General features: G+C 36.6%; 1 protein-coding gene across 1 annotated transcript; it reads right to left on the minus strand.

The window, feature by feature from the left end:
- Positions 1-17,126: 17,126 nt before the first annotated feature.
- Slc7a11 (solute carrier family 7 member 11) lies at positions 17,127-89,129 on the minus strand. The gene is made up of 12 exons (XM_015479040.2): positions 88,387-89,129; positions 84,042-84,168; positions 80,163-80,278; positions 73,022-73,147; positions 69,175-69,274; positions 62,930-62,974; positions 36,301-36,424; positions 34,336-34,439; positions 33,480-33,576; positions 31,879-32,028; positions 30,522-30,699; positions 17,127-24,904 (listed from the first exon to the last, which is right to left on the minus strand). Exons 1-12 carry the CDS (start codon positions 88,661-88,663, stop codon positions 24,837-24,839), a joined length of 1,512 nt encoding a protein of 503 aa, XP_015334526.1. The 5' UTR covers positions 88,664-89,129; the 3' UTR covers positions 17,127-24,836.
- Positions 89,130-144,179: the final 55,050 nt, after the last annotated feature.

Consider the following 144,179-nt stretch of genomic DNA (forward strand, 5'->3'; position numbering starts at 1 on the left):
AAGGATGGTTACCTCAATTTTTATAAAGCAATAACTGGTCTTATTCTCACTTCACTCACCCATCTGACTTGGTTCTGTGGGAAAGGATCCAAAAGGGAGAGAGGATGTAAATACCTATGGCCTTGTACTTATGACAAGGAGAAAGTTTCAGACCACCAAAGGTACCAGACCACTCTAGCTCAGACACAGGAAAGCCAATTACAAGTGGGAGATAATGCACCTTTGATATTGAGCGATACTTCTCCTGGAGTCTCATTCAAGTAAAGTGCTTCTGACAAGAAATTTTAAAGACAGGTAGAAAGGAGACAAAGGAAGGAGAAGTAAACTACAACTTCAATTTTAAAAACTTGCACCAAAGAGTCCCACACCTCTCCTTCCCAAGCCAGTTCTCTCTCTCAGGCCTGTTACTCCCCAAATATTTTTTCTCCCAGGCCTATCACTCCCAAATTTCTGGAAAATCTGTAAATTTCAGAGTTACCATGTAATTTTAAAAATTACCTTGTGTGATATTAATCTGTACAATAAAAAAATTGTACAGAGAGATGATTTTTAAGAAGTCTATAATCTAGGTTTATTTCCAACTTTATCTACTAATTAAATAATGGAGACCACATCAGCCTAGACCATCATAAACCACCTTATGATCACCAGACCGATATCATCCCCATACATCTTCCAACACCCATCCCTCACCAAGTGTCCTTTAAAAGAAGAGCCTGATGGGAAAACTGGTAATACATATGCAGCAAATTGAAATTAAACCACTATCTGTCACCTTGCACAAAACTCAACTCAAGGTGGATCAAGGACCTAGGAATTAAACCAGAGACCCTATGCCTAAAAGAAGAAAAAGTAGGCCCAAATCTTCATCATGTCAGATTAGGTCTAGACTCCTATAGTGCAAGAAATAAAATCATTCCCTTGTCCTTTCAACCTTTATAGACACTACAAAATCAACCAAACTGTTTTTCTAATCTAAATTGAAATTTAAATCTTAATGATAAATATTTAAAATTTGTTGGCACATCACACCTTTAAAGTATTTGTATTATTTCAAAATTTAATTTCCAAATATACCATATGAGTATATATTATATTTAATATCTTAATTGTAATGCTCTAATAAAAACTACCAACATTTAAAAAACAGAAAAAAAGAAATAATATCAAGAATTAATAAATGGGATACATTCAAACTAAAAAGTTTCTTCGCAGCAAAGGAAACAATTAACAACGTGAAGAAAGAGCCCACAGAATGGGAGAACATCTTTACTACATGCACATATAGAGCAGTGATTTCCAAGATATATAAAGAACTCAAAAATCTCACCACCAAAAGAATAAATAATCAAATCAATAAACGGGCTAAGGAAATGAACAGACACTTCACAGAAGAAGATATACATTTGATCAACAAATATATGATAAAATGTTCAACTTCACTAGTAATTAGAGAAATGCAAATCAAAACTACTCTAAGCTTCCATCTCACTCCAGTCAGGATGGCAATTATCAAGAATACAAGCAACAATACATGTTGGCGAGGATGTGGGGGAAAAGGTACACTCATACATCGCTGGTGGCACCATAAATTGGTGCAACCACTTTGGAAAGCAGTATGGCGATTCCTTGGAAAACTTCGAATGGAACCACCATTTGACCCAGCTATCCTACTCCTAGGGCTATACTCCAAAGGACTTAAAATCAGTATACTATAGTGACACAGACACATCAGTGTTTATATCAGCTCAATTCACAATAGCTAAACTGTGGAACCAACCTAGATGCCCTTTAATATTTGAATGGATAAAGAAACTGTGGTATATATACACAATAGAGTATTACTCATCCTTAAAAGAGAATAAAATTATGGCATTTGCAGGTAAATGAATGGAGCTGGAGAGTGTCATGCTAAGTGAAGTAAGCCAATCCCCAAAAAACAAAGGCCAAATGTTCTCCCTGAAAATTGGAAGCTGATCCATAAGATAGGGGGGCATGGGAAGAATGGAGGAACTTTGATTGGGCAAAGAAGAGGAAGGGGAGGGGAGGAGTAATGGAGGTAGTATGGATGGTGGAATGAGATGGATATCATTACCCTAGGTACATGCATGACTGCACATATGGTGCAACTCTACATTATATACAACCAGATAAATGAATAGCTGTGCTCCATTTGTGTACAATAAACTAAAACGCATTCTGCTGTCATGAATAACTAACTAGAACAAATAAAAAAGAAGAGCCTGAGAAAAGAACATCTATCACTCTCAAGAGGACCTACATTCTCTCTTGAATGTGTATTTCTTGCTTTCCTAAGTAAATCTCTATGCCTCTGACACATCCATTTCTGTGACATTTGTCAAGAACCCCACTTGTCCTTAGTTGAGGTCCCCCTCTCCAGGAGCTCCTTGGACCTCCTCCAGTGATAATTCTGTATCTTCCCAAGTAAGGATTCAAAAAGTTTTGCAGGAATACAGAATTTTTTGTATTGGAACCTCTTTAAGAAGTTAAAATCATAGTATAGGATGTGTCATAGGTATGGATGGGTATGCATGGTTAAAGTGGAGCAGTTGTAGAAAATGTGAGGTAGTGGATGAATTAAGAGATGATGGTGGTTTAGTGTAAAATCAAATATTACTATTTCCCTTTCTGCAGTGTCCCTCTTGGAAGGATGTTTCCACATGTCCATTGGAAGCTGAGTGTGACTTGGCTTTGACCAATGAAATGTGCATGGAATGATGTGAGCTGATGAGTGGCAGAAGATTTAAGAGTCTGTGTGCTCTGCCATGTTTCTTTTCTCCCTGCAGTGACAAAGTTCCAAAGACAGATGGCTACATCACCCTGAGCACTACAGGGAATACAACAAAGGGTAGAGTCAGAGCTAACAACTGAGGACATTAGCATGAGGAAGAGATACACATTTATCATTATAAGTCAATATGATGTGTGAGTCATTCATTATTGCATTGTGATATAGCCTGTTCTGACAGATACAAGCCAGGTACCAATGCTTTCATAAACTGATGGAAGGTATAGTAGATAACACCAACATGGAGCGTTAAGACCTAACAGAGCTGTGAGACCTTAGCCGCAAGAGATCTGGTTTTTTACATAAGGCTGGAAAATAAATATCTGGAAGCTACATTGCTTTAATTTTTTTCACCATGTATATGATGTTGATTCTTACATTATTTATTTTTATTTAATGTAATTCTATGAGCATATTCATAGTTTAAATATTGTGGAAAGTATTCTAATGGCTATATTCTGTCCCACTTATATTCACTTATTTTTCCATTGACGTTGTCTCCTATTAGCATTGTCAATGAAACTGTAAAGATCATTTCATCCTGATATTCAAAGTTTGAGTACATTTTACAAGCTTACTTTTTTTTATGAATTCTACTTTTTATAAATATCCTTTGTATTGTCCCTGACATTGGCTTGTAGCTTCTTATATGTACATATCATGTTTATTATATTCTTGTAATAGCCTTTGATATTTATTCTAGCAAATTACACAAAGCTAATAAATGGTGATTATAACTTGCCAACTAACCAAAGTGTGTTGCATACTCTGATCCTGACAGAGAGAGCTGACAAGATGGTGGAATGATTTCTGAACAGCTGTTCTATGGGTGACCTAATTGCATAAACATTTACATTGTGTTTATGGGAAGGCTAATTATAGCACCTAAACTGAGTTCTACCCAACGTTTTAAATAAATTGCCAGGCTTTTTTTCAGAGTTCTGTAGAAGAAAATTTAAGGAAAATGGCAAGAGATGATTTTAATATATCCACATCTCTTTCCTTTTTTTTAATTGAAGAACTCAAAGCTATTAAACACAACAAAATTTTAGCAAGTCCAGATTATGACTGACCCAAATGTGAAACACAAAAATACTGGGAATGAAAGAAAAACGAAAGCATATATAATTAGTTATCTGTGGATAATGCACATTAACACAATATAGGTAATTTTATAAGGTGGAGGGGGAGAGATTAACTTCCCTCAAATTATCTTGTATGCTATAATTAGATTCTAAAGTCACCAAATGTAATGTTTGCATGAGGCAGTGTGGGGAGATTTTTAAGAACAATAGCCAAATTTCTTGTTCAAGCAAAAAGATAAACATTAATACATTTTCTAAGATAGAGAAAACCATGCAGAGGGATTGAATGGAAGAAGGTGAATCTCTGACAGACGTGGACATGTAAAAAATAAAATGTCAGACCAGAGTATTTGAAATATATATTTATATATATTTCCATTTGTTTAGTGTAATTTCCTACACCTATCAACCTGGTTGTTGCAGTATCTAATCTTGTTTATTAGCTAGTTACAGCCTGTGATTTAAACCTACAAGAGAATAGGAAGGCAGTGGAGAAATGGGAAAATGTTTTACCAAGGCAGTAAAGTAGTGAAAATAAATGCTTACACAATAATATGCTTTAACTCATTTAGAGTAAGTGCTGGCCATTAAATATAGTCAAAACAGATACCATGCTGTGAATTACAGGGTCTTAAACAGCGCTTTAACTGATATTTGACTTGTTAGAGTGTAATGGTGGGTGGAGAGAGGAATATCACAATAAATAATAGAAGACAAATTCTAGGCCTGTCAGCAATGATTTCTTATGTGTTATTTTCACTTAAACATCGAAGGAAATGACAAAGGTATAAATAGAAGGAAAGCCAACTTAATGAAGTCTCCTTTTATACAGTTCAGCCACACAGAATCTAAACCAGTTCCTAGACGAGACAATTTGGTACTTAAATCAGACCTCAGGACTGGTTTTCTGGAATCAAAACTGAGATGTACTTCTAGAATTATCTTGGTTAGGTGAGTTAAAAGGGTCAATGTCTTCATCTCATCTATTTTTTGCATTTTTTTTTTCAATTTAATCGTATCTGAAAAATCTATTTGAACTTTTAAGGTTTATTCTATAGTTGGAGAAAAAATTCTGTAGAATTATGCCTTCTTAGCCATTTTGGAGTTTTTGAGTATAGCAATAAATCTAAAATAAAGAAATACTATGAACTTCCAAAGGTTAAAAGATCCATACCAGCTAATCTAACTTTTAACTCCATGGGGTACCTCTATCTGGACTGTGATTGATCTAAATTCACACTGTCATACAAAATCAAACTCATCAAAGATTGTGTTACATTAAACCCCTACACACAAATGATTGTTTATGAACAGAAATTGCTTCAAGAAAGTTAACTTGTATAGGATTAATTAATTCATTTGACCATTTTATTGAGGATCTATTTTATGTCAGACACTATATCATATACTAATATAATCAAAATATCAAATATATCTTCCCTTATTTTTTTCTTTTGGTGGTCAGGGATACCAGGGAATTCAGGGCCACATTGAGCCACATCTCCAGCCCTATTTTGTATTTTATTTAGAGACAGGGTCTCACTGAGTTATTTTGCTGAGGCTGGATTTGAACTCACAAACCTCCTGCTTCAGCCTCCCAAGCCATTGGAATTACAGGAGTGTGCCACTGAGCCCAGCTTCCTGGTCTTTCTTAAAGACCTACCTGTATGGCTTAAACCACAAATTCTAAAGTAATTAGAAAAGACGAAACCATTTCCACAATTGCTGTGATTCCAGAACCTCATTTTGTCTTAGTGCCATCTATAAGAGTCATACATAAAGAAAACTTACCTCCCTTAACAGTAGACATATGTAAACACAAACACACACACACCCCACTTACCTATTCTCAAGCTCAGTAATGCTATTTAAAATGTTGCAGTCACAAGTATGTAGTTACACTGCAGAAGGTACAGCCTTCCATTCCTCTATTTCCCTGCGTCTCTCTCCATTAAACCTTTCTTCATTTTTCCACTCTCCCTCATCTCTCAAGACCAAAACAAATTGTTTTCTACTTTCATACCTGACATCTGTGCAATATTTCATTGGAATGTTTTAACTGAAAATAAAGTCCTCTTTCTAGTTCATGGCACCCAATAATATCTCCATTCTCTAGCAAAGTGTTATGTCAGAGAACTTTCTGTAATAATGGAAAGGTTCATATTTATCTTATCCAAAGTGTACCCACTAACCACATGTGCTTATGAAACCTTTGAAATGTGGGCCAGTGTGATTGAGGAACTGCATTTTTAACTTTAAAAAATTTAAGCAACCTTGGGCTGGGATTGTGGCTCAATGGTAGAGCACTTGCCTTGCACGCATGAGGCACTGGGTTCAATCTTTAGCACCACGTAAAAATAAATGAGTAAAATAAAGATATTGTGTCCATCTACAACTAAAAAAAAATTTTTAAGGAAAAAATTGTAAGCAACCTAAATAGCTGCATGTGGTGACTACTGACCCTTTTAGGACAGTACCACTGTCAATGAAGTAACCTAATTAGGTACCAGGTACTTGTTTAATAGTCATGGCTTATTTCAATCAAGTAACCAAGCATATCTCATAGACTTCATTTTCCTCATACTAAATATTCCAATCTCTTAATGGAAAAAAAAATGAAACCAAACTCACACGAATCAGATTTACCCCATATCAAGCTTTACTAATAATTTTGAGTTTAAAAATAATCCATAACACAGGCAAAGCAAGATATCCAGGACCCCTAGTGTATCTCTTTGGAGTCTTTTTGCCACATCACATAGCTCCTGGCCCAATTAACCTAAAGGATCTCTATTACATATGCAGCAATGCTACTTACACAGAGGGGGATCTCTTCATCATGAAATTTCCCCCACTTATACCAAAATAGCTTTCATAAATCCATGAATTCCATTTCCAACAATCCACAGTTTGCCGTAAGCAATCATGGACCTGGTGTATGTGTTCCAAGTATTCCGTAGATTAAAAACTCTCTCTCCACTTCTGAATACTATTACTGTGTTTCTCAATAGGTCTGTAATTTGAATATTTATATAAGAGGACTTGACTGGGTCACCCTTGCTGTTTTTTGGGGGAGGGACTTTTCTAGATAAAAGGAGTTAATACCTAATGTTTAACTATTTTCTTTCTTTGTTTCTCTCTCTCTCTCTCTCTCTCTCTCTCTCTCTCTCTCTCTCTGTGTGTGTGTGTGTATGTGTGTGTGTCTATGTGTTGCTGGGGAACCAAACCAGGATCTCGTGCACTCTAGGCACCAAGCTACATCCCCAGCTCATAACTAAGTTCCTCTTAGTCAAGAAGCTGCCTTTGCTGATGCAAGGTTGACATATCCAGAGGTAGCTATGGTAAGAATGTGTTACTGGCCTATTATCATTCAAGATGAAGCTTCTTATTTGATCCTAGTTAATGAATTCCAGAGAAGCACTTAAAAATGAAATCTTAAAATTGAACAAAAGTTACCTATACTATGAAAATCTAAACTTCTGATGTTGTAGGACAGGTCCCTAAATGGCTTTGGCAAACCCAATTTGTTCTCTCCCCACTTCTTGCTTGTAGTTCTCAGAAGAATGGTGGAATGTGCTGGAAATACAATATCCTAAGATAAGGAGGAACTGACTGGAACAGACCAGTTCTGTTCCAACCTGTCTAGAACAGGACACCTGCAAGACTTTTGCTCACTGATTTTAGTAACCCCCAGATATAAAGCCTAAGAGTGCCTTTCAGCAACCCTCAACTGTGGTGTGACATGCGGTATACACAGATAAGATTCCCTCCACCCTGGACACTTTCCTGAATCCTGGGAGACTGACTGGCTCTGATTCCTGGGCTTCTAATGTCCCTTGGTGCCTATCTGTGAGTAACACAGTTGCTTTGCTTAAGTAGTTGTGTCAGTGTGCTGTCTCACTGGACTCCTACAGATAGACTGATATCGGTTCATGTCTTGGCTAGGTGTGGAACAGGTCAATACCAGTCCAGAGGGAACCCACTGAACAGGTGTTCAAAATCGTAGCCACTTGCCATCTGTGGCTATTAAACACTTGTAATGTAATTAGTCCAAATTAAGATGTGCTGCAAGTGTAAAGTGCACACAGAGTCAAAGAACTTAATACCAAAAAAAAAAGAAAGAATGCAAAACATTTCATTAACAATTTCTGAACTGTGTACAAAAATAATAATATTTGGACATATTGTATTAAATTCAGAAGGTTATTAAAATAAATTTCACCATTTACTTTTACTTTTGTAACATGACTACTAAGAACATTGGAAATCACATATGTGTTTTGTGGCTCACATTAAATTTTTACTGGGCAGCCCTGGTCTAGAATGTCCTATTTGAAATATTTTTTGTCTAGGAGAGTTGAAAACCTCTTGTGAGCTCTTCAGATTCCCAGATATTACATTTTCATGGCACTTTCTTCAAATATCTGCTCTGTAAATACTGTCTCTGTTTTGTTTAGCTCAGGTGACAAATGTAGAGCCAGTCTGGTTATTACTTCAAAGGAAAGAATCTGTGTGTGTGGAAACGTTAGTGAAAATCCAAGGATTGTGGAACCTCATCTGAGTCCTGCCTCCTCTTTTGCCACCTTTCTTTCACCCTTGACTCCCTAGTTCATTCTTCCTTTTTCTCTCTGGGGAGCAAAACGGCTCACCCCTTTCCCCCTGCGTGGTACTTTCGTGAACATCTTCTTGTACTTGAACCCGCTGTTGAGGTCTGGCTCTCTCTTCTGAAGTCAGGCCATTTTCTCCTTCAGAGGAGAAACGCTGTAGCAAAACACAAACGAAAGTCACTGTGTATGTGTGCTCCCAGTCTGGAGAGGAATACGGAAAGGCCAAAACAGAAAATGAAAATGAACCGAGTCTGAGCAGCGCCCAGAAGAGCAACCTAGAGATGCTGAGGAAACCCCAGAGCAGCTGCCCAGGTGCTCACCATTTGCTTCAGAGATTGATTGACACAATCAGCGCTGCCTCCCTCCCAGGGCAACCCGTGTAAGAACGAATGTGCTGTTCCCTTGGCTCCCAGGATGTTCTTCTCTCCCAATTTATTAAATATATATAATATATTCAAATAATATTTAATATATTATATATAACATATATGTGTGTGTGTATACATATATATACATACAGGAAAGACTCATCACCAATCTCCAGTTTGATGGAAAATATGTAGATGGACGCATGCCTTTATTTTTATTTATTTGTATGTGGTGATGCCTGTTGAACCCAGGCCCTCGCACATGCCAGGCGAGCCCTCTACCACTGAGCCCCAGCCCCAGCCCAATGCCTCAGTCAATGCTCAGGGCATCTCACCTTTCAAACCCCTAAATGCTGACTTCCTGTTGCTGTTCTCACTTTCGTCTTCTCTGTGTGATTTCACCCTACGTTGGTTTAAACTCTGGTCCAAATTCAAACCTCCAACAGCATTCTCATGCAGACTTCAGGTTCAGATATACTAAAATCTCCTTTGGCTTGAAGTTCCACAGGTACCTCCATATCTACAGGGCCCAACGTTCCAGTCCTCATCCCTGAATGGTTCTATGTCCTGTATGCTGCATTTCAGCTGATGGTATCTCTGTTCTTAAAATCAACTAAATTAAACACCTGGGAGGTTTTTTTTTTTCTTTTTTCCTCACTTTTCTCTCACTCATTCCACACTATGCTCATAAGTTACCAAATTCCTCCTAAATACTTTTTCAATTTATGTTCTGTAATAGAAATAATAATGGCCCACCAAAGATGTTCACATCTTGATCTCCCAAACCAGTGAATATGTCACCTTATGTAACAAAAGGGACTCTGCAGATGTGATCAAGTTAAAGCGCTCAAGATAAGGAGATTATCCTGGATCATCTGAGTGAGATGAACCCAAGGCAATAACAAAGGTCTTTGTGAGAGAGAGGCAGAAAGATCACAGTCAGAGATGAGGTGTGACAATGTAAACAGAGGCCCAAATGATCCAGAGCAGAGGCCATGAACCAAGGAACAGGAGAGCTGGAGACGGGAAACACTTTCCCTGAGGCACTGAAAAGAAACATAACTTGCTGACACTTTGATCTTCCATCCACAGACCATTTCAGACTTCTGAACTCCAGAGCTGCCAAATAATGATCTTGCATTGTTTAAATAACGATCTTGCATTGTTTGGGCCCATTAAATATGTGATAACTCATTGTAGTAGCATCAGGAAATAAATACATCCTTTATCTGAGTCTCTATGTCCACAGCCCAGGGAGGGTTCTTATTATGTCTTGCCTAGAACTGCTTCAATCTCTTTATTGTATTCTGTTCTCTGCTCCATAGAGGGTCTTCTGAGCACTTTCCCTTGCTTACCACCCAAAGCAATCATCTAGAAATTCCTCCCCAAGGCCTATGTGGTCCCTTAGGATCTGGCCTTTGCCTACTTCATCAAGTTACATTTTTCTTTCCTACCTCAGACACTGCTTGCAGTCTGGGACTTCTTTGACTGTATAGACATTTTATCCTCTAGCTAGAATGCGTTCCACAGCTCCAACTCTTCCCCTAGCCCTTGCAGGTGGGTGTTAATGCCTTGTTGATAAATCATCTCTCCAGAATCTCATCTCTTCTTTCCTTAGATGAGATGAGATGGTACTATCAACTACTTCCATAATGCCCCATTCAAGATCTCTTATATCTGTCTATGTGTCTCTTTTTCATCAGACTGTTACTCAAGAAAAAACTTATCTTTGAATGCACAACACTCAACTTGGCACATAGTAGTTTGTTGAATGCCTTAAATTTTTGGAATTAAACTAAAAAATATTGTGCATCTATGAAAATATGAAGTTTCTAGCAAAGGGGAGGAAATTATTTAACAGTAAATTAAAATAAAATATTGATAAACTGACAGACACATATGTCTCCAGTGAAAGAAATGCTAGCACATGTTATAAAACATCACAACTCATTCGGTTATTTATAACCTGGGAAATTTATCTATAATTGGAAATGTTGAATAAAGCAAATCAGGGTTGCAATGGTAGACTTTCAGTTTAAAAGTATAAGTTACCATTGCATTCATATGATGCAGATAAAATTCATATTTGGTAAATGAAGGGAAGAGATTCTATAGGATAATGCAGCAATTTAAAATCTATATTCATACTGGAATCCAGCAAAAGCCTCTGTAATGATCTTCGGTTTTATTCCATGGCTGAAAGGTTAATAGGCCCATCTCAAGGCTTCTTTTGTTGCTTCATTTACTGTTGAGTTAAAGGTAAATTGTGGAGAATATCTCACTTGAAAATTATACTGCCTGGACACTGCAGATTATTAGGTCATAGATTCTACCAGAGAAACTGAGAAGTGTGAATGTCTGCTCTATTCTTGCTTTTTCTCTGAAACCCAGAAAACAGCAGTAAATTCCCCAAACAGTGAAGCAGGGGATTGCAGCAGGTACTGGGGAGGTGGACTTTTCTTGCTAAAATAGCAAACTAACCAACCTACTTCTTTTGCCTTTTTTTTTCCTCTCTCTCTTTTCTTTTAGACCTTTGATGCATAAATAAATGAAAAGGTTGAAGCATTTTCCAACATCCATGGACAATTCTTTTCATTAGTACAAGCATTTCTAACACCCTCAGTATCATTCTCATTTGCTTTTAAATAATAACACCCTTTCATTTCTAAAGACTGACTTTAATGGAATACATTATGATTGCACTTAATTCATTCAAAGCTATTTTCTTTTTAAAATGTTGCTGAGCGGTTCCTCATTTCATAAAGCTTCATCCTGATCACGCCCCAGTCTCTGCTGGCTTACTTGCCCTTGTGGATTTCCCCGTAGCCCCATCTCTATTCCCTCTGCCCAGCAGGTTTCCCTCCATGGACTGCTTTAGCTGTTACCTGAGTAGACTGTCTTCTTCAATATCATCTACTTCTAAGCATGTTATAATTATTTTACCATGAGTTTCTTCACACTTGTTTATAAGATCACAGATGGACAGAATTTTAAACTATCCTTTTGCATTTGATTTCTGATTTTGCTATGTTGTTGCCAGAACCTCTGTGATATTAAAACCTTAGAATTTAATTCGTTTTCATTGAATCCTTAGAAATTTGGGGGAATGGTCCGTAGGTGCTCATAAACTATATTTGTTTATTAGATATTAATTATATGTACTATGTATTATAAATTTAATTTTATGTATATAAATACACACACACATACTAAAACCATTATGAATCTTCATATTTGGTCAGTTTGATCTAAACAATTTCTGAAGTATTAAAATTGCCACAGTAAGTTGGTAGTCCATATAAATTTCTCTATTGCTCTGCCCACTGCTTACCTATTCCTACCAACACAGAAACTTCTGAAACCAAGAAACCATGCAGGAGATGGGACAGCTAAATTAAAAGTAAAATCATTTTCCTCATTCTCCCGGCAGGATTACAGAAACTAAGCCTGTAATTTGACTTGAATTGCTTTACTATCTGTTGGATTGTTCAGTGGTAAGAAAACTTTCCAAATCACAGTTCCCTCTTTCTCATCGCCCATAGCTAGGAGAGGCATTGTCTTAGTAAACACCGCTATAACAGGAAAGTCTCATCACCAATCTCCAATCGATGGAAAGTTTTTCTGTTTTTGTCTAGTAAGCTAAAATTCCAATGTTTATAAATAGACTAAAAATAAAACATTTGGCAGTCAGAAAACAGAAATAATTTGAGATGCTTTTATTTAAAGTCATCTAAAATGTTCCAGACACTTCCTGTGTGCTTTTGGATAAACTACTGAACTGCATCCTGCTCTGGTTTCTGTATTTTTATTTATTTACGTTCTGTGAGAATTTCATCTCTTCAAAACCATTCACCAGTGGCAGCCTGCGCTTCACCCTCCACAGAATCCTATTGTTTTTCTCTCCAAAAATTTTTATTTATCTGACCTTTCATTTTCAATCCCAGTTTAGACTTCTTCATGCCTATGTTTGTGCAAAAGCTCATCAGCTAGGTTTTGCTGATCCTACAATTTCCTTGTAAGTTCTTCAGCAGTATGACAATATGACCTTGCTCATTTGCCACTATGACCACATTATTCTCTTCAGAAGTGTCCATCTTCAGATCAAGTTCTTTTTTCCTGATATAAAGTGGACGTGACCCAACCAACTTCTCTGTATGTGTGCACCTCTCTTCTATTCAGATGGAAGTCTTTTATGAACCAAAATCACAGTGCACATTAACTGTATGGTTTTACTCAAATTGTAAACACACATGGCATCATAATTCAAAATCAACTTCTATCCTCCTGCCTAGACCCTCTCCTGTCCTTAAGGCATTTACAGCTAAAACACATGGTTTCAAGATTAAATTGTATGTTGGACTGGTTTATCATGGATTCATCTTTACCCATGCTTAATTACTCTTGTATTCCTATAGCTGAAGACTGGTAGCACATTTCCCACATTATAAAGATACACTGCTAATCACAGAGTAGATATAAAAAAAATTAACAATGGATTGATTCATACATAAAACCAAGTAATTGTCTTCACATAAGAGATGCTTTGATTCCACGGTCTGAAATTTAAGAGTGATTTGATAATTAGAATTTCTACTCTGACCTCTTTGACTTTCTGTGTTGCTCTAGGCAAGCCATTTTAGCTATTTTGGACTCATTTTCTTAATCCAAAAAAGGAAGTTGGGCTTGTCATCTGTCTTATTCATGGAGAGTGGTGAGGAGTAGCCTAGTCAACACAAAGCACGTGGCTAATACAAAGTTTCATAAAAGTGATAAATAACATCCATTAAAGAATTGAACCGTCGCTCAATTTCTTTTGCCCTTTTAGTCTTTTGATTCAATATTCTCTCACTGAAATTTGAGAACTCTAATTTGAGAAAGTATTTTACTAATAATCATAGACTTTCTAGATTAACCTTTTCTTATCATAGGCACACCTGGATGATATCAAATTATTCTTTTGAAGAAATCAATAACTGTATAGGAAAAAAGCAACCAATAACAGGACTTCAGTAAGGGAAATGTGAGAAAGACTGAGTCAGAGGATCACCTGTTTTCTGTGGAATAGCTCTTTAATCTCAGACAACATGTTCTTTTTTCCTCTAATTCCTTACACAAAAAATTATTGTTTTCTCATTAGATCATTAATTTTCTTTCACTGTGAATTACAGAGTGGAAAAACTAGAATCATCTTCTGTATGTCTAAGGAACCAGAGAAAATACTTAAATCAATTATCTTTTCATAGTAAACCATCAGTGTCCGATAAGTGATATCTTTAATTGTAATAACATGTCCTGTGAGGTAGATTTTGCTTAGTGGTATCATGTGAGCAAAAAAATAAATAAATTTTGGAAGTTAAGATTAGGTTAAATGGGCTGGGGATGTGGCTCAAGCGGTAGCACACTCGCCTGGCATGCGTGCGGCCCGGGTTCGATCCTCAGCACCACATACAAAGATGTTGTGTCCGCTAAAAAATGAAAAATATTGAAATTCTCTCTCTCTCTCTCTCTCTCTCTCTCTCAAAAAAAAAAAAAAAAAGATTAGGTTAAACAGTTAAAATACCAATAGAGCATTTCTGATAAATATATTAAATGTTTCTAAGAATATTTTTAAAGGAAGAAAATAAAAGAAATCAGAAACTATTCACAGATAACAGCTGGGAAGTGTTCAACAACGGAGATCAAATACTAACAGTATAGAAGGTGGGGGGGCGGGGCTGCTAAGGAGACACAATTGTAACTTTGCTGGTAACACAATCTGTGGCTGTGTAATTCTTCCAATGCTTTCTCTTTCAAAATGTACATCATAAAGCCTATCGCAGTTTACAAACACTTGGGGCCATGTGAATTAAATAGGTTAAATATAGGAATTAAATAGGTTAAATATAGGAATAGTAAAAAAGAAGTGTAACTCAACTCATTTTTTTTTTCCTATCATTTGAAAGAATGCTATCTAGAGGTATGAGGAAAGGGAAAGATTTGGAATTTTGTTGAAGTTCAGTGTTTATAGTATGTGTGCATTGTGTTCATCCACACTGTTGTACTGAGTTTAGACAAAATCTAGAATACTGCCTGGTGAGTCCTCTGGGATTCTGCTCTCTAGAGGTGTAAAGGACACTTTGTCCTGGTGCTGCCACTGCACTGGGCTCTTATTTATTTAGACAAGCTTTGCTTCTGGTTTGGGGCCTTTGTTACTATTTACTTTGCTTCTAATGTTCCTCATCCCTCCTCCTCTTCATCTGGGTACCATGTACCCATCCTTCAACATCCACCCATACTACATCCTCAGGAAAGCCATCCCAAATTCCCAGACCCAATCACGTTCACCTGGTTGTACTGTAGCTTAGCACCTGAGATTGACCCTAATTTGCAACCATACATTTGAATGATTAAGAAAAAAAATATCCCCAACTAGTTCCTAAGTTCTCAAAGCAGAGGCAACACCCAAGCTATTAACCATGTATTTCCAGCACCCACTATTGTATTGATTGGCAATAGGGAGGTGCTTAGTGATTTTTGTTGAATCAATAAATGAATAACTCTAAACTTTGACTTTAGCTCATTGAACAACACACTATGAAATATGGAAATATAAAGTGGAGATAAATAAGTTTAGGCAGAATTCAGAACATGAAAGAAATCTTTATATTGCCTTAAGATTTTAGGACATGAAATACTTAATAACAATGGCATGTTATATAATTAAAACATTAATTACTATGAGAAAAGTAAGATTAGCATCTTTTATTTTTAAGAAAAATTTAAGAAGAAAAACAACTGGCTTTCTAGATATTTCTTTGGGTTACAGCCAATTATGCTTAAGTGATTTTATTGTAGCTGGAGGGTATTTCTATTTTTGTAGTGTTTAGGCTGAATTAATGAATCCTGTTTCATGTCTTTCAGAGATTAATAAATCTTAGAAGCTAAAAATCTTAAAGGACATTGAATCCTAATTATTTTTTATTTCTGAATTCTTTCAAACATCAAACATTTCTTAGATCATGGTTTCAGCCACTGCTCACTGGTGACCAGGTGTTCTTGAGCTTTTAAGATCATAAAAACAATAAGAGGGCTATGAAGCCCTGACCTTCAAACACAGACATCTAGGAAGTCTGCAAACATAATTTTTAGGGCATGTAGAGGCAAAAGAGAAAGTACCCCTATGTCTTGCCCACCCCCTTCCAGATGTCTAATCATCTCAATATGAATTAGACATGGCCCAAAAATTCAAATAGAAAATCATTAGATATATCCCAGTCAGAAAAGTTTTGTGAACCCCAACCAGCATGTTTAAAAACTTAATGACAGTTCCAAAACAAATGACTAGACCTTATATATTTTATAAAATGCACGTCAGCCATGTTCATTAATTTTAAAATAAGCATAGCTGCATATCACATGTTTTCTATTTCCTTTCAAATTGTATAAATTTTACTAGTGCCTAAGTTATTAGGTTCCTTTTTTCATTATTCTCCCAAGACATGCACAGGAAAAAGTGCTGCTTAATCTCCCATGTCTATTTCAAAGTGAAGTTGGGTCATGAAAAATTTAGCTTTTCTTCTGCTCTACATTTCAGATCATCACTTTTTTTCCAAGATATTATTATTAAAAATATTTCTTGGGAGGAATTCAGGAGCCTAACTGTCTTTTCACAGAAAGTCTTTGCAGTAGGTTGTTGGACTAAGAGTTTCCTCTAAAAATAAATAAATACATAAACGTGAAACCCTTGAGAACTTTTACCTCATTTGTGTTTCAGGAAGATCATTGCAGGGAAACATGTGAAGGCTAGAGAAAGAGGAGAGAGCAAATCCTTGCTACAGACAAGAAATGAAAAGATTCTGAACCAGCCCAGGTACAGCCCAAGGACAAACTCATGTGGCCATGAGGAAGAAGAGTGCTTACAGGAGACTGCATCTGCCACCACGTTCAGTTTTCAGTACAGAAATATGGTGTTAAGAAAGGTGCTTCACCAGGGCTGGGGATATAGATCAGTGGATAGAGTGCTTGCCTTGCATGCACAAGGCCCTGGGTTCAATCTCAACTACCATAAAAAACGCTTCAACAAATTCACAGAATAAGTGATAAATAATCCTAATCATTAAAGGCCAAGGCCTTCAATTAAAAGGAATATGCACCATTAAATAAGAAAGCAAGCTTGGCTGGGGATGTGGCTCAGTGGAACAGAACTTGCCTATCATGCACAAGGCCCTGGGTTCAATCCCTAATATTGAAGAAAAAGAAAGAAAGTGAAGCACAACAATTATTATTAAACTATCAAATTTTATTAAATGTTCACTTAAAATATTTTCAAGTAAAAATATGTACAAAAACAGATATAAAAGTTTGGAGCAGCTAGAAGTGTAACAGCTATACATACACATAAATACAAATTAAATTCGATGCAAATTGAGTGACATCATATTGCACTAAAATTTATTCCATATGAAAGTACATGCATCAAGAGTTTCCATCAGATGAAAGCACACTTACTTCATAGCGTCTTACCACTTACACAAATAGCCCATAAACACCATCTGGCAGCGTGATTGCTGCACCAGAACCTTCCCCAGAGGGAAGTCATTTAGCAGTAGAAAAATCTATTTTATTTCACATATCACATGTTGGAACAGGCATCAGTGCCAAGGAACCCTAAGAAAGAAACAATGCAATCCATAAATCAAACTCCCTTTGCACCATTTATATTTTCAGAGTTTAATATTTTAGTCCTCCAAATATGGTTGGACTATAGATGCAGAAAAGCAATTTTGCTCTTTAAGAATTTATTAATGAACACAAGATATTGTGAAAAATTTGTACAAAATATATACCATCACCTTTACCAGTTTCCATTATCAGAAGCCAGAGTGAAGTAACTCAGCCAGAGATGAGGACCACTAAAAATATTGAAGATCATTCTTCAATATTTTGGATCTTTCTGATCCTGTACTTCAGATCACTAGGCCATCATGCTCCCCCAATTTGGGACTGATACAAAGTCACACAAAAGCATTCCAGCTAGGCAGGAGGATCACAAGTTCAAAGCCAACCTCAGCAACTTGATATGAAACCCCATCTCAAAAGTTTTAAAAATTTTAAAAATGGGCTGGGGATGTGGCTCAGTGGTTAAGTCACCCTGGATACAATGCCTAGTATGAAAAAAAAAAAAAAAAAAAATGAAAAAGAAAGCATTCTAAGCAATCCAGATCCAATTTAGGGATTTAGGGATTTACTGGTCTGTAAATTATAACTTAAGCACAGCAAAAAAGAGATGGTTTCCAACATAATCCTCAAGAGTAGATTCAATTGATGCAAATCATTGATGCTTGCCATAAAATATAAATGGTGTTTAAATGCATTTACATACAATACCTAATAATAATTCTAATCATTAAAGACTTAATAATACATTAGCATGGACATACCAGCACACATATGAATTTTTCTACCCTGTAATAAATGAAAAAAGTTACTGTGTACTAGGTCAAATTTTTAGACATACCTCTACAAAAGAACCCAATTTAAGTAAATACAGATATACGTACAATAAGACATGAAAGACTCATCATGAAATAAATTTAGAATTAGTAACTAAAAACCATCTCTACCAGTGCATCCCTACCTTGTAATCCACAATATGACAAGTAAGAATCAAGTTCTTTGACATGTAGTCAAATTCTTGACAGAAAAGTAAGACAATTAAGCTCACCAAGCATTCAGTGCAAGAGGTCATTTGTCTCGGCTTTTCTGGCATGTGCTTATGAAACCACAGGTAGCCAACAGTCAGCATCAGTAAAACACAACAAGGTGTCCATCCATCTGCTTTGCACAGGGCGAACACACATCTGATCCTGACATTTGCAAAGTTCCCAAATATTGAGAAGTACTACTGAAGACTCCTCACTATTGTGCTACAATCCACCCACAGAGACAGATTTGCCGCCAATGTCTGTGTTCATTTTGAACACATTGCTAAAACAAAGTACATCCTGATATTGTTACCGATTTTGATATTGATATTTTGATACTGATATTGTTACCTGATATTGTTACCTTTTTTTAAAAGAAGAACCCAGTTTTTAAAACATAAGTATTAAAAGCTTAATTCCAAGCTAGGAGTGGCAACGCATGCCTGCTAATCCCAGTGGCTTGGGAGACTGAGGCAAGAAGATCTGGAGTTCAGAGCCAGCCTCAGCAAGGTGAGATGCTAAGCAACTCAGTGAGACCAGTCTCAAAATAAAATATAAAATAGGGCTGGGGATGTGGCTCAGTGGTTGAGTGCCCCTGAGTACGATCCCTGGTACCCATCCACTAAAAAAAATTTAGTTCCAGATTGATAGCAGCAGTAATAACATCACAAGGAAAAACTACTAGATAACAAATTTCTCTAAGGAGAAGATCAGATTGTTTAAAATTGTTGGAGGTTTCTGGTAAGCTTGTGCAATAACCATAACTATATGTGTGTGTGTGCATACATGTATGTGTGTGTGTGTGTGTGTATATATATACACACACACACACACATATATATATACATATAAAATGCTTTTTTGCTTTCAGAGTAATAAAAAGTGCTATGGGGTAGTGTTTGCAATAATTAATATACATAGTTGTTTATGTAGACCATTTCTAGTAAATTATAAACATACATTCATTTGAAACCATGTAGTTATTTCTCCAAAGTATTTTTCTACTTTAATATCATATTTTCATATTATATTAGTCAGCAAGTAGAAATTTAGAATGGAGAAGTTCCATGGAAAAAAAAATTAATTCAGAAATCTTTGAAATAAGACATCTGGATTCTAGGAACAGAGAACCACAGTGCATCGTCCTCTGACTGGCTCTACTTGAACATGCCCTAATCAGGTTCATTAGTAGGAATGTGTGGTCTAACTTCACAATGCGTGTTAAAGTAAAGCCACTCACTACCCAATTATACAGCTGCAACATCCAAAGACCTCACACACTTTTCCACAAGATGCTGTGCAAAATTCCCTGTTGCAAAAGGTGCTCAAAATAGAGTCATTACTGCAAAGGAGATAACTGCGCATTAGTCTTTGTTTTCATTTCCCCTCTGGCTTTCAGTGTGGCCTTTAGAGGCCTCAACAAGAGGTAACCAGGACTTAGCAAGTAGGTCTTCTAACCAATAAATTATTTCACTTGAAAATCATACTTTAAAAAAACTCAGTAGTGTATAGGTTGAGGGGAAAAACAGTATGCTCACTTTCAAATCACTGCAGCCATCTGTATGGCTCTCAGATGCCTAATGCTCCAGTTTCTGGAGAGAATCGTTATCTATAAAACTGTATAGGCAGTTATTGATGCTATAAATGTACCCTTGATCCACACAGGCTGAAATACGCACATGGAACAGAGAGCTATTTGGAGACTGGAACCATCCTCACTGTTTTAAGTCAGTGGTTAACTAAGAAGAAGGGAAAATACTCCCAGGAAAGTCAATGTAAGTGGCAAATTCACTAATTATCTAGATTCACTAAGAAAATCTAGATAATTGTGTAAATGCAAATTAAGACTCACTTCCTAGTTTGAGGGCTTAATGTTAAAAAAAAAAACCAACAAAGGAATCATTAATTTATTCAAATAAGACGGAGAAATGGTTCTCAAAGGTCAAGTTAATGTTGCTATGAGCTTGTAAGGAAGGACAATATCTCACAACATGAAGAAAATGGGTGAACTTTCTGAGACCAAGATGTACCCTTTTGTGAATCTGTATTTGATCTAAAAATAGATAAAACACTTATTTTCAGATACCAATTAATTTGAAAATGCAATAAAAGGGAGAAAGGATTATCTTCAAAAACTGACTGCTGGATTACATTTTTTAAATACAGTAATAATAAACTACAGCCTACTTAGAGGTCACACTTTTAGACACTCCAGATATTAAAATAGATTTTTAAAATACTGTTTATGGGGAAATTAAGCTAAAATACATATATAGGCAATAATTCCTTTACATATAAATAATGTAAATGGAAGCTATGGAAATAATTCATTATCTACTCTAATTAATATGCACAATGAGCTTCTTGCCAGCTACATAATGCCATGATTTAATTCCTGACTTGGAATGGTTAGAAAAATAAAATGCATCTCTGTAAACATTATCAGCACCAAAATACTGCATATCATGTAGAGTAAAAATGAAGCAAGATTATATTCAAGTAAACTCAAATTTCTTGAGTCATTTGTATTCAAATCTCAAATTTCTCTATTCCTTTCCAAATGAAGAAAAAGACCTATGATTAAACCCACATTTGCTGTTTTTCTCTCATTTACCACTGACACATAAAATATGATAAAGGTGAAGCTATTTCCTTAAATAGTGCATATCTTATGAGAAAGCTACACACTTCAATTAATGTATAAGTTGAATATTTAAAAATATATCCTATTAATGTCCCATGCTTATTTCTATGGGGAAAATAAAGGACATTCTTTTACATTACTCACAGAAATAGATGCAGATTTTGTGTGGGGCTAGAAGCAAATGTACTTTTGCTGGTCTTCTTTAAGAAAGTTTATACAAAATTCTTAATACAAACTTAGGTCCAGGATCTTGGAAGTGGCCTGTCTATGTGAAAAGTGCTGCAACTTATGTTTCATTAGCTTCTCAGGATATTGGTTTATGCATAGCAATTCATTTTTAATATTCTCCAATTATGTTACATAATATGTTGCATAACATCAAAATAGTTACCTCTAATCAGAAACTACTCTTCATTTCCTGATACGCTGACCTTCAATTCTCTATCTTTTCTTAACTTATACCTGAATTGTAAGAGACCAACATTAACAAAGGTCAGAACTGATATCTTTCATCACCTTACATTCATCTGCCAATTGAGATAAAATAATGAATTTCTTGAAGACTCATCACAGTTCATGAAGTATTCTGTTATTATAATTATACTCCTGTTAACCATCTGTTGATGTATCAAACAGCAATTGGGGAAACAATTCCACCAGATAAATAAGACAATCTGGAAGCGTTTCAATGTACATATTTTAGTGTTAAGAGAAAGTGTCCTCCATTGCTAATGTAACCTAATATCTGACTTCAGCAGGGCTGAAGGAGCATCAGTGTAAGTGCACGGAGTGGATGCACACTCATTAGTTTTATGTTTTGAAATGGAGCCAGCCATCTTTTCTAGGATAGATCAGTAATCTCCTAAAGAAAGACAAGAACACAGTCTACTTCCGGTCAACCACATCATGATCTGTAATAGTCTAGTTTTCTTCATTTGATCAAAGTAAAAATCAATCTAACATTTTAAAATAATAGGGTCAAAATAGCTCTATGAGAAAAATATTTACTGCTAATATTCTTAATCATGAAAAGAAAATCATTCCTAATTTTAGTTATGTTTTAGCTTTGGAAGTCTTAACTATATCTTCTTAAATCATAATTAAATATTTGAGAATTTATGTGCTAAAAAAAGAATATTTGAAAATAGCACATTGGTTATTTTAAACTGTATTGGGTATTGGCCACTTTTCTGTAATAATAAACTCATGGTGTTATAGAAATGTTTGACTATGCACAAGTATAACACATGCATAGCCCATACACACGTACGTGCATATACATATACATCAATCTAAAGATATGAGAAACACTTTTACTTTGCATAAAAATATGCACATACAAGTGTGCAGAGTTTTTGAACTAGAATCTGTTTTACATGATGCTGTGTTGAATATAAATTATAAATGCTCATTCCTTGATTAAAGAAACCCTGTTTTTCCTGATATTTCCTAAAAATAAAGTAAAATATGGCCTAATCGCCATCGCTTTTTTTAAAAATTAATGGCTGACTTTTTGTCTAGTTAAAATTGGTACTCTAATGGCTTTAGAAACTAGGCAATAGACAAAACATTGTGGAAAGTAAGGGAAAGAATTATGAATATATATACTAACTAGACTCTACAATGATATATTTAAAGAGATATCAGAACCAAAATGAACGAATAAATAAAAACATGAGACAAATCGGCTACTGGTGAGATAAGCACATTAACTTCAGGAACAACCAAATCCTACCTAAAACTCTCCAAGAGATGTAGCTATATTTTTTACTGGGCTAGAAAAATCTCAAGAAGAATCTGCTATTTAGATCTTATGGGTCTAGACAGTGTAAAAATTAGTATATAAAAGAATTTTTTACTGTAATAATATATAGTTGGCAGAGATGTGGGCAAATGAACAATTTATATTGGAAAAAGGGACTACAAATCAAAATTTGAAAACCCTATGCAAAGAATAAATGAAAGAAACTGATAGGAATTTTCTTAGTAACCTAAATACTAGGTTTAGCTAAAATAAACATCAATCTTGGGTATATATTAAATGTGATAAGAGTAAAAATTAAAATTAATGAATTGGAATTACTCCACATTTTAAATCATCATTTCTACTTTGAATAATTATCTATGAAATCTGTCTGGTCTTAATGATTTTAATCAGTATAATTCTTTGAAAATTTCTTATTTTCAAACAGACAAAAATTAAGGGATGAAACATACTCTGGCCATGACTGACCATTTAATCTTAGATATGTATAAATAATAGCTTAAATTTTTCATAATTACATTACTCTCATTTGAAAATTCCACAATATTTTCTAATTCTGACATAACACCACCTGTATGAAGACACACACTCATGCAGTTTCTCCTTCTTTCAATAAACTTATTATCAGTTATCTCATTTGCAGATAGAATGATTAAGGTAAGGAAACTACTGACAAATCCTAGATCCAGAAGTGAAATTTTTTTAGAAACATCAGTTGTGAATCTTATTTAGCAGTGACATTTCTTCCTATATTTTTATGTAAATACAATCCTTTTCCTAATTGATCTGGACAGTTCTACCCACAGAAATAGTTTAATAAAGGATAAAATACATACAGGAAATGCACAAACTATTAAAATTCATCACCATGTTAAAATAGCCATGAACTAAAAAAAATTTTCAAAATTACTAACATTGCATCGAGATGCAATTACAGAGATGGACCTAATGTTTTGAATATTTTCTTTATTGGTGATTTCTCTCATGCTGATATTCTAATTTGAAGACTTAAGAATGTATATATTTAGATATGTTAATCAATGGGTAAATTATTAGAAAAACAGGAGTCTACTCTTAATTTGTTACCAAAATGGACACAACATCTTGATCAAATGAACTGACATGAAAACCGAATGGCACATTAACTGTGGACCTTCCTCACAATGAGTGAAAAGATATCTAACATAATAAATTCTCAAGGGTTTTTATTCAAACACAATTCTTGGATTTGCCTCAGAAACAACAGCTCTTAGAAGCTGTTCTTTAATATGTTCAAGAAAATTTGTACATTCCCCCTCATCTTTTGTTCAAGTGCTCTGGGTATATAATCCAAGAAAGGATGAGTGATATCCAAGTTGATATCTAAGGGAAGCAATGCAATGCCAATATACAATTTCTGTCCTCTTTGCCACAACAATAACATATATTCTTTTTACTCAGAACAATAGAAAACGTCTTCACAGTATAGTCATCTACAGTATGTAAAACCATGTTTACAAAACCCCTATGTACAGAAAACATCTCAGTCATCAATGTAAAAGTTCTCAGTCATGATACATACGTTATAGAGAATGACCACTATATTAATTGTCTATTCCTTTAGTCTTTTTCCCTAATCCCTACAAGTAGCTAGCTTTCAGAGACTCAAGAATTATGTGAACTCATGATGCAATTTGCATATTAGTTTTCTACAACTACATAGAGTTTTAACTAAATTTCTCAGAAATCAGTTTTAATACATGAGCTATGAATAAAAACAAATGATTCCTTTAGTCCATCACCAAAGTTGCAATACTCCAGATTTTCAGGAAATGAATTAGAGATCCATATTGCATCTCTCCCTTGGGAAGAGTGTCAGGATTTCACTGCATTAGTTCATAATTTGCGACAATCTTCTTCTGGTACAACTTCCAGTATTATCTGTAATGTTCTGGTTATTCTATCTGCAAATAAATGAAAAAGAAAAATTAAAAATGCATAAAAATCAGAAATGCATAAAAAGAGCAAAACATGAATTATTTGGGGATGAATACTGAAAACACACAACCACCTATTTCATACAGTACTTTCAAGAATTACTTACTTCATTAGAATCCTATCATGCTCAATTAATTTACTTGTCACTTCTGTAACTCCCCATGATGGCTTCTCAGCAAGAATACATTAATATTTTGTATTCAAATAAGGACTTTTATTCATGAACCAGGCAACTGCAAATATTTTGAGACAACAGGACCAAGATACAAATGAATGTTCAAGAATATACTACATTATTCAGTTTAAAATTGGTTTGTTTTTTCTGTACCTATGAGATCACAGCCAGAAGAATCAGAATACAATTTCCATTCTCTAACTTGTATGTATTACTGAACAAATCACCTTATCTCCCAGGGCCTCATTTATCTCATAAGCCTAGGGAGAGACTTGGACTAAGTCAATGATTCTCAAGGTGTGGTCCCTGGACCAGCAGCATGAGCATCACCAAGGAAAACGAAATACATTTTTTGGAGCTCAATTGTACACCGATTGAATTGGAAACTGAAGGAGGGGCTCATTAGTAATTCTGTAGACACTACAATGTAAGAGCCTCTGGGATAGAAGATTTCTAAGGTCATTTCATCTCGACAGTCCTAGAACTCTGTGACTCTGGCTTCAGGGACATTCTTGTTTGCCTCTTTATCATTGATCCCTATGGAACCTCTTCAAGTTTCTACTAATCCTGGACCAGGCTAGAGTTTATCCTCTTGATGGTTTCAGACCCAGATCATCTCTCATCCAGACACACTCAGAAACACAGTCTTTCTCTTCATTTATGACTCGTCAGCTATAAGAACCCATGCAAGCAATAATTAACACTACAAATGGCATTTTTTTCATCCTTTGTTTAGTAAGCATGTTCCCCAATGTTGTGTTCCTCAGCACACTGAAATGTAGTCTACATTAACTACAAAGAGTTTGGCACAGTGCTGGCAAATATTAAACTCTATGCCAAAGTTTCTCAGAATATATTTTGTCACAGCCCACTCTTCAGTTGAGAGCATAAGGGAACACTCCAGAACAATTAAACCCCATATTTACAGAAAAGAGAAATGGTACAATTATCCTATCAAAATAGACTTTTGTGGGGAAAGTAAATATGCAGCAATAGTGAGGGAGATTTGACTTTTGTAGGCAGACAGGGGACTAGAGCTATCTAATCAAAAACAAAAACAACAAATATAAGAGTCTCTATGATCTCTTCTTGGGATCTCAAGATTAGAATAATTTTCATCATTCAGCAGATGATTGATCTTGGCCTTGACTGAAGATGGCCACCAACTTTGCTCTTCTAGGTGACTTACAGCAGTGGGGCCAGACAAGGGTGTTCAAGGGAGCCAAGTAAGCCTCTTGAGAAACTTCCCCAGGAAGGTGGGAACACATGGCTTCCTACAGCCATGTCTACATCCACGCTCAAATGAGGTTGGTGGCTTTAGGTGAATCAACCCACGTTACTACTTGCATCCTGAGTTTTCAGTAATTGCAATGGAAAAGGTCTAATAGCAACTATAGTATTTCTAGCTTTACCTTTCCGGTTCAGGTGTTATAAATAAACTGTAACAACTGACCTTGCAAAATCAACCCTACCTGGCACCAGCATGGGAGCTATCGCCAAAGGTGGGTAAGTTTGTAAAGTAATGCAAAGCCAACCTGCCCTGGAAGTTATGTTAACAATAATAGCATTAAAAAAAAGGGGGGGCTTCCAAACCTTTTTCACATTCATGATCTCATTTTGTCTCTCTGATGAAGATCTAAGAAATGTAGGCAATCTTCATCAATTGAAAATGTTAGGCTGCAGTCCACCTGAAAAGTCTGCACATGCATTAACCAGCTTCAGGGGTGTTATAAAAGAAGCTGTCTTAACACACCATGGGCAGCATATGCTTTTAGGATTCCAGAGTCACAAAATCACAGTCCACAAAGATGGATTACAGTCCTTCTGTAATCTAGTGTTGCCCAGAATGATTTTTTATAATCAAAGATTTTGATTATGTAATGCTACCCTCCATATCTCTCCCTGAGCAAGAGGGACCAGCTTCCATTCACCCCATTTGCTCTCTCCTGTGACAGGGTTTGGCTGATAGATACAGGTAGCCAAGTAAAACAGCTCCTGCAGGCCCTGGCCTCATTCTCTGGGTCTTGCTACCTCTGTGCTTTTGCATATGTTAGTGGGGTATCTGCCCCTTTTCCCTTGTGTGAGAGGCTCAGATATCTATAAATAAGTAAATAATGTAAACAACCAACCAGGAGAATTAAGCACTCTGTTACAGATGGCAGGAGAAAAGCTTTCTGTCTCTATCCCCTTAAGAGCGTGTTTTCTTCTCACCCTGGAAATGTTATCATACAAAAAGTGGTTCAATACTGGCATCCTGTGGCCAGAGAAATTCATAAGATCTCTGAAAATCTCAGGTTCTGGGGTTCTGAATATTCCCCAGCTGTCAGTACCAAGCAGCTTTTCACTGTTTTCTGAAGGTTGTTTAGTTACCTCTCATTTTCAGGGGAAGAGTCCAGGAAAGATGTGCTTTGATAGACTTTCATTCTCGCAGGCTAATGGTCTCATGTATATTAGGACTAAAAAAAGATAGCAAAAAAGCTGAAGAATTTTGCCAAAACAAAAGCACTAAACAAACTGGTCTAAACAAAGGCTCTATTGGCCTCCAAGTTCAAGCGGCATTTCTAAGAAAAAGTCCACTTTGGGGGCAAGGATCGGCTGGCAGTTTAGGACTCTAGTATGTCTCTATGTATTTTGTTTTGGCCAAAGGCTAAGAAAATACTTGCGGTTGCAGCAATAAATATTATGAATTTTCTTTATTTTTACTACAAGAATTCTGCCTATGAGAAAAATCAAACAAAATTACAGAGGATTGTTGCTTTTTGCTACTCTCTTTCGAGGCAGCTATAAAGATAAAGAGTTACCATGATCACGATTTAAAGGCAGAATGGCCACGCTCCCTGGTAAGACTTTAATGGCATTTTTGAAAACCAAATACCCATTCTGGGACTACTCTATTGCTGCTAGTTTCACAAATGGCTAACACTGAATTCAGCGGCCTTGGAGATGTTCAAAACATCATTAGAGACAGAAAAATAGGAGGGGGGAAAACCCTCCAAACTGCATGAACAGGGAAAGACAGCAAAGAATGAAACATAAAAATTGTTTTTTGGTGTGAACTGATAAAGAAATAGTACAGGACACACATGTTAGTTAGCAAGAGGAAAGAGCTGTTAGAATTAGATACCAAATACCAATTTGAAACTAATCAAAAAAAAAGGAGGGATTCAACGCCCCACTAAGTGGGACAAGACAAGGAATTTGCTTTCATGAGCTCTTTCTCATTGTAGCTCCACTCCAGGGCCGGGGGTCGTTCTTCCTAAAGGTTCCTGGCTCTCTGTGGAGATCAGGCATTTTAACTGTCTTGTAGACACAGAGCTCACAGTGATGGGCACCAATCTGTCCTACATGTTACTAACTAGTCAAATGATCCCAATGGTGAATAGTGTTTAACAAGATGTTTTCCCCTTCTAAATAGGTTCTATAGTTAGTGTCTACAACAGAGAAAAGCCTAACTAAAATTCTTCTACAGAGAAGGAGAATGACTTAATAAAAAACAAAGATTAAATATGGGGTAAAGAAAGTGGTGTACCTGCCCGGTGCAGTGGTGAATGCCTATAATCCCAGCAGCTCAGGAAGCTGAGACAAGAGGATTTTGAGTTCAAAGCCAGCCTCAGCAAAAGCAAGACGCTAAGCAACTCAGTGAGACCCTGTCTCTAAATAAAATACAAAATGGGGCTGGGGATGTGACTCAGCGGCCAAAGGCCCTGAGTTCAAACCCTGGTACCCGTGCCCCCACCCCTGCCCCCAAAAACAATGTACATGAGTTAGACTTTAAAAAATGAACTTGCATTGTAACACCTCTTTAGGAACAGTGTTGCCATCTAGAAGCTAAAATACAAGTAGAAATAGTGGTATAGGGTCTAAAGATACCAACTTGAAACTAATCAAAAGTTGTAGTAAAACTCTGCTCCTAATGACTGGCTTCTAAATGAGTTTGTTGAACACAATGGAAATTCAACATAGACATTAAGGGTTTTTTTTTCTTTCTGTTTTGTTTTCTAGTGGACACATTATCAATTAACAATTTTAATGGAAATCTCCCTGTACTTTTAAGTGGGATTTTAAAAAATTGATTATGATAAACTTAGTAAGTTAAAACAAAGAACTACAAAATATAGGGGATGATGTACTCTAAATTCACTAAATTCACCACCAAGGATATAAGTGCCCCTCTGTCTGTATTTTATACCTCCCAGATGCCATCTTTCTCTTCTACCAGGTATCTAATTTATAAAGAACAAGAGTATGGAACCTGGAAGTCTAGCAGATGTGGATTCAAATCCTAGCTCTGTACGTAAAATCTGTACCCTTAAAATAAACTTTCCATCTCCCTGAGCCCTGGTTTCCTGGTCAGGGAGAGAATAACACCATCCAGGTTATGAGGACTTGTATGGGGACTGATGGAGATGTTCAAGTAGGGGAAAAGCTGTTCAGAGCTCCTGCCACAGGAGCTTGCCACAGAGCACTGAGCTCTTAGGCACCTATCTCCCCTCTGCTCTACTATATTTTCTTCACCCCAACCGTAGCAGGTCACCAGGTTCTCCTGGGTTTTCCTCCATAATATCCTTCCCTGTCTCCCCAGCTGATACAGCCTGTGATTCAAACTCTCCTTGATTCTCATCATTATTACTGCAGAAACCACCAACCGTGATTTCTCTATCTTTAGCTTCAGCTCTTTCTAATGCATCCTCGCAGCACCCCGGATGATTTTTCTAAAGTCCAGAACTCCCTGGGTTTGAATCCCAGCTCTCCTCCTTCATATATGTCTGACTTGGAATGAGTGGTGTGAATTCTCCCATGCTGTCTGTAAATCACATCTATAAAATGGGGATGATCATTTTTCCCACCTCATAAGACGGGTGTTGGATTAAATGTCATACATGTGCAGACTCATGGCAACCACAGAATAAATGTAACTGTTATTCTGCCCTTTGTTTTTGCTGTCATTATGATCCTCCGTGACTCACATTCCCACCAAGGTAGTGCCATGATCACGATACTGAATGCACTCCCAGGCTTCTGACTAACTCCCCAGCAACCCTCATGTCACTGGTCGAGTTATATGTTATGATATAGAAATACTAAGCTGCATTCAACCCAGAAGAAAAATAAAGAGGTTATTAAGGGATTCAAAAGAGCAATTAGGTCGTTTACAGAACTGATGATAAAATTTTATCTGAAAAAGCCAGTCTTCTAAGAAATGATAAGAGCGGCCCAAACTAAATACCCTGAAAGGATGCAATGGCTGTGCCCTAAATGTCCTTCCTGCTTTCTTTTCTCTCGGTCCCAATTAAAGTACATTAACTCAGTCCAACTAGCAATCCTGTCACTTATTTTTTTATATATTTTTAAGATGTGCATGGTTGTCTGCATAACCTACGTGGGTTTCCTACAACAGGGTCTCTTACCTGACATTCTTCTAAACCACCTGGGTTTCTTATCCCATATGATAAAGAGGTAATACGCAGGCACCCCAGTCAGAGTGATGAGGAAGCCGATTCCAGTACTGAATGGGTCCGAATAGAGGGAAAGCGCAACCATGAAGAGGCACGTGAAGGAGAAGAGGGCCGGGATGAAGAGCGGCACCTGGAACACAGCACAGAAAAGGTCACTTCAGACGTGGAGCAAGAGTCAGGAGGCAGGGTCAGAATGCACAGGTCTGTCACGTGATCCGCTTCCATCATGTGACCAGGGGTCCCGCACCAGCCTACTGGGTAGCAAAATCTTTCATGCAGTGCAGCGAATGTGCTACACAGACCCCCTGAAACCCAAATGAAAGGGTTCTTAAACCCTTAGATGAGACAAAAATCTAAGAACAAAAAAGGGTGTTTCACTAGAGATGACCTATTTGAATTATTTCATGAATTAAGCACCATTATGACTTACGTTTTGATTTTAAAAGATTGGTTCTTTGATGAGTATAATCAGAATCCACTCTAATGTGGCATCGAGAGGGCTGGCAGCTAGTTCCATGTTAAAGCCTTTCAGTGCATATTGATTTTCTGTTGAGATGCACAACAAGAACGAATGGGAATAAAACAGGCCGACTCCTATTCAACCGCTAATAAAGATGCTGCCAGCGTTAGGCCGTGAATATAATTAGAAGCAAACTCTGACACCATGACTGACAACATTATCTGTGCTACTTCTTAAAAGCAAATAGTGAGGTTGGATCAACTCATGAAGGCTCAAGGATGGAAATGACAAGCCTATTCTTCCGCCTTCCTAAAAAGCAATCAGTCGTTCTACTGGGTGATGATAAATGCACAGATCTTCTCTTTCTCTGTGTATTTTATGTTTCTTTTCCTTTTTATTCTGGGCAACGTAACACGTTATGACATATAAATGCTAAAAATGCCTAGTGTATGAAGCTGCCTCCTGAGAGTTTTCGTTGATAAGGTTATAAGCCCCACGCCTTCGCAGCAAAGCTATCTACAACTAACTAGCATGAAGACAGAAGTTTTGAACACATCAGGTCACCGGACCCATTCATGAAAAATCAACTTAACAAAAATCCAGGAATGTTCTCTCTTTTCAAAACCAAGACGTACAAAGTTCAGAACGTCACATAGAAAAAAATTGACAAATTACTTTTTTTTCCCATATAAAATAAATCCATTCTGAAGGTGCTCCCTGCAAGAGTTAAACATTTTATTCCACAGGACACTGCCCCCGCCCAACCTCCCCATCATCTAGTGATGGCAAAGGGAGGACTAGGTATTAGGAGAAAGATTTATGTAAACCCATCAAGATTGCTGAGGTTACCTTGAAAGGACGGTGCATATCTGGGCGTTTGTATCGAAGATAAATCAGTCCCGCAACTACCAGCCCGATAAAAAGCCACCTGGCAAAACTGAGGAAATTCAAAAGACTGTAGAGGTCTCCAGAGAAGAGCATTATCATTGTCAAAGGGTGCTGGGGGGACAAAGGAGAAAAGCCAAGCTTGGTGAATTAAATGAGAACATAAATGATAACAAACTGCATATTATTATTATTATTATTATCATCATCATCATCTTTGGCAAATCATTATCTATACTGATAAACTATCATCATGATCAAAAGAACCTCTTTTCTATATTCTACTCTTATCATCCCCTTTATACCAGGAACATTAAGAAGAGAGTGCCATTATCACTGCCCCTAATTCAAGTGGAATTTTATACAGAGCTTTGTTTTGATCTTTGTTCCCTTTACATTTGAGAGAAATGGATGTGTTTTCAAAGAGTAGGAGACAGGCTATGATGTCATTCAAAATTTAAAAACTAAGAAATTGAGATGATTAGCAAATAGCCAATAATAAATATGAAATTTGCGCCCCATTGGAAAATTCAAAGAAAAGCTTTCTGCGAATCCTCTCTGAAACACAGCCGCTGCTAGGTGGATCTGCTGTCTCCTGAATGCAAAATGTTGACCTTTTCTTCCTCCACGTTTACTGTCCCCGTGTGCTTGCCATGTGTGACCCTCAAGACCGCGGGAAAGAATGGAGCGCACAGAACAGCATAGCAAGTCTCTGTGGCTGCACCCGCCAAGGACAACATGACTGATAGCAGAGGCTTAAACCCAAAGCCCTCTTCACAGAATAATACATTCCGTTCCCACAAGTGACATTAACTTCCAGACTGCGCACAGAGAGTGTGCGTACTTTAAAGAGAAATTTCAAGGAAACATTCTGAAACAAATTAAATGCATGGGGGAAAAAATGTTCAATGCATTCTATGGTACTCCTGACAGCAGATTCCAGTTGAGAAAAATGTTACAAAAATCATAGGTAAAAACGACTATAACATTGCCAATGGGTGTTTGAGGACTTTTACACCTTTTACAGTCTTTTGTATCACACATTTCACAAACACTTTTCTCTGCATAGAGAATTCTACATCTTAAATTTAAGTTTGGGGGCTCTTCTTTTTTGCAGGATTGCTCTCAAATTTCTCACTTTTAATCAGAGAATCATTGCACAACAGGGTTTCATCAATGCTTTGAATAATTTTGTGTACATTTCATACCATGATGAGACATCTGTTTATTTTTGGACAGTGGTTTTTAGCCGTCCTTTTAGTAAGTGTTTGAAACTTTATATCCCTTTCTTTGAGGTTCTCTGTCAATGAGAGGAGACAGACTAATTGTTTTCCTTAGACCGTACAAATTTCTACAGAGGTGAAATACAAGCCATGTGGGTAATGCTAATGCATCAAATACACATAGGAAACACTGAGTAAAGAGGTTTGGAAAATCTCTTGCCTTCCAGACTCTGCCTGATACACAATAGAGCCAATTTAGCACTAGCTAAAGTCTGTTTGAATTCCTCTCCGCTAACCTGTTTTTCGACGTTCTAGCTAGATATATGTGTTAATATGCATTACCAAAACAATAACAGCTGGCAGAGGAGTGTGCTTGCGGACATGAATCATGGAGAGGATTTCTGGAAGGTGACCCTCTCGAGATGCAACATAGAATAACCTGATGGGAGAAAAATGCAGGTGAGTTTGACTGTACAATTGATCAGTTCAAATGGAAAATCCAGAAATCCCAGAGAAAACGTCTATCTTTCTCCTACACAAGGGGTTGACACTCCTTGACCAGTTACTTAAGTTTCACTTTACAGATAAGAATGAGAACATCCTAGGAAATCTGCATTCAATTTTGACCAAATCTGCCAACATGGTATATTGTTTTTAGAGGAGAAACCTAGCAGTGCCTGACTTGGCACAGCTCTCCCTACAGGTAAACAATGGAAGGTGAATGTAGTTCCAGATTCCAACCCAACACACTCTCCAGCGCGTGCACACGTGCACATATACCATCCAATTTTTACCTGATCGGGTTTTAATCTTATCACAAGGAAACAAAAGGGGATTTCACTTCAAACAAAACGAAAGGGATACAATGGTGGGCTGGTGATATTTCTGGTGTCTCTTACTTTACTTTTATTCCTGGCACAAGATTTTATCACCAGAAATAAAATGCAGTTGTTAGGCTCTGCAGACAGACTATAAAAAATGCCACATGTCCGTCTTCAGAGCAGGCTTGCGTGGTCAACCAGCGCCCTCTAATGGGCAGAATAAAACGTGCTGTGCAGATGGCACCAACTGCAAACTTGCCTGTCCCTTTAAAAACAACTGGTTTGGAGGCAGGGTTGCTTTTCTTTTCAAAGTTATCCTTATCACATCCAATCTCAAAAGCAGACATGTGTTTCTGGAAATATGTGAACTCGCTCACCTGGAGACAGCAAACACACCCCCATTCATAGAGCCGAAGCAGGAGAGGGCAACGAAGATGGGAACTGCTAATGAGAAATTTCCCAGGAGCCGCTCAGAAAAGGTCTGGTGAAAAGAGAGAACGGAGGCAAATTAATGCTTTTTCAGAAAGTGGAATAAAATGAAACAATTTAGGCCAAACTTGCTCTATGACTTTCTATTAGCCTAGCGATACGTGTGTGTTTTATAATCCTTCTTTTTTGGTGAGGGTCAGACTCAGCCCGTAGACAATGATCAGAAGCAGGTCCCCTGGTGTCGCATGTTGCAAAACCAGGAGCAAAGGTCCAAACAAGTACCTTCTCTCTACCTTCCAAGAGCAGTGATCCATTGACTGACTCTTTATCAACCATGATGTATATCAGCTCTGACGCTGATAAGTGGAAAAAGCTCAATTCAGAAGCTCTCTACTTTGAGGGACAGAAATCCTTTTGCACAGTTCCTTCTCTCTAGACTGGAAAGCCACTTTTTTACAGTGAAGGGCAGATACACATTGAGAAATTTTATGGATGTCTGTTTTACATACAAATCCCATGGCTAGGGGATAAGTAAAACAATCAATGGCTTGGCCATTTACTTTAAGTATATGAGCCAGTCTGAACAATCTTTTTCCTAGAAAATTCATAGTAGCTGAACCTGTTTATGGAGCCACTTCCTCCCCTTCGGGTAGGTATCTGCCACTTCCTTCTGTGGTTTCCTCTAAAAAGTTGAGAACAAAAATACAAGTCTGACAAGCCACAGAAAGTATACAAGATAAAATTCTCAAGTTTCTTTGTATGAAGCACTGCAAATTTTCATGAAAGATGCATCCCCCCCACCCCACCCCCCCAAAAAAAAGATGTTGTTTTCTTTAGTTGTCCTTGATGCGGCCAGCGCTATGTAATTAAGGGGCCACATTATGTCCCCCAAATAAGTGCTGCCCTTGGTCTGGAAGGAGGAGATGACTGACCCAAGATCAATAAGCTTTGTATATTTGTTTGTCTGATAGGTGCAGCAGTGGAAAAAGTCTTTTGCACACAGTGAACTCACACATAGGTTCACACAAAATGAGATAATTTATTCCCTGTGGATGTTGCTGATATGAGGTAATACTGACTATTTTTAAAGGAACTGACATTCAGGGATGGAAAGTTAATTTTTCAACCTTCATTGTTAGGAGGTCATGAGTGGATGCTCTCTTACAAGCTAAATTGTTATGCAAAATTAAAGTATGTGTCACAGAATAAAAGTGCTATAACATGATCTTCGGGGCCAAAATCTGGTCCTGGTGTCAAATAAATTTCAGAAAACGTAAAATTATGTGTATCCACTTCTTAGGGAGTTAGAATGCACATTAGCATCTTTAATATTCGGAAGAGTACTATAGCAACAACATCTGTTTAACTTTTAATCACCTCATATTTCCCAAATTTATTAATATCCCAAGACTAGTATTCAAAGGATAGACCACAACAAACAAATATGCATATGCATGGTCCACCTGAACATTCTTAAGTGATACTTTGGGGAAAGGATTTTAAATCAGCATTTGGGAAGTTCACAAACAGGAAAGAGTACAGAATGAATGCAATTTGCATACCAAAAATAAAAAGCATTCATTTAGATTCAGTAACTCTCCACTTATTCTTAAAGGATCATTGGAAGAATCATACCTTCCACTCAAAAAGCCCTGACAGGTTTTCAAGCAGGCATACGTGGAAATGTTTTATAAGAAATTAAATATAAAAAAGAAATCATATAGGATTGTAGCCGTATCAGTTAAATGGAATATGCTAAGATATGCTCTAAATTTTTAAAATATTCATTATCATTCAGGTCGAGAAAAGATTACCGAATTTCAAAACACTTCCTCCAGCAGGGAACTACTATAAAATTGCATCAACTCATTAACCTAAATTCGAATTGTCATTTTTTTTCAACTTGGACTTACCACTGCCACTGCATTGGAAAGCAACAGTTCATCAGCGCTAATGGTGGTAAAGTAGGCCACATTGGTTAGCACGTAGCCAACAGTGACGATGACCATGGATATACATATAGCAAGGGGGATGGTTCTGAAATGCACAAAGGAATCACTCATCAGTTATCTATTGTTAGTCATCTCTACCACCAAAGAAGGCAACAGACTAGTTCAGATAAAGAATATAATGGTAGCTGTGATAATTACAAGCTCTGTTGGGGTATTATAAACATTTCATCAGGATCAAGTACCACATATTCCTTTGTAATTTAATAAGGTCCATGGGGGCAGATTTCTGTCTCATCTACTGCTATGCCCCTGGAACCTGTGGATCTGTTTTGTTCTTTCACTTCATAAAGGTGACAGCCGTGTTTCTTGAACTTGAGCATGCACCAGAATCACCTGGAAGGCTTGTTAAACCTGAGGCCCCCCACCCCACCGTTTCTAATTGGATAGGATTAGCATTTTTGCAAGTTGCTGGAAGAGTCCAATGCCACTGACCTGGGGAACACACCTTGAGGACCACTGTGCTATATACCTTTCTAATACAGATGCACTGATAGCCTTTCTAAAACATCCTCAAAAACACATTTCACATGGAGCAGTTTCCCTTTCAGTGGCTTCTCCTGTTAACAAATAAGTGCAGACTTTTGGAAACAGGAGAGTGGGATGTATCTACCTTTCTAAATGATGGCAATAATAATTTTGTATGTAACACAAGAAGCATAGAAGTGTTCATGATAATGACTTTGCACTGCCCTGCTGTGAGTTCAAAGGAAGCTCAAGATCATGAGTATCTAATAAAGCCACAGTGCAGATAATCCCATGAAATTAGAGGTGACATGCTGTGAAGTACGGATGAGTGGACAGTGCTGACACTGTATGGCATCAAGAAATACCCAGCACAAATGCAATATTATGTCTTCATTTAATGCACTGGGAAAGCCAGGAAGTTACTGACCCTAATAATTTCATTCCATGTTACCGATACACATTACTTGCTTAACATAATCGCCTCTTCAGACTCTTTCCAGTTCAGGCAACTTGAACCTTCAACTCCTCACACAAAGCTGATCATTTTTTTAGCCGTAGTGCTTATCAGCCCTCATAGAGTCTTCACCTTGCTGGGTGCCACTAATGAAGACCTCAATATAATTTCTTCCAAGATGAAAATGCAGTTCAGAACCAGGAGGAAGAATAGCACAGCCGGCCTCACTATCCAAGCTGGGTGTGTTTAGCACACTAAGTCTCAGCTCATTATGTCGAATAGCAATATCCCCTGTTGAGAACAGGCAAACCTAGCCAGTCAGCAGCTACCATTCATTATGCTGTTTGGAGTCTGACACTTCCCCTGATCCCCAAAGCCTTAAGCCTTGATGGGGAAACACATTGACCTCCAAATCCTGGCATCCTAACTTTCGAGTAGCAGATGTTTCCATTCCCCAGTGCACCGAGGGTCCTGTGGAATTTTCTGTTAACACCACAACATGCTTTGTTAGTTGTGATTGATAAATGCTACATTTAAGCAAGAAAATCACCAAGCCAATGAAATACAAGGAGGTGAATGACATAAAAGCAAATTAAAGATGAATTCTGTTTCTTTGAAAGAAAGGCTGTATGAAAATGCAAAAGGGCAGGAAGGAGAATAGGAAGGTATGTACACAGCCTTTTAATCCCTCACTGTATTATTTTAAACTTGAATCCATTTAGCTTTTATCATAGTCCCAAATGGGGAGTAAATGCTTTCTATGTAGGAGAGAGACAGGAATGAGAGCAGTAGAGAAACTAATTCTCTATTCCTTGCAAGCATTCCATCAAGGTATGTAAAGTTTCCATTATTATTATTTTTTTTTTAAAAAAGGAGTTGATGTTGTTAAGAACAGACAAGTAGCCTAACCTGTCCAGGACAGGTAGTACTCTTGCATCATATGATGCTGCAAAATGACAGAAAGAAATAAGTCTGAAGTTTTGTACTGTATCCCCCCACCCCACCATGCCCAGCATAGAATGGAGCCTCCCATCCCAGCTCATCCAAGTCAGTCTTCCTGCCTCTCTGCCTAGATGCTATGATCTCCGTGAAGGTAATTTTCTAAATTGATCATAGCAGAAGGCATCCTAGAAATTCCTTCTAGGTAGGCTTTCCTTTTTTCTCAGTTTGTTTTTAACAAAAATAGTGGCAGCAGTTGCAGCCATTAGACAGACCTGTGCCCAACATTTTACATATTGGCCCCATTGCATCCTGGGAAAATCCTGTGAGTCAAGAGCATCAGCACCACCTTATATATGAGGAAATGGAGTCTTTGAGAGTTTAAATAACTATTCAAGAATACATAACAGGTAAGTGGAAACACAGAATTCATCTGTGTGTTTACCTTACCTTGAAATCAGAGCATTTTAACCACTACCGTGCATTTGTTGTTTCTCATGTGATTGTCCCTAAAGTTTCTTAATTTTCAGGGAAATCATAGCTATTTAATATGAAGTTTATTAAAAGATTTTATCAAGACTGTACTTTTCATGAATTCACTGACTGTACAGTTTGATGTACTCTAAAGGAGGAAAAAAAAAACATGTTGTATGATTTTTACCATTTTTCTGTATCACATGAACTGTAATGTAAAAGTGAAATATTTCAAATAGTTTCACTGCTTAGCAAATAAGTCATTATTTATTATTTAAAAGGAAACAAGTTCACTTAATAAATTTCCCTAGACAAGTTTTTATATGAAAGGAAGAAAAGTAAGCATGCTTGTCAAATAAGCCAAAATAGATTATTAACAATTTTACTATCAGCCACATATACGAGATAGGTGTGGGGGGTGAAGGGAGAAATCACAAGAGCTTAAAATATGAGACCAGGGAGAGCAGCTGTCTAATCTTGTGGCAGTGTACGACATAACTAGTGATTCTCTCTAATTAGAAAATATGAAACCATAGACATTGGAAAGGGGGTGGCTAAACAGCCACAGCCTCTGTCCTTGGGTTCTATCTCAATTGGAGAGGGAAGGGGTGGCACATTCTTGTGGCTGCCTTGGCACAAAACAGCAGTCATTTATGGAGGAGAGAGACTGGAGCGCTCAGAAGGGCTCCGTGCCACGTGGTTAACTCCTGGGTTTGGAGCATCAAAGCGTAAGAGCCACTGGGTGAGCTGATAAAAGCTATTAGGCCATGCCAGAGAATCTTTCTGAAGGCTTTAGATGAGAGGACAGATAAGCGTGGTTAGTAACCCAAGATTAAGGCAAATGGCACAGGATAATAAGAGGAATTAGAGGAAGGAAGCGGCAGGCCACTGATATTTCAAAGCTTCTGTGTTATTGAGCATCCACCAACCCTAAATGCAACAAAGGCCCTGCCTTGTGCTGAATAAAAATGACACACGTGTGAATTCCACTATTTCTCAAGTGTTTGTTATGATTAACAAAAAGCAAATTCCCTGAGAAGTTACTTAATCCTTAAGAGCTATTGTCATTATAATGTTCTTTCCAATTAACACAGTAAATGTGGGGGTCTGATATTTCTGTTTGGTTGCAAACAGGTCCTCAATCAAAAAGTTCTGGAATACTGGGGTGGGGGGTGACTCCCTGGCACTCCCCCTTGCCTAGCATGGGTGAGGACCTGGGTTTGATCCCCAGTGCCTCAAAAAGGGTCCTGAATGGTCTTGTCATACAGGCATATTTTAAATTGGCACCTATAACTGGTCTATGTCACACATGGATAAATGTTTTATTTGGTAAACAAAAGTGTCTGGAACATCTGCTTAGAAGCACTTTAACAGATAGACCTTCCCAATAGTGATGGTTGGTGGCTTATATTTATAAAATCTACAAATCTACTGGCAATTGCATTTTATTTTATCATCATGCATGTGTGTGTGTGTGTGTGTGTGTATAGTAGAAACAAATAACAAACAAAATTCACAACAAGCCACCAGAATAGGAGGCAACATCCCCATTTTTCAAACAAGGAAACTAAGGTGGTGAAGGATACAAACAAGGTCACAGAAGTAGTGGAGGAAAGGGCTGGACTGTGAGCCCAGATCTTCCAGTGCTTGGCTCCACATACCTGATACATCCTGTCATAGAATGGTTGGTCTCTATTTTATGCCTACGTTAATCATAGGTACAAGATCCCTAAGATCCTTACTGGTTGACAAATACATATTTCATTTTATATAAATGATCACATATCAGAAGGCCAGTTTTTACAGTGTGACACATTTTAAGCCAACTATATTTTTCTATGCACCTAATAGTCACCACACCATAAATAAATTTTCAAATAATGAAGACTATCATGCACCTCGTCAATATGCTGTGCAGCTCTAGGACAGAATATCAGAAATGACTCTTGTTTTCAGAGCTTCATTTTGGCTCAAAGTGATAACTGCTGTGAAAATGGAATGAGTAAGCTTTGATTCTCTACATGGTCAAGAAAGCCTGAATGTTAGATTTCTGATAGACCACAAGAGTAATTTTCTAATCACATGAATTTAGGGTTTTCCAGATTTGCTGTATAACTGCAACAAAATTTTCTGAGATTGGCGTAAACCAAAATGGTTCTTGTACAATCCCCTGTTTGGGACACACACAACAGGGACCACAGAACTCACTGGTGCTGGGGCATCTGTACTCATCTTTGTGCTGTGAGCCTGGGCATGATGGCAGTCAGTTCTGTTAAAACTTACTCTTGTGATGCTCTGAAACCTCTAAATTGGTGGAGGATGATTCTATTTAAAAGCCATTAATAATTTAAAACATGTATTTCATATTCAGAGAAAAAAAGAGGATAAAAGAGAGGATCAAGAAGGTAGAAAAATGGCAAACCCCTTAACATCCGAGATGTCAAAAATAAAAAGAAGAACCAGGGAGTTTTTAGGGATTTAAAAATTTTGTTGGTAAACTAGGGACTATTTGCTTCTATATAATTGAAATGGAACCATGATTTATCTCTACATCAAGTATTTATAATTATGTTAAGTATGTCTTGATTCTAGGTATTTTAGAATCACACTTGTTTCACATTTTCTTCATAGTGACTAGCACTTTTCACATTTTCTAGCACTCTGACCCAGAAATGACTCAAACATCTTTTACTTCTTTTTGATCCACCGATTTACTTTTTGCAGAATTACTCTCTTTATTTCATTACCACTACTATTAATTTTATCCTACCCTTCAAATGTAGTCATATATTGTAGACAAATAGGTACAACATGACTGTCTGATATATATGGATATATACACATAAATGATATATAATAAATATGTGTATATCTACATACACACACATATTCCAAAGAGAAAAGCTACCCCTATTTTTCATTTGTGTGGTTTTCTTCCTCAAGTTGTTCACACCCTTCTGCTTACTCAGGTTCATACCAAACTCTCCAGACACCCCTGGACACAGACTATCCTACCTGCCTATGTGATTTCTGATGTATCCAGCAGGGACTGAGTTATAAGTATTATTGATAGTTTTCCAAACTTGAAAATATTAGACTACAGATGCCTGGACTCATGGGAATTTCTTTGTATGTTTTCAATGATTTTTTGCCTCATCGTCATTCAGTTCTATGGCTCTTACTTTCTAGTTTATCCACCCTGAGAGGGAACTGGGTCATCAAACAATTATAAAAGAAATGCATTCACGGAGACATAACAAGTAATTGAGGGGAAAGAAACATACAATAACCCTGTTTATGCACATTTTTTTAAAGGTCCATGGTTCATGTTGTTACTTAACAATAATTTGTGGTGGGCCAAGGTGGAACACAGTGATATGACAGGCACATTGTCACCTATGGGCACACAGAGAGCCCACTGACTTCTAGCATTCAACACCTGCCCTCTACTCTTCACTGAACCTTGGCAAGGCAATGGGTGTTTTTACTGAGTCATTTTAAGTCTCAATAGCTCTGGGGTCTCATCTCAATCTCACCATTCTCCATTGTCCACAGATGAAGAATTCCATAAACAGAAAAGAGAAGACAGAGAGACCTGTAAGAAGATGCAAGAAATGAACAGACACAGATTAAAAGACTGCAGGGCTGAAGGAGGCTTGTTAAAAATTACAGAGACGCATAAAAGGAGGGGGAAAGTGAAGAAAACTACACAGGGGGAAAAAATGGCTACAAGGATCATTTGAAGCTCAAGCCACACAGAGAAATGAACTAAAATGGAAACTCATGACTGAGAAATATAGGGTAATAAGCAATCAGAAACATAAATATAAGCGTTTTTAATCCCTTAAATACTTTTTTCACCCTATAACCACTAGAATAAATTAATCACTAAATAAAATTATTCTGCAAAATGTAGCTTGAGCGTAAATTTTCATTTGCTTGCATTTCATACAATCTCAAAAAATTTGCATTGTCTGCATCTCATTTTTTCTCATTTTCTGAAGATTTAGTGTGTGTCTTCCAGATATATTATAGTTATGCATATTTAGCATGGATAAACAGAAACATATTTGTAGGCAAGTTCTAGTGTACAAAGACAAAATTGGTTTCAAATAAAATGCTAGCAATTATACAAAATTAAATATTTTAATAGTTAAATAAGTTAAATTTCACCCAAATGTTTAGTTTTTATTTTATTCTTAAAATGTATCTCTTAAGATTTTATTATTTTCCTCAGGATTTGGTCTAAAGTACATTAAGACAATGCAACATCTCAGGGAACTTTTTTTAAAAAACCAATAGTGTTCCTGAGATTCCAAATTATGGCTCAGACCTACCAAATTTGTGTTCCTTTTTCCAAAGTACAAATTCCTGAGAAGAAGTTACCCAAATAGAAAGATTACTTCCCAAACTCCCTTGTATCTAGATGGGGAAATGTTGCTTATTCTTACCCACAGAATATAAGTAGACATATCAATTGAAGGCCAAGGGATTGCCTTGTTAGCCCTCCTCTGACTGAAGTCAGTTGCAAAGCACCTGTGTTAGAAAGCTTTCCATCACTTTAACACAATACCTGAAAGAGTCAACTTATAATAAAGTTAGAAAGTTCATTTTGGCTCCCAGTTTGGGAGGTTCTCATCCATGATCAATTGACCTTACAACTTTGGGCCTGTGACAAGGGAGCACATCCTGACCAGAGTGTGTAGCAAAGCAAACCACTCCCCTCATGGCCAGGAAGCAAGGAAGGAGTCTAAGTCCCATAATCCCCTCAAGGGCAGTTAAGACTTCCCACTGGTCCTCACCTTCTGAATGTCCCACCACTTCCCAATAGTACCATGCTGGGGGGGGGGGGGGCAACCTTTTAACACATGGACTTTGGGTGCATGATGAAACCACACTGTGAAGGAATCTGGGTCACAGGATCCACATGTGGAAATGTGACTGGTCCCTGGCCCATCAGTCACTAGGGACACCAAAATGGGACACAAGGACACCAACTTTCTTACATGAAATAAGAAAGAAACTTTTGGTTGTTTAAAGCCATTCAGCTTTTACAGTTTGCTTGTTGTAGCAGTTAGCATTACCCTAAATAATAAAAAGAATGAAAGAAGGGCCCCCATTATATCAAGAGTTCTTTTTTTTTTAAGTTCGCTTTTACTGAATTAGTCTAAATAAAATAATGCTCATTGTTTTGTTCTATATTATTTGTTTTATGAGACAAAAAAACATGAAATTCTTAAAATGATGTCCCAAATTATAATCATCAAATAAAAATAGATTTTCATCTGAAAAATCTTACATAGAAGAAAATTATTATTCAGACTTCCCAGATACAGAGCAAAGATAGATCCCATGATTTACTATTTTGAAATGCAAAATCTCTTTACACTTCTGAAAATTAGTAACAAATAACAAAGCATAGTTGACCCTTTTCTCCCCATGAGGACACATACTAAAGCATGGAATGTTAAATAAATACTCTTCTGCTGAGAACATGCAACATGAACTAAATATACCCACTTTGGCATGGTATATGGGAATTACAGTCAAAATTTCCTCGAGCAGTAAATACACATCTTAGAAAGAACTGATGACATGCTATACACTAGGTCTAGTCACATTTCTGACAGTTGCACAATAAGAAACGGAACAGATGAACATGGACACCTTCAATCACGAACTATTGCTTTTACTATCGAAAATTGCCTCCAACATTTCTGGTCCAATTAATAGTGATCATTTTACTTTCATGTCTGGTAGTTGAGTGGACAACTGGTTTTCAAATTGTGTTCTCTGGAAATCAGAATAGTAGGTGGAAAATGGGTAAGATTATAGACTACCTTGATCTCATTTACTTCAACCAGATAATTTCTCTTTTATTTGTTTTAGATACATTAATCTATTTAAAATCATACCTCCATAGCTTTAAGATAATTTTAAAGTCACTGCTCTAGTCCCTATTCATACTTCTAAGCTAACACAGGAAAAATAATTCTAGCAAATAAGGCTAATCTTAAGAGGAAAAATATAAAGTTGATAGAGAAGCCAATACCGATGGCCTGGCTTCAGTCAGAGTGGTCAACCCCAATGTCAGGGCCACAGAGGACATGACACAGAAGCTTACTGGAGCAAAGGGAAAGGTGGGGAAGAGAAAAAATAGAGTTGATGGGCTAAGCACCCTGCCAGTTTAGAGAGATGATATGTCCTTGTCAAGAGAGTGATGAGGAGGACTCAGCTCCCTGAAAAGGTCACAAAAGTCCACAGAGCAGCAGAGCCCTGCAAGTCCTCTGAAGATTGTCCGTTCATAAGGATTCATATTCCCAGCAGAAATGGAAATGTTATGATCTTTTATCTTTCAGCTAAAAAGTGAAACCTTTAAAAAAAAAATAAGCCTTTGTACATTCATTTTATATTTACTAATGTATTTTTCTTAGACTACAAAGATTCCTAGGCAAACTCCTCTCCAGGAACATGCTTCTTAAGTCAATGCACTGTCCAGAGGCTCAGGAAACATGTGCTCAAGGGACACAGAAGGCTGCACACATTCAACCTTCCCTCATATCCCTCCTCCTGTATATTCCCCCCAGCTCCATTCTCCAAACTCCCATAAACAGAAAGTTTCACATATTCCGTCCGAAATACAAACTGTCTTTGAGTGGCATCTTTTCTCTGGGTTTTGCCTTTGATATTTGTGCTAAATTGATTTCATAGAACTATCAAAAAGTCTCTGGACTCCAATCTGAAGGCTGAACCTAGTCAAGTCCCTGTCACGAGCAGAAAACATAGGAGATCACTGGTTCCTTCTGGGATTATACTTTCTCAGCAGCTGAAGAGGCTGTTGAATTAAGGGAAAGTTCATCTTCCCATAATCTTGCAAATAAAGCTCATCCATATAGATTTAGTAAAAGAATTCTTTGAAAACTTGGTTAAGCTCTTGCTCATACACCAGAGCATCCTAAGGATATTTCTGCCTTTGCTTTGTTCTGTCTTTCAGGGGAGAGAAGGGTGTCAACTTTACACTCGCTTCTGTCCTCTAAAGATGTGATTCTGTCCTCAGCCAGGATTACAGCACATCAAAGCACCTTCCATCATTACAATTTCAAAGTGTCAGCCTGGCTTAAAGAAAAAGATCATTACAGAGGATAATTTAAAGGATAAGTGATCTGTCCACTCTTCTGCATTCTAAAAAGGCTGTATGCAATCAGGTCAGACCTCTGGAAGTCCACGTACATTGACCACACTATCATAGGTACTCATGAAGCGACTTCATGGGTCATCATATTCGTACCTTTGGCTTTTATCAAAACGGTATTTGAATTTTTTTTTATCATCTGAATTTCAGGAGGGCATCTCTACTAATGTTATGAAGGTTACTGTCAATTTTATCTGTCAACATGACATAGAGTTCATTCATTTAACCAATGTTTGTCAAATGTCTTCTATATTATAAGTAAAGGGATAAAGATATTAAGCATGCATAAAATTCATCCTCTCTAGAGTCTAAAATTGGGACAGGACAAGAAGTGGAGGGCCCTACCCTGGAACAGTACTTTCCCCACAGACCTTCCCCATTCTTGCAGGTCTCTGATACAACATTCTGCCTCCCAGAAACCTCCCTCCTTTTCTAAGGAGACCTCCCACCCCATTGCTCTCCTTCCCTGCCATTTTAACTATGTGGAAAGACACAATATCTTCTAACTTCAGTCTTTCCAAATATTTGTATTCATGTATTCACACTCACCAAATTCTCCGAAGGAATTAACACTGTTCACTGAACATTCTAGAGTGCTCCCAAAATATTTCTTCCAAATCTCTAACACAAGCATTGCTGAGCATTGTCCGGATGGTCTATCCTCCTGAAGGGACCCAGAAGCTTTTAACCATACACGAAAGGCTCCCAAGGCCTCTCTGCCTCTGTTAACCTTTTGCTTTTTATCAACTCTTTCTCTCCAGGACATTTCCTTAAAAGAAATGGCTCATCAGAACAGGAAGGGAAGGAAACTCCATTGGAAGACATAATTTGTGATTAAAGAAATCAGTCAATTAAATAAAAGGGTGCTTCTAGTAGTGATGGGAAGACACAAAACTGGTCAAGTAGAAATCACTTCAACCAATGTATCTCTCTAAATGTCCCTTTCAGGTTACTTTCACAGCCGTCAGATACATCTGCACAAATCTCCCGAAAGAAGACTTGGGGGAAAAAAAAAAATGAATGGAAAGAGAAAGGGGCGGGAGGGAGTTAAGATTTAACAGAGAAAGGAAATGTTTATTCCATCAAATCCTCATGTGCATTTTAAATTATTAAATCTCTAAGAGCACCTGATTTATGAACAGGATAACACTGCCCCTAGCCAAAATCATTTTTAATAAAAAGCAGGAAACCTCCTGAAGTTCATCTCAGATTTAATATCAAACACAGCAGCCACACATGAACATTTCTTCATAAAACACAAAAACAGCATGGTGCGAACGGCTGGAGCCACCAGTGGGGAGTCGGGAGAAGGAAAACACAGGACGTCAGAGCCCTGGAAGGAATCTGGCCTGGGAACCCCAGAGGACCCCGCTGAGAAGAACACACTCTGCACCCCGGCCACCGGCCACCGCTAGGCACGGAAGGGGCGCCTAAAAGACTCCTGTCCAGACTGTCCAGCAACAGACAGCACCGTCCTGCTCTTCCTGGGTGAGAACTGCAGGAGCAACACCCTGGGCTGCTGGCATTTTGAGTTTTTATGCATAATTTAGAATGTACCAAGTGGGAAAACAAGGCTGGTGAGGAGATCAGCTCACACTGCCACTCCCAGTTTTTAGGAAAAGTAGCAAATACCTAAGAGTCAAGAATATGATTACATATTATAGATATTCAATGCAAAGAGAAGAAAGACATCAAAGAGGAAAATGGATCTTCTTTCTTTCTCGTGTATATTGGAATCCGTGTTATTCATTGTTTAGGAGCTGAGTTTATTATCATTTTATAAGGTGGCAAAGGATTATTTCTCATGATTATAAATCCAAGTAGTTGGGTAAATATTTAAGAGTTGAATTTGTTCATGGTTAATCCCTTGTGGGGCAACGTCAATGACTGCCAGGATCATAAAGAAATGGTTTGATGTTTCCATTGATACTTAGGTCAATACCTTGGTATTTGTTATTTTGTCAAAAATAGTCTGAAAAATACAAAATTATTTTAAAAGGTACTCTGTTAAGAGGTTTAGGAGGGTAATGGCCAAATGGGAAAAAAAGAGAAAAACTGATGTGATTGACAGGTATTTTGGAGGTTACTTTAACTAGTTAACTTTTTTTACTGTGAAAGAAGAAAGAGAAGCTAAATTAATAATTAACCGTAATATGCACAAAAAAAGATACTTATGAACTGTAAAGATATAGTCACATACATAGAATGTATCTTTATAGAGTGTAGGTTTTATTATGAGAGGTAATTTAAAAATAATTTTAAAAACCCTGAGCTTTGACTTTGGAAGAGCTACCAGATTATCTCCATATGCATGTAAAGCTAAGAATAGAAATGCTTCCTCATGCAGAGTTTCCACTCAATGCTGATTTATTCAGAGAAAAGACAAATAAGTAAGGCCACCCTTCCCTTCAGCTAAGAAAAACAATGTTTTAAACTCATAATTTTAATAAAATTGCATAGTAAGTGGAAGATGTATCAATAGAACAATAAACAGAAAAGATTACCTTGGAATACATCTTAGTATATAACATAAAACTTAACATAATATCATGACGAGTATCCTAAGTATGATATAAGTATCATAAACTAAGACATAATATGATCATAGAATAATGCTGGGATATTGGAAAATTTGGTGTAAAATCAGAAGTCTACATCATATCATGTAGGAAAATGCATTACAGATAAATAATTGAATGTAAAAAAGAAACCAAGAAAAATAGACCAACAGAAAATATGGGTGAGGTTTAAATGAACTAGAGATGGGGGCAGGAAAATTTGTGGCCATAAAAATCAATACACAGAAATAAAAGTATTTACTACGATTAACTATAAGTTCAAAAGTTGATAAGCCAAAATCATAAAGAAAATAGAGTGACATGAAAAATTAGAACAAACTATTTGCAAACAATGAGAGATAATGACTTAGGGCTGAGATTGTGGCTCAGTAGTGGAACGCTCGCTTAGCACCGGCGAGGCCCTGGATTCAATCCTTGGCACCACGTAAAAATAAATAAATAAAATAAGGATTTTGTGTCCAACTACAACTAAAATGTAAATTTAAAAAAAAAAAAGAGAGAGACAGAGATAACAACTTAATATCAACAATACCCAAAGGATTCTATATTCTATTCTATATTTATCGCCACATGTAGCTACTAAACATGAAACAATAGCACCTCACTGGTGATCAAATAAATGCAAATAAAACAAGTGAAATTTTTGTTTTCAACTAGCAAAGACTTTTGGTTAAAAAGTAGACATTCAATGCTGCTAAGAATTCTCCGCTATTGCTATTGGGAAAAGAAATGAAAATACTCACTTTGGAAAGCAATTTGGCAACACAAAAAGAGACTTTTTAAAAATTTATTGCCTTTGACCCACGAGTTCTCTGCTAGTAATCTATCCTAAGAAAATAATTGTTATGCATTTTCCTAGCATGATAAAGATTTAAACACAAGCTATGTGTGGTGGCACACGCCTGTAATCCCAGAAGTTTGGGAGGCTGAGGCAGGAGGATCACGAATTCAAAGCCAGCCTCAGCAAAAATGAGGTGTTAAACAATTCAGTGAGCCCCTGTCTCTAAATAAAATACAAAACAGGGCTGAGGATGTGGCTCAGTGGTTGAGCACCTCTGAGTTCAATCCAAAACAAATAAATAAATACAAAATGTATAACCAGCATTATTAAGAAAAATTGGAAATGTTTTCAATGCCTGAGAGGCAAATAAGTATACACTGGTATACTATTAAAATGGTGTTTAGTGAAATTTTAGTGTTACAGGAAAATTTAATGAAATGCTAGGAAATGACAAAAGGCAGGACAGACCTACAGTCACATGAATAATCAATCAGTTGAGTTTGGGATGCAGCAAATCTAGACCTGAGGGCACACTCTGAGGTACTTTCCATACTGTGAATATGAAATTAAGAGCACATACACAACTGTGGCTCCTTCCATGGGTAAACAGACAATAAATAAACAAGTAAATACAGAATATAATGTCAAAGTCATGAAGAGAATATATACGCGCATTTGTCTTGAGCAATATAACACAATACATACACACACGTGCACACATACACACCACTGGAGAGAACAAAATGCATAATTACAAGTGAGTACTTTATTTGATATGATTAAGTGGCTACGGGTGATTTGAAACTTTGACATAATTCATTTTGGCATTTTAAAATTTGCCCATCTATTATTACTAAAAGAAAGGGGGAAAGCTGTTGTAGTGTTATGTTGAACATCCTATGAAAATAATTTTCAATCCTATTGAAAATGTTACTCTAACTTCTAGTAGGATACAGGATACATAGACATTTTTCTTTCTGGCTCTTGACTAAATGGACAACTGCACCACAACTACTGTGAGGAGCTTTGAGTCCCAGCCATTTAAAAGCGGAACACATAATAGTGTCCGCTAGGAGAATACAGGAACAAGATAATGAGGAGCTCCTGTGCCTCTAAGTGTCCTTGGAGCAGAGGCGTGTGTGGAGTAGGCAGGCCAGGTTAAGAGGGGAGGGAATTCCACTCAGCTATTGCAACAACAGGCACACTAGGAACACTGTCTTTGGAGAACAGGAAACAACCCCTCTGCTAGTCACAGGCTTGCAAGGTTTAAAAAGCACCTACTCATCCAAATGGATGCTCTCTCCCTTGCCACGATTTGCAATTCAGAGTGTGGGCTGCCCTGAAGACAAAGAGTTCCATGGCTCTGAGAGCAACATCACCATCACGGAGTTCAATTTGTAGTTACTTTCTCTCAACATTTGCCACTTGGTCACCTCTCCTTGGCAGGAGCACACTGCATCTCAAAGATCAAATAGCTAAACACTTGCATACATTTAAAACACATTTAACCTTTCTTACCCAAGACCCCGAGCTGACTACAAAACAGGATCTTAGAATCCATTACCTCCACTTGCTATCTATCTCCCTTGTTTCTTCTGTCATTTGCTAGCTAAAAACAAAGTCAATCATGTTTTCTATATCAATTTCTCTCTTTCCTGCCTCAGGCCAGAATATAAGGAGTGGAAGTTTGACTGTTTGACAATACCAATAACAGAAAAATTAAATATTGCCCCCTAAAGAGATATCAAAGCTATTTTAAGAGCCAGCATATCTGTCCAGATATTAGAGACAATAAAAAGTAGCTATTTCCTTCTAATATCCTAACATTTCAGTATTTCCTAATCATAAAGTTTCTGTTTTAATCTTGGAACCAAATGACCTTCATTAAATGACCTGGAATAGATTACTTACTTCTACTAGCCTTAAGACCCTCTTTCATTAGCTGTTTGAATAACAGCTTTAGGAAGCTGAATGCAGACAAATGTTAATGCTTTTACACATTTTTAAAAGCAGTTTTATTCTATTCTCAAATGACATACAGGTCACTTCTAATGATTGCTTTTTTCCCCCTAGCTAATTTCAAGGCTAAAATCTTGCCACAACCATCTCTCTTGGATTTGTATTCACCAACACAAAGTGTTTTCAAAAGAGACCAGAAAGGATCAGGATTTTAGCTTGTAAATATAGACAAATTAATCCACCTCTATGGCTTTAATTTCTTCTTTGTCTTTATAAGAAAAGGGATGGGGAATTGGATGGCTACTTCCCTTTCTATCTCTAACATTGAAGGTCTTTGTGATTTATTCTTTCAAGGTCAAGCTTACTGTGGTTTTAACCATGACAATGAGTTCCTTTAATAAACTCAGCTATGTCGATGTGTAATGAAAGAAGGTAAATAGGTATGTGCAGGTATGATGTAAACTGAAATGATTTTGAAATGTAGGAACATTCCCACCTCCCCTGCTCTCTATCCCTGAAAGAGAGACCATGATTGTGGACTATGAGAGAGGAGGAATAATGGCTTATGAGAAACCAGCAGAATTGCCCCTTTGAAGGAGAAGGGACTTGAGATGCCCAGAAAAAAACACTATGTGATTGGCTGTCTCTGAATTCTAGAGGCAACTTTGCCCATAAAAATCATACATTCTAATCTTTGGTCTCTCATTTTGTGTTATATGACTACATATTTCCCGTATCATCGCCTGTTTTAGTGCTATGCCATAAACTTCATTTCATAAGCAATTTTCCATATAGTATTGCATAGCTTAATATATAAAACAGTGCTCCTTGTATTTGATTCAGAGATCACAACTAATATGCAGCAGTATTGATTGCTGCTAAGTTTTTTGTCATAGACCAGAAGTATCTGTTCCACTTCCATAATTTTAAGCAAGAGAAAGAAAGAAAGAATTTAATGAAAGGAAAGAAACAGAAAATAGCACAGTTGTAAATATTTAGCCAGGAAAAACATGTGATTAAAAAAAAAAAAACATGCAGCTGTCTCCTTAGAAAGCTAATTACAGAAATATTATATGTTTTTGTAAAACAATCTCCAATGTCAAAGATGAGAAATGTTGGACTCTGGGAATGAGATAAATTCTGTTTCCCATGGCAAGGTATTTCAGACCTTGTGATCATGAATATCAAACCTAACACTCAATTGATGGAGAAGAAAAGAAAGAGCTTCCTCAATTTCACAAATGCTGCTCTGATTATCCTGGAGGGGTTGCAAATGAGCTAACCTCATGCTACTTAATAACAAAAGTAAAAAGCAAATGGTCTACCATTAACTGAGTGTCCACTCGAAGTAAGGCATTGTCAGACATATGAGTACAGTATTGCTCATTCTCACAACTCTACCCAGTTAGTAGTTGGCAAGAGGAATGAATGCATACTTTTGAAAAATATTCACAAAGATATCTCCCTCCCTCCTCTCTGTAGCCAGCATAAAATCATCAATAAATAAGTGTAATCCTAGCTGGATTACTGGCAATGTCTAATAATTAAATGTAGCAGATCTGACAGAGAAAATCCATTTCTGCCTATGTCTATGCTCTCGAGAAATATAATATATCACAGAGTAAACAACTGATATAAACCTTCTGGACCACAGTGGTTTACAAACCACTGTATACCTCCTATGGGCATATATAATAAAAAGAGCAAACAGAATTAGGGACTCACCAACCAACAAGGGTAACAATCCCTTAACAAGCATTATTAACACCGATGCTCCTCCTGGTGCACTCTGGGATCACAAGAACCCATATTTAAGGTGAGTTCCCTGGATTGGATCCCATAACCAGGATCTGACCCTAGGTCTTCAGATCGAATAACTAAGTTCCTTCCTTGACGGATACCAATCTGAACTTATTTCCTTCATCCAAACTTCCTACCACTTCCTGAGATTAACTCAGGAACTTTGGTCCTGCTTAATCTCCTAAACATCAGAAGATCTAAACAGGACACAGAATCCCTTTCTCTTTTTCTGTTTCCTTGACACTTAAACTTCTCTGAGACAGCTTTGCTTATGTTTCCACCCCTTGGCTGTGCTCCCATGATGATGTCCTCTACTTCTTGAACTAGAAATTTGTGTCTCTCTGCAAGAATCATGGAACACGCAAGAGTTTAAAAGAAACGAAATTTGCTATTTATTGTACTACACCTTCCCTGTAGCCAATAAGCCAGAGCTCGGCTTTTCACACATTATGGCATACCAAGTGCTATGCCACAGGTTCACAAGAATAAATATCTCCAGAACCAGAACCAGAATCGTAGCCTGTTGACTCCAAGCCTGGAGCGATTGCGACACCACCGGTGTGAACCTCCTCTCTGTGCTTATCTTGCCAGTTGTCTCAGGCTGGCTCCTGGCCTGAACTGGTAGTGTTATTGCCCTCTCCTCCTTAGACCTACACTTCATGTAGAATACTGAGTCATTCCAAGCCAAATCTTAAACACATTTTGTCTGAAATCTTTCCAAACTCTGACGTGGTATTCTATTTGATCTTCAAATCTAGCCTAGGGTTTCTTTTATCTCACTAGTATGCGGCATTTCCCCATGCCCAATGACACAAGCCTGAACTACAGTACTTTCCTCAATATTTGTTCCTATATATTCACTATATCAGAGCTAGAGGCAAACCTATGCAATAGTATGTCTCAGCTTTTCAACCTGAATATCTCAAAAATTGTCACTAAACAATAATCCTTTTTTTTTCTCTTTTGAGAATTCCAATGCTTAATCAAATTCTCATTTCAACATGGTTTTAAATACAAACTTATTTTAAAGTAGACTATCTTCACATTAGTTTATCCCATTCACTCTTCCCATTAGCATGGAAAATATATGATAGTGTCTTTTAAATTTAAAACGAAGAAAAGACAACCCTATACTTTTGCAGAGGATATGTAAACATATATTGACTCATCCTTTTTTCTCTGAGTAGTTTAACCTCCATCTCTGGGATGGGAGTTTCTGGTTCTCTTTGACAGGATGTCTGTCACATCCTGTGTCGTTTTGTTTGACTTTAGCAATGGTTCAAGTGTAGGAGGCAATTAACTTCTCAAAGATATTTTCTTTTATTAAAAATAAGCACTCGAAAGAAGATTAAATATGTCATAATGAACTACAGTTGTCTTTAAACTGCCTATGTGTCCCAACCGAAACAACCCTGAACCTGCCATCATAATCCTCTGCAAACACTGATTCCCATGCACCAAACACTCACAACAGCACCCTTCCCATTGGCTCCAGGAAAAGATCCAAAGTTCTCATGACGAAGACTAAGGCTCACCATATACCAACATCCACATTCTACTGCCACCATTTCCACCCCTTGTTCACAGACCCTGGCTTTACCACGATATTCCCTGAAACCAACAATTCCCCTAAGGCTTTGTGTAAATCCACGCCCTGCCTCAGACATGGCCATTTCTCTGTTCTGTTTTTCTAGGTCCTATTCTTCCTGTAACTTCCTTTTCTATAACAAAGTCACTTCCTTAGCCAGGAAACCAAAGTGTACACTCACAGATCACTTCTGCTTTACCTCCCAACCAGACCAGCCAGTGTCCTGAAGAGAGTACGAGCCCTGGGCCAGACAAACATGAAGTACAATCCTGATCTTCTCACTGGCTACCTCCGCAGCCATACAAGGACTTCATTTCTCTGAGCTTCAAGCTTTTCCACCGCAGTACAGAGATAACACACATCATGTTATTAAAAATAATCTGAAAGACTACCTTGACCCCGAACTCTATCCATGAGTTAGATTTTTTTTTCAAAAAGCTGTTTTTATTTTTTAAAGAAAGCCTTTATATTAGGCAAAAATTCCAAAAGCCATCTGGGAGTAAACCTGCATACTCCTATTTTGTATCAACTCAATAGCTTCATTTCTGGAAAAAGTAAAAAACAAAATGTTAAAATATGTGATGCCAGCCACTCGGATCAGGACCTTGTTTGTCAGATTTCATAAAAGCGTTTCTTGTAAGATAGTGAACTTAGAAATAGATGACTGCAGTGGAAATACAAACAGTCCATCTATTATATCAGCACTGTCAGCCAACTGTGTCACAATGACAATATGGGTGTGGGCATACAAATATTTGGTTCAGAAGAAAAACAAATAATCTGCCAAGACATTCATTCCGATCATGATGTGTGAGCATACTGTCACCTGAGGGAGGCTGCACACTATAAAAAAAAAAAAAAAAAAAAAAAAAAAAGCAATTCTCACCATTTCATGAAGCTTTTAACTACTAATAATTAGGCACTCTGCTGATGGTACAGAAGAACTTTTCAAGCTGATTAATAGGTCACGTGTGTAGAAAAGGCACCCCTCGTTCATAAAACAATTCTGTTAATCCTCTGTTTTTTCAAAGATTGCAAAATGTTCTAATCTTTGAAGAATATACATTTTGGTTACAGATGGTGCTTGTATATTATTTGTTGAGCTCATTAACAATTTTGAATTTCCCATATTTTATCCTCACAACCCCAAGAGAACCATAATATAGGGATTATTATCTTCCATTTAAAAGTGGCAAACAAAGGATTCAGAAGTAATTTAGAGGTCTGTCCAAGGTCAAACAGCTTGTTAGGAAGAGCCAGGATTAGAATTTTGAATTTTCCTGAACCAGTGCTGTTTTCAAAGACTCAGTAAGCAAATATGTTTGAGGTTCATAAAAATGAAGGCCATCTTTTGGTTCACTTTAGGTGGTTATATTGGTAATACAGTTTTGACTTGTGCCCATACAAATTCAAGAATTGCTGATTTTCCTAAGTATACTGTTAAACTGAGTCAACATTGGAATAACTAGAACAAAATTATCAAAATTATTTCTAGGAATGGCATGTGTGAATATAAGACCCGACTGCATCTTGTCTCCGTTCTAAAGAACAACTTATAATATTATTCTGTCTCAGTGAGAATCTTAAACAACACTGAAATTGAATGAATGTCCAAGCAGCCAGTGATCTACAGATTTTGGTGGTCTAAGTACTTTTCACCAAGTATGAGCCAGAATGTAAAAATTTACTTCTGAGCCACATTTTGGGCACAATCACCTGACTTTGAAATAAATACACACCTAAAGAAGAGTGAAGGTAGCTCATTTGCATAAATAAGAATATGGATGAAGGGAGCTACAAATGTGTGAATGGAAAAACAGGAGTCAATCTAATGACTGACAATCCTACTTCCTTTCAGATAAGAGCAGATCAAAAAGCAGAGTCAATGTTTGAATACACACAATAGGTTAGACTCCAGAGATTCTAACTCTGGAATCTCTGATGTGCTTATTAATACCTCACATGGGTTACGCCTATTGCAGTCAAAGACATTTGATGCACATTGCTTATGCCCTGTAACCAAAAATTTAATTGAGGTGAAACTGGTGATAGAAGCTGGAAGGTTACTGGTCAATCTAGCCAAGAGAAGAATATGGGCAGCCCAGTTCAAGGAAGCTGTAGCCAGTTTTTCATCTTTTATGAGAATTAACTGTTTAAAGACATTAGAAAGGAAATTGTACATCTGGTTGAAACTAGATTAGATGATCTCCAAGACTCCCTCTAATTCTGAAATTCTGATTCTTTCTACTCATCTCACCTATTGGGGTTTGTTATTTTTGGCTAAAGGGAATAGAAATACAGGGTAAAATTAAATTAGCCATTGTTTTTGCTCCTAAAACAAGTTTATTATTTTGGACTCAAAATATAAACTTCAGTAAGCCTAAAATTAGAACTTAGAAATATGAAAGGAAGTAAAACATTCAAAAACAGTGCCCTTCAAATTTTGCCTCACAATGGTTTTGGAATCCTGGGGGGAAAAAAAAGGTAAATGGCTTCCACAAAGCACTTGAAGGATTAATATCTGTCTTCTCCGATTACCCCATGATAAAATATTCTAATATAATCCTATAATTTCTGCACCACTTATTTGACACTTCAGCCTTACATGAACAAACTGTCTTGGAGCCAAATGTATTTTTTATGCATTTGTGAAGCTGAGAAATGCAAGAATTTTGATCCCAATGTACATCAACCACGCGTTTCATTAGGGAGAAATTTTTAGACTGAACAAAAGCAAGAAAAGCCACTTGATGACCTTCTCTCTGAACTAGAATCATTTCACCTCTGTAACATCTGGCCAAACACTGGCCTTTTGTCTGCAACAGTGCCCACCCTTGTATAATTATACTCCTATTATGGAACACATTTAAAAGAGGATTGAACAAACTTTATGCCTGTTTTCAGGAGAAAAGTACAAAATAGAAGAGTTTTAATTTAGGTGTCAAATTTTTCAACACTTGGTGAGAAACAGTGTCATGTTTTAAGATGATCCTGGTGATGCCTGTCTTCCTTAATAAAAGGAGGGCTCATTTTGCCAAAGGGAAAATCTTTGTAAACTTGGCTGCAAATTCAGTTTTACAATTTATATTACTTGTTGAGCTCATTAACATTTTTGAATTTCACATATTTTATCCTCACAAGCTCAAGAGAACTATAATATAGGAATATCACTGTCTATTTAAAATTGGTAAGCCAAGGTTCAGAAGAAAATTTGCCTCATAATGGGCTTGGAATCCTTAAGCTCTTCTACTAGGAGACCTCAGTTTTAAAGAATTTCATTTGGCAAATACATCTACAAATTAAATCTATTTAATAATCCAGATCTTTCTATATGCATTTATTCACAGTGATGTAACTTTTTTGAAAATTAGTTTACATAACTTTAGAACATGTATCAGCTGAGGATTTGTAGTAGAAACTTTGGAAATATTCTAAGAATGCACACCACATTACCTTGTAACAACATTAACAACAACAACAACAAAAATCACACAATTTTACTATAATCCACACACAAGTTGTCAAAACATTATAGATTATTTTCTAGCAAGTTTAAACCTATTAAGATTTGTCTCTTATAGAAAACTGCAGCTTTTAAAATAGCAAAATACAAGACAGAAGGACTTCAAATCAATCATTAGCCTTCTGTCATGCATCTTGGCTACAACACATTTAGGCAGATTTTTGTTTTGTTTTGTTTTGCTGTGTTTTTAATCAGGTTAACAGTTTTATATGGCCTACAAGTAACAGTTTTATATTGCCTGTTATTTATAAGCCATATAAAGCAGTGTAATAAGGAATTAAAGAGTCAATAAGGAATGAAAACAAATACACTAAAACTCTTAAGACTGGGACGTCTGAACTGAATGCAAACTAGAAGATTGTTGTGGGACCACTGGGTTCAATCTGACCTCTCACACTGCCTTAAAGGTCTCCTAAGTGTTTTCCCCAACCAAGTTTCTCTTTTTCTAAGAAGTTATCACTGGTACAAGGTGTGATGACTTTGAGGCATCAATTAATATAAATTGGAAGCAGGCAAAGTATTAATTAAACATGATACTCTGATTATTTAAACCTTCTACTAAAGTTGATTATTCAGAGCATGTTGATAGCCTGCTCTTCAAAAATGACTGATGATATCAAGCTTTACTGACTTCCTCTAAGTCTACTATTTCCAAGTCTTCAGAACAGAAGGAATAAATGAAGTGAGAAGAACACGGGGAACAAGTCTAATAGACAAACTGACTAATCTCAGATCCCCAAGGTCAAAGCAAAGCAATTCATTTCTTAGCTTTCATCAACACAAGACACAATTTATCAATCTAAGAACGGGACTATAAACATACATCTCAATTATATGTTCTTTGCACTGTATAACTTTTCAAATAATGGGTTGTATATTCAAAAAAATGTCATAAGGCAAAACTCAATATATTTGCAAAAACACTGTTAATTTTTTAAAGTATATATTCAGTCATTATTACTATACATGCCATTTGGAGAAACAATGGCATTTTTAAAATTTAGATATTCCTTGGGATTCTATGACCTTCACTTTATAAACTTTAGACATTCATATCCTTCAAAATACTAATCTTATTCTAATACATTCAAATGTGGAGCCAGTCACCATGCTATAGATAATTATTAAAGGCAATATCCTTATGTTATTATAAAAGTTCAATGGCAATTATTATACTTGAAAGATTGCTATTTCCATAAATCCAAAGCTACTTTTGGAGAAAAAAAAAATATTTTAAGCAAGGCCTGGGAAAACGTCTCAATGTTATAAATGTAATCACATGAACAGAGATTCTTGTCCAAGTTCCTCTCTCTCTCTCTCGTTACAACACTGAGGGCAAGTTTTTAATAGCAACTCGGAAATTGTTTTATAGAGTAATGTTAGGTAATTTGAAAGATTTCTCAAAATGAAATTACATGTACAGGGTAGTCAATCAAGATTATGAAACTTGACTCTGCATTCTATGTATTTTAAATCACATTGCTATTTTCACCGACCTAAATTAATTACCACCTTTTCCATTAGGTCACGATTTGGGGGAGATTTTATGGCCTCCATGGAGGAGGATAGTGAAAGGTGTTGTATCGTTGGCTGATGATTCATTACACCAGCTGCCAGAAAGTTGCAAGTCGCAGCACACCTGGAAATGCAGGCTCGTGACTGATGGGGAAACACATTTATCTTGGCACGTCACAAAGGAGATGGGATTGTAATTATTCTCCCTCATTACTAAAGGTATTTTGGAGCCATATCTACCTACAAAATAATACAAATTACGCATCTGGACTAGCTCCACATGATTGTACCATCTGTTCTTAACAGTCTACCCTAAATGTCTCCCCAAGTATTTTCTGTGTTTTAAAAATAAAATTCAGTTTTTAAAGACCTAAACTGATCATTAACATTGTCAGGAGATGTCATTTTCAAAATTAAGACTAATGCAAATGCTCAAACCCTGAGTTAGTTTGGTTGATAAATACATAACATAACATCAACCTTGACTGTATACTAAGGAGATTCTGTGCATTTCCTATATTTTAATTTTGAGAAAATAAATGTGTCAGCTAAGTCTTACACAAAATATTTCATGTAGGAACTAACTATTTGGGTTTTCAAATGTGAAAGAATGAAAGGTCGTCAAAGGCTTCTCTCTTCAAGCTGTTTCCCTGTTGCTCATTACATTGACCTCAAAACTGAGATTCTTCCCTCTCCCCCAAAAGTCCCTTAGCTTAAGACCTTAAGAAAGTATATAAATTTAAAAGGGCTCTAGATAAATTTCATGAAGTTTGTAAAAATGAAAATTTCCAGAAGTTGATAATATCTCATCTAATATAATCACAAGTAATAAACTTTGCTTTTACTGTTAGTTTAAAATTATTATAAAACTGATATAGCTCATGTTTTTCCCTTTAAAAGGTAGGCTTGTTTTCTCTAAATATAAAATGCCAGTGAAATCTGTACACAAGAATCAGAGAGATCAGGAAATACATAGTCAACTTCAGTACTGAAAATGTAGTGCATAGGTTTCAATATGATATGCAATAATTTTTCATATTTCTTTCAAAATCACTAAAGAAAAATGTTTTTTTTAGAATACTGAAACTTGGATAATACTATTATCTGAATAACAGTTTACCTTTCTCTAAAATAAGAATATATCAGTAACATTAGTAAAAAGAATAATGTAGAGAAAAAGTGACAATCGCTAATCTAAGTACTTGATACATATTGACTTACCAACACAACCAGAGAGGTACGTGCTGTTGTTCTGTTTTTTGAGATAAGAAAATTTCTTTGCAACAGAAAAACAAAACAAAACACTGAATCACATCACTATCACTATTCCTTAGTATTTGTATACATTGAATCATGGACATTATCAGTGTGAGAAACTAAGAAATGAAATTAAATTAAGGAAGAAAAGAATTAAAGAGAATTCTTGACTGGCAAGGCACTCTGGTAGAATATATCCAAAATTCAGATAGTAACAATGGCAGAGAGAGTTTAAAAATATACTTGATGTACACATTAGTAATGTATACATGGCAAATAAAATTAAAGTAACACTAAAAAAGAATTTGAACTACATCTCTGAAGTACTATTGTAATAAATGTTATGTTGTAGGTCCATAAACCTACAATTTGCCATGTTTTTCCATAATAAATATTCCCTTACATTAGATTTTAGAAGTGTGTCTCTTTAAAATGTTTTCAGATTCAAAAGTTACAGTCCTAATATAGTTATTTCTTTCACATATGGGAAATCCAATAAATATTTTATGTAAAATCTAGTTAAGAGCAGTCTTTTCTCTGTGTCTCCACTTATACACTAATAATTCTCAAGTACTTCACCTATTTTTTCTGTAAACATTAGATTTTACTGTCATAAGTTAGTTTATCATTTCCAGGTAATGTTAAAACTGGTTCCTGGTAAATAGTGTGTTCTCTGCCTTCAATTCCAGTTATAAATATGACAATACTATAATAAGTTGGTCACATGTCTGAATAAAGTAGCTTTCTCCACAATGATATTACATATTGGTTTGCACAACAGTTGAGTCAGTCATATTGAAGCATCCTGTTACCATTCATTGCTGGCTGTGTCTGACATCCTTCACCTGGCCAGATCTACCTCCTGACAGCCATCTCCCAACAGTTTACTACCTCCCAATACACCAGGTGCCGGAATTCCTTGGTCCATCTTATCTGCATTGACCCTTAGGCATCTTCTCTGATGTCCAGGTTATTTCATGCGGACCTGCCTTTGTACTTGCTCCTTTTCCTAGAAGTCAAGCAACCTCTACCCCCTTCTCTTTTTCATTAGTTACATGGGAAACTCTTACTAATTCATTCAAGATTCTGCATTAGCAGCATCCCTCCAGATAGGGTCAAGTACTTGCTCCTTTCTTCTCTGCCACACCGAGGAAGTAACCTATTATGATATCAACCACACTGCTACCTTTACTTGTTTACAGCTTCGACTCATTGACTAGAAAATAAAATCTTCAGAGACAAACCTCATTTATCATGGAAGATGCTCCAACATGGTTGGAGCACAGCAGGTATTGAATAAAAGTAAGATGAATTAAATAACTTTAGAGTTTATATTTTGCATTCTGCTTATTAAATTTTCCCTCTTTTCCCCACAAATTTGCACGTTGTTTTTCTGTACAAAGTCAAATGTTTATGGGCAAAACATAATATTAATTCATATTTCTTAGCCTGTGTTAGAAACATTATGTAAATCACCATTCAATCATCCAATCATCACATTGTTATTTAGAAAGAAAAGGTAAAATAATGATTCAGGTCTCCAAATTCACAACTTCCTATGATATGCTACATGTATTTCCATGCTTTCATAACTCTTTTCCATTAATTACATTATTTTATTTAATCAAATAGTTATGAAAAAAAAAGAACATGTATTACTAGAAATAAGAACTTTTTGAGCTCAAGCTACACTTGCGTCTGAGAGTTAATATCAAGTTCATTGTATGTGTTTATGTAAGACAGGTTACTAAGATACAACTCTATTCTTTTTTAGGTTATAAGAAAATAGTATTGAATATGTAATTTATAATTAAGTTATTTACACATAATTTATGATAAAATCAAATAAATTGTATGTGCCTAAGATAATGTCAATGACATTGGTGGTGAAGATGATGGTGGTAACTGGCCCCCACTAAACTCCCTCTTTGGCTCTGCTTTTTCAACTAGGTAATCTTACATTCTATTCCTCATAAAAATTTCAGAGTAAATATGGCTACTTACTTTTCAGGGTTGTCTACTTCTTCAGTGACAAAATTGAGGTAAAACCTAAAAGCATACAAATTAGCAACTATTAATATATTTTACCACTGTAATCAAAGTTTCACATTTTAAATATTTAAAATTGAACACAGATTATGAAAACTTCATTAAAAATACTTATAGTACAATGAAAATATCTAGCAACAAAACCCCCATAGATTATTTTTCTATTAAGCCACACACACGTGAAGTGCTTCTAACTTGAACAGTAGGGATCTGAGAGTGGAAAATCCCGTAGTTTCTCTTCAGTGCAACACATGGGAGCCAGAGGTGGAGTTAAGCCCAGCCTGGGAGGTCAAGGGCAGATTTTTAGAGGAGACATCCCCCAACCTGAGTGTCAAGAACTCTTAATATTTAGACTGGATGCAATGGTGCACACCTGTAATACCAGTGACTCCAGAGGTGAGGCAGGAGGATCACAAGTGCAAAACCAGCCTCATCAATTTAGCAAGGCCCTAAGCATCTTAGCAAGACTCTGTCTCAAAATTAAAAATAAAAAGGGTTGGGGGTGTGGCTCAGTGGTTAACACTCCTGGGTGGTAGCCCTGGTGAGGAGGCGTGAGGTCTTCCAGGCTGAGTACAGAAATGTGTCAGGGTGGTTATGCCCAATGACATATGAGCAACAGTTTAGTATTCTGCAGTTCTTGTGTGGCAGAGGAAATGGGAAGAGAACTTATAAGATGGCCTTTGCCCCCTCCAAATTCAGAAGTGGAGACATATATCAAAACTTACAGTGCTATAAGACAGTAGCATTTCTAGATTTAGGGAACTGTTATTGACTTCCTAGACAGAAACACAGTGTACAAGTCGGAACCACAAATGGTAGAATAATAAACATTTCAAAACTTCTGGGGGGGGGGGTAAATTTCAAATGTTCTACCACAAAAATAATATTTGAGGTGATGAATATGTCAATATGCTCGATTTAATTATTCCACATAATATTCATAAATAATAACATCACTTTATACCCCATAAACATATACAACTCTAATTGTCAATTTGTAATTAAAAAATAAAAATGTGATAAATCCTCAATTCACACATCTTCCTTTCAGGTTAATATGTTCCAAATAACCTCACGTCGCAGGACTGTTCTCATTTTTTTCCCACGTAGGCCTGTTAATTTCAGGCACATCCGTAGTCTTTGCACCATAAATCACCAACTAAAGAGCAGGAAATTTTGTACATTTTTAAGTCCACAACACTTTCTGGGTCTTTTTACGTGAGAAGAAATATTCTAGGCATACAGTAGGTTCCTTTCAAGCTCCACAGGATTGCAAGTAATACCCAAATATCGGGGCCCTAGAGAAATTTCCTTCACTTTATGACTCTCTCCATCCCATATGGGATTGTCTAGCACTCGAATCCTGGAGTTTGTTTTGTAATCTGAACTGACTGCTAGCCAGCCTTTAAGCCCTCATAGTTCTTTATTCGGTTTTCACAATGTAAGGCTGAGGCAGATTCCATCATGAAGTAAGCATGGATAGACGACTAGACCATGGAAATGGGAAAACTGAGGGACCATTAAGAAAAGAAAAAGAACTAAAAAAACAAAGAACTCGCTATCTCTTCATTTAACTAGGAAATCATATTTTCAACCTACTCCTGATATCTTATTTCGCAGAAGGTTAAAAATAACTTTTTACATGGGTACACAGGAGCACAGGTCTTGATGTACAAATTCTCTACATTCTAAAATCAACGGTTGGAATATTAGCCCATCAGCTAATGTGCTTACCTCACAGCCTAAAAGAAAGAAGAGGAAACCTGTCTTGCTCCATCTTCATGGAAACCTTATCTAAATTCTCAAGTAGGAGTTGACGTTCAAGGTGAAGCTGCCAGCAATTGGAAGGACTATGCTTTAAGTAGTTCTGTTTGAAACACTGAGAGAAGAGTAGTGATAAAGGCGATATAAAAGGTCAGTAGCCAAGACATTTTTTTAATGACTAGAAAGTTAAATTTTTAAAAATAGAGGTTGTCATTATACTAGGAAAGCAAGCAACAGTCAGTGCATATATCTGGAATATGTTCTTTGAGAGAGATTTGATGTGCTTGTTATAAGCCTCAGGCAATAGGAAGAAAATACAAGTACAGGAAGAAAATGAAAAAGAAAAAATCACACATGAAGAACTGTTTCTAGATTTCTTACGTCAAAGATGGCCAGTTTCTTCTTAAAGGTTGCTTTAGAGACTAGTCTTTTCCAACAATATTAAAGCAAGAAGGGGAAACAGTTATGAAGAAAGAATTTAACTTCAAATGTTTTCCATGGTTCCAGAGAACAGCAGAGAGGAGGAGAGGGAAGGAGAAGGGAAGGGAGGAAAGATCTGGGGCAGGGAGTGGAGGAAAAGAAGGAGAAAGCTTCTTATTTTAGTCCAAACATCACATCCTGTGGGAAATAGACCTTTATGCTCTGTGATCTCCAGCCCTGAGTCCACAGAATTCTTGGGTATTCTATCTCCTCAAGGCCCCCAGAGATGCTTACAGAATCTTTTGTCCCAGCTTTTCCATGATTGTGCACAAAAGGCTCTGTAATGCCAGCAGCACATTCCAATACCCAACCATGTGAATTATTTTTAAAAGAAGCTTATTCTGTAGATTAGATTTGACACAATGGTACAAAATAATCCCAGCAGGTGCTTTAGAAAGACTAAGTCCATTGAGGATAAGCTTTAAAAGGGAGGGGAAAAAAAGACAACTGAAAAACTACTTTCTGGCTCACAGTTTAGGGAAAATAAAAATCCCACCAAGCAATATTTAACTTTGGATCAAGATATGGGATTGAAATTGGTTTGGTTCCCCAGAGCCACAGGGGGACTGGCAGATGTGTTTCTCTGAATGCAGATATTGGCAACAGTATTAAAGTTATTCTGACCCAACTCTGTGACCTCGCTGGGTTAATGATTTCTTTTCCCCTAATCATGCTTCCGTGAAGGAGTTTTCATCATTCTGGAAAGGTTCTGTGCTCCTCAGAGCCCAAAGTTGATTCTATTCAGGTTCTCCAAGGTTCAGAGGTGTCTTTTTCCTATTCAACTGCTCAGAGCGAGCAAGGTCCCCAGGACAACAGTGGTCTTGCTGCTTTTCCGGACAGGCTAAGAAGCTGGCCAGTAACCTTGGTGACAATAGCTGCTTTGCTTCTGTCTGCCTCATCTGCCATGCCTCCATTTTATTTATTTATTTATTTATTTATTTATTTATTTGTTTGTTTATTTATTTATTTATTTATTTTGGGGGGAGGTTAAACATTGTCCCAGCAGCAATATAGGAAGTGGCTCATTTATGGTCCCCTGTTTATGATTCTATGTCCGAGTCTTTTAAGACTCGCCTGTAGAGTCACATCATGAAAGATGGAGCTGTCATATGGTAGGACTCACATTTAGAAAGTGAATAAACGCCTCTCTATTGGGGAATTTTTTTAGGCTCTATCTTCTCCACTTGCATCTGATAGTAACTTTTCTTCTGGAATTCCAAACCAATAGACTATTTTCCTAAACACAGCATCCTTTTTTTCTCAGACTGATAGCTGTACATCAGCCACCAGAGCATTTCTACCCTCTCCAGAAAGCAGTGTTCAGAGAGTGTAGCCACCCATTACAGAAGCACAGTCACTCTCTGTCTCCTACATTGAAATCCTGGACTTATTTTCCAACACTGTGATTGAACCCTCAAGAATATGAGGAAATTGGGAGCTTCTTCCTCTTTCAAATAGGGAGTAGACATAAGGATTCTGTGATGAGAGCATAAAGCTTTTTAGAAAAACCTTCCATCCTGTAAACAGAGTCATATTTTGGGTTCAGCATCAACAAAATTCAATATTAATCAGATAATCAGAAATGAAAAGACTCTTGATACATGGACAAATCTGTTGGCCCTCAAAAGCCTCAGAAGTGGAGGGACCTGGCACCACATAAAGCAGGTGACCAGAATATTGAGCCGGGTGGTGGAGGAGTGAGGAGAGAAGTCTTTTAAGATTCCATGGGAACAGATGCAGGGGACTCACAGGCAAGAGAACTCCATTCAACAGAATTAATCAAATCTCTCTTGTGATGGTCTCCATATTCCACATTCCACATTCCTGACAGAATACCACCAGGCTCCCAGCGCCTGGCTGTGGCTGAAAGCTTTTGCCACCTCCCCACTCCACGCTGAGGCTTCCAGAGACCCTCAGAGTAGCTTGGCTGCTGCCCCAGGCCACTAGCTCTCACTGAGGCTGAATAGCCAGGGAAGAGTGGATTCAGCCTCTAACCCTGTGATCACACTCGGTTCTTTTGTCTGCCTAGCACCACATTGTGCTTTGGACAAAAGTAAAAGGACTTCAAAAACACTGAGTGATTAATGCTTACACACAATGACTGTAAAAATATTCTGGGAATATACAAATATTTTCACACTGGTCTCTGAGCTACAATCTTCAAACAACCTTCAATCATATTTTGCTTCAAAGCTATGCTAAAGTTTTAAGTTGCTATATGCTCTTCCTTTTCCTCTAATGCCATATTTTCATAATTCAGTGAGATTAGTAGGTACATTTATTTTGAAATACCTTAATATTTCCCTGCATTAGATGGAATTTAGGAGCCTAAAAGCTTAAAGAAACAAAAGGAACTTATATTTGTGTTTGAAATGTGTTTACATAATTTTTGAGCTAGTGAAGTTTCCTGGTATTATTTTGTAGGTCCTAGAACGTTCTTATAGCTAAAGCTATTTGTTAGTGTTATAAATAAATAAACAAAATGGTGCCATCATTTACTCCAAAACAATGAAAGTTAATCTTACCACACTGCTTTGGATGTTTAAATGATATTTTGGGGCCTACAGGGCTTTCTTAAAACTGTCATTTCAATTAAAGCTTACTAGATAAATAAAATTTAGTTAGGGGAAAGTTCCATATTGATTCATAATTATTGTTATCCAATCACACTTTTCCACTCCTCCAGTCACAGGAATCATATCTGCGGCAACATGACTTTAATCATCTTTGTGGCATACTTTTATTTTCAGATGTTGAGGACATTCTGATGAATTTCTAAGGTCCACTAAAATGTTACCCATGTTCTGGTACAGGTGATTTTATTGTCTTGGTTTCTCCCTTCCTGCCTTTAGGAAACCATTTTATAACCTCCTGGGAATGCCTCATTTATTTCAGAATTTTTTTCTTTCTCAGGGGAAAGTAGAAAAAGTTCATTAATCACTATTTGTAAATATCCTTGGAGCTTCAGCTGAAAGACCTTTTGACAAGCCAAGTACTAATCTTTAGTACCTAATGGCACCGTTCTGTCCCCACGGATACATAATTATAAGTGATTTATGCTGGCTCTTAAGACCCAGTATTTGTTTGTTTCTTATGACACTGGGCTAAATCTGGTAGTGACCTTGATGGTGTTGGGACTTAGAAAACAATACCCGAAACTCTGAGCCTTGGCAGGCTGAGTACTCTCAACTGAAGGAAACAAACAGCCACAAAAGTAAGATCTCTCTGACCTCTTCCCACCCTTCTTTCTTGGGTTTCCTTTCCTTCCAAGGCCAGCCATAAAAATTAGAATTCTTTTCTCCAAGGGGGATCCCAGGCTCCTCTCTTTCCCCCAAACAAGCCAGAGGATCTAGAAAATTACTCTAACTTCTGCCTTTCTGTTTAGGAGCTGGACATAAAGAAATGCCCTGATTAACTTTGTCTGATAGTAGGTCACAAGACTCTTGTTCCAAAGGGCTCCTTCTCTGAACCCCTGGGGAGGGCAGGGGCAGGGGATGCTATTTGGAGGCTCCACGAAGAACCTGGGTGGACAGGCAGGCCTTCCTGGGTTCCACTCTCCATCTATTACCATTCCTGGTGTACAAATAGACAGTTTTCCCTGAGTTTGGGGGTCTTCATTTCTGAGCACTCCCATGTCGTCTTAAACTTTGGTTAAGTCACTTGACATGCTTTTCTCTTAACCTGTCTTTTGTTATAGGTGTGTTGACCATGGTCCTCAAGCTCATTGAAGGAAAGCATCACACTTTTCCACTCCTCCAACACCAGCTTTGCGTTAAGTCATGTGCAGGGTAACCGGCCTCGTGCAAGGGACCAACCATACTTCTCATTTCAAGTACCATATAACACTGGAGCACAACCACCCTCATTGGCCTGGCACCCTGCTTGACATTTAATCTAAGAACCTAAAGGAATAAATGGACCATACAAACCATCCAAATCCAGAGAGATCAACTTACCAGCCAGCATAGGCATACATTCCGTAATAAAAAGCCAGGGGCAATCCCATAATACTGGCATCTCTTCCTGAAAAGGCATCTTTAAAGTGTTGGGTTTGCCCTGCAATTAGAATAGAAAGACTTTAGAGCTTTACAAAGAATTGGTTTTTATTTCTTCTAACCATCGTCCCTGGGAAAAGAGACCTAATCACTCACTCTCCGCTTGTTGCCAACTTTACCTGTTAATACTGTACCCAAGCTAAAGAACAAGTCCCATAGGTATGTTGATCACCACTCATACAATTTCATGTTTCCCTTCTAATCATGTCATAGCCAGGATGACATCTTAAAAACCAGCCCTTGTTTAAGTGAGCTCATACTTTGACCATGAAAGAAGACGGAAGGATTTTCTGTGAACTGTAGCTTTTAGGAGTGGTCTAGTGTGGTTTTTAGGAGTGCAATGCTTGGGAAGAAATGCAAAGAAATATCCAAGGGTGTACCTCCACTGAGGAGGCAGGGAGACACTCCAGAGTTGCTGTCCCATGTCTTTAACTTCCTGTTTGTCCCATGCAGACCATTAGACACCAGCCTCTGGAACAGGAGTTGAAAACTTTGCAGACCAAATCTGCCACACCAACCTACAAGCCTCTTTTTAAAATAAAGTTTTATTGGTGTACTTCCAATCCCACTCATTTAAGTGTATCATCTGTGGTTTATTTCACTCTATGACAGCAGAATTGAGTAATTGCAACAGAGACCATGCTGCCCACAAAGTTGAAAGCATTTCCTAGCTGGTCCTTATTGTTTATTACTATTGTAATTATTATTAATTAGAGGTACTGGGAGTTGAACTCAGGGGCATTTTACCACTGAACTAAGCTTTTTATGTTGAGACAAAGTGTCCCTAAGTTACTGAGGCTGGCCTCAGCTTATGATCCTCCTGCCTCAGCCTCTTGAGTAACTGGTATAGGTGTGCACCACCATACCTGCCTACCAGTTGCTTCTTTAAAGAGAAAGTTCATTAACATGGTCCCAATATCACAGTTTTCATTTAGAAACACTGAATTCTAAACTATGTTTTAACAAATTTTGCATTAACAAGTAGATTTTTTTTAACAAGTAGATTTTTGTTCATCACTTTTTTTTTCTATTTTGAAAATTGCAGAGGATCCTTTTCTTGTTAATCTTTTATGTAGTTCAGAAATCAGAAATTCAGGGCTAGGGATATAGCTCAGTGGGTAGACTGCTTTGCTTTTCATGCACAAGGCCCTGGGTTCAATCCCCAGCACCACAAACACACACACACACACACACACACACACACAATCATAAATTCAAACTAATTTTAGTGAGCTGATATTTAAACTTTAGCAGAAAAAAAAAAATAGCAAATGAGATAACCTAAATGGGAAATGACTTTGTTTCAAAGTCAGTCCTTATATAAACAAACAAAAGTAGGTTGGGAGATGGTTGATGTAGAAGACATTCTCTTTTAAGTCAAATGTCAGCTGTTGCCTGCACTGCCAGACAGGATGTTTATGATGACACACCTTGAGTGAGTTTGGGGACTCGAAACAGAGAATTCGGAGTTGTATGCTAAGCTATTTTCCCCTCAAAGTAACCAGTTTCCAAATATAACTTAATTTTTTTAATGATATAGTGAATCAGAAATGCCTGTTTAACTAAGACATCTCTGTGTCCTTACAGAAAGAAAATATAAATACTGGAATTCAGATGAAAGCATATGCTGAGCATACTTCTATCATGATTGGCCTGAAGGGATAGTAACACTCAAGAGCGCAGGACCAGATGAAAAGAAGAAACCTCTGCAAAGGCTTGACACCCAAGCACAGGCCTCCAAAAGTGCCATTTTGTGAGTGCTACAAAAGAGAGGCATTTTATTTCTAAACTTCGGGAATATTTTGGCTGCATAACAGAGGTCTCGAGAAGATGAAAGTCATAATATTCAAAAGAAAGATCAACAAGTCCTCATAAGTGAATACACAACATTCAATTATTTTCAGGATCTGATTAGAGTAAAAACAAATGTGCAATATGTGTTAGGGAAGTCGTTGTCCCCCTGCTGTCTCAGATGAATGAAAAAATATGTGATTAGGTTAGAAACAAAGAAAATCATGATTTTTTATAATTTTATAGTAACAGAGAAAATGTATTTGCTAAGAATGCTCTCCAAGATATTCAAATTTACTTTGTGGTAATATTCACAGATGACTTCTCTGTTGGAGAACTAGGAAGAGTCCTGGTCATATCAAGCATTGATGCCATAAGTATTAATGAAAATATCTCTCCATTGTAATGGCCAGACAGACCCCAAGAGCTATATTTTGATCCGTGGTCTCAAGGAACCTGCAATACATTTGGTCAGTCAAACCCCACCTCATATACATATATAATTAAGTGTTCAAGACTGACTAAGGACTACAGTGCTACCTACAATGCCTGACATTTCACCAAAGAGAAAAAAATGAGTCCCATCTAGTAGACCATCTGACCCAGGAATCTAAACCAGAACTAAACCAGGATTGGTGACCAGGGATTTCTGTACTTTCCAAACCATGAAGGAACTCATTACAGAAGAAGAAAGTGAGAACAGAACAGGCTATTTGGCCTACTATTCCCAAGGAACGAGACAGAATATGTGCAAGCCAGCTCTGTGGAGGCTGAGGTGAAATTAACAGAGCAAGCTCAACTGGTCTCCTCAGAACATTTCGTCTGCGTGGTGTGTGGTTCTGAGCTGACTGAGGTTGCTGGAGAAGATGGAAGGATTTTGCCAGAAGGACTCTAAGATCTCCCACCAGGCTTATTCAATGGACAGCAGCTGCTCCCTTTCCCAGCTGCAGAGTGACCAGTCTTTTGACATTTGTTGTTATTTAATGCCTCTACAGAGAGCAATGACTTTGCTGAATTTAGCATTTGCCTTTGCCTTACTGCGGTTCTTCATTGAACTTCTCTATGAATGCGCTTTCTTGGGACAGACAATATCAGTGTAAACACTAAATACTTAACATGTCCAAGGTATATGTCACCTCTTCACAATTTCTTCTCTCTTTTCTACTGTGTTGCCCACGGCCAATTAAATAACTCAGGTGGACCTCTTTCCCTGCCAACCATTTCCACTGAATTCAAGCAATGGCATGTGACTTCTCTCCCCAAACCACTAAAACTCCAAATGACATCCCCCCCTCAACTTCTGTTCTTATTAAATAATATCCAGATAATATGATGTGTCTATACTAAAGCAAGTTTTACATGAAAAATAATGTAACCATAGAAGTTAAATTTTTACAACTGTTTTGATCATCCCATAAATATTTGGTTTTTAGGAATATCATTCACATATCTGACTCCTCTTCTGAGGATATCACTCTGAAGACAGAAAAGAATAATAACCAGAAAATAATAAAAATAATAAAATAAAAATAATAAAATTATTTTTCATATTCATTATTATATAAAATATTTTTCATTATTCTCCAAAAATCTTTCTCTTTAATCTTTATTACTGCTACTGAACAACTTTAAAGTGAAAGTGAAAGAATGTGTTTATCTGTAGTTAAAGCTACTTGCAGATTTTTCCCCCGCTTTGGATCTTCACTTCAGTTTTTATGAATAGAATTCACTGATACCCTGTTTGAATGCTTGGCCCAAATCCTCTTGCTGCCATTCAACAGTAAATACCAACTCACCCCAATGTAGCAGCCTTTCAAATCAATTAGATGACAGTCTAGAGTTTAAGTTCCATGAGCAAAGACTAATTAAGGATTCTGCTAGTACAAGCAAAAGTTAGTGTTAGAAGAGATCAAAAGCAGATACGTATTTTAAAAAGCATTTACTTTTCAGTCCATACCTTTAATTAGCTGTATAACTCCAGGGACTATAATTATCAGAATTGCTGTGAGCTTGCAAAAGGTTAGGAAAATCTGGATCCGGGCACTCCAGCTGACACTCATGCTATTTAGAACCATCACCACAGCTGCAAACAAACAGTCAAAGTTACAAAAGGCAAACCCTCATGGGCACAAAGACATCTTAGGTCCTCATTACTCAAAGAGAGATCTACAAACCAGCAGTGTTGACATTACCTGTAAGAGTTTTAGAAATGCTGAAATGCCAAATCTCGGCCCCACCCCAGACCTAATGAATGCAAATCTACATTTCAACAAAATCTCCAGGTGATTTTATGCACATTAAACTTTAGAAGCTTGGATAAAACCTCTAAACAGAATTTCTCTCTGTTCTTTGCATACCTCTCTAAGAATGGATATATAGTGTAGGGCTCTGATTATCAAACCAAAATATCTTGTACTACCAAATCCTGCAGCCATCACAGTGCACAAATTGCTGAATTTTACTTTTTAGCTTCACCTGGCAACAGTGTCCTCTCTAGGTGATGGCACCAAGGTGGCCCATTCAAGAAGGAGTAAAAAGTAGAGAAGTTAGATCTTAGTCTTCACCCTCAGCCTTCTTCTGGTTTTTCTCTAATTACGATTCTCACATGAAAGGTTGACTTCTAGCCTACCCAACAATCGTTTTAGGACTTGAGTAAAATGTCATAAGAATTTTCAGATTAGGATGCACCCTGGGTCCCGAGCCAACAGAATTTCCCATTCTTAATGATGTTGCCCACAGTTTCCCAAGCTGCAATCACCACCCCACCTTGTGGACCATGAAAACTTCAAAGAGAGAACATGGACTATTCATCTCTGTTTTGCCAAAATCTAGTTCCATGCCTGGTCCACAGAAGTAACTAACACATGTTTGCTGAATGAATGGATGAACTGTATTCTCAGAAAATCTAAGGCACATGGTGTATAGAGATGCTCTAAGACCTTCTTCCTCTAGCTGGCTGGAATGACAGGTTATACTAGACAGTGAATTTCAACTTTATGCTCTTTCCAAATTACTTTGCATAGTGTTAACAAAAACAAACAAAAAACAACCCCCAAACAACATCAATAAAGACACCAAAAATAAATCAAAATAGTTACTCTACTCCTGACATTTATGGTTATTATCTATAAACATTATTTTTATAAAGATGCATTTTCCCTAAACAAATATAAAAAATGTCTAAACTATTTCTCAGGGGATGAAATAAAACACTGACAGAATTTTTATAATTCAAATTGCAACTGGAAGTTTTCCTTATGTACATTAATAAGAGTTCTCTTCAGTTTTACTGCTTGATCATTAGCTCATTTCAGTGTTCATAAATTAGTGAAATGTTATCAACACATAATTTATAAAGGTAAAATTTTAAAATAATGTAGATCCTTAAAGGCAAATTTTAAAACAACCTATACTTTTAAATGTATATCCTTTTAATAAATCTATACAGCCACTTGAAATCATATTGCAATTATATAATTATTACAAAAAAGGTTATTTACAACATGTTACTGATCAAGACAGTATGTTACAGAGAGATGGATAGATGAATGGATGCATGGACAGGTAGGTTAAGAAGAAAGACATATAGATAAATATAGAAAAAAAGAAGTAAAGAAAAAGATCTGAAAGAATATTTACCAAAACATTAATAGCAAATATCTATAGATGATAGAATGCCAACATTCTGTATTTATTTTTAATAATATTTCAGTATATTTTATAATAAATGTATAATTTTGGTGATTATAGCTAACAAAAGTGAAAATTTGCTTAAAGGTTCTCACCACAAAGCAAATAAAAAAAAAAGGAAGCAACTAGGCAAAGTGATAGAGTGATAAGTGAATTAACTAACTTGATGTGTTACTTGATGGTAAACACTGCACAAAACCTATATACAGATGGGAATGTAGCTCCCTGGTAAGCTTTTGCCTAATATGCATGAGGCCCTAGGTACAATCCCCAGCACACCACCCAAAAGAAAAAAAAAAAAAACTATACAAAATAATTTTGCAAATACCTCTGTAAAGATGGAATTTTTGTTAATAAATAGATCCATAAATAAATCTCATTTTTAAAATAATTCATACACTGGAAAAAAATAAAGGATCCAAAGACTCTATAGAAAGTAAAATAGGAAGTTAGTAATGAGGAAGTATTTTAAAGGAGTTACTGGTGAGCATGATTGGAATGACCAAAGCCTCAGGGAAGATACCTCGTCTACATTTGAAGTCCAAGACAGAAAAGATTAGGTAGGTCCATTGTCAATGGCAAAGTGTGCTGTTGTTTTATCAGGAATGACAAAAAATAAATAATATTAGCTTTCTCTCTCCCTAATAAAAATCACTTCCATACTGAAAGTAATCTAGTGCAACTCTAGGGGCCTCTCCATCATCCAGTGATCTTTTTCTATGCAAATGCCCATGTGATAAATGAGCCATCACATGAAAATTACTATTATTTTTTTTAATTAAGGAGGCTCAACGTTGGCAAGAAAGTGAAAAAAAAAATGATCTCCTGTTCCCACTAGCAACAAAAGAGTTCTGTTTTCTTTTAAACAGAGCTCCCCAAACCAAAGGCGCTCTCTGTCTCTGCAAGGACACTGCAGTAGAAAAGAGAAGGGTGGAGAAAGTGGAAAAGAGGCGATAGGAAGAAAAGAAAGAAGGAAAAAAGGGAAGGAAGGACGAAAGGGCATTCTGATTTTAGGAACATCTAGCCACTATATAGTGGAAAAGAGAAAAAAGGGTCTGTTAATCTTTAAGAGTGTAAGTAGTTAGCAATGCCTACTGAAATCGAAAAACAAAAGAAGTCTTTGGGATTTTTTCTATTTTGTAAAGTTTCCTTAGACAAAGGGAGACCCAAATCAAGTCACTCTCATGAATTGATGATCACACCTTGCTCTTTTCTTAAACAACTGAAACAAAAATTCTGGTTAAGTCTGGTTTTTCTCAAAGCTGTCTCAAAATCCCGTTTTTCCGCAGGATTTTGAGAAAGCTTGCAGGCATTGCACTCCTTATTTGGTACACCAAATTCCAGCTGAGGTGTACCTCTTCGGCCCTGAAGGTACAACCTAACAAGCAAGACAGCCAGTGCAGAGCTCTAAAGTTTCTCAAGTGGCCAGAACTGCTGCTTTATCACGAGTCTGTACAGCAAATCTAAGACAGTGTATGTTGCTTATCAAACAATATTGAACAGGGATTTGGGATTCACAAAATGCAAGAGCTTTCTGAGTTTCTGAAATAAACAATATCTACTTTTTTAAAATACATACTATCTAACCATATTGTGATAATAAAAGAAATCTGAGCCAGCTCTCTGGCCCTAGCTTCACTTCCTTTGAGTGATTGCTAATTTCACACATGAGGAAATAATTATATCCGTTTGGATTTTTTTTTTTTTTTTGCTTGCCTCAAATTTCCAAAATGAAAATACAGGGACATGTACTTTTTATTTGCTTATTTATGTTGCAGTTTTCTAAGAAGTGAAATGCAGCAACGAAAGCCACATCTATAAATCCTGGAGATAAGAAATACATATTTGAAGGGAGCTGTATTTGAAGAGGATGTTTAGGGGAATGTTAAGGATTGACACTGTGATTTAAGGACGGGAAAGTATTTCTTTCTGCATGCTCCATAATTCAAGTTGGGTTTGAAGAGAGAGATTAGAGAGTCTGGATATATTGGGTTTTCTCACCAGTTCAGATTCTTTTAGGCTTCTGACTGCTTCATGCTAAACTGATAAAATATATGAATGCTGTGTATATAGGTTACCTGGTGAGATAAAGTGGGTAGTATTGCTTTTTTGTAGTGGCTGCTTGGGTTTCTTCTTTGTCTTTGTTAGCATCCATTTTCTGGATGCATTATTTCAGAGAACCAGTCTATATTTAAGATCTCACAATCAGAAATAAAAATGGTGAACATCAAATAAATGTATACTATTATGGCCAATGTTGTACAAGAACTTTATACATAGATAATGTTATTTCATCCTCCTGTCTATGACATGGTTACTTAATATTGGCCTTATTTTTCCGGTAAGCAGCTGAGACTCAAGATACTGTTTAACTTGCCTATGTGCACTTAGGAGGTAAGTGTAAAGATAAGATTGGAAACCAGGTGGGCTAACTCTGGAGCCCACACTTTTACCATTACTCAAGGCTCAAAGAAGGAGATAATACTTCAAAGTTGTATGTGATCTCACCAGTACACACAGTTCTTTCAAACTCTCATGGTGGCTCTTCCTCTCTGCCTAGGTGCATTTTTACCTTAGCTGGGACTTCAGGACACTTCCATGCCACATTTTACTTATCATCCTCCTGAAGGACATGGTTGTTGGTCCATAGCATTTGTATATTTTAGTACTGTGCACATCTTCCACCTATGAATTGATTGTGTGGGTAATTCAGTTACAGTAGGGAAGGAGTAGGTCTACCCAGATTCCAGAAGATTCAAAGAGCCATCCCACATGTTATATTTGAAATGCTGACACACAACTAGTTCTGGATTTTTTTTTTTTTTTTTGTCATGCAATTGACAGTTTTGAAAAGGAAAACAAGGCTATACATTTGCAGAACTGGCTGTTTTCCACAATGCAATATAAATGTTATTTTGTTTTCTCCTCCTAATTTCTCCCACAAGATCTGAGAAGGGGATGCAGTTCTTAACTCATCTATATAAAATAAACTAGCAAAGGAATTGAGACCCAGAGAGGGTTGTTAGGGATGGATCTGGGACTAGATCTCACATCTTAAAAAGTTTTTTTATGATAATGCTTTGCCATTCAAGTGTATACTTCCATGGGGCCTAGTTTTAGGAGACTCAATGATTTAGACATTGAACATACTTTAGTGCTCATTAGACCAACAAGAGCAGTGAAAAGAAATGGTGTTCTGTGGAAAGTAAATGGGGTAATGTCATATGGGTTATCAGATAGCCACTAAATGTGAACAAATGGGATTTTCCAGTGAAACTTCCATGTACCTGACATGTTTACCAGAAAGGACAGAATTTTAGATAAGCAAAAACTTTCCATCTTTATTGATCTGACAGAAGTGAAATAGGATACTTTTTAAAAATGAGCTTAAATTAGCATTCAGTTAGCTCCCCATACTCATTCCACTATCATTTCTCCAAAGGTTGGTTAATATTTCACAAAATTTGAAACTCTAACTATGATATAACAAGACCCTTCAGGATTGACCTTTTTCTATCTTTAACTAGAGATTTTAAACACCTTTTTTCCCTCAAGGAACATAGGGTAGGGATTCATACAATTAAACTATTTTCTACATCTCAGTAACCTCCCACCCCTAACAGACAGAAAACCACCAATAGTTCACTTTGAAAAATAAAGGGTGCAGAGATTTGCCCCCAGGTAAATTTCTCTTTCTCTATTTCCATCTAACCCCCTGTTGCTCCATTAACAAATTCTTCTTAAAGACAGTTTGACTTACCCAATTAGCCCATTGATTTAAATTACTTCCTGCTGAGTCTAGGAATATTCCTTCTGTTTTCCCTTTTTGTGCTCTGGTGTTGGAACACATTGCCTTGTCAGAAGCTCAGGCTTACAAAGGCTTATCTTACAAAATATTTCAAAAGCTAGTATTATAACAAGTGGCAAAAATAGAAGGATGTGTCTAAATTTATCCAAGAGTTACTCAGGTTTTTTGCTAACTACTCTATCACCAAACTCTAAATGTTTTAAATAGATGTTTTCTAAAACCCACATGGTTATCCTTTCTCCTAATTGCTTTACTTTAAAAAAAAAAAAAAAAAAAAAAGCATAAATACCTACCATTTGTATTGTACTCTTAGTAAATTACAAGCATTACCCAAACACTTCACATATATTGTCTCATTCATTGTCGCTTAATCTGTACAACACCTTATAACACTGGCATGATTTACTGAGAATCCTGAGTTAAGAATGGTACAGTGACTTGCCTTCGTGTCTGTAGAGTTTATTAAAGGCACAATGATTAAGTAGGTACACCATTACCACCCTAGAATGAGAAAAATGTCAACTTGGAGCAATTTTCTTTTCTTTTCAGAGTTCTCACAGAAGAATAGAGCTGTGTACATGTTTGCAAGACAAATTAGGAAATGCACTATGAGCCTATTAAATTCAGAGACATATATATACCTAGCATCTGAGACATTTCTGTATGAAATTCCTAATGCTCTCCTGCAAACTAACCACTTACCTATCATCAAAAATGCACTGTTCTTTTTATTGTTCTATCGAAGCACCTTAGAGCAACCACCTAAACATTTTTCCATGAGTATGAAATTCGGTTATTCATATGTAGCTTTCTATTTCTGAGTTGTTAAAATTTAAATCGAATTGATTCTTAAAACAACAAAATGATTAAGAATTAAGTTATCCTCTCCCATGACATTCAAGGATTTGGTATTTGGAATCTGATAGGATGTTAGAGTCAGATTTGATTTCATTATCACCTAGGTAATTTTGTTCATGGGACTCTTGATTTTTTTTTTCAGTTTCTAAAATCTATTCACACTGATAAAAAAAAATGAGTAACTTCCTAATTTGAAGTTTGTAAAGAAATCTCCTATTGTGCTAGTAATTATAAAATCTTTAAAGAAAAGTCTTACCATGGCCAATAATAGGCATCAAAAACTATGACACTGAGATGGCAGCCTCTAACACTGTAAACAGTCTGCAGCATACACACCCAACATAGAAACATAACTCCATGATCATGGATGAGTTAGGATTCAACATTTCATGGAGGTAGAATGATTTCCAACTCACAAAGATCTACAAAATAATTGGGTTTTCTTCCTTTAATCTCTTTTTAGGTACAACCTACTTAATATTTTACTGTCAAAGTGATTTTTGTTTGTCTATTTTGAAAGATTGGCCATCGTATATATCAACCCAATGCCAAACTGACATAGAAGGTAATAGCAGAGACCACTCCAAATGTGCCTTCTTTTTTCTGTTTTCCGGCACACATTTGGAACGGTAAGCAAAAAAAAGAAGATAATTTGGGGAACAGTACTACTAGGCAAAACATCTAAAGAGACTTTGTGCACAAGCCTTTTCTTCTCTCCCATGTTTATACCTGTGATACTCACTTATACCCACAGCCGTAATGAGCTTGATTGCCAGTTCAGGAATTTCACACTGAATAAAAAACGGTTCCAGGATGTAGCGTCCAAATGCCAGGGATATCACAGCTGTAGCTGCAGGGCTAAACAGATTTTTATATATTTAGGTTAACTATAGGAAAAAAAACGAACAGCATTTTCAGTTCAAGTTTTCTATCTGAAGGTGTTACTACTTAGAGAATGTGTTTAAAATGAAAGTCTATAATTTAAGAATTCCATATTTCATTAGGTTTACTTAGGCATTCCAAATGTCACAGTGCCTGTAACATTGGTGGCTGTTCTGAAACAACCTTGAGAGCAAGGCTGGGAACTATCAACTTTGTTCCTGCTCTCCCAACATTTGATACTTTTCTTTAAAAATTTACATTAGGGCTGGGGTTGTAGCTCAGTGGCAGAGTGCTTGCCTAGCATGTGTGAGGCACTGGGTTTGATCCTTCGCAGCACACAAAAATAAACAAATAAAATGAAGGCATTCTGTCCATCTACAACTACCAAAAAAAAAAAAAAGTTTAAAAAAAACAAATAAAAATAAAAATTTAGGTTATTATATGAGACCCTGACTGGGCCTTCCTTATAAGAACCGGTCTTCATTCTCTTTTAAGTCTGTAATAAAACTCAAGCTATGGTATGAATTTGTTAATGGTATAGATCTAATGGAGTGGAGTATAGTGAGAAGAAGGAACACAAAATTCAACCTAAAAACAAAAAAATCAGCATTCATAAGTGTTCCTTGCAAATTAATGCAAATTCATGCCTAAATACTTAGCATTGTTTTTTTTCTTGTCTTTCTAGTACAAAACCTCAAAACAAAGTGATTGTTCTTAATTTCATACAAAGAGAGAAAGGTCTCAAAGAAAAGAAGGAAATCATGAAATTTATGGTGCTATCCGGTTTCCAAGTCAAGGTTGGAAACACAGAATGGTATATAGCAACACAGGTAATAAACTATTCTATTTTAATTCTTCAAATATTTGTAAGAGAAAAATCACACACACTTTTCCATTGTACTCATATTTATACATGAATGCATATTCTTTCCATACACATGCATCATCTAATTTCCCCTTCAGCCTCTCTTTCTTCTCCTGGTCACCTAATGCCCAGGCCGGATCCAGATTATCAGAAAACCCACCACCATTCTGTTTTTCCAACCTTGAGTTGGGTGCCAGATAGCACCATAAATTTCATGATTTCCTTCTTTTCCTAGAGACCCTCTCCTCTTTCCTCCAAATGACACCATTTTTCCTGTTCTTCATCATTTATTAAAAATTTTAATGTGCAAATTAAAATCTGATCATGTCATTTTAGCACTTTCAAAATGTGCTGTGGATACATGGAAATGCTTTGTATTGTATTCAAAGCTTCATTCAGCTCCCTCCCACTAGAGAGATCCAAATCTCTTTTCTTCTGCCTGGAGCCTCTTCAACTCACTGGCCATATTTTATACTTCAGATTTTGGTTTCTTTTTATCTGCAGTACTGGGAATCAAACCCAAGACCTTGTACATGCTCGACAAGTACTCCATCACTGAGGGACGTCCCCAGCCCAGATCTTGGTTTACTTGTTCTTGGTTCGGAGAAGCTTCTCCAACCCTCTGTCTGAGTCAGGTCTCCCCAGAGTACACTCTTACTGAATCCTGATTTCTCTTTCATATCTCTTATCATTCACTTATTTGATTACCTGATAGATAACCATTCCCCCACTTGACCCTGAATTCCATGGGCACAAGGTTATTCTACCTGAATAACCCCTCTTCCCCCATTGTTTAATGCAATGTGTACCATGGTGTAGGAACAATATGTATTGAATATATTGTGAAGGATTGAGTTCAGTTTAATGAACCATGCTATGTACTGTGGGTGATTTTTCTTTCCTTGAATGTGTTTTACAGATTATTTCTGGCGATGGTAACTTAAGGTATAATTTTAATAAGAAATATATTGGTATCATGGGTATTAGTAAAAGAAAAGAATGACTAATTATTTAGGTACCTTGTGTCTCCTCAAGTCATTTGTTTTCTGCCTATTTGACAGATCACTCCATTGATAGGAGTCCTGTATGACTAACCTATATATATCTTGGTACACACACACACACACACACACACACACACACACACATTGAAAAGCTTCTAGAATTTATCTAAGTCATTTTCTCTGTACACACACACACACACACACACACACTACACACCATTAAACAGTTTTTTCAAAATTAAAACAGCATCTGTTTATCAGTTATTTGAGAGTAGGAATTGTGACTCATTCCAATTTAGATCTCTTTATCTTGCCATTCACCATTCAGTAGCAGTTTGTGAAATGAATAAATTAATGAATGAGCACCATATCTGTGCCACTGCAAATGGAATGATCATGCTCATAAGAATACCAAGCAATTAGCCAAAGTTACACAGCAAATGCATGCTGAAGAGGGACAGGAATCTAAGGTATCAATTTATACCCAGTATATACAGGGCACTTATATAAGTAGTATAAGAGTTACAAGAAGGGGAAAAAAAGAGCTACAAAAAGTGTTAAAACCTGGGTTTATATTCTTAAAATGTTTGCAATTTATACAGGGAAACAGAACACAGTCACCTGAAATACTGCGTCAAAAAATACAAGGTGCTGAGTTCATTGTTAGATGAGAAGCAGAGACCACATCTTTTCAGAAGATTTAAGAGATGAAAGAAACACTATCCACTAGAATAAACATGCAATTGTCTATGAAAAAGATAAGACATAAGTTGGCCCTGGAAGAGTATATGCCTGTATGCCTCAGATAATCAGAAAGGAACAGAAGGTACATCCCAGGTAAGGGGACCTGAGAAAAGGAATAAAATACTCCTTTATCATTATTTTGTTATAAGAAGTTTTAAGTAATGCAGAAATGTTTACAATGAGAATAGACTGACTTGCCATTGAAGTTTCTACTACTCTGAAGCCCTATGTTTGAAAAGAGACTCCTAACACCATAAAGATCATGATTAGTGTTAATGGGTATTCATTAGCTTTGCATTTGCCACTTACTGTAAATGACAGAATAAAAGCTCCTATTAGCTCTCAGCTATGTATGTCTGATAAGTATACAGTAAGATCAAGTTTCCCTCCTTATTTCTATTGAGCTTTGTAATCAGAAAGTGCAAGTCACATCCTATGAGGCAGTAGCTTTAAGGGACTGTGACACTCTTATGACATCATAAGTCTCCCACAAAGCTGAAGGAAACCTGCTATTCAGAGTGACTTAGCATTATTTGGTGCCAAGAAGATCAGGAAAGGGAACACATTCCTACAACAATAAAATCAAAAGATTTTCGCAACTACAATTTACTGGTCTATTTATGTGAGGAAGTGAGTCATTTATGGTATGTAAACTTAATTTTTTAAAGAATAAGATTTGATAATACTGTTTTCAGGCACAGATGTTTCTTAGTCATAAAAATAGGGTAAAGTTAAATAACTTCATGACATAATCTACAATTCCAATTCCTGTCCTATTTGATTGTGCCTGGTCAATCAAAAGGTAAGACTTATCAAGATGGATTTTGATGCTTCATATCTTTTCAAATAAGCATCTATCCTAGAAAAGTAAAAGAGAATAATCAAAGATTAAAGGTAAGCAGTACTTTAAAAGTCTGGTGTTGTTGTTGAACCACTGCCAATGATAGAACTACACTAACAATGTTAATCCAGAAAGGTAATGTATCACAGGTTCTCTGCTGAGTATACACATTTACAACATAGGCACATGAAATACATATTTCTGATGAGTTAAAAATAATCAAGTCACTCAGAAGAATAGGATGACTAAGGTTTATTTTTCCTTATTTTTTTCTTATATTCTTACCGTATTATAAGCAGTTCCACCCAGACTCGCACAAAAGCTAGTAATGGGCCAAACACTTCCAGAATATATGTATAATGACCTCCAGATTTCTTTATGCTTGTTCCCAATTCAGCATAGGACAAGGCTCCTGTGAAACGGTTATAATAAAAAGGTACAAATTTAATACATAATCAGGCCACCTAGTGGTAGAATTCTTACTGACGCTAATGTTGCGTGCAAAGTAACCACTTGAGTCTGAAATGACATCATCTAATTGCTGAGACTTAGCAAGTTCCTCTTCTAACTTCCTCACATTGGAGACCTACTTCATTCTATTTGAACAATGTCATTTTACTTAAAATGGTAAACATGAACTTCTAAACAATATCATATGATTCAGAATTTGGAGTTGGAAAAACCTGGGAGCAAAAGGAAAAAGAGAAGATAGATGCCAGTAGTACTGACCTGTTTTTTTGAAAAGCATAACCGTATACAAGACAAGTAATTATCCCAAACTGACCTCATTATGTGGAGAGCTCTTTTAACAAATGATGTTTCTGTGGCAAATTAATGTAAGTAAGAGTTATCTGTTCTTCAGCAAAATGTGGACTATAACCCTTGCAAGACTTCATTTAATTTGCATGATATAGTTTGTCAACACAACAAATTCTGCGGTATTCTGTTTGTGGGAAAGGTCATCCTGGGCATTTCTGAAGCGTACACTCTGGATGGTTAAAAGTATATATACTTTTTTAAAAAAAAGAGATGCTGTCATGTACATTAATATAGGTGAAAGTAAGTATAAACTAAATAGTAACATTTAGTAATACAATTCCCATGGAATTGGGCAAGTTATGTTACCTCCCCAAGGCTCAGTTTCATTCCCTATGGAATGGAAATCTCCATTTTTACCTCCCAAGAATGCTGTGTGTATGTGACAATGGTTGCCAGACAGAGCACTGGGCCTGAAACACAGCAAACCACACGTGAAATACTTATCAATTTGAACAACTAATTATCAAGAAAATGAAAAATAGATCTTAATGTCATGTGAAAAGTTCTATCTATACTGCTAAGTTTGCCTGAGTGTCTTCAGAAGCTATTCATGCAGAAAGTTACCACTTATCAGGAGTACTTCATACAGAACCGTCCAACATAAATATAATTTGGATATTCAGTGAAATCTTAGTATCACTTATCTGATTCCTGAACCTCATTTACCAGAATCACCTAGGAAATTCTGGTGTTTTTTTTTTTTTTTGAGAATTAATTTGCTTTATGGAATTTACAGTAAAGAGTATTATAAATTTTATTGTAGTCTGTAGATTGTGCGCTACACATCCTTAAACCAGTGAAATTCATAATAAATTTTTCTTTGTTCAGAGGTAGTTATGAAACATGTGCCAATCACCCCTAATCTGATCCTTCTCTTTAATACAGTATTTCCATTCCAAACGATTTCTAATGCTCATCAGTCCAAAAACTCTTGTGGAAATTCTTTTTTTAATGCAAAAACAATCAAATGAAAAGCAGACTATAGGATGATACTCTAGATGTAGCCTCTAAGCAAGAGAGTCCAGACTCACCAAAAGAGGGATTCAAAAATTCCCATGGATCATTCTTACATAACTAGTCTGCAGATAAATATTCAGGGATCACTGATAGATGTTGTCTATTTGTAACTAATTATACCAGCTGCAATTCACCTTCTATTGGGAAAAGCTACCATGTTTGTCAGCGGTCTAGAAAAGCATCCAATATAAAATGTTATTGGAAACAGCCTTAAGTACCTCGGAATTTATTGTTAGAGAATCAATACCTGGACCTTGCTATGCTTTGCTGAAACTCTAGCATGGTTGCCCTAGGTTTAAATTGAATTCTGGGGAAATGAGATTTTCATTTAAAGGTCTCAAGTTCCATAACCATTTTGCCCAGATGAAAAAGGTTCAAAACAGGATTAAAAAAAAAAATCCATGTATTGACCCTGGCATTAAAAAAAAAAAAAGTTGTAAATCAAATATAGATGCTTCTTCACTTGCAGAGGGGTTATATCCCCAAACCCATCTTAAGTTGAAAATACTGAACACCATAGCTTTGACTAGCTTACCTTAAAGGTAATCAGGATACTTACATTTGCCTACAGTTGGGCAAAATCATCTAACAAAAAATTTATTATTATTTTACACTATTGTAAGGTTAAAAATAATAAGTTGAACCATTATAAGTAGGAGACCATCTATATACCTACGAATTCTTTTTTTTTCTTTTTTTAGTTGTTGATATATCTTTATTTTATTTATATGTGGTGTTGAGCATCAAATCCAGTGCCTCACACGTGACAGGCAAGTGCACTACTGCTGAGCCCCAGCCCCAGCCTTATACCTACCAATTCTTGACTCTTAGTCCTAGTTTTGCTTTGCTTCCTATTAGGGAGGCATTCCTGAGAGATACTAAGAGTTTAAGTGGAAAATGCAATGCAAATATGAACAAGTTGATTAACACAAGAGCACACTTCCTGCAATTACTAATCAAAAATATCAGGTATCAGGTCCAGTGTAACCTTAGCTATGCTACACTCCCCTTAGAGTTTTTTTTTGTTTAAGCTTCTGCACAAGATATTATGAATCAGCATATTTTCACCATAAAAGTCAACATCCCTTTTACCAGTTTAGTACTCAGTGGTTTTTTTTATTACATCTGAATAAACTTTTATTGCGTGCAAAAACTGAGTCATGTAGTGGGGACTGCAAGTGCATGAGTTTGCAAAGACCAGGAGAGGGTTGTCATTCTGATTACATATTGATTTATTCTAAGTACCTCAGGTGCTATAGAAAGAGCAAAGGCTGGGGGTGCACAAAGTCATGTTGAAGATGATCCGCAGTTGGGTTTCTCTTAGTTTACCTATACACCGCATTTGCCAGAACCATTTAATATTAATAGTAGCTAAGGGTTCTATCAGGGTTTTTCATCATCATATGACTCCAAAGTATTTGGCAAGGATGAAAAGTAACAATGGGAAAATAATGATATACAACTGTGATATGAAATAAATAGTTTAAGAAGTACAATTCATTCACATAAATAATACCACAAACTCTTAAGACCAACAAAAATAATTCCTCTAAGGATATTTCTATACTAAGACTTTGCTTTAACAGACTTTACTTAAAACACCTTCTTCCTAAAAATGGAAACCTGAGTCTTCTAGATGACTGCCCCAGCCATCACAGGACCTGAGCAGAAGGAATGAATGGATTGGTACACAGAGGACCAACCAAGAGTTAGCACTTGGTCTTAGTGTTAGAACAAAGAGTTAGTAACTATAAACTGTAGTATCTTTTGAAATCTAAGCACAGTATGTTCCAAAGAGAGCAAATATATCTTAGACATCTACCCCATGTCATAAATCAATTTTTTTAACAATTCGCCAGCTTTTGTCACCTTTATAATTAATTCAGGTAGCTTTGTAGTAATTCGCTCACCCAATGAGAAGGCATTTATTTTCTCTTTAATTTTAATTCTCAAATCAATATAAGAGAAATATATTTTGGAAAAAAAAATAATAAGTATACTTCTTGTACCAGTTCTCTTCAGATCAATTCAGTGAACAGGTGGACAAATTATCTATGTCCCTGGAGACCAAGTGAAATAAATTAGATGAGAAAAACAGATCTTGGCAAGTACAGAAAACTAATATCCAACTGCAGTTTTTAAACTTATATTGCAAGTGTTTACAGATGTTATGAATTTTTTTTTAAATGCCTTGAAATATGTTGAGGCCGTTGCAACATTCTCGATTTGTGACTGAATTGAGTTCTGTCCATCACACATCTTTCCATGTCCAGCTATTTGAAAGTTTGGAATTGACAAGCACACGAACCTAAAAAAAATTCGGAAGGAAAAGACTGCCACGCATTTGTTCTGCTAATAAAAAGTCAGGAAGACTTCTGTGAACACTGAGTCCTGCCTCTGAAGGCCACGCCAGGTTTCACCTCACAGGTGTTTGTTGTAGCCATCCAGCTGCCAGAACGCCCCCAAACCGACACAGCCAAGCACCACTGCCCGGCACAGAAAGTCCGCGTGTATTTTCTGGGTCGTCAAAGTTAACTTTTTGCTTTCCTCAGCACAGGGAAAGTCAGGAAAGAGTCTGTTTGGGTCAGAAAGAGAAGAGGATAGCCTGCAGGAAGCCGTTCGAGAGCATTCAGGATCACGCCAACCAGGAGCACGGTGTGTGCCTAGTGCACATACCCAACACGAAGGAAAAAATCCTTGTAGCTCTTGTCATTCATTTACTCTTGGCTTTCCCGGAGACCCAAACTTTCCAGCCCCACGCCCACACACATCCCAGAGAAGGAGGTGCACTCACCAAAAAGGGACAGGACCCCACAGGCGGTCCAGATGACGAGCGACAGTCCCACGCTGCCCGTGTTCTGCAGCACGCCCTTGGGGGAGATGAAGATCCCGGCTCCGATGATGGTGCCCGTGATGATGGAGATGCCCCTCAGCAAGGTGATCTTCTTCTTCAGCACCACTTTCTCCGGCTCCGGGGGCTCGCTGCCCCCCGCGGAGGGCAGCGCCCCCTTCCCATTTCCCTGCAGGTAGCCTCCTTTGGAGATGGTGGCCACCACGGGCTTTCTGACCATAGTAGTGACACACGGGGCAAAAATCAAACAGGGGAAGAAAAAGCAAAACTTTCAACTTTTAGTGTCTCTTGGGGTGACTGATCGGTCTCCTCCTCTTTGCTTTCAGAGTGTCTCAGCGCTATTGTGTTCACAGGTGAAAAACTCAAAGGTGTTATTTTATCCTTCAAAGCGCTCGAATGACTCTCGGGCACCTGTGTGTTCCCGGGGCTCTCGGTCCCTGCTCCTGGTCCCAGCACCGTGGCTGCCGCCCGGGCTCCGCCGCCCTAGCCTTATGAACCAGCTCAGCTTCCTCATGGGCTTGTATTTAAGCTCCCGCCTGTCACACCAATTTACTCCAGCTACATGATGATGCAAATTCTCCAGGTTTGCATCAGCCACCGGAGAAGCCTCCAGCATTACTCAGCTTTTTTTTTTTTTTTTCTTTCAAAACAGTAGCAGCGTGTTGCTTCACCGACCTAAGCTTTTCCGAGAACAAAGCACACACTTAAAAGAGATCTTAACCAATCCAGAAGAAGTCAACTCAGAACAGATCTTCTCACAAACTTAAAGTAACTCCTGTTGAGAGAGGAAAGCCCTGCGAGCCAAAAGAAAATGAAAAATGAAACAGGAAATGATGACTTAGTTTTTTTTTTTTTTAATATTTATTTATTTATTTATTTTAAATCTTTGGTGGACACAACATCTTTGTTGGTATGTGGTGCTGAGGATCGAACCAGGGCCGCACGCATGGCAGGCGAGCGCGCTACCACTTGAGCCACATCCCCAGCCCGATGATTTAGTTTTTTAAAGAGTTTTTTTTTTCTCTAACTCACATATAAAACATGTTTCACACACAACTTGTTAATCGAAAGCACCTAGAAGCTGCATTGTTTATAGAAACAAAATTTAGATTTTGTAATATATACCTTACTGATTTTTTTTTATTTTGTGTATCCTAGCAACACAATTAATTCTATGTATTTACAGAGTTAGAAAGAGTCTATACTCTGTAAATTCTGCCTGTACATGCATAACAAGTGTAAGTCTTAACCAACATTAAAAGACAAAATTATTTTATTTCTTACACTTCATACTAAAACAGTATTTAAAATTATCATCTGAGTGTCACAAATTTAAAAATCACAGCGACTTCAGAAAATAGTCATTTTCTGATTCTCATCAGCACTAGGTGATATCCTAAAGTAGAAGACACAGATTTTCATTTGCATGTTGTTCCTTCTGTGACAGTGTCCATGCTTTGAATATAACCTCATTGTTCCCATCCTAGGCAGAGTTATGTCCTTGAGCACACGCCCACCATAGGAACAAAGTAATCCAGACTTTGGGGATGGTATCAGAAGATCTCAGAAATTATTATCCCAAATTAACAAGTGAATTAAAACTCCAACAGACAATGCATGGAATGAAATCTTTGAATCACCTCTTTTATAGCCCCCAAGAAGCTGATGGGCTGAATCACAGCCTTGGGGACAGAAGTCCCCTGTGTTTCTCCTTTGCTAGCAAAGCAATAAAACTTCTTTTTCCTTTTTCTCAAAACCATGTCTCACAATTGGATTAGTATTGGGAATAAGGACTGAAGTTTCAGCAACATTTCAAGTTAACAAAAAATTTCTACTTTCAAAATTAACCAATAGTTATGATTACCTAAAAGCATTGCATAGAGCAAAACCCTGAAAAGTGATATACAAATAATAGTCGATGAAGGTAATGATATCAATAGATGATGAAGGTAATGATATGGTATCTAATTTTTTTTGGATGTGTGGATTGTTATGATTATTTTTTATTTTTCATTTTTTTAGTTAGAGATGGAGACACAATATCTTTATTTATTTGTATGTGGTGCTAAGATCAAACTCAATGCCTTACACATGCCAGGCAAGTGCGCTACTGCTGAGCTACAACCCCAGCCTTGTTATGATTATAATTTTAAAATGTATTAAAATTAATGAGTGCAAAGTTACCTACAGTCAAATAGAAGCAAAGTCTGGTGTGCTACTGCACAGCAGGATAACTATAAATAGCAATAAGAGACTGTACATTTTAAAAAGTTATAATTTTGTAAGTTTTTACCATATAGAAATGATAACGTGTTTGAAAGGATAAATATGTTTAAACTAACTTAAACATTTCACAATGTACAGGTGGATTGAAATATTATGTCGTACCCAATTAATATGTATAATTTTTATGTATCAAAATGAATTATTAAAAGATTATAGTAATAAAAATAAAGTATATTAGACTTGTAAGCTAAGATTAAAATGTTTCTATTTAAAAAGTCCAAAAGGAAAACACTTTTAAACTTCTGACTTTCCCAACCAAGTGTCTACAAAAAAACAAATACAAAAAGAAAAGAAGTCCTAGTTCTTATTTTTGGCTAGGGTTGTATGTGGTTTTGAATTTAACAAGAAGCATTAGACGTCATTATCTTGGAGTTACATTTACACGCGCCATTAAATGTTTCTGAACTTCTGAACCAAAACAATAAACAAAAAACCTGTGTGTGAGAGGAAGGTTGGGTGGGGTAGGAGTGGGCAGAGGGGTGCCAGGATAATACCAGAAAGACATAGCTACTGGAAAAGTACTTCGGAATCCCAGAGCCCTGCTCTGTTAGGTAAGCACCTGAGAAAATCACCCCACATCAGTGTTTCACCATGCAAATAATTGGGGCTACATAATCCTTTTTTTAATCTATCTGAAGTCTACATAATTTGCTTTGGATATGCCAAGTCAGGGTAATAAAAGTCAAAATTAATACTTTTTCTCAGCTGTATGTCCTCCAAAAAATAAAAGTGGGAAGTTTCTCTTATTGAATCATGTCAACTCCTAAACACAGAAACTAAAGAAAGATACTCCTCCTTCCACTTCTCCTCCAGCTCCTTATTCTTCTTTCCACTTACACAATTCTCTTGATTAATGATCCTGGGGGGGGGGGGATAAAAAAGGCTTTCATTTCCCCCCAAAAAGGGAACATATTAGCCCTGAAGAAATAGGAATTAAAATTGGAACACCAAGACCCTGGGGGAACCCTTCTGTCTCTAACACAGAGCCACACTTCAATTTGAAATTTTGTTATAAACGATGAGCCTAATAAATTGAGACTAAGGCTCCCTCAGACATGAAGTTAGATAAATTTGAATGGAGGAAAAATGTTCCTTCAGTATTAAATACCATTTTTTTTGCATTATTTTAAAAATATTTGTGAAGAAAATTGTTTAAGGTAGACTCAGGGCAGAAAAGACTGTGTAATCATTCCAGAGAGTCACACTCAAAATTTCTTCAAACCTGTTCATAGCTATCAAAGACACCATCCTGCCAGATCCTGTCTCTTTCTAACCACCCAGAAATTTGGAAAAAAAAAAATGCAAGTTACAAAGAAAATGTTGAATTATTGTTAATGTTAACAAGCTCTTGTAATCATCAGTTCTAAGCTTATAAACTAAGTATTTGGATGGTTTTCAAATATCTACCATAAAAATGAATTCAAAGCAAGTAAATGTATGTTCTTACTCCTGCTTTTGGCTTTATTTTAAACATTCCTGTCAAATTAAGAGACTATTCACCTATACTTATTTAGTGGTTAAGGAGTAGTTCCAGTTCCCTAAAAGCAACTCATGGATGAAGTGGACAAGCAATACTGTGGTAGCTACCATTTTGTGAGAACAATTTCTGTTCCATGGTTATAAATATGGGCATAGAATCCAGGCTTGGCCAAAAATATCCATCTCTCTGACTGCAATATATTGGAATATGACCTGAGCTGGAATATTTCTGAAGAGAAGTACAACTACCTACTCTCATCTGTTGGAAGTAGGAAAGATGTGACCCTAGAACAACTGGCAGACATGTCCCCAAATCCTCATGCAATAAAAGGGAATATACAGAAATGAGAGACATTTATAAAGTCTTAGTCTGATCAAGCTGTTTTCGTTCCTAAGAAAGCCCGATTGGCTCTGTGGTCTGAAAAATCTCCCTCGGATTTTATAAAGTACTTAGTTTCCTTGTTTACATATGCTGTCTCCTACTACACGGAAATCAATTACACATGATGGCAGAGCGGAATGTGAATGGCACATTATTAGCGCTTTTAGAAGTAGGTAAGTTCCATATGATAGCCATTAGCTACATGTGGTTACTGGCACTTAAAATGTGGTTAGAATGTGAAACTCTATGAAATAACTTCTTTAAGAAAGGGATTATTTTTATAAAAAGTTGGTAGGTGTTATCAACAAAACAAATGGGATCAAGTTTTGTTTTGTTTGAGTCAAGGGGATCCTTGATATATCCCTTTCCTAGAGAATTTATTTCAAAGAATAGAGAAAAAAATTGTCCAATTTGTTTTTGTGAATCTAGTGCCGAAGTTAGCAAACATTTTCTGTAAAAAGCCAGGCAGCAAATATTTTAGGCTTTATGGCCACACGGTTTCTATTCAGTGTTCTGTGTGGGGTGTGTGTGTGTGTGTGTTAGACCTTTTAAAAGTGTAAAAAGTATTCTGGACTCCTGTGTAGCTCTGCAGCCTCTATCTAGTAGTATTGTTGCCGAAAGCCTTGTCCTGGATGCCAATCCAATTGCAATGACAGGGTTTTGAGAAAAAGGAAAAAGACAGTTTACTGCTTTCCTAGCCAAGGAGAAACACCGGAGACTCCTGTCCCAGAGGCTGTGATTCTGCCCATCAGCAGGACCAGGGGCTTTTTAAGAGATGATTTAGAGAAAATGAGATTAGGGAGGAGAGATCAGGAAGGAGAAGATCAGTAGAAAAGAAGTAAAAACAAGGACAATGAGAATCCAATTTTACATAAAACTTAGATAAATGCATGCTAAAGTGTTAAGAAAAGTCCTAAAAGTATTAACAAATTATTCAAAGTATTTAATGACCCATAATAATCTAATCAGGCATATCTCAGAATAAAAAGACAATTAAACAGTAGCCATTCAGCATAACCTTTTAATTATGTATTGTTTGTAACTACATTATTTGAAATTTATACACTGGATTTTACAAGATATGAGATTTACATTTTTAAAAATTCTTAAAATGTATAATTACATAATGAAAAGATGTTAAAATTATAAATATTTTCATGTAATTTTATAACCATTTTATACTATTTTACATATGCATATATAATAAAATATATACTCATATGCCAGTCAACATTTTATTAGACAAAAGGACAAGGGGAAAAAAAAGATAAGAATCACAAAAAAAGGTAAACAATTTTTGTTATTCACAGAAAAGATTATTGTCTTAGTGGAAACTCCAAGTTACCAAAAATAATGAGGATATTCAATAGGTTGCTGAATATCAGATCCTTATAAAAAATAAATTTCTAAAAACATAAAAATCATAAAGTATAATTTTTATAAAAGTATCTATGGTAATTGATGGAAATATGGAGTACCTAAAAAAGTTTAATGAAAATTATCATCTTAACTGAAAGACTTATAAGAAGGCTTAAGTTAGTAGAGATAGCTATACACCCTTTTCTTGGATGACAAGTCTCAGTATCTTACTTTAAGATGGCAGTTCTCATTAAATAAATTGATTCTTCAAACTAAAATAATAATTTAACATTTGATAAAACTAGACAAGGTCATCTTCAGATCTACATGTGAAGGTAAAAATTCAAGAACAGCCAGGACAAATTAGGAAACAAACAAACTTAGTAAGAGGAAGACTCCCTCCACCAACTGGAAATCAGGACTTATTGCAAAAACACAGTAGTTAAACCAGTGTGGTATTGGAACAGAACCAAACAGACCAATGGAACAGAATAAAAAGTTAACAACAACAAAACCCGTTCAATTAAATATGGAATCAATGGAGTATGACTGACCACATTTCAGAGAGTAGAGACAGGGTGGCTTATTTAATATATGACATTAGAATAACTGGCTGTCCATGGAGAAAATGTCGAGAGTAGATCTTTAGCTTCTACTACACACACAAAGAATTTAGGAATATTAAAGGCCTAAGTATGAAAAGGTAATTTAAAAAAATATTTGTGTAGGAGTACATTTATATCATCAGAATAGTGAAAAAATATCTAAGACAGACATCTACACGGCTGCTCCCTTGCTCTAATGCCCCCTCGTCACAAAAGCTTTCTTTCGGCCACCCAGATATGAAATACCAGCCTCCCCACTTACTGCTTATTACAATTTCCATCATCACACTGTCTTACTGTTCTTTATAGCAATAATTATCACTGCCAAGATGGGAGTAGTCTTTGTCTATTGTGTTTGCTGAAGCAACCCCAGGACCTACTACCTGGCATGATAATTCCTGAACTGCATTTGAAAAGAATTCACTCCTGCCCCCCCACGCCCCCAGTAGTTAAACTCTTTAAAAAAATCATTTATAAAATTAAATTTTTTTCTATACACTGAAAATCACTACAAAGATAAGAATAAGCCATTTCTGAAAGATCATCTCAGCTTTGTAGCTTTGTATATTAGGGAAAACAATAAAACAGTATTTATAAAGATATATATGCAAATGTAAAAAAAAAGAAACAAACAATTTAAGAAAGAAAAGGCAGGAGGATTTAATCAGATTATTCACCAGAGAGAAAATAATGACCTTAGTAGATAAAATGACCCTAATAGATACATGATCACTATATTGGATTTTGTCAATAATAAATCTTGGCTGAAGCAAACAGTATTGCGTATGAAAATCCAATGGGTTTACCTACCCAAAGCATAGAGGAGGAGGCCAGTGCAGTTAGGATACCGCAGATCTCAGCTTGTCCCCAGTACGGAGGGCAGTTCAAGTTCACCCGTGGCGGAATACAACCTGTGAGTGAGAGCAGACCCAGCCTGTCATCATGATGTGAAACAATCTGCAGGCAAACTGATCTGGGCACAGGCCAGAACCGCCTCATCTGGGTCAGGCTTATCTCATCTATCTCAGAAGTACACAATCCACAGTTTGATTACAAATGACACTACATCACACCCAGATGTGAACAAAGATTCCCATCCATTCTCCCCAGCTTCTTCAGGCCAAGGTGACCCTTATCCAAGATGGAACTAGAAGGAAAACCACATTCTTCTCAGACACACATGTAACAGCACAGAGGACCACAGGAACCATCTCAAGGACTTCTGAGGAGAGGGACATCATGATTTCCAACCACAGTACAATTTAGAAGCTGGAAATAATAGAATTGGAATACCCAATAAAAACTCCATGAATCTAAAAGTAAATGATAAAAAAATTTAAAATTCTTAGTGATGAATAAAATATAATATTATATCTAAATTTGTGAATAATAATTAAGGCCACACTGAGAAGGATTTACAGCCTTAACGGCTCCATTAGACAACAAGAAAGACTAAAAATGAAAGAACATCCAATGGAAGAATCAAAAACAGATAACAAGCTGGAAGTAAAAAGACGGTAATTAAGATAGTGAAATAAAAATGAAAATGAAATTGGAAGTTTGACGAACTCTAGTTCTTTGTAGAGTGACAAAATAAAAGCAAATCTCTAGTAATGTTAACCAAAAAGAGATGTATCAGATTATGAATAATGAAAGGGGTAAAATAATAATGAGTCAATTGAAAGATAACAAGTCCATATCAAAAACTGGTTCAAATTAGATCAAAAACCTAGGAGAATGATGAATGGACAAACTGTTGAACTTAACCAAACAAAACTGTGAGGACATTGAACACCCATACGGCACGGTAACTGTTAAAGAAACTGAAGAGTTGTTAAAATCTTCACACAAAATTGACAGAAGATCCAAAGGGCTTTCATCCACGGATCTTATAAAAATTTTCAAAGATCAGTACAGTGGAAATTTGCATGCCTTAAACCTACCAATTCTACAAGTAGTGATTTAAGTAAGAGAAATCCTTATTCATATGCACCAGGAAATGTTGACAGAAACGATCAAAAAGAAAAAATTAGAAGCAGTCCACATTCTCTTCAATTGGAGGTTAAGTGAACTGAGTTTTATTCACACAATGAAGTGTGATAATAAACTCCAGTTGCATGCAAAACCATGGGTGACTCTTAACACAATATCAGTAGAATAAAGTCCCAAAACCATTCTACACAAAACTCTTCATGAAACAAGCAAAAGCAATCCACACACACTCACAATCACAATCACACACACACACACACAATTCCCCAAAGGTACGGATATAATAAACACTTTGAATTGAGGGTGGCGAGATGCAAAGGGAGAGGATTTGAGAGTTCATCAGCACCATGACATGATTTATAAACAAACCCAAGTGTAAAAAAATATGGCCACCCATAAGCTAACCATGATTCTGTGTCATGACCCTAAATATAAATTAACTTCCTTGGGCCAGAGGTCCTACAAGAAGTGAAAAGTACCTTCGGGTTTCCTAGTAACAAATCTTAAGCAGCTATTTTATCAGAGAGAAGAAGGAAAAGTAAACATTTTACTCTTTCAACATGAAACATATTAAAGATGGCTACCTGTAAAGTAGAAAAGGATAACCTAAATGTTGAACCTGGAGTGTAAACTTATTAAAGGACTTTAGGGGTTAACCAAGAAACATCTAGAATTAATATTAGGAATTAGGAATTTCCTTTAAGGAAATTCCCAAATAAGTGCTCAGAAGACAAACAAAAGGATCTTTCACTGCAGTTCTGTTTCTAACAGGAAAAAAAAAAAAACTTGAAAACATCATGGGGGGTAGATAAGCTGTGGTTTATTCCTAAGGTAGTGTCTGAACTAAATTTGCATGTATTAACGTCTCAAAAACATTAGATTAAGTGAAAGAAGCCAGTTGCAGTAGGATGTGCACAGTTTGATACCATTTACCTAAAATTTAAAAGTACACCATCTTGTATCTTGTTTATGGAATTCTTTCTACAAGTAGTAAAGGGGGTGGGTGGGGGGAAACACTCATGGGAAATTACCAAATCCTGAACAGGAGACAAGAGAGAAGAGAGTTACCTGTACAAAGTTTTGCTGAGATCCTTAGTTTTATTTCTTTAAGATAAAAATAATTGGTAAGCTCAAGAAAATGTGGCAAAATAACATCTGCTAAATCCAAATTGGCATCCTGGATTTGTTATATTATTTTGCAATTTTTTTTTTCCTGTGGGGTGGAATTATTTTATCAGTAAATGGAATGAAATTTAATTATTTGACCAATTAGTCTGATATTTCAAACTCTGCTAGTCCTACTGAGCACCATTCCTTCCAGTAAGGCCTTGTCCCCTCCCTTACTGGGAGGGGTGGTAAGCACACACCAGCACACACCAGCAGGGAATCTTCAGAATTTGTGGAATCATTAGATGTGTCTGATCTTGCCTGTAATCATTTCACTCAACTAAGCCTAATTTCTATGTGAAAGAGGAAGAAGATTTGGGGATGAGTACTTAGTCTCCTGTAATATAAATTTTTATAACTCATCAGGGAATCCAGCAAGTGTTCTTTTGAAACAGATTGTTGAGGTTGTATTAAACAGACTCCAATCACTCTTAAATGGACATTTTCAAAACATCTGGAGTAAATACGGTAATTAAGATCTTGACTTTTTTCTACTCTGATTCTTTTAATAGATGTGTGAACTCCATTGAAAATATGTAGAAGCAACATAAACAATTTTTGAATGCAAGTATAAATATGGGTCCTACAGATATCTGAAGTACCATAGTTCCCTTGGTGTTTCCATTTCAAAAATGCAAATGATTAAAGAATTGTGGGGCTTGATTTCAATCACAATATTGACTCATCACATATAATCACAAACAAGTCTCAACTTGGATTTGCATTCCTAGCTCTTTTGAGAAGCAGGAAATCTTATAATCTCTGAAAGGGACACTCCCTTCATTAATACTAACAGCATATGTGCAATATGACTAATGCCAACATTCACTGGAATAATTTCTTAGAGGCCCTGTACTTGATGCTTCGCACTGGTAGAGCACTTATTGAAGATATTTACCAGAGGAAATAATTACAAATAAAATAAAAGTATTACTGAAAGGGAAAGAGATGAAGATGTATAGTTTCTGACATAAATAAATACATTTTATATATTAAACAAAAAATAATAAACCATAAGTTATAAAAAATAATTATAAAAATCACAATGAGAAATTCAGCATCAGAATCACTAAAATAATATCTATTAAAATAATTAAGGCACTATGGCAGGTTTCTCTAGGAACTGGAAATAAATTCTAAAATCAAAAACATACAAAATTATTTTGCTAAGATTGAATTATTTTAAGAATCTGTTTATAGTAATAAGTATTTGACCAACTTTTACTAAGCCAATTCCACTTCCACTCCAACACCCTGTGAATTAGGCAAGTACTATCCACTTGACTGACAGCTCACCATGGATGGGCATTCACTTTGGAACAGTCTGTAAAGTCCATTGGCCTCTTCAGCCTATGATTCTGCTCTTTGCATCAGTCCATTTATTCTTCTCTGGCAACCGTTCAATGAGTATTCACCACGTACCAGGCATTATATCAGGTGGGAACACATACTGGTGTATGACAATAGAGTGCGTGTTATGTGCCCAGCGTTAGGTTAGAACTTACAGACCCTGCCTTCATGATTTACAATCTAGTAAGCAAGAAGCATTAATAAGCTGATTGTAATTGCAATAAATTCCAAAAAGGAAACCAATGGGAGTCCAAATAGTAGGGAGTTGATCTAAAAGACAGGGCTATTGTCCCTGAGAGAGCTCAAGAGTGTGGCCACTTTCCACCAATCTCCCTACCTTGCCCCAGTTGCCCAACACTTCTTTTCTCTGAAAACCAATGCTGTATCCTAAAGTACCTTAAGAATAAGGTACCTTTTCCTTCCTGTCTTCCCTTCTCTTCCACGTCCTGGCCTGATCTTAACTTAGGAACCCACACTTGTCCTCCATATTCAGGTAAATAAACTCCCTGCATGTGCAGAGACCCACTGGATGCTACCAGTACTCAGGTCACGTTAAGTAAATCTGACAAACTCACTTGTTTATAGTACAAATTTGGAGAAGAGAGGACAGCACTTACAATTCTGCCAGCCACCAATGACACTGAGTTTTTTTACTTTGAATAAATTTTAAATCCTACCCTGCCTTTGCTGTTGCCCACACTCTAATTTTCCTCACCTCTGCATACCCACCTGGACACTGACCTTATCACACATATTCAAACAGCAACCAATTGAAGCTGTTTATTTACATGTGTCTGGAAGACCTCGGTGGTGTATTTGTGCCATAGGAGTTAGAGAGGGGAGTTCACATATCAGAGTCACATGGCAAACAACTTCAAAAATTAGGTATACGTGTTGACTTACTCTATAAAACACCCAGGGCCAGGTACCTTAGAAAGTAAAGAGATTTATTTGGCTCAGGATTCTGATGGCTGTGTTAGGGGACCGAGAGATGTGAATGGTAGGCACAAGAAGTTAAGAGAATAATTCTATTAAGTGGGCTCACTGTGCTGACCCCCTCATGCTTTCTATTCCAAGAAGCAATTTATCTGCAACCCTGTCTGGCCACAGTGGACAGGATATGTCACATTCCTCTACAAACTACCTGTTAACTGCAAGAGAAGTGCAGGCCCAAAATAATGTTGTTAAGAGGATAATTACCCTGAAGTAACCCTCAAGGAGGAGATTTTTGTGACCAGATCCTGAAACTCTGGGAGATAAGGATAATTCCTTCTAACCATAAAATCTGTAAGGATGTACATTAAGAATCCAATTAGAACCAGTCAGCATGGGCCAAGGGACCTTGACTTGACACCACAATGGGGACTTGAAAGTCTGCTGTCACCTTTCTGTCAGTCAAAAGTCAAAAGGTGAACCTGGGTGGAACTCTCTGGAAACTTTTCTGGAATTCCCCAATAAAAGTGGAGTGCAGGAGAGGCACATGGTCCCTCACCTCTCTGAGAGGACCTGCTGCTCTTTCCCTTGTGTATCCCCTTCCCCTTTTCTTATTCCTTCAATAAAATCATTCCCATTACTCTGAGCGACATGTCTGAAGTTTTTCTGACTTGGTCGCAAGATTCGAGGTTTGAAGAGGGAGTCTTCCTGGTGCTTCAGTTTCTCAGAAGGCCCCAGCTCTGTGACAGCTAGAGTTCCAAAGAGCATGGTACCCGCATCCTGGAGGGGACCCTGACTGCCTCAGAACACAGCAGAGAAGCAGAACGGAACCCGCTGCATGAAGAGACACAAGGTCCAGAAAGACAAAAGAGAGTAAGAAGGGCTGGACTGACTCTTTCACAAGCCTGCCCTCTTGGGACCTGGCCCATTCCTGCCAGATCTGCATTAATCCCTTGTGAGGGTGGCGCCCCCAGGACCCATCATCTCCCACCTTTGGGAGACGACCACATCTAAACCTCAGCATCTGTTTGTGAAAGCTCTCAGCCTCTCCGAAGCCCTTCGTGTGTCGTGTGCAGTCCATACAGAATGTCAACCATTGCCTAAATTTCTAGTCTGACTTTCCTCTCCTACTTTCATCTTCTCCCTCGTTCTCAGACTGCCCCTAGAAGCCCAGAATTCTTCTAATTTACCACACAGAGCAATTTGCTGTTTTTGCCTCACTCCTAGCCAGCCCAGCCCGACACTGAGGTGTCCTCCTGAAATCAAGCAGACTGTCCTTGTCCCTTGACTCAAGAAACAGGTTTGTTTCACCCAGGTCTCAAACTCACAGTGTCTTTCCCCCTCTTTATTACAATTTCAAGAGCATAATTGTAAAATAAAAATAAAGCAAAAGCAAACACAAAAAAGTCCACAGGGAATAATGTTGAAAGGTAAAATATGCTAAAATAAAGGGTTTAAAAGTCCTGACTAGTGCCTTGTAGTAATCATGCTTTATTGAAGTTATTATAATAGGATTCTATCCAATAAATAGTTTTTGTTCAGTTTTTTTTTTAAGGTGTGCAGCTTAAAAAAAATTCTAATAGTACATAGGAACAAAGAAAAAGAATGTTAAGACTTTGGCTAACGGGAAAATGAGAGCAGAAACCTCAGAAATTCAGGACAGTGATGTCCCCTCAAAGCCAAGTATGTTGTTCACGTCTCAGGGCTTGGAGGCTGATTGAGGTGAAAAGGCAGGACCCGTGAATGTGGGAGGCAAAGAGGAGAGCGTCTGAAGGAGCCCTGCAAACAGCAAAACCCATCAGTGTGATCCATTTGTTCAGCCTTCAACCAAAACTCTGATCAATCTGCAAAGGAAATGAGCAAACTGGAAACCAGCGTCTGCCCTGTGCAACCCCACAACAACCAGATGCACAACAGCCTGGGAAAGAACTAAAAAAAGGAAAGCCAGGCTGGAGCTAACCCACAGCATATATCCTGTGCAGGGAAAGTGTCAATGAATATGGAGCCAACACTTTTTGGAAAGAAGACATTAAAGGAAACACATCTGACAGTTGTTCTTGGGAAGGCTGAGGAGGAAGGGAAGATGATAAGTAAAGCTGACTCAGCAAACTTCTGAAGCGCAGCAGGCAGTTAGGCTCTGGTTGGCAGGAGCACACTCAGGTCCAGCCTAATTGACAGTAGCTTAAAATTTGCAAACCTCTAACTTAGAAGGAAGTTCCTTCTTTGGGAGAGACCTTCTCCTTCCCCTAATGTCAAGGCGTGTAGTCATCAGCTATCATCGCCTCAAGTCTTTTCCCAGCAAACCGAGTGGACATTGGTTTGCATTTTAAGGAAAGGAAATGAGGAAGAAAGGAAGAGGAAAAGAAAAGGGAGTCATTCTTCAAAAATATGTAGATGGTTGGTTATTTTGTGGTCTTTTAAGAGTGTACTATAGTCGATGTTTGAGTTCCCCTAAGATTCGTTATGTTGAAAACAGCTATGGTTAATTTTGAGGGGTCTCCCAAAAGCTCATGTGTGAAACAAGGCAAGAAAGCTTAGAGGTGAGATGATTGGGTTATGAGAACCTGAATCTAACCAGTGCATTAGTCCTCTGATAGTGATTAACGGTCGTAACTGACTTTCCTCTCCTACTTTCATCTTCTCCCTCACTCTTTATTTCTGCTTTTTTGGCTGCTTGAGCTGAGCAACTTTCCTTCTCCATGACCTTCCGCCATGAAGTCCTGCCTCCTGTCTGGAGCAGAGCAAAGGAGTCAGCCAGCCACGAACTGAATCTCTAAAACCATGAACCCCAAATAAACTTTCCTCCTCCTAAGTTGTTCTTTGTCAGGTGTTTTGTTCAAAGCCTCAGAAAGCTTCCTAGCACACCCAGCGACTCTTCTCTTCTGACCTCTTCCTTCCTTTTGGAATGGGAACGTCTATCCCATGTCTGAACTTCCATTGTATTTTAGAAGTAGATGCTTGTTTTAGTTATAGGCTCACGGCTGGAAAAAATCAGGCTCAGCATCCATTGTGCCCTTAGTCTCCCCCACATCTTAGTTGAAAGACATTTTGGACAGTGGACATTCAAGTTTGTGGTGGAATGAGCTATGATTTGGGATTCTTGGAATGCAGTCAGTGTATTTTTTTTTAATGTGAGAAGGACTTTAATTTGGGGGTGGGGGAACAGGGACGGAAAGCTAGGGTTAGAATGTGTCTCCCAAAAAGCATGTGTCGGAAACTTAATCCCCAACCCAAGTGATGGGAGATGGGGGCTTAACGCGACGTTAATCCTCATGAATGGATCCTTGCCTGCCTATTTTAAGAGGCTGGAGTCTGTGAATTTTATTCTCTTGCCCTTCTGACTTCTGCCATGGGATGAATGAGCAAGAAGGCCTTTGACAGATTTGAGCCCTGGACGTTGGGACTTCCCAGTCTCCCAAACTGTGAGAAATAATTCTCTTCTCTTTATAAATTTACCTAGTCTCAGGCATTCTATTACAACAGCACAAAATGGACTAAGAAACTATTCTTATCATTTACTCTTCAATTTCATGTTTTAACAATTTAAAAATTCACCTTCCCTATTTCTTCATAGATCACAGAGAACTCACACCGTGTAAGCCAGAGTGATTTTTGTTCTAAGATATGAAATGCTACCAGGTCTCTTCTCTGTCATACCAAGCAGAAGCCCTTACAGTGGCTAGAAGGTCCCCTGGTACGTCTATGACAGCACTGCTCCTGCTAACCCTCTCCACTGCACATATTCCCTTTCATGTTGTCCTTGGGAAATGTCACCTTCCTTCTGGCTCAGGGTATTTGCCCTGTTCTTTTCTCTGCCTGGAGTACTTTAGCCTCAGATATCTGCTGCTCACTAACCACTTTCAAGTCATGAGCAACAAAACCTGATCCCCTTAGAAAAATTAGTCCTTTACCCCTTAGAGCATTCTCAATCTCTTTCTGCTTGAGTTTTCTTTAAAATACTTATTTTCTTTCTATTATATGTTATAAATTATCCATTTATTGTATCAATTATCTGTGTTTCCTACCCATAGGCAAACTCTAAGAAATCAGAACATTTTGCCTCTTTTATTATCCTCTCCCCTCTGCCTGGAACAGTGTCACTGAAATACAAGATATTCAACAAGTCCCCTTTTGAAATTGATGCTTTCATTTTATTTCTAATGCAGGGGATCCAGACCGTGGTCCATCATCCATCGCCCACCTTCCTACCGTCCTTTGGATAGTATGTTTCTCGCTATTATTCTTTGTTGTCAGAAATAAGTAGTTAACGGGGCTTTCCTTCTAATTATTTTTACACACCCCAGACTCATACTTGACTTCTCAATTTTCGAAGGGGAAGACCAAATATGACTAGAAAATATCCTATCATGGAAACAGCTCTGAAATCCTCATTACAATTCCACAAAATTTTCTTCCCCATTATGATAGTCATCTCTGCTATTGATGTTTTACTCTCCTGATCACACGTTATACCATTTAATGCTCATGATAACCCTATCGGGTATATAATATGATCCCTATTTTACAGATGAAGGAACAGAGTCTCAAAGAGTTTAAGTCCCACGAAAAATGATTTAAACTTAGAGATACTTCTCTCCAAATTCCAGGCCCCCAGTACTCTGCTGTATTATTGCCTCTTCAACTGTAGAGAATCTGACATTGATTTCAAAGGGCTCTGATATCTAAAAACCACCTTCTTTCTTAGATCCCTACAGAAAAATTAGAAGTTAAATTATATATAACAATGCTTCTCCTGTACAAACTCCAATATAAGCAAATGCTTTATTTTTATGTGTCTTATATGTAAACTCTACATACATCATTGCAGCAAAACGTCCTCTGTGTACTGTAAAAGTATATTTTCACCTCTGTTGTTAAGGGGAGGGCTGAAGAATCCCCAGGTTATCCATGCAGGGTTTAAGTCAGACCCAAGAACTAAGAGCCACTAGAACAAAGAGCCACTTTCCAAAGAACTTAAGCCCTGGAAGTCAAAAGAAGGGGTGACAACAACAGTATCTGAGTCAAGTTCTCTGCGCTAAGAAAGAAATTAAAATAAAAATGGAGAAATAAGTAATGTTACTTGGGGAGTGTTTTTGGACTGTATGTTCTAAAAAACAGTGATTTTGGCCTAAGTAAGCCAAAATAAATAAATAACCAAATAAATAAATAAATGCAATCTTGTAGATCACATATAATGCTCTCCAAGTTAGAGTATCCTGGAGGGGCTCATTTTCCTGACATATCAATGTGCACATTGCACATTGCATCTTCCTAAGCAAAAAAAAAAAAAAAAACTTACACAGAAAGAGTATCACTTGGAGCCTGGCCAAGGAGGTTTATCAGTTTATAGCAGCACAGCTATATGTTATTCCTGCATTTTTATTGAGATCATTATTTTAGCCTCTTAAATATTTTTCAAAATCTACTTCAAACTCTTTTCTTTCTTTCTTCCCTTTTTTTTCTTCTTTTTTTTTGGGGGGGGAGGGGTAATATGAAAAATATCAGAGCTAGACTCCTCCACTTTTATGACACTTTTCAGTTTAACATATATCTTCAACAATTATCTGTAAAAGTTGCAGCCTAATCCTCACAGAAAAATACAGCACCATGTTGAGTAAAATGCATTGCAAAAATAACTTTCAGTGGTCTCTCAGAATATTTTTTTTGTTAGAAACTAGTGTCATTCTCCTATTTAAAAAAAATACACATAAAATACATCCCTATATTTGTCCAATTACAGGTTTCTGGAGAATAGTAATTCTATGCTTATTTGGCAAATCGCTTCATGCTACTCTTATTGATTAATAATTCTTTTAATGGACTAAATTGCAATATGTAAATATAGTATTTTAAAGCCCAGAAAAAATTAAAAATTTTAAGGTAACAATTATACTTTAATCAAAACCCACAGAATTTAATACAAATTATAATTCTATTCCTGATTGCCTAGGGTGAATATTCACAAGGACTTAATTTTTTGCCCTTTTCTTCAGTAGTTACGTCTGATACAGGCACCAAGTTACATATATGATATCAGTGTCAGTACAACAATTTTACTTTACACTAATTGCTTTTTATCACAGACCAGGGGAATGTGGAAGCAAGTTTCAGTTTTAACTAAAGTCATTAACTTTCAGCCTCTTAGAATCATCACCTGTTGCAACATATTGGAGAACCTTGGGTCTAGCTATTTCTGAAAATCTGTTTAGAAGAATGAAGTGCTTGGTGAAGTGTTTCAGCCCTTGGCAAAGTGAGAAACATTCAACATTACTGTGGACAAGGGGTGAAAATTCTTAAAAGAATCAACTAAATTCAACCAGAATCTGAAAATTTACTATATTCAATGGATTTTTATACTACATTTTATACTACATTTATTTTAAAAAAAATCAGGTGGCAAAAAAAAATGTTCATTACAAATCAATTCTCAAGACATATTGTGTTAGTCAGCTTTCCACTACTGTTAACGAATGCCTGAAATAAACAAACTGAAAAAGACAAAAGGTTTATTTTGGTTTATAATTCAGAGATTTTAGTCTACAACCTGTTGCTCAGAACCTGTGACTGCACTCTACATCATGGTGTGAACATGTAACAGAGTAGGATGCCCATTCGCCTCACGGCCAGGATGAAAAAGAGAAAAGGAATTGCATCCTGTCATCTTCTTTGAGAGCATACCCTCCATGACTTAATGTCTTACACTTGACCTCAATCGACCTTTAGGGAACACTCCAGACCCAAACTCATAGCATATATGTAGGTTCAGTAATAACAGGCACCTCATCAAAGACAATGAACAAATGAGAACAGACAACCCACAAATACAAAACATTACAACATTTATAGAATGGCTTATTCTGATCTTCAGATACTAACATAAGGCTTGATTCAGAAATAACTCCAGCTGTGACTACTCATGTACTCTTTCAGTGTGGTGATATCACTTCCAACAATGATGTAATTAGATCTTGAATGAATTTATTCTCATTTTAATTTGCAGAGCATCTCATTACAATGACGACTATTGCTGACATTTGGGAGGCCCTGCTATGTCCACTTAAGTGCTCAGCATTCCTTGGTCCTTTTAGTCCTCCCAACAAGAGCATTGGAACTTACCCCAGTGAATTATCATCGTGTTTAATGAGTTTGTATGTGTACAGTGCTTGGTTTCTGGCATATAATAAGAATTTAATAATGACAAAACTTTGGATGACTAAAATAATCTGTACTTTACAGTTAGACTCTTTAAATTATGGAGATTCCATAATCATGTTCCTGTCCACAGTTTTGTATTTTGTTTAGAACTTATGAAGTGAGGAACCATGCAGAAGAGATACAGAGTATACATATTTAATGTTCTATCCTCTTCCCATAAAGTGCTATTCCCTGGTCTCATTTCTCACCAATCTCCAACTCATGCCCTTAGCCAGGATGCTTCTTTGCTTCCTAGTGACCATGAGTCTCAGTGAAAACATGTCTTCTGAAACAATTTCCTGAAAGCATATTGAATCTGATGTCTAATTGTTTATTTCAAGGTCTACCTATTTTCTGAAGCTTCCTTGGGTTTATTCCATCTCTTTTCAATCTCTGACCTATCTATAAAATCCCTGACCTCTTGATATTTTTTTCCCCCTTGTATTGGGAAGTATGCTTCAGAACATCTATTATTCTCTCTATTGGATTCTTGGTAAACAGTGCCTCAATTTATGGTAAATTGTACGCTTTTAAGGTTGCCTGCATCAAGGAGACCACGTCTTTGCCATTGGAACTTACCCCAGTGTATAAAGAATGATTAATCTTTACCAGACAAAATTATAAAAACTACATGACTACAGATGCAAATTCCTAAGTATAATAATTATTGCCTAAGTGTGAAACATATTTCTTTTCCTCCATATAAAAACTCTGAAGTTCAACAGTGAACATATGCCTTCTGTCCCTTAATAAATTGTACACCGTGTGCCTGAGAACCAAAATAATAGAGTGTATAGTTACACAAGGAGTCCATGTTGTTTGAGTAATAAACCACTTTGGGATTAATAAGTGTTGTGCTCTGAATCAATAGCTTTATGAGAACCATGAGATATTTTATTTATGTTACATCAGAGATTTTCAATGTGAAGTTATATAAAATTTTCCTGACACTGGATTTTTTAAAAAAATATTTTTTTTTTCACACAAATGGAGTACGACTTTTCATTTCTCTGGTTGTACATGATGTAGAGTCACACCATTGGTGCATTCATAATAAGGTAATAATGTCCATATCATTCTACCATCTTCCCCTCGCACACTACCCCTCCCCTCCCCCCTCCTCTCTGCTCAATCCATAGTTCCTCCCTTTTCCCTTGCCCTCTGCCCTTTATGAATCAGCATCCATTTATCAGAGCTGACACTAGATTTTGATTGCATACATATTAATATATGAGTCTTACATTCTAGAAAGATTCCTACCCAAGAGAGTGAATATGTTAGGTTAAGAATAGCCCTTGTGCCCATTTGGTAATGAATTGTTAATGGGATATTAGGCAAATGATTAATCTTGCCTAGGTCACAATTTTATCAGCTGCAAAGTGCAGGGGTTGATATGTATTAACCTGGTTGAAATTTTTATCAAAAATTCCTAAATATTCCATGTTTTTTTTAAAGATTGGGAAAATATTATTTATAAGAAAATTATTGAATTTCATCACCACATTCTATATCAAAAACCTGTGGCATCCATTCTTTGTAATTGAAAATCAAATCTACAGCACTATTTTTTTTTAACAAAAGAATGCATTTTGACATATTGTACACAAATGGGGCACAACTTCTAATTCTGGTTGTACAAGGTGAAGAGTCACCTTGCACAAATGGTGTGACTCTACATCATGTACAACCAGAGAAATGAAAAGTCGTACTCCATTTGTGTAAAAAAAAGTAAAAATCATTTTTAAAAAATCCAGTGTCAGGAAAATTTTATATAACTTCACATTGAAAATCTCTGATGTAACATAAATAAAATATCTCATGATTCTCATAAAGGTATTGATTCACAGCACAACACTTATTAATCCCAAATTAATAGTATAATCAAGTAGTATAATCCTACATGTATATAGGGTAATAATGTCTGTCTTATTCTACCGTCTTTCCCATCCCCACAGCCCTGCCCCTCCCCTTCCTCTCCGCTACACAATCCAAAGTTTCTTCATTCTTCCCTATCCCCCTGCCCCAGTATGGATCAGCATCCACTTATCAAAGAAAACATTCAGCTTTGGGGTTTGGGGGGATTATTTTATTTCACTTAGCATGATGTTTTCTAGTTCCATCTGTTTACCTGCAAATGCCATAATTTCATTTTTCTTTAAGGCTGAGTAATATTCCATTGTGTATATTTACCACAGTTTCTTTATCCATTCATCTACTGAAGGGTATCTAGATTGGTTCCACAGTTTACCTGTTGTGAATTGAGCTGTAATAAACATTGATGTGGCTGTGTCACTGTAGTATGCTGATTTTAAGTCCTTTGGGTATAAACCAAGAAGTGGGATAGCTGGGTCAAATGGTGGATCCATTCCAAATTTTCTGAGGTATCTCCATACTGATTGTACCAATTTGCAGCTCCACCAGCAATGTATGAGTGTACCTTTTTCCCCGCATCCTGCCAACACTTATTATTTCTTGTTTTCTTGATAATGGCCATTCTGACCAGGGTGAGACGAAATCTTAGAGTAGTTTTGATTTGCATTTCTCTAATTACTAGAGATGATGAACATTTGTTCATATGTTTGTTCATTGATTGTATTTCTTCTTCTGTGAAGTGTCTGTTCAGCTCCTTAGCCCACTTATTGAGTGGGTTATTGTTTTGTTTTGTTTTTGGTGTTAAGTTTTTTGAGTTCTTTATATATCCTGGAGATTAGTGCTCTATTGCTTTTAAGACTTTTAAGCTATACTACTAGGAGAAGTTAGAATTTATCCCACTTAGAATGTTTCTTAATAAATATTTCCTTAATCTGTACATAAACATAATCTCTATTAAGAAAGGAAAAATTGATAATATAAAAATTTTGCATATAAGTTTTCAATCAGGTGCCCTTAAAATTGAGCTAGTTCTTTAAAGTCATTTTGAAAAAGTAAGTATCTTCTCATGGAGGCAGGATCAAGGATGGTGTTACTTTGGGTTATTGGTCCCATCATTAGGATATAAATACTTCTGCCAAATTTTCCCTCTCCTCTTTTCTTCCTGATCTTTGTCTATCTACTCCCAACTTGAAATGCTATGTGAATAAGGAGACATGTTAGAAGACAAAAGTAAATATACCATCTTAGTAAATCACACTTGTTTTCCAAGCCTGGATGCTGGCACACTTTTTATGAAGCGTGTTTCTTTACCGCGACCTCCTCCCACATCAACTCTGATCATCAGTGGTTGTAGAAAATGAATTCAGACAGGGGAGAGATTTAGCACTGAAGACCAAGGTGCCAGGGACGAATAATGTACTTATTAAAAATCATTTATTTCAAATAATACTAAAGATTGATTCAAGTGGATGCCCCTGGGTCTGGTGCTTGACGACTGTGTGGGATGCAGCGAGGAGATGGGCACTGTGTCTGCAGTCGCTGCCACAAACAAGAACTTTTAAATATATATATATATATATATATATATTTTTTTTTTCTCTTTCAGATGGATTTTGTAATGGAAAGGAAAGCGTCAGGGAGAGTGGAAATCAAATTATGTTTTGCTCCTCCCTCCTGAGCACTTCAGAACAGATGCAGAGGTCGTCTTGCTCAGGAATTTGCTAGCAATATGCAAATAATTCATTTCCTAAGACAAACGATCAAGGATGGTATGCTTGTAAACTCGTCAGTGCTTTCTGGAACTGTCCTGCTTTATCTCATCACTCAGTGCTTGGTTTGACATAAGTTTGATAATTCCTGTTAGGATATATTAAAGGAAAACATCACTTAAAAGGAGAAGCCAAAGATCCAAGTAATGGAGTATAAGGAGAAAACCTCCGTGCTACTGTGTTGCTTTTCTTCTCAGGATATTGATCTTTACTATTTACTTACACACTTTCAGGGCTAGAAAGGAAATAACACAACTCCCCCACTTACCTCCAGATCTCAAAGTAAAGGGTTTGGGTTTCATTAACAAAATGCAAAAATCATTGCTGCTCTACAAAAATACACTCTTTCCTATCACGAATATGCATTGATTCTGCCTCTAGTATTACCATTTATTCCCCAAACAAAATTTTCAGCCACGTAAACCTTAAAACTGCACAGCAATTGGATACTTTATTCTTAAATATGTTTGCTAGTAACAGTGTCCAAGTTTGAAACCCTAGACTTAGGGACACATGTACAAGCTTTTTAAACTTATCCTGTGACCTTAGGACAGGTCACACTTCATCAAACTGGTTATATTATGTGCTGTTCAAAGTCAGGTGTGCTGAATCGATTAGAAAAGACATAAACTGAAGTATGGGCTATGACTCGTTAGAATGAAAACTCAGATGTTATGTCTGTTTTTTTAGTTTGATATGCACTCTTGATCTTCGGCTGTCAGAGAAACTTTGGGTGTTACTTTTTTTATGGTTTAAAAAGTATCTACAGGTTAAGACCACAGTACTTTTAAGCAAAAGGATTTTTTTTTCTTTAAAATTCAAATAATCCAATAAAGTAAATATTTAGTCCATAATCTTCTTATTACCACTTGGATATCACATCATAAAGCAGTAAGATGGAAATCCAATATTTTATGGTTATATGGTAAAATAATGTCAGTTTATATACATAATGGTTATACTTAATTATATGTTTATATATATGCTATATTGGAGTGGATAATTAAAGTCACACAGCTAAAATTAATGTTGTATGCGATTTTAAATTTTTATTCACGTCTATAAACCAAACACAAATTTGGACATTTCATAGGGTTACAAATCACAAGCAAGTAAATACAATGACCAGAAAGGGAGATCTCTTATTCCTTTTTTTTCCTGATATTAACTGTGTGGAATCCACTCAGAAAATCAAAGTGAACTTTGGAGAAAAAAGGGATCCAGTAACTACTAACATCTGTGAGCTTTGTCAGTATTATAACACTCAGGTAGAAAAGAATAGGGAGAAGACGGAAAACACAGGAGCCCTGCATTTGGGCAGATCTTCATCTTGCATTTTATTGCTATGGATTTATTCAAGACTGCCAATGTATATATCTTTGTTTGCCTTTGTTTTTTTCTCAATAAAAAGTCTTCAAAGATATTATTTGCTGAAGTCTGCATTGCGCTAAAGAAAACTACTTTTAGAAAACTGTATTCTACTCAATGAGCATAATTAGAATGATAAGGCTCCCAAATTTTTTTAGAAAATTCCCTCATATCTCTGTGAATGTGTGAAATAGGAACTCTTCCTACCCTGCGGAGATCATTGAGTCACTAAATTTAAATACGGAGAAACAAAATTGTAAAACACAACAAAACTATGCATGGACGCCGTAGTTTCCATTCTCCAAGGTGTCTGAATGAACTCCACTTCCTTTGGACTTACCTATATCGTAGGTAACTTAGCTCTTATAAACCCTAAGCACTTCCTGCATCCTGGTTTCTCTCCTAGCATTCAACTGAGCACTGTGTTTTGTACTTTTCCTATAACAGCAAAAAATCACCTGAGCTTAACCTGGTAGGCAGGTCATAAAGAGTTCATTTTATATGCATCTGTCCCAAATCATAGTTAAAGTACTAGCAACCTAACTTCAATCCCTGTCATAAATATTTGAACACACTAATATGTCTGGTTCCAGGGAAAGACCACTCACTTCTGGCAGAGATGTGATATTGTTTTTGTTAAAACATCTAAAAAATAGAAGACTTCACATGCATTTCACATATGCAGCACACAGCTCATAGGTATATATGTGATCTTTATTTAAAATGCCAACCAAAAGTACAAAATAAGCAGCAGCAGAATTCAATGTTATGAGGAATATTTTATTTTCTTATTCCAAAAAGAGGTCTTTTTGAGTTTGGTATTCTACCCATAATTTACCAGATTGAAAAAACAGGAGTATTAATCTGAAGTTCATCCAATTCCGGCTTCATTTAAAATTACGAGCATGATCAGCTCATTCAAGTGCCTTCACAATAAAATTGTCAGTTGTTCAAAAGTAATTTCAAGACTTAATTCTTCATCTAGATGATTAAAAATGAAATGAATATTAACACGTGCATGCAGAGTTTTCTGAACAATTTCTGCCAATGTATTTCTGACATTCCTGAAGGTTTTCAAGTGAGCAGAGAGACTGTCCCAGGCATCTCAATCCCAGTCATTCTGAAGTTTCTCTGGTTTATTTATAAAGTATCTGGCTTTCTGATCAGCCGAAGGCTGCAGCTCCCATATTTGTAGTATATCCCAATATCTGGTTGCACATGTTGATTTCCCTGGGGGATAAAGTTTCCTGGAGGGAAAGGGAAACTTACGATTTTGGGTTTCTAAATATTTCCTCAAGCTGGGGGAGAAGGAGCCAAAGGACTCAACAGTTACAGAGGTGGAGACCCTGGGGGATCACCAGAAGACCTGAGCCTTCAAGACACTGCCCGTATCTATTCTCAAGGCAAGCATTTAGTGTGTGTCAAGATAAACGGTGTTGGGAAGCAGAGATGTGTTTCTCATGAAGCAAATGAAGCTTGAGCTTCAGGGACACTCAGCGTGCTAAGAGGGTCTAAAGAAGCGTTTCCGGGAATTTTTGAAAATTTAGCAAAGATGATATTTTAACTCCAACCACTAGAGACCATCAACTCTCTCCAACCCAATCTCTGCTTTGGTGTTGAAGTAGTAAGTGGGCAGTTAAGGATCTAGCAAAGTGGAAACTGAATAGGAGATATGTTTATATTGGGCTTAGTAAAATATATTTCTAAGGTTTTTCGACATTTTTCTGTGCAACTACATTATGGCCACCTGGACCAGGCCTCTGAGGATATACGATCACGTGGATGCACCAGTATCATGACACCATCAGATGGGCCCAAGGGTCAGATCACAGTGTGAGCAAATTCTGTAAAAGCATTGATGGGTAGCAAGGAAACAAAATGTGAACTGCCCAGAGCCAAAAATAGTCAGAGAATCGATTCAAATGGATACCTAGTCAAAAGGAACTGAGTATACTTGACAAATAAGTATGTGTACAGTAATCGTAGTGTAGAGATTTTTGTAAATTTTATAGCAATGCTAAAAGTTGATAGGATTAATAAGTAGTGAAACTATATATAGATCAAAGCAAATTTCAATGAGCCATTCCAGAGGCAGGAGGATCAAGTTCAGGCCATACTATTCTAACAGATATTTAGATGGGATGGAGGAGAACACCAATGTTATTTTATAGAAAACATTATATAACCTTGCTCATAGAAAGAGGTGTTCAGAGAATATGCAGAGAAAAGAGGTATCTTCGTGTTAGGGAGATTTTGTGATTTTTTTTTTAAATTAGCAATGCTTTACAATTGGTTGTGGTTTTCTATTTCCTTATCATGGACTCTTTCATATGTAAATTTGTGTTCATACTTCTGCATCATTTTCCTCAAAGAGGTTTTACAAAACTGTATAAGCTTCAAGCTCCACAAAACCTCTATCGCCTCTTGATATATCACTAATAATTTTCTGTCACTGATACCTAAATCAAGATGCTGAATGGGAGTGTTCCAATACTTTTGATATTGCTACAAGGCTTCCAAAGTTGTCTGTGATAGATGCTAAACATCACTCACATTCCAGCGAATGCCAACAAACACATCCACACAAGACCCTAAACATTGTACTCCTTACCCCAACTTCTCAGCCTCATGTAAACAGACTAAAAAAAAAATTCAGGGAGAATGCATAAGAACGCAGAGTCGTGATATAGGAGGGAATGTTATGTGCTCTTCTCCCCAGAAGTTGGCCCATCTCGACTGCATCGGTGGGTTCTCTTGCCTTCTGGCTCCTTTTGGGTGCCACTTGTTGGGTAAACTGGCAGTAGATGGAGGCAGGAGAGAGTTCCAGCGTCACTAAGAGAGAGCAGTACCTATCAGGTTGAGGACACAGCTTCTGCTGGGTGGACCTTTCCACACAGCTCTCTCCATCTCCATCTCTAGTAACCACTGCCCCCTACCATTTCAGTCTTAGTGATAATCACTGCACTCTGCTGTTAAGAGATCTGGGGAATTACATTATTTCTATATCCTTCCCACACCTTTTTAGATAATTTTCTTTTAAAAGTTTTTAAACCTTTCCTCATATTGACTCATTTTTAAATGTAATGTCTGTCTTTTATTTTCACCCAAACTGATATCCACCCAAACCAAGTGGGTGTTAAGGGAAGTCATCAACGAAACTATTCAAAGAGATAGTGGTGGCTGTCAACCAAAAGTGGAGACAAGGTTCACAAATGCACTTGAACTTCTGCTTATTCTTATGCAGTAGACTTGCTGAACTGCCCTCTATGTTCCTTCTAGAGAAGAAGCTGAGAGGACTCAACAGAAGTCACACATTCCCTGGGAAAGAAACTGGGCACTGGAAAGCCTCTGCAGAGCCTCCCAAGACTTTATATGCACCCCCAGGAGAAAGCCCCCATTTGAGCTTCTGTAACTTAGGGCAACAAAGCAGAACTCAGAGAAGCAAGCAAGAGGAAATTGTTTGTACTCATTTGCTCAGTTATGCAAGACATTTATTTCTTCTTTTTTTCCTTTTTCCTAGCTCCAACACCCAGGGGGATCCGGAGGCTGTTAAGAACAGGGTGTCAGATAAAATACAAGATGCCCACTTACATTTGAATTCCAAATAAACAAAAAGAAAATTTAGTCTAAACATGTCATGTGCAATATTTGGAATTCACTTACATTTAAAATATTTGCTGTTTATCTGAAATTCAAATTTTGTTGGGCAACTTTTGCTGTTTTGAATGTTTTTTTTTTTTTTTGTCTTTTTACTTTCTGAGAGAAAGGAGATACTATCTCAGGATTAGAGTTTTCCCTACTTAAGGCTTAGTGAGGGGAGAAGAAAAGAATTTAAATCAGAAAGAAAACCGAAATTCTAAACTGGTCTAGAACAGACTGAACTTTTTTTTTCCCCCATAAAAAAAGTGACAGGAAATTCTAGATCTGTTAAAATCTCATTAAAAGGTAACAGGGAAGAAAATTTAAAAAAAAAATTGCAAGATTTTGTTTTTCACCAGTTTCAGGTTTTCTCAATAAGTCAGTGAAAAGTTCAAAGATTGATAACCGAATTCAACTATAGACTGTCATTAATTCTAATCTGTCATTAATTGCATCTACAAATAGATGCAATGTGTGTTTTGTAATAATAACCATGGCATTTTTGAGGACGGATGTGAAAGTTTTTACTTAGGTTATCGAAGATCAGTGCAGGTTGGGGAAATGCCAGAGTCTGAGAAAATGCTAGAAGTGAGGATTCTCCAGCTGCTTCTTCAAAGCTTCTACTTAGACATAAAGTGCTTGGCTAGAAGTTCAAGTGGGAATCTTACCACAGCAGCTTTGACACAGTATGTTGAAAATGCTGATTCCTTTGCAGTCTCTAGGGAGTTCTTGTTGAAGAAGAATGTCTAGAGAATAATTCTCAAACACTGACTCTGGAATTGATTTTTTTTAAATTCAACCTCAATCTTAAAGAAAGAAGGAGACCCTATCTATATAAGAGTGGCCCAAGTCTTACAAATTGCCATTCCTCCCTAAAGCATGGTATCTGTGAAACAGATCTGTCTAATGGAATGGACAGAGTAGTCTATATTGTTTGACCTTTCATGGAAACCTGGAGGTCATTCAAGTGCAGAGACTTATGCAAGAGGAAGAAGCTCTTGAGCCCTGGTTAGAATAAGCCATTGAGATATTTGGAGATTGACACCTGATATAAAAAAGCAAGTATCTTTTTTTCCTCTTTGCCCTTGAGAATGCCAGGTATTAAAAATATCTCTATATGGAAAGTTACAAGAACATTCATGGGAAAGCTGTAGGAAGAAAATGTTTAGAGATACCTCAGAAATTGAGGAAAATAAATTTTCTACCTATGCATTATGGTTAGATACCGTGCTTCAAAAGAATGTTCAAAAAGTGATCAAGGTTACAGAAAGGGCAACCAAGTTCAAAAGGCAAAAGTCATTGCTATGGCCATAGTTGATGGTTTTGAAGGTGGGCACAGGCTGGAAGATAAGGAGCCTAAAGTTGTGGATTGAACATGTGGGCTGTATTTGAATGTATCTACCCTAAAGCATGTGTTGGAAAATACATTCCCCATGCAACAGTGTTGGGAACTGGGGCCTACTGCAAGGCTACGAGGGCTCTGTCACAATGAATGGTTTCTGTCATTATAGTGGGTGTGGGCTCATTACAAAATAGCAAGCTTGGTCCCCAAACCCTTTCTCTCTGTCCTTCTCTGACCATCTCACCTTCTGCCATGTGATGACACAGCAAGAAGGCCCTCAGCAGAGATGTCTCCTTCATTTTAGACTTGCCAGGCTCCAGAACCCTGAGCTAATGCATTTGTTTACTTTATACATTATCCAGTCTCTGGTACTCTATTATAGCAGCCCAGAGCAGACTCTGAGAGTTTATGTCTCCTCAAAATTCCTGTGTTGAAATGCTAACACCCAATGTGATGGTATCAGGAGATGGGGCTTTGGGTAACCTGGTTTAGGTGGGACCATGAGGGAGCAGCCCCAGGATGGGGGTAAACCTTCAGAAGAAGAGGAGGAGAAACCGGGACTTCCTGTCTTCACCATGTGACACAGAAAGAAGGCTCCCAGCCTTCTGCAAGCCAGGAAGAGGGCTCTCACCAACAACGGAATCTGCCAACACCTTGATCTTGGATTTCCAGCCTCCAGAGTTGTGAGAAAGACTGTCCTTGAAACCAGTCTGCGGTATTTTGTTGTGCAAACTCAAACAAACTAACGTATCTACTGTTCTCCTGAAGTTATTGAAGTTAATTTGGGAACAGGAGGAGAGGGAGTTCAAAGTCTCTGAAGAAAGAAGAAAAGACCCAACTATTTATAGTCACAAAGACCCTTGGCAGAGCTTTGAAACAACCAAACACTGCTCCTTTGAACATTTTTCATGTGATGATTTCAAAGACTTGGGACAAGCAAATGACCAATTCTGCTTCCATGAATGAGCACTTTAGTGTCAGATACCAACTAGGCAGGCTTTCTGTTCACAAACTGATAGGATTCTCCCAAAAGGCAAACAATAATATAGAAGACCTAAGTTGTTGTAGGAATAAAGTTAAACTGGCTTGCTTAAGGTGGTCATGGAGGCCCTCTCTGAATATGCAGCCCTCAAGTTGCGAAGGAGCAAACCTTGTGAACTGGACTGGTGGAACCACATGGGATGGCTTCAGGCACAGAGGAGCTCAGCATATTTGAGGTACTGAGTAGAAGCCATTTAGCAGGAGCACTGTGAGAGAGCTAGTTGCTCCCTCAAAGAAGTATGCTAGGAGTTGAGTAAGAAAAGGAATAAGTTGGTTTGGGGTTGTGGCTCAGTGGTAGAGCACTCGCCTAGCACGTACAAGGCCCTGGGTTCGATCCTCAGCACCACATAAAAATAAATAAAATAAAGGTTTTGTGTCAACTAAGCTAAAAAATAAATATTTTTTTAAAAAAGAAAAGGAATAAGTGACTGAATAAATGTGTGGTTACCATGATGAATGATTGCAATCTGTAAGAGTCAAATTTTTGAAGGAGAGTTCCTTTAGGTACACAGTGAGTACTGACAGTTTTACAGAGTAACAAAAATAAAATGAAATTCCTAAATAGTCTACAGAAAGAATAAAGTTTTTGAAATCTCAAGAAAGAACAACATGTGTATGGGAAGTAGACACGGAGCTCCTTGCTCCAAAATCCCAAGAGGTTACCCATGATAATAGAGGAACACTTCTGCCCATGCCCCAAGAAAGTTGATGAGCAGAGATACTTACTCATGACCTTGTGTGTAGAAGAGCTCCTTTGATTCCTTCCTGGAAACTAGTAGAAGACTGTCTTTGAAGACAGGTGTTATGGTATATCCCGTGGGCCTAGGATTTTCTTACTGGCAAAGAACGACTCCTACATCACTTGTTTTTGAGAAGATGGTTGTCAATTCCAGGCTAATTAGTAAATATGGCATAGTCGGTTGTGAGAAGAATCATTTAAATAACTGACTGTAAATGTCAAGTTCTTGAGCTTAAGTAGGATTCAGTCTTCAAGAAAGCAGATCTTTATAAAATTTTGGAGCTGAAACATAACTTGAAGTCCAACTCATTAATCACTCCATTTTGAAAATTAGGAAAGTGAAATAAAGATAAAGTAAGTGATATAAGGGACACTGTCCCATGTTCATTGACTGCTAGTTTACTGCTATTTATTTCTCTCTTGTTCTTCCTTTTGCCTCCAAGTTTGGCATAAGTAAGCTTCCTAAGACTTCCGATGATTACAGATGGTGTCTAAGCACAACCTTTCCATTCACGGAAAAGAATACACTTAATAATATGAAGGTGGACATCTCTTTATTTCTTGCCAAAGACAAGTACAAGTAACATGGTAATGTAAAAACATCCAGGCTTGTGAACAATATTAAATAAACTGGAGCTAAGAAAAAATATTGAATTTGGGAATTAACTACTCAACAATTTCATGCTACGTTTTCCAGAAATAAATCAACAAATAAATCCAGTTTCTAAAAGAGCACAAGTAAAGTGTTAAGTATCCACAGAATATGGAATGTATTTAGTGTTATTTTACCTTAACCTCATCTTTTACTCTTCAGAACAATTATTTCTTTTTCTTCTTTTTAAGGACTGATATTAAAATTGTACTCATTTATTTATTTTAACATCATTCTTTATTGGTACCTTATAATTAGACATAATAGTGAACTTTGTTCACGCATGCACATAACATAATTTTATTCTTTTACACTTCCATGTTAACTACTATATTTTTAAAAAATTAATCTCAACCATTTTAGTTGTTCAAATATTCTGATCTCTCAATATTGGTTGAGTTCTCTCTGCCCAGTTGCCCTAATACTACTCATTGCTAAATATGAACTGGTTATTATTTTTAAACCTAAAAGAATATTGCAATAAAAATAGAAATTGTATGATTAAATCAGATGGAGTACTTCAAAAAGCTTTTAATAAATAGTCATGTAAAAATTAATAAAATATTTTTATTCAAGTCTTTAAGGAATGGAGTTAAGAATAATATGACATGTTTGCAAGTCTTAAGACTCAAAATACAAAGACAATTCTTTTCAGCATGTAATATAGTACCTGTATATATATAATATATGTAAAAGTATATATATTATATATAATAAATATATAATATGAAGTTTTCTTTTATAAGGATAAGATTATTTAAATTGTGAGCCATATTAACTCATTAATCACATCTGACACACTGTTATATAGTACAAATTTTGATCAACTATTTATTTTATATATAAATATATTTACATATATGAATTTATGTATATAATTTTAGATTTATATTATAAATATATAAATATATTATAAATATATAAATATATTATAAATATACTAAATATACATATATTTATATATTATAAATATATAATATATAATATGTTTACATATTTATATATTATAAATATATATTATACATAAATATACATATATTTATATATATTATAGATATATAAGACATATAATATGTAGTATATGTATTATAAATATATATTATATATGAATATACATATATTTTAATATATTATAAATATATATGATATATAATATATGTATATATTTATAATATATAAATATAAATTTATATATGTAAATATATATATATAAAATAAATAGTTGATCAAAATTTGTAGTATAAAACAGTGTTTTTCAGTCATAATTAATGAATTAATATGGCTCACAATTTAAATAATCTTATCCTTACAAAAGAAAATTATCCTTCCTTATTACACGTTGCAAAATCCTTGATTAGTTGAAAATTTTTGCTTTTAAATTTGTTGCGTTTATTCCTAGTATGATTTACAAGAATTTACTTTCAAATTAAAAAAAAAAGCCCACATGCCCATTTTAACATAGAAAACAACATAACTATGTAAAGAAAAAAAAAATGACAGATCTTGCCTTCTCTTAGCCTTCTCTGCATTTAGTTAGCCATACATTCCTCTTAATACAAACAGACAAAAAAATGTTTTCCTAGGTATCAGAATGTGTTGTGGCTATTGTTATTTTTACAAAACTATGATGTTTTGTTTTAAAAATTATTCTTTGTCTTGCTCTTATCGCCTTTTAGTAATAGCTCATGGATGCTGATGTTGTTACCATTTACACAATATACTACGATCTGGATAGTAACAATACCATAATTTCTTAAAATTTTTCCCTTTAATGGGTCAACATTTTAATTCATTTGCAAGTTTTCTACTAGAATACAATGCTGAGTTACATATCCTTTTCTTTTTACTCATATATATTGTGGTTAATGTCCTTAAGACAGAGACCCAAATATGTACTGCTATGTCCAAGGGAATGTATACAGTTAGTATTTATAGATAATGTCAGGTTACACTACAAAAATTGTGGTAGTTTGAGTTCTAAGAACAATGTATAAAAATCATTTTTTATTCTCTAAATAATTGTTTTTTTTCAGTCTAAATTTTTTACTAGAAATGAAATATCATTGATATTTTATTTTAATTTCTTTTAAATAAACCATTTTTTCATACATTTATTTTTCAGTTTTCTTTCTATTTCTATGGCTGACAATTTTTATCTTTTCAAAGTTTTGTAACAAGTACTTTTTGCTTTTCCCTTTTGTTTCCTACTTGTAGGAATTTGTTTTGGGGTTTTCTTTTGTTTTTGTTGCTTTTGCTTTAGAGATAATTAAACTTATTCTATCATATACCTTGCAAAAAAGTTTTTTTTTAATATTTCAATGTACTTCTTGACCTGTAGAAAATTCTTACTTTTATATGTTAAAATTTGTCATTTTATACTTCTGAAGTATCATTTTAAATTTTTATTAAGATAAAAATACTGATTAATCACCTCATTAATCCTGCTAGTTTTTCAGTCATTGCTAAATTCAATATTTAAAATATCCCAAAACTCATTTGTTTTAATATCAAAATTTTCTAGTTATGTTTTTTTAATAAAAATTATTGTTAAAAAACAGTAGTTCTGTTTAAAACATTCTTCAATTCTTTTTGAAATATCATGCTCCTATAGATTTTGAATTTAGAGAATACATTTTTATGTTATTGTTCTTTTTTCTTTCTTCTTTTTCTTACTTTTTCTTGTCCTTTTTTATGCAATTCTATGAACTGAACCCAGGGCCTGCAAATGCTAAGCAAGTGCTGTACCACTAAGCTGCATCACTAGCTAAACTCAGAAATATGAAAATGCTAGAATTCCCAAATCCATTACACTATTCTATAGTATTCAATTGAATATTACATTTGAATGGATAATCATTTTTTCTCTACTAAACCACTATCTTTTTCTTAATGAAATAATAATTATAAAAAGAAATCAATATGAAAACAAAGAGTTATAAAATTATCTCCCAATTTACAAGATGATAGCAATAGCCAATACTTTATGAGGCATACTATGGAGCAGGAACCATTGTAAGTGTATATACTTCAGCTCCAAAAATTAGAAGACATGACTAAGAGTTTTGATTTAGAAAGCAAAAAAACAAAACCTATGAAATAAAAGAAATAGAAACTTTAATTGAAAAGCACAGCAAACAAGATGCAAAATTCAATGGCTAGATTAAATAGCAAATTAGATACAATCAAGGAAAGAATTAGTAAACTGGAAGATAAGTGAGAAGAAAATAAGCCACTTAAAGCACGAAGAGGTACATGAATGTAATTTATAGAAAAGAGTACAGAACACATGAAAGATACAATAAAAAGGTGAAATGTCTGTTGGATGTTTAATTGGAGAGAACAGAGGTAAAGAGACAGAAGTAATATTTGAAGAGATAGTTAACTAAGACTTTCACCAGTTGTTACAGTCCTACATTAGGATACTATAAATCAGAGTGTACAAATGGCCTTCAGATTATCAGAACACAATGTGTCAGTCTCATACACATAATATTGTGGCAAGGAAGCCACACACACAAATAAAGACTGTGATTCTGTTACTATAAAGTTAAAAAACAGATCAATTAGATTGCAATTTGAGACATTAGAATAGCCATTATCTTTTGGAAAGAAGCAGAGGGTGCTCATTTGGAAGGCAGACCTCTGAGTAGGACAGTGTTCTTCTATTTCTTGACCTTGGTGCTAGTTACCCAAGCATATTCACTTTGTAATAAATTATACTTTTGTTTACTTTCATATATATTTGTTAGGCTTTACCTGGGCCTTAAAAAACAAAAATAATAATTAAAAGTGTGTTTATGGGAGAGAAAAATATTAATTCCAGAAACAAAAATTTTAATTAGAATGATTCTTAAATTAAGAATTATATTTCAAAATCTGTATTTTAAATATGCAACTATTAATAAGATTATAGATCCTTCCAGTTTTCTGTCTTCTTTATATTTCCTATAAGTTAGGAATTTAATGATTTAAACAGTCGTCTAATACACAGTACTTTGTAAAAAAAGAAATTTTGTAAAGGTACTTATACAATTTTTCTTCTATCTTCCATTTTTCTGATTTCCAAAGATATCAAATAGAACATGTGAATAATGATGACTACATGTGAATGTTTTTATTTTTAAAAATCATGGCATCCTTCTAAGTATTAATAAATGCTGTAGAAAACTGCTAGCTACAGCTTTTATTCATTTGAATTTGAAATGTAAGTAACAAGGTATTGATGCTCAATTATTCAGTCAAGTTAAATCTTGATTGCATGCTTGACCTTGAATCACTGTTTTACAATATCTTGTGATGATGTCTGTAACCGTAACCCATACTTTAATGACACTTGGAGAAAGTACATATAATCATAAACAGATAAAATTATTTAGTGATTTTTAACAAGAAACAATATTATGCCAAACATAAATTGAATGTGAGAAATTGTCTTTTCATTATTAGGTGTGAAAGCTAAAATTGAGGTGTCATCTGAATGTTTCACAAACTCCTGAGGTAAAGAAATCTAATCATTTATAATTGAAACTGTAAATAACTGTTGGTAATCTAAGGCATGAATTAATCTGAGACTTGCCAAGAGAGGTCTAAAAAGAGATTACTTCATTCAAGCATAAGAAATACAATACCTACATTCTTCATCTTCTCCGACATTCATAGAAAATGAGTATTGAGAATGCCAAGAGAATATTTCTAAGACCTGAGTTATCTCTATGTTCTCTTAAAATTTTCTTTTTCACATAGTTTTGTCCTTATAATGAACAAATTGCAAGAAAAATACCACAATTCAAATGCTCATTACTATAAGAATTCTTTCATATAAATAGATGGACCAGAAAGTACTTAGATAAACATGTGAACCTCTATTACTGGGTTTATTCCACCCTTTGAAACATTTTTTTTCTTTATTTTACCAGTGCACTCTAGGAACTCCATAGGAGAGAGGATATCTTAATTATATCCCTAGGACCTTGTACAATATGGTGCTTGATAACACTTGAACTAAACTGAGCCTAAAAATGTAGTCTTAGTCCTACATTTCCCACTTCAAGTTACATCATAATAACACATTAACACTAGATTCCCAATTCCATTATTTAAAATGAAAAGCAGCTGGAAAAGGCCTGGGAAGAGACTTTCTTTTCCCTCAACAGATGGATGCTCTCCTTTCTTAACCACAGAATTCCAGGTTTCAGATGTACACTTTCCTCTGGATTCTCTTTCTTCTCATGCAGCCCAGTAAGGTCACATTTTCATGGCTGTTCCCTCAAAGAGCTCCTTCAAATGGCAAAGGCAAGTGGCTAAGCGTTTCTTGTCCTCCTTTGCTGCCTCTTGCTCTTATCCTAGAATGTGGGCAAAATGGCGGGATTTCTGGCATCCATGTTGGTCATGATAGAAACTGGGCACTGAATTTGTAGAGGAGAAAGATAGGAACTCCTATCCATGCTGATATCATGAAGCTACTGCACAAGCCCCGAAATAAAAACCTCTAGAATTAGTTTACAAGATAAAATTAAATTTCTTTCTTGTTTAGGCTATTGCCATTTTATATTGTCTTGTTTCTGTTGTAGTAGTGGACACTAATCCCAATGACTGAGGCATACTGTACAGAAGGAAAACAATGCCAAAAATAAAATGTATTACTGAATATAAGTCTTTATGAAGTCATCCCTACTATAACATTCAGCAAAAGAAACAAATGTTTGCTTATTTAGTATAAATTGAGTGTGTTAAGATTAACAGTAAATCAATTCCATTCTATCCACCCATGCCACACTTTAGCATGCTGTATCCAGAGCTATAAATTACTCCCTATAAGATATATATCTGATATATCTGAAATAGTATCATTTGTTCTTTTTTTTTCTGGAGGCAGGGAGTAACAGGGATTGAACTCAGGGGCACTTGACCACTTAGCCACATCCCCAGCCCTATTTTGTATTTTATTTAGAGACAGGATCTCACTGAGTTGCTTAGCGCCTTGCCTCACTTTTCCTGAGGCTGACTTTGAACTCGTAATCCTCCTGCCTCAGCCTCCCAAGCTGCTGGGATTTCAGGCATGTGCCACCGCATATGGCACATATCACTTGTTCTTAACTGAACATTCCTAGAGCATGAATACATGATTGAAGGTACCTAATCTGCTTTGCAGAGAGTTAGAAAATAACTTTGGGTGGTGTCAATTGAATAGAATTGAATCCAACAGATCCCCCAAGCTTTATTTCTATCCCATTTGCCAAATAAAACTTTTTTTCCCTTTGCTGTCCTTTAGTTGATAATTAAGCCCCTAGCTTTATTTCTCATTACATCAAGCTAACAAAGAAGACCAAGGTCAAGACATTATCTGCTGGTGTGTGATTTTATTGGAAAAGCAGAGTCTACGAACATAGAATGTCACAAGAGGTGGCAATTGGGAGAGTTATAGAAAATAACCTTCCCCAGGTCCAGGTGTGGAATGGAATTAAACAGGTTAAACAGTTGTGTCATTTTTGAGAAAATAGAAAAGTAGAATACAAAAGTGGATCTCTCTGTGTACAAGTGTGTACTGACAGAGACAAAGGAATGGAGGGGCAGGAGCCACCCTGCAAGGTAAGGGAGAAGTCCATGTACAGAAGTAGAAAACAGAAGGGGAACATTTCTAAGTAATCAGGAGTTTCATGTCATCAGAACCTGAGGCAGTGGCCAACCCAGGGAAAACACCCCCAGTCACAGCAGCACCCAGGACAGGCGCACCTGTTCCTGCTGGTAACTGATGGCTATGGGAATATAGGAGGTTCTCCTAGACCTTAAAGGGACTCTCCCATTCTAGACGTTCCATTGGGAGCTCCTCGGTGGCTCTTTGCTGACCTCAACCCCTTCATTGCCACTTCCTCTGTCCTTAATTTCCCCGCGTTCACAGACCTCCTCTCTGGCATCCTGTTTTCAAGTACTAGTGTTCTTGTTTCACATCATCTGAAGTTGGACTCACATAGGATATCTTCTTTTCTTTTCTTTTCTTTTCTTTTACTTTTTTAGGATGAATGTCCAAGTGCGGGATTTGCTCCAAAAGCTGATACTTCAAAAATACCTGGAGTCCAAAAGAACCTTTAGCAGGTGAGACTGGAACTTCCCATTCTAGACATGCCCAGGAACTTTTTTTGGTAATTCCCTCCCCATCTCCCTTCTTCTCTCCACCAGCTCCCAACCTGTCCTCCCTTGACATGTACGCATCGTTCCATTACTGCTTCTTTTGTCATGATTTTAGAAGGTAATGTAATGAGGAGCACAATGGGCTTTTTGTTTTGTGGTGTTTTATTTTTTTTGCTTCAGGCAAGTCCTTGTTCTTTTATTCTTTATGTAAATAAGTTAAATGTCACTAGATGTTAACAAATCAAAGGTAAAGAAAACTTCAATGCTTATACATAGTTATCAATAAAGCATCTTTTATGGGATTTTTCAGCCTTTAAGAAATAATTTCTCATAAATTAGTAATAAATGAGTATTGGCACCTTCCTCTATGAAATCAGCTGCCTTTTCAGACCGTTTAAATGTGCAATATAATGCATTTACTTGATATTCAGCTTCTATTTTCTAAAAATGTTCCTATATGAGAAATCTTAGTGTAAGCAAGTAGGTACAATAAGTTATCCAAGACTGAATACTATTGCCACTTAATTACAAGGTAATTATTGAGCACTTACCATATGTGGAGTATAGTGCTAGGCGTTAAGGATGATCCAGGGATACTCACAATAACGTGTCCATTTTCAGAAGTTAGTATATTATAAACTTATAGAAAAAACTTATAGAAATAACTACAGCCAAGGCCAGAAAGAAATGAGTGATGATAGCTAGACATAACATACAAAGACTTCCTTGATGAGAAACAAACATAAACATATAAAAATCCTTAAAAAAATCCAAAACAAAACAGAAAAGCTGCTCATTATGAAAATATTTAACTATACTTGCAATCAAGCAAATGAAAACATGTTTATATATATATATATATATATATATATATATACACACACAANCCCTAGAGCAGTGGGGGGGGGGGCGGGCAGAGAAAGCACCTATTTATAGCATTTGTCTAATGTCCACAGTCTAAATACTCTTTCAGTGGTTAAGTTCAAGCTACCAGTTCAATGCCACTGACACTGGTTGGGAAGACACTTATCAGAGACTCAGAGACTTCATGAGCCAACCAGGAGAGCTCCAGAGCACCTCTGAATGTGTGCCCTGCTTGGAGGAACGTAGACAAACCTTTTGTCATAGCAATTTGGCACTGTGCTTCATTTGCCTTCAAACTATTTGTACCATTTGAATTGGTAATTTCATACTTGGAACCAATAAGAAATAATTTAAAATAATTTTAAAATTTTACACAAAAAGCTGCTATTATCTCAATAATTATGATACTGCCAATAAAATAAAGTATAACATACCTACAGTCTAACAGCAATTGTTAAAGCATGTTTATAAAACATCTGGAATAATAGGAGAAATGCTTTCATTATGTAACTGAATTGTAAGGGCAAGAAAAAGTGATCTTGTGTAGTATGAGCTCCTCTTAAAACCTGTACATAGAACTGACAGTATATGTAAATGTTTAATAATGGACTTTTTGAGTGATTTTTTTTCTGTAAATATATAGCTCACCATGTAAGAAATGTTTGGTAAATATTTATTGGTCTTGAATATTTTCTTTAATTTTCTACATTTCTCAGATTTTCTGTAATAAATAAAGACATACGTAAATCATTAAAAAAAATAAGTCTTAAAACACTAAAGAAATTTTTTTGTGCAGGATACAATTTTAATTGTACTAGTTTCTGGGTAAAGAGAATTCTGGGCAGCTAATGCTTGAAACCCAATTAGGGAAAAACAGATGGTGGAAGAAGAGGAGAGAAGGGGGGTGAGATGATGCTTCAGTTAAAATAACATTTTCTTAACTATAACGTGGTTTTGGAGATTGAAATGCCATATACATTTAAAGACAGAAGAGAAAGAAATTGTTCATGGAAGAGGACAGCGTTAGAACAGGAACACTCTTGATTTGACAAGAGGTTAAATCACACAAAGGGAGTCTCTATGAGGTTGGCAAACTATGGCCCATGGAGAAAATTCCCCCTGCCTGTTTTTGTAAATAAAGATTTTGCACTGTCCATTAATTTAGGTACAGTCTCAAAGCCTAAAACATGCAATATCTGACCCTTTACAGAAAGAGTGTGGCAATCTTTGATGTAGAAAAAGAAGTCAAATTTTTGAGTAATTTTTATTTTAAATAAAATTCTATGAAACAACAATTCTACTTATTTATTAGAAATAAATAATTCTACTTAATTATTAGAAACTGTCTTCTGACATCTCCTGTGGCTGATTTTTACTTCTAATTTCCCGAGTCCCCTGTGTGAGTGAGTGTGTGCGTGCGTGTGTGCGTGTGTGTGCATACTTAGAAGAAAATGCACTTAAAAAGTCAAGGCCACTTACTGCTAAATTAGAGATGGGCATATGGATATAAAAATGCTCTAAATAAGATGGAGATTAATTACAAATTCAAATGCATTAATATTATGAAAATGCTCAATTAAATAACTAATTATGTTGAAAAATTAATTGCCTGCTTAAGTGGATGACCACACCCGACACAAGCCCTCCTCAGCCCACACAGGTGTTCCATGTCTCCTAGACTTCTCAGTTGATTTCAGACTAACAGCTGAAGTAGCCAGGAATAATTTTTAACGTTGCATTATCTATTCATCCTACAAGCATAGAACAGTTGTGTGCCAACAACTATGTTAGTATTTAAGAACACAGTAAGGAAAGATGGTTCCTGACCTAAAGAATCCATTCTCTCTCTCTCTTTCTCTCTTTCTTTTCTCTCTCTCTTACATATTTATAGCTCATTCTAAACTCTGCACATTGATCTTGAAAACATTTGTTGAATGGTTTTACCTAGAGTTGCTCCGGGGATGGTGTGAAGAGGGGTTGTTGAAATTAAGGAAACAAATTTATTTGGCATAACTAAACATCACCAACTTTGGATGCCACCTGGCATCTTAGGAAATTTTCCCTAGGATTTGGGAAATGGAGGTTCAGGGTGGATCTTGGTTATTGTGAGGATAAATCCCAGCACCATGTTGGGGGCCTGAGACTGAAGGAAATACATTGTGAATGAATGAATTCAGGAAAGTCAGACCTAAAATGAGGAATGTCAGAATAACATGTGATGTCCCTGTGTAGTGGTTTCTGTACTGTAATGAATATTCCTTGTCTCTAAAGCTTCCCTGGCCCACACAACTGCCTCATTATTAACGATTATTCTGGAAAAAGGAGCAGTGTCCACACTTGTGGTCAAGGCCTGAGAACCAGGCAGCAAGGGCAGGAGTGATGACTCCCGCCCCAGAATGGAGCCTGGAGAGAAAGAGGCAGGCAGGCAGCCCCAGGCAGGAATCTCAGACTTTGGGGCTGCACACCACGCTCCTCCCAGTGCGAGGGCTCGGGTCTGGAGCAGTGGTGGTAGGACATAAAGGAGCCCTGGAGCCTACTTATTTAAATGACATCATAAGAAGCAATATAGCAATGACGGAAGGCTAAATATACTAGCTTTGTCTGGTAGGGTGTCTCCAGTCGTGGACATTTTCTCCCCTGTTAGAACTGGGGAAGGGAGGGAGGTGTCAGTGTTGGGGAAAAGACATTCTGATGGAATTTCTCTACAGCAAAACCCAGGCTTGGAAAATAAATGTTTTGGAGGAGGAGATTATATTTGCATTTTGGGTAAAGATAAAATAGATATTTCTAATGCCAATCCAATTTATTCTGTGTAGGATAGAGACCAGAAACTTCTAAACATGGAAGTACAATAAAATCACTAAAGGCAGATGTCTACGTTTATTAAAAACATCTGCTCAGGTTAAACCTCTGAAGACGCTGACATTCTTGGCTCAAGTGGAAGTCTGAAATCTATATTTTTATTGTACTTCCCACAACACATTAAACATCCAAGAGGAAAGTTTCTACTCCTATTGGTCTTTTTAACCTCAGGTCTGGTGTGTTTACTGAATTAATTAGTAATGTGTTCACCAAGCAATATCTCTCTCTTGCCTTCACAAGTTAGAAATTAATCAATGAAAATGTTTTAATCTAATCTAATTCTCACTTTATTTTGCTTTAAATGAATCCTCATAATAGCAATATCATATAATATCATATATGCCTGACATATTCCTCATCCCTCCCAGTAAGGAAGAATTTCAGTAGCCAGTTGTTACATTGCTGGTCATTTGACGTTGTCCATAGTAGGAGTATGTACAATGTAGAGAGCCAGAGATACTACAAGTCTCCATGTTCTTCCACAGATGGAATTTATCTTCTTGACATATATATAAATGTATAATAGTAGAATTCTGCGTTCTAGAAAGAGGTGATAATAACTCCTTTATTGAACAACACTTACTTTGGGGCTCCAAACATACCTCCATTTGAAGAAATTATCTTAAAAACATGCTATGGTTTGCATGAGGTTGGAATGTGTCCCCAAAAGGTTCACGTGTGGGAAGCTTGGTTCCCAGTGGTGGTATAGAGGTGGGACCCCTGAGATGCTGGGCCCAAAGGAAGGGATTGTGTCACTAGGGGTATATTTTATTATAGCTGCACAAAACAGACAGATACACAACCTAAGCAACTCTATTATGAGACAGAACTAAATCATCTTTAAAAGCCATATTTTAGATCACAAAACAGCTTGACTTAATTTTGACCTAACCCCATCAACCCTATATCAGTTAAAAGTACTTGCTTGTCAATATTTCCAAAGGCAAATATAGTATTCCTGCCATAAACGGAACAACCTAAATCTAAAACTAAATTATAAATACCTCTCTCTGTCTTTCTCTCTCACTCTCTCATACACACACACACACACACACACACACACACACACACACACTGAAGAGGACCATATTGCTCCAATTCAGATACAGTGGTTATTTTCCACAAGAGAACACTCATTGAGGTGTGTGAAACCCACGGGAAGACAGCCCAGTTCCCAGAAGCTGTAACCATCTGGAGACAGGTCCTTCTAGAAGCTGCAGGTACAGTTCTCTCCCCTCACTCTTGATGTCCGACAAGCGATGCCTCTGTGAGCCTCCAAATGGTGATAAAGGATAAAATGTTGGACTTTAAAGTTCTTTTAGTTTTTGTATGTGAACGTTTTCAAGTAAAAATTTAAACATTAGAAAAAACCCAAATGTTGTAAAGCATTGAAATTTGTCCAAATACGGAACTAAATGGGTCACAAATATCATGTTCTTATTTCATGCATGATTTTAATAAGGATTGGAGGATACATTCCTTAGGAGCATCCTAGAACTCAGGAAATTGTTTCTCACATTAAAATTCAGCTCCATCTCAGTTAACCTGGTTATGGCGTGGTAAGCTGTGTACTGTGCCAGGAGCCACAGCCACAATAAAACACCAATCGAGTGCTGCTGAGCTACATGCTCTACAGGAAAGAAAATGCCTTTATAAAGCCTGAGACTCTTGAACCCAATCTGACTAACATCTTTATTGCGAAGCAAAAGCAATAAAATGGAGGTCACCAGGAACTCAAATATTTCATTCACTTATTTTGTTAGGATAGAGGTATGTTGACAAAAATAAATAAAGGCCTTGAAGATTAAAGTAATTGTGGAGGACTTCCTTCTAGCTCACTCTCGTTTTAACTGTGCTTCTTTTAAAACAATGAGTATGTTCAATTTAACTTAATACTGAATGCTGAATATTCACATCAAAGTTCTGCTCTAATGTCTATTAGTTTTTTAAGTGTTTGGATTAGATTTTTCTCCCACCTCAGGGCCTTTGCATCTCTCATTTCCTCTTCTGAAATGTGTTCTCTCAGATGCCAGTTGACTTATTTCTTCACTTATCTCAGGCTTTTCTTAAAAATCACCCTATCAAGGAGTCCTTCCAATAGGAGAGCAAAGCACATCTGCTTCCTCCATCCAGCATTTTCTCTCTCATTATTTCTCCACAGCATTTTTCAAATAACCTAATACAGAGTATACATGCTTTTTATTTATCTGTCTATCTATTTATTATTTACTATTTGTTATCACAAGAGCTGGGTTATTACCTGTTTTATTCACTGCTAAATCCGGAGGGTCTAAAGAAATGCTCACATGTAGTGATAGCTTAATTAATAAATCTCAGCATCAGAAGGGCCTCAGATGTTCTCTGACAGTTTAGCATTAATTCAGGACAAAACTATAACCAGAATTAGTGCAAAAAAAACTTTGTGCCTAAATATGGTAAACACTACCTCTGCACCAATTTGCAGTCCCACCAGCAATGTATGAGTATCACTTTTCCCCCACATTCTCACAAACTTTTATTATTACTTGTAGTCTTGATAATTGCCATTCTGACTGGAGTGAGATATCTCAGTATAGTTTTAATTTGCCTTCTTCTAATTACTAGAGATGTTGAACATTTTTTCATATATTTTTTGACCATTTGTATTTCTTCTTCTGTGAAGTGTCTGTTCAGTTCCTTTGCCCATTTATTCATTGGGCTATTTATATACAATGGAATATTACTCAGCTATAAAGAAGAATGACATTATGGAATTTGCTGGCAAATGTATGGAACTGGAGACTATCATGCTAAGTGAAATAAGCCAGTCCTTAAAAAAAAAAAACCAAAGGCTAAATGATCTCTCTGATATGTGGATATTAACCCATAACAAGGGAGGGTAGGGAGGAGAAGTATAGAAGTTCATTGATGAGACAAAGAGGAATGAAGGGAAGGGAGGCAATATGTGAATAGGAAAGACAGTAGAATAAGTCAGACATAACTTCCCTATGCTCATATATGAATACACAACCAGGGAATTCCACATCATGTTCAACTTCAAGAATAGGATCAAAATTAGAGTAGGTTGCATTCCATTTATGTATAATATGTCAAAATACACCCTATTGTCAGGTAAAAAGAACAAATAATAATAATAATAAAGAAATAGCAAAAAAAACAAGCTGTTTACAATTTTATTCCCTCTCTCATGCAAACTATAGGGGGAAAAAAGCACTATAGTAGCAAACTTGACACAGGTGGGAAAATTAAATAGAAAAATGAACAAAATCTTACAAATATTAAATTTATCTTAACATTAGCCAAAAAAAATTACAAATGGAAATTGTGTACCAATGTATAGCTTGATTTTCAGTAATGTAAAAGGCAGATCATCTGATTTACTTACATAACCACAGTGATAATTGAGAATGTCTGTTTCTCAGAGACTTAAACTGCCAAAGTAGAAAATAAGCATCTCTAGAAGAAAAGAAAACCCAGTAATGTTGGAGCACTCTATATGTTCCAAGAACAGTGCTTTCATGAGGCATATTCCACAACAATTCTGGAAGGGAGACATTGCTTTCCCATTTTTATAGATTAAAATAAAACACACACACACACAAAAAATGAATAGAGATACTACAATTTTTTGCGTCAGATTAATGTTGAAGTTATCATAAAACATTTGTGTTTCTTCTGACCCTATAGTTACATTAATTCATTTAATATTTATTAATTTATTGAGTTATCGCACATGTAGGTATTGCTTACAATCTGATCAGTGAGTAAAACAGATCATGATCCTGATACAAATAAATAATTGAATAAATAAATATTTGGAGCAGGGACAAATGTTCCTTATAGAATTAGGAATAATTTATGTAAATAGCCCCCTCAAGGATGCAAAGATGAACACCATCCCTTGACTGTAGCTGAGCTTACTGATTTGCTTCCAAGAAGTAGAGTATGGGAAGGGGAAAGAGGAGGAAAAATGACCTTCCGGTGGAGAAATCTAACAACCCAAACTCAGCCAGGTGACCAAAGTCAACACCTTTAGTGACAGGTCATGAGCATGTGGGACTTGATAGGATATAAGTAAAATGCACTTCACTGTGATCCTCCTCCCAAAACACATGCAAGTCTAATCATGAGGGGAAAATCTTAGATAAATCCAAATTGAAGGGCAGTAAACCAAATACCTGACCAGTATTTCTCAAAACTGCCAAGGTCTTCACAACTTAGAAAGTCAGAGAAACAGTCACATAGGAGGATAAAAAGACATGACAACTAAATGAAATGTAGCATCCTAGGTGGGATCTTGGAACAGAAAAGGAACATTAGAAAATACAGAAATCTGGATCAAGTGCATAGTTAACAATGATGTGCTGATGTTGGCCCCTTAGTGGAGAGAAATGCACCATAGTAATATAAAATGTTAGCTATAGGGGACCCTGGGAAGGGATGGGCACAGAGTTTCTGTATTATCTTGAAATATTTCTGTAACTCCAAAACCATTCTAAAACATTTTTAAGAGAACACACACACACACACACACACACACACACACACACACACTTAACCTCTGGGGGGAAAAAATCCAAAATGAACATACTCCCATTCCTGACCAAGCAAATTTATTGCTCCCCACCAAATTATGCAAAATGGATGCCCCAGATATTCGAACTGGAATCACCATGAAGGATAGGGCTTTACGTTGGGTGAGGGGAGATGACTCCATCAGCTAGGCAGAAGAAAAACTAGAGAGTCTAATTACCTGGATGAAAGATTTTTGGCTTTTCTAATTTCAGGGATGGATAGGAGCTTCAAAATCTCAGCTGAGCTTTGGAGCAACAGGGAAGCTTTCCTTCTTACACATGAGAAAAGGCTCATTAAGAATTTCTGTTATTGAGGTGAAACCCAGGAGGGGTTACTTTGGAGACGGTGGGAGTAGACTCTAAAGTAGGGGCGCTCGGGAGTAGTAAACCGCAGGAAAGCAATTGCAAGAGACCCCTGGGGTGCAGAGGCAGAGGAGCTCATCGCTCAGTGAGATGTGATTGAGTGAACCCAGGTAGTGATTCCTGCTTGGGGGAGACGAGGGCACCGAAGGCACTGTGATCTCCAAACTGCCATATGGGCAACATAGACCTCAGGTTTCTGGAGTTTGTTGTTGTTAATTAAATCTCTCTCTCAAGCCCACATTACAAATGTTTACTAGTTAGGATATACATTTTTCTCCTCTGGGACAAAAACGGTGAATTTTTATACTCTGATAATGTAAACTTGCAGCCTATGTTGGTGAAATCTTGAATGTGAGGATTCAAGTATGATTCTCAGCTTGAGAGAAGCACAAAGAAGAAAATGAGGGCTGTAGGAAACAGCACTAGGAGTTGATTCAGTTTTTGCCTTGATTATTTTTTTGTCTCTTGCCATATCTATGCTGATCCAAAGAAGAAATAAATTTCTTTTCTTTTTGCTTTGAAAATGAGATCTGTCTGTTTGAAAAAGAACCAAAAGAGACACACACTTCAGGCAAAATAAAAATATATACCTTTCTTCTGGGCTCTGACCATTTACTGCTCTTACATATGACTGCTTTCCCCTGGTGAAATAATTTATTGCCTGTTGCTTCACTATATTGCAGGCTCACTTTTCTCTTTGGGTGACTCCATTAGTGGTAATGAACTATGTCATGGGTAATCACACCATCAAGACTCATCTACCCCAAAACTTGAAACCTCCCCAGCTCTTAGTCTTGCAAAGATAAAAACAGCAATGACCTGCAAAAATAGAGACCTGAGAACCTCTGGAGATATTAAGTTTAAGCTTAATAGTGAGTCATTAATAAATAAGATGCAGTATAATTATCGATATGAAGCACAATTTAATAATTAATACCTTGCAAACAAAAGAGAAATGAAATACCAAGTGGAATTAGACAGAGGTTATACTCAGTTCTCCTTGAGGATCTTGCCTTGAAGGGGAATTCACAAACTGTTTAAAATTATGAAAGAGCCATTTCCCCAAAGCTCAAGTGGTGAGCCATTTAGCAGATAGAAGTCTTAATACTCATCTCTCTGTGGTCTTACAAGCTTTACCCATGCTGGATTGTAAAAGTACAGCTCCCATTTAATTACAACTTTTTTTTACCTTTCAATGAAGTACCAAAAGGTTTGGGTGCATGGGATTAATAAAAAGGAATGTAGTTGAAATACAGCTTCTTTTATCTGTCATTCTTATTATCTGGGATTTTCCAGCTAGTATTCATTAGCAGTAACTTCCGCTTTCTACTGACAAGCCCACTTTTCAATGAGCTATAGTTTATTGGGTATGATGAGGGAGTTAATATTTATTGAGCATTTACCAAGGTAGATGGATTATTGCACTGGTTATTTCACGGAATTCTCTTAACAAGCCTGTGCAATCAGGTTTATTAATCCAAGTTAATAGACCAGAAATTTCATCCTGAAAGAGGCTAAGTCACTCACTCAAGACCAGAAGTAGTGGATTGGAAATTTCATTCATGATCTTTTTGATACCTAAGCCTATCATTGTTCCGTTCTGACTCCTAAATATGTCTGCTAATATGTATGAAGTCCTTCTTGTTGGTTTGCAAATGATTATATCAAAAGTTACTTTATATATTATGTATTCCCTGTAATATTTAGCAGTTAGTTTGTCAATCATTGGGAAACCAAAGGACAATAGCCCTTTCCAAGTCACTGTTTCAGAAGAGAACCCAGCCTGGGCCCAGCATTTCTGCTCAGTCAAATCTGTGAGGAAGGGAGAGAAGGAAGCTTTAACCATCACTCATGAACTTGGCCTTCCCTGAGTCCAACTCCACTGCACCAGCTGCTCAGCTCTGCACAGGGGTTGGAAAACAGAGCTGCCTTTTCTTTCCATCACTTTCCTAAATTGCTCATCACTACCATGAGCAATTCCAGTCTTCTTCATGAAATATGTTCACTTTAGACTAGAATAAAACCAGAGAGGTATTGCAGGATGTGTTGGAAGCGTCCCAACTATAACATGTGTATGTTTTAATCCCTGTCTTCTTCTAGAAGATCAACCACTGAACCAGGACCTGAGATTTTTTTTAGGAATGGAAAGTTCACTTAGTGATGGGCCCACCCGTTTACCATCTGTGTTTTCAGAGATCCCCATCTCATTATCTCCCACCAAGCATCTCCCTGTATGCTGTGAGTGAAATAGATGTTCCATGCTTTTAATTCAAATTCATGGGTTTATATCTGTATTTCAGATTCTATTTAAAAAATCATCAATTCCATTCACATCGTGCAAATTGTGCAGTCGAATTTTACTAAAAATACATTTTAATAATGCACTTAAAAGTATTTTGCAATAATTAAACATTCAAATCTCAAGGCTCAGGATCCACAGATAGAACCTGCCTTGTGAAAAACTCTTAACAGTCTTGGAGACTAGAAACAAGATAGTTTGTGACACATATACTTCCCAAACACTAGAAAAGATTTTTACTGAAAAGTAGTATATCCTATGGTATATGTTTCTCAAGGGGCCAAATGTAATTTTTAAATGAATAAATAAATAATATTAGAGTAAAAACTCTATCTTAAGTTATATTATTTTATAAGTTTTAATACTTAAGTGAGTATTAGAAAAGGACACAATGTTTCTTATCATCAATGATTTCCCTTGGGTTGAGTTGATTAATAACAGGAAGCCTTAGATTTCAGAAATTCCCATGCTGCAAGGGTGGAACGGGCAGTTGGCATCATTTTCTATTATCACAAAGAAAATTAAAGAGAAAAAAATCACCATAGGAATATGAACTTGGCATGAAGTTGTCCAAAACAGAATTAAGCTGGGATTAAGCAGAATTAAGCTGGGATCCCCTATAGATGTAGTCCCTCAAAAGAATAGCCACATAAGAGCTGATTTCTGGAAATGGCCTCCTTGCTCTGTGGTGTGTATTTGAATTCTAGCCATCTTTCAAAGTTCCGAAACCATTGATTCCTACTGTCCTTTTCTCCATTTCCTAAGTTCTGTTGAATGTAGGGTTATGCTACACGAACATATCACAGAAGCTTACACTACATCATAAGATATTACAAGTAGTCCATGCAGTGCTCTCATCTCTTGCACAAGAAAATGAGCCTTTTGAATGCAGCCACCAACAACAATGAGCTTGGCACATATTACTCTCAATAAATGCTCAGAGGCTGACTGCTAGGTGAAAACTAAATGACTAGCTGGTTTCACATGCACACTCTGCTTTTGGTATGTTTCAGCATTATTTTTTTGGAAGTGTTTTATTTTCTTCAACTTGTCTTCTAATTTTCCTGGTTCCAATATGCAAATGTCCTCCCTTTCTTCCTGATCACCCCAAATGCTGTATTACATGAAAATCCATCCTTTACTCCTGCCTTTCCCAGGAAGTCCCTTGGATACCCCTATGTGTAGACATGTCTCCTTCAGCAGTTACAGTTTCAATGACACTCTCCTTTTCTTGCCTGAAATTGCCTTACACTATTCTTAAGTGTTTTCTATCATCCATCTTATTTCCCCAAGATAACAGGTTTCCTTCAGGGCAGGGAAAGTGCTTCCCACTTTCTTTGGATCCTGAACATCAACAAGCAAATTAAGTCTCAGAAAATATGGATTGATTTGATTTTGATTGATATTCTTTGCCACTTGTTGTGATCTCTTTGGTTCTCAATTAACTGATCTATCATAGGCTTTATTTTCCCCAAAGGGTGATTTTTTTTTTTACTTTACAACCCAACCATATAAGGATTTTACTTAATAGCTCCACCTTCTTAATATATATCAGCCATTTCTCTTGGATACTCACTGTACATCCCTGCAGATTCCGAACATCTTGTCTAAGAAGCAGCCCTTTTACCAAACTGTGGCATCATATGCAGAACCATCATTTAGATGTGATCATATTTTCTCCCACTTTACAAATTTGAATCTGTGTTATTGCCATCATATGCTTTTATTTATTTTAATTTACAGTGCACTTATAGAGAAAACCATACACAAATTTAACATCCTAAAATTATTAAAAATTGAGATTGTAACTAACTGGCTTGTTTTATTAAAGAGAGCCCTAAAAAGATATTAGCCAAAATATTTAATATTCATGTTTAAAGCAAAGGGAGAAAAGAGAATGTGCTTGAATATTAGAGGATGTGTGTTTTATGGGGATGTTTTTATATTTACACCATCATCTGGCATAGAAACATTGACACTTGAAATTTCAAGATTTTCAAAAAGAAGTGGTGTGTGTGTATAACTGTCATGCACTTAACCTAGACAAATATTTAATTTTTTATTAAGATCTGAGGTTAGACATCTCTTTGCTTTATTGGTCAAAATGAAACATTCTTTTCTTATCAATATCAGTGAATTATAAATTTAGAAGCTTCTCTCTATTATAACAGTACTTTGTAGAATATTATATGAATAACATATGCTTTCCTCAAAGTAATTGTACCTTTAAAAGAGAAAAACTGTGAAGTTATTTTTTAAAGCATGAAGAAGCAGCATAGAATTTTGAATAGAAGGTAATAATGAGAATAATAATATTGAGAATTAAAATCTATATTTCATAGCTAACTATACAACATATGACTCCAGACTTTTTTGAGTGCCTTTTTTTAAATTTAAATAATGGAGTCACTGAGATGCATTCAGCCTCTGCCCACCTTTCAGCTGCCTGCCCAGGTTCCTTCCTTTACAACAGTGGCCTCTCCCCTTCCATGTCAGTTCTCTTAAGCCTCATCCTCTACTCCTTATTTCTTTGTTTTCAATGATCAATTAATTTTTAGAAAATAGAAACCCAAGGATGTGCTTTATTTATTATTTTCTGACCAGGGATGCAAATGAAATGAAAAGACAAACACATTAGAATTTAATTGAACAGTTTCCTGTTCACCTCTTCTGACCCTAAGCAGGGGGACACCTGGGCACAGTAACCTAGGGTCTGAATCCTGATGGTGCGTCTGTGACTCACATGAAGCTGCTTCTTACTGCGCTGCCTGGCTCTTCTTCACTGGCACCCTTACCATACCTTGTAGGCCTGTGGTGCTTCATGTTTCCATACACTGGAAAAGTAAGTGTTTTTTTTCCACAAAGCTTTATGGGTAATCTAACGCAAGAGTCTCATTTCCCTGTCTCTAGTATATAGGTTTGTTTCTGCTCCTTCCCTTTCTCCTATTTTTCCATCATAACTCATGGGAGACATATCCTTCTCCAAAAGGCTTTGCTGACCCTCCCAGACCAGACTAGATCCCCTGTTTCTCTGCCCCTCTGCTCCTGTGCATTCTTTTATGGTCCTCACTACTACTCTGTAATTACCTATAGATCTGTCTGTCTTTCAAACAATTCTGTCCTGCTGAATGAGACCTCCCTCCAAATGGGACCCACGTCTTTAGCCTCTTGTCTCTGCTAGATCTTACCATGGTGCCCTATTATAAATTCAAATAAGTGCATGGCGGTATTCTTGAGCCTCTTTCTAGAGGGATCTCCTAGGCTTGCTAACCTAGTCCCAGATTTCCTCCCTTTTCCCCTTCCATCTTCATCTCCTATAACTTTGTCAGGTTGTCGGGCCACTCATAGGGTCCAGACATCCAGGACTCATCCTCTGTTACACAGGCTGTGCAGTTTCATAGGTCTGCGAGGGTCATTCCAATTGAAATACTTACTGTTTTGCATGCAGTGGAAAATCAAGGTCAGATTTAAATGATGCTAACTCTATGCTCCCTGAGCACTTTAGTCATCACATTATAAAACATGAACCACACCATATCATAGCTGATGATCGATCCATCTTTCCCACCACACTGAACTCTTTAATGAGGAGCCCTTTAGTTTGTCTTAGTACCTTCAGAAAGGTTCAGTGATTTGCTTAAGATCAAAAACTGAGAAAAAAACTACTCAGGTGTTCTGCCTCCATGGCCAGTATTTCAAAAACCTTTCTCTGAACTTACCTTTCTCTTTTCACAAAGCTCAGGAACTTTGTTTTGTTGCCAATGTTAATGCCAATAGCAAACACACACACACACACACACACACACGCACACACACATTTTTCTTTATGTGAAACATGTAACTCAAAAAACTCTGGAAACTGTGAGTGTAGATAGTTAATGTGGAGGCCCCTGTTGAGAAAAAAATCTCAATGAAAAGTCATGTAAACTTCTGTAATATTATCCACCACTATTATGCATTTCCTTTTACTGACATGTCCTATACCTACATAGAGTTCTGGTGCATCAGATGAAGAATAATGAAGGTTGACTAAATTGCTTTAATATCTCTACATGAAAAGAAAAAGCCTTTTGAAATATTCCTATATGAAAACTAATTTTGGAGGGACAACTGTCTGTTAAACTATAATGAAGCCCAACTGCAACCAGCCAATGTCTGGTCTATTTTCTGAGCTGTCTCTAGACTTCCTTCACATTTGCTGACAGCAGTTCAAATACTCCACAGAGGGCTCTGGAGGCAGGAGTGAGGGAGGGAGAGCTTACTTTAAGTAGGACAAGTCCACTTGAAGTATGCAGTCGGATCATAGGTCTTGGAATCTGAAGCTTTCTGAACTGTAATCCGAGATCAGACACTGATCCCTCCTGCAACCTAGGATAAATGACTCGACCTTTTTGCCTTGGTATCCAGATCCTCTAAATAGGGATAATAATCCTGACCTCAGAAGGCTAGTATATGAATTAAACATCTGCAAGGCCTGGTCTTAAAGTCAGGCAGAAGGAAGCATCTCCCTGCTTGCAGATTCAGTAGTTCTGTTAACTCAAGTTAACCAGAGTTGAAAGTCTGCGTGGTTATTTCTGCTCCTGGAGCAAATGATGGCTGACTCTAGTATCTGAATTGCTGGAAGGTGTTGATGTGACCTCCAAAGGAAGTCAAATTCATAAGTGAAAGAAACATGAGGCTGAAAAACAAAACCAAACAAGTCATTAAAAGTACTGGCTTCACCCCAAGCCACCACACCCCGTTATTTCTTCTTGTATCTGTGATGAGGTGCTTGAGTCTGGCTCTTCCAGAGCACTTTGGTTGACTTTCTGGAGCCTAGCACCCCATACTGAGTCTTATCAGCGTGTTTTGTGGTTTATTTCAAGAGTTTCCAGGTATATTTATTTGGAGAAAGATTCAATTTATAATCACCAACAGTTCGGGGATGAGAGTTTTGTGTATCTGGAACTTCTTCCCAAAGTGCCATTTGGGGTTATACAGAACAATAAGACTCTGCTATATCAATACAGTTAAAATAGAATCAAGTCACTTTCAGAGTAAGGGAGGGAAATGTTCTAAAATATCACATGTAATTCCACATTCACTCAAGTGAAGGTTCATGTTCTCATGGAAAGAAAAGTGAGGAAATGCACTCTTGAAAGGGCTAACTCCAAAGCCAGTATAATGTATTTTTAACTTCATGCCACTCTTTCTTTTCTCAGGATTATCTCTCCACCACATCATTAGAGTCTGCTCCCCTCCATTAAAAACAAACACAACAAGGTGGGCATTTGTCCTTGAATTGGTTTGTCTATTGTTGTGCAACCAATTACCCCCAAAGGTAGTGACTTAAAACATTATTTCTTATTCCATGATTTCTATTGGTCAAAAATCTGAGCATGGCTTAACTGGGTCCTCTGAATTATGGTTTCTCACTATCATGAGACAGTCAAGGGCCAAGAGGAACTGTAATCATTCGAAGCTCAACCGAGGAAGGATTGGCTTCCAAGCATATGTGGAACACGGGTGTTGGAAGGATCCAATTTCTTCCCAGGCTGCTGGTGGAGAACCTCATTTCCTCACTAGCTATTGGCCAGAGGTCATGCTCAGTTCCATGCCACATGGGTATCTCCACTGGGAAGCTCATAACTTGGCAACGTGCTTCATCAAAACATGTAAACAAGAAGAGCTGAAGAGAGAGAATCAAGAAGCCTGGAGTCAATATTCTGTAACTTAAATCAGAAGTGGCATCCCATCCCTTTTGCCATCTTCTGTCCATTAGAAGTGTGTTGCTAGGTCCAGCTCACACTCAAAGGGTGGCGATTACACAAGGCTGTGAATACCAGAACGTGGGGATCATTGGAAGCCATCTGAGAAGGACACCTACCATAGTCTTCTTCATATTGCGTATTACATTTGATTTCCTTTCTAACATAATTTATATTCTAGAGTGTTTTTAGTATTAGCATAAGATTTCCTACTTAGCAAATAATTTCATGACATTGTTATAAGATACAAAATAGCTCTTGAAGTGTCACAGTGGATAGTAATAGCATAAGAGCCACTCAAAGTCACCCAGGGAACCATAGAGTGTGAGTAGCAGGAGACAGGCAAGGATGGCAGGGGTCTGCATAAAGGATAAGGAGGCATTATCCTGGGACAATAGCATCAACTCATTTCATAATTCATTCAGTGGCTTTCAAATAATTGCTCTCAAGTAATACAATTCTTGAAAATTGGAATTTGCGTTAGTTTGTGTGCATAAGTGAGACTTTACTAATGTGCCAAGTCACAGGATTTCAACTTGCATAGAAGATGACCATACTCTATGTCTTGAGTGATGATATGTGAATGTGTTGGTGAAGACAAGGCCTGTATTCCATATGTCTCTATATGAAATGTTGTTGAAATCTGATCTGTGAGTTCCTTTGGACCACAATGTTAACACATATGCTTGATACTTGTGTAAGTTACTTAGTTTTGCAAGACAAAAAAATG

This window comes from Marmota marmota, unplaced genomic scaffold, assembly GCF_001458135.2.
Source record: "Marmota marmota marmota unplaced genomic scaffold, marMar, whole genome shotgun sequence".
NCBI classification, from domain to species: domain Eukaryota; kingdom Metazoa; phylum Chordata; class Mammalia; order Rodentia; family Sciuridae; genus Marmota; species Marmota marmota.

What these genes read in the sequence shown, in the direction of transcription:
- Slc7a11 (XM_015479040.2), bottom strand. Translation starts at nt 88,663, where the DNA reads ATGGTCAGAAAGCCCGTGGTGGCCACCATCTCCAAAGGAGGCTACCTG. An exon ending in TTTCCAATGCAGTGGCAGTG is followed by an intron (nt 34,440 to 36,300) that starts GTAAGTCCAAGT and finishes TCTTTTCACCAG; the next exon opens with ACCTTTTCTGAGCGGCTCCT. An exon ending in ATATGCACCGTCCTTTCAAG is followed by an intron (nt 30,700 to 31,878) that starts GTAACCTCAGCA and finishes GCTGTGTTCCAG; the next exon opens with GTGCCGCTCTTCATCCCGGC.